Genomic DNA, 144179 nt, shown 5'->3' with positions numbered 1-144179 from the left:
TTGTTGGGATAGGAAACGAGATTGAGAAGTTTATATCGATAAAGAATTTTGAAAGAATATTTTGGTTACCGTTTTATCCCATTATTATGGGGTGGTTCATATCTACTTACGATTTATCATATTGATTTATTAGACCTCTAGTAAGTGTCGATGTCGACCTCTCGTCACTACTTCTTCGGGTTAGTCTCGAGACTTATTAGGTACGCGTTGATTTACGTTCTCATGCTGTACTTCTGCACTAAATGTGCAGGATATGACGGGTTCATTTGATGGTCATCTGGGCGCATAGGCGCAACTGCTGAAGAGACTTTATGGTGAGCTGCATTCCGAGCTACGTATTGCTGCCCATAGAGTCTCCCTCATACTATTTACTTTGTCCTGTCTTATTTACCTTCTAGACAAATATCGTATTATTATTATTCTCCTTAGTAAATGCTTATGCACTTATGACACCGGATTTTGGGATTTGCTAGTTGTTGCTTACGAATTTATATATTATTATTACCTTTCATTTCTTTTTTAAACTACTACTTATGAACGTTCATGTGGATTTAAAAGTGTAAATTTCCTTCCTTAATAAAATTTATGATTTTGGAAGTAATAAAATAAAAAATTAATGTGATAGTTCATTGTTGGCTTGCCTAACAGCGACGTTGGGTGCCATCATGGCCTATAGCGGGTTTTGGGTCATGACAGCTTGGTATCAGATCTCTAGGTTCACTTGGGTCTCACGAGTCATGAGCAATTCTAGTAGAGTCTTGCGGATCAGTACGAAGATGTTTGTACTTATCTTAGAGAGGCTACAGGGCTGTTAGGAGCACGTCCCTTCTTGATCCCTCTTCGTGCGTTTTGATTCTATTGGAGCTTATGCCTTCATTTCCTTCCAACTCAATCTTGTGCGACGTGGAGCACTAGTTATCAATTGGAAATCGAGGAGTTGTAGTGGTATTGTAGTCGTGGTGTAGGATGTTTCTCCATGTGTATTCGGGCAGACTATTATCGTCGCCTTACGGAAGGGTGTTTTCGTCGCCCAGTATCTGTATTTCCTATGGTTTCTAGGCCATGCATAGATTATTATGATGTTCATGTGTTGTTATCGCATAGTGTTGGTGTAATGGTAGGGTACTTGTTTATGTGTCGAGGATGTGAATGACTCGAAAGGAGGATTTCTCAGTGCATGGTTTATAGGTTCGGCATTTATTTCCAGTAGAGGAAAGTCAATCGAACTATGAATGTTCATGCTTTGGTTGATAGAGTTACGAGACTTGATATTTTTGAGCATGGTGGAATTCTCATTTGTGATGTGGTATCGTCGTCCTTGTTTGAATGCATTAAGGTTCGTCGGTGTTATGGTCTTCTTGATTTGACTTCGAGGCAAGGTATTGTGAAATGGTGCCTGAGAAGCAGTTATCAGAGATGGCGATGTGTAGCGGTTTCATAATCGAATCGGTGTTTCTGATGTTGATGGATCGAGAAAGATGATATTCGAGGGGGCTTAACGTTGGTAGAAATTTATTAGTTCAGGTGCTATAAAGATGGATTTTGATTTGAGGCAGTATTTGGGAAGCGAAAGATGAGGAAGAACATGGTGGGAGGTATCTCGCGGTGGTTGAATTGCTAGCGGGCCAAGTGTGAACAATAGAGGCCGAGAAGTTGCTTAAACAGATGGTTTAACCGAAGTGCGGGTGACAGAGTAGCATATGGATTTTGTGGAAGGATAGCCACATGCCTTGAGAAAAGTTTAGAGCGATTTGGGAATCATGGTGGATAGTTACTAGGTCTACATATTTTATTTGGAATGGTGGCTACTGTGCTAAGAAAGGTTGAATATGACGAAAAAAAGTTGTCTTGGAGTGTTTAGGGGTGTAAGAGCTTGATTATCGTTATGGGATATGACGTGACTTCGAGTTGGAATGTATTGTCGGACTTTCAATTGATGTCAATAGGGAATGAACAGACTAGTACAGTCGGTGGACGAGCATGGGCTCAAGAGGGTTTACTAATTTTGTAGTAGTGGTACCCAGTGCAGTGTCGTTGGAAGATGTCGGTAAGGAATTCCACAGGTGGGTTATCTCTTATGAGAAGGTTAGCGGTTGCACGATTTTGATGAAGTTTTTACGAAGAGTTCTACTTACTACACGGCAAAAGGTCGAATATGTGATTGTGGCTGATAATTTAGAATGTTCATGAAAAGTTTAACAAGAGACTACGAGAAATTTGGTGGGTTGACGGTGCGAGATCATGGTAATCGAGAAGGAGGAATCTTTATGGGTTTTACATTTATATGATGGTAGCTTAAAGCTAAGGAGAGGAGCCCATCGTCCAAGATTGGATTGTGTTGTTGTCTGCTTGTGCAGTTTCCGGTTATCGGTGCATTGGTGGATTAATTATGACTAAGAAGAGAAAATATCAGGGGTAATTCGAGAAAAGAACTTGATGAATGGGTGTTATATTTCGCATAATCGATTCATGTGCAAGTTTGGAAAGGCTCAGAGTTTATGCTTCATGTAGATGTGATGTACATGGAAAAGAATTCATTCGATTGCTTCTTTGGGGGTGTTCATATGCTAACAGAGCATTTGAGTTTGATTACATTCGGGACCAGGTCAGAGTGGGTGACTCTCAACAATGGTTCTAATGGGTTTAAGGATGTAAGTGTAGTGACAAGGATTTTAGGGTTTGTTATGTGGCTGAAGACCGGATTTTGCAGCAGAGTGTGAAGAATACTTGGAGAATTTTCTATGTAATCATCTGTTCTGCGGGGAAATATTAGAGAAATGGGAGAAATAGTTTCAGATTCGCAGAAGGTCTTTCAGAATGGGTATACCAGTTGGAAATACTATTGTGCGTGTGGGGAGGGTATGAGATGGTTCATGGGTATTGAGACGATGTGGTCTCGTGATTCGGGACACTTGGGATGAGTGATGATTGAGTTCGTTATGTTTTTGAATGGAGCTATTACTATCTCTAAGGCAAGTCAAGAGTAAATTGGAAGAAGTTTGGTCGGTTAGTAATGGTTTGAATCAGCATGATTGTGGCAGTGATCAGTTCCTTCGACGTGTTGAGTTATACAGGTGGTTAGTGGTTGTACGTGCGGGCTTGACAACCACCATAATTTGATTGATTTGGGAAGTATTTGATTCTAATGGCCTCGTTATATGTAAATAGATCCCGGAAGAGTTATGGTGATTTAGACCATGACTGAGGTTTGTATTTTCTATAGTTATGGGAATTGAGGTACGTGTTGCAATGGTTCTCCTAAAATAAGTTAGGTGAAAGTTTTCTATCTAATGAAATGTTTGTTCTACTAGGGGTTCAGGGGTCATGATGAAGTTCTTGTACTGTCGTGTAGCAGCATGACAGGTGCAGTGAGCTATATGGAAATTGGAAGTTGAGGATCAAGGTTACGTTTCAGTTTTGTTAGGGATACCCCGAGATCGAAGGAGCAGGGGAAAGGATCCAGAAGTTCAGATTAAGTTGGCATTATCTTAGTGTCACCTAAGAATGGTGTCCTGTGTAAGAGGCTTTATGTATGGAATTGCGGATTCTTGATTTGCTTTAAAGAATTAGTACGGTTGGTGGTATGGAGGTGCATACTTTGCTACCTGGTGCGGAAGATCATGGGAGCATATCCCACGTGGAAATTGTATATGTGTGACATGTTAGTCACTTGACTAATGCGAGAGTTTATGCATGAAAGGCACTCTATTCATTTAGTTATGGACTGTAGGAGTTTGGTCCAGATTGGATGGTTGCTCGTGTGTGTCATGAATAGGTCCATTATTGATCCTTGAAATGTTGTTGGCTCAGTATGGTATGATCAGAATCGATTTGAGGTCCGCTAGTGGAACTAATGTGAATTGTATGCTCTACATCAGGTCGGGTGTGTTCATTCAGCATAACACTGTTTGTGGAGGATCCTTTGGGCATTGGATATTATTCTCGTTGTCAGCTATTCCATGTAATACTATATTGTTCCATGTGGATTGTGAGATGACTTGATTATTCGCACATGTGTGGTGATCCGGTGTAGCTTGTGGTGTTATATGAGCAAGATGGCTCTCGAGATACAGGTTATTCATTGCACCTTAATCGTGCTTGAATTTTGCAGTGTATGGCGTTATCTGTCTCCCTAGGGTTGTATTATGCATTCGGCGTGCTTGTGGTCGATATTCGGGAGTTTAGTAAGTGAAAGCATTAAGGCTTGGTGGGTGTTTCATTATTGATTATTATGTGAGGATTGGGTGGCATGTCGCCACAGATATGTTATTTAGAACGGGTGGCATGCCGCCACAGGTATATTATTTGGATTGGGTGGCACGTCGCCACCGGTACGTTGTATGGATCGGGTTGCGCACCGTAATAGTGTCATGCTTAGATCGGGTTGCATGCTTCAACTGTGTCATATTTGGATAGGGTTGCACGCTGCAACAGTGAGATGTTAAGTACGTTTCCTTATACTTATTTTGTGTACCTTGTTTCCCATATCTGAGATAGAGCCATAACATCGGTTTGGCCGATTTATTCGTTACGCGGGCTGGATGGTTCTTTGCCAGAGTTCGTTCTTCCCTATTCGAGCTGTAGCTAGTCGGCGTTGTATGAGATTTTAGACGGTGTTGGAGATGGCTCATGGCCCGAGCAGCTTGTACTGGGTGAGACGAGGTTATTGGACCTGAGATCAATGCGATTGGATTTATACAGGGTTTATTAAAGAGAAAATATTTGTACTCAATTCGAAATGAGGTAATGGTTCTTGTCAAGTGGAGAGACCCCATGATCTATTGATTTGGTATGTGGTGATGAGTTTCTACACATATCTTTCATCATGGCAGTATTGCAAGAGTTGGAACGAGACTTATATGTGTTATGAGGTGCACTACGGGCATCGAATTCGTGAAATTGCAGCTATTGTGGTCGGAGGATGTTATGATGAGCAAACGACTTATATGGTGCATGGTGTGAATTCAGAGTAAGTGCATGATCATGTTTTGGTACAGTATGTAGTGATTGATATGGTGTTCGTACGCTAGAATCATGTCTCAAAGAGAATTCCGGATGTTGGAATTTGGTTCTAAGGCTTCAAGGGCTAAGGTAACAGGAATGATCTTCAGTATGGATCGATCTAAGGTGCACACATGTGTTGTAGTGGAATGCGTAGGTGCACGAGGTGTCAAAAAGTGATTTTGGACAACTCCGGAACAGTTCTTAGCACGCTCGAGGACGAACGTATACTTTAGTGGGGGAGAATGTAACGACCCGACCGGTCGTTTTGAGCTCTTGTGTGTCGTTCGGTGGTTTGAGGCCGTGAGTATCTTCACTTCATGTTTTATGACTTGTACGTGTGGTAGGAATTGAATTTTGGTAAGTTCGGAGTCTATTCGGATAGAAAATTCTCATTTCGGAAGCTTAAAGTTGGAATAGTACTAAGGTTTGACTTTTGAGTAAACGACCTCGGAATAGGGATTTGAAGTGGATGATGATGTTATTGATATCCGTTTGAGGTTTCGAACCTGGGGATAGTTTTGTATCATGATTTATAACTTGTGCATAAATTTTGGCGTTATTCTGGGATGTAGTATGATTCGTACGCATTCGGTGAAGTTTGAATGTTTGAAAGATTAAAGAAAGGTTTCGATCATCGATTCGTAGTTTGATCTTGTTTGGCGTGATTTGAGGCTTCGACTAACTCTGTATTGTGTTTTGGAACTTATTGGTATATTTATATGGGGTCCCAAGGAGGCAAGTGCGGTGTTGTGGTCACAGAAGCGACATTTGGACAAGAGCTGGGAAGGCCGCGGATGCGAGGATATTTCCGCATTTGTGATCCCGCAAATGCGAAGAATGCTCCGCAGAAGCGAAATGCGAGCTGCGTAGCTAAGGTCGTAGAAGTGGAAGGTCTCAGCATGTGCGAGTGCGCATAAGAGAGGGTTGGACCGCAGAAGAGGTCACGCAGGAGCAGAATTTGGTCTGGAGAAGCGAACTTGCCTGGGCTTGGAGAGAACCGCACCTGCGATGGAGTTTTTGGGAAGAATGCTTGATTTAAGTACTTGGGTTAGTCTCATTTCTCTCATTGGAGTCGGCCTTGGGGGCGATTTTGGAGTGCCATTCTATTCATCCTTCGTGAGGTAAGTGATTCTTACCGTTGTGAGTTACATACATGGAATATATGTGGATTTAAACATGAAATATTATGGAATTTTTTGATATTTTAAGAGACAACTTAGAAATAGGTATTTTCGGATTTTGACCACGATTTTGAAAATGAAATTAGAAATAAACTATATATTTGAGTTCGTAATGTTATGGGTAAAGGTTATCTTCAAAGATTTTCAGAATCCGTGCACGTGGGCCCGAGGGTCGACTTTAATGACTTTTCGAGCGGAGTTGAGAATTGTTATAAATTAATTAAGTATGATGTTGGAGTATATTTTTATTGATTTTTCATGATTGTTTGACTAGTTTGAATCGATGGGCTTTTGGTTTGAGGTGTTAGAGAGGCGTTGAAGCCGGTTATGAAACTTCGGGGCGAGGTAAGTCTCCTGCCTAATCTTGTGAGAGGGAACTACCCCTTAGGCGATGTAATTGTTATGTGCTACTAGTTGTGGGTGCTACATACGTACGAGGTGACGAGAGTCCGTACGTAGATAAAGCATGTTTATGTCCGGGTAGACTTATTACTTTATCATGTAATATTTGAATTATTTGAACTCATTCTGCTGGCTTAATTAATTGAATTGTATAATTGAAATTGATTTAGAAGTATATATATTAGGTCGAGCCTTATCACCTTGAGTTGTTGGCAAGTTACTTGAGAAACAGTAAAGGTTATATTCTTTTTGTGCTCGTGTACTGTATTGTAAGCATGTGTCTCGTAATTCGATAAGTTCCTTCCTTTCTTGTGGAACGGGCCGAATGCCTCGGCAGTATAATAAATGCATCTATGGTTCATGTCGCTCGATCCTCGGCAGTGTACACATTACTCGGGATTGGGTCGTACGACCTCGGCATAATCGTGTGTTATATCTCTAGCAGTCCGAATATTCATGAGATTATACTTCCACTGAAGCCTGTCATTTTATATGGTGCTCCACATTCCTTTGATATTGGCACTTGATAGTTTTCTAGTTGTTGGGATAGGAAACGAGATTGAGAAGTTTATATCGATAAAGAATTTTGAAAGAATATATTTGTTACCGTTTTATCCCATTATTAAGTGGTGCTTCATATCTGCTTACGATTTATCATATTACTTTATTTGACCTCTCGTAAGTGTCTATGTCTTCCTCTCATCACTACTTCTCCGGGGTTAGGCTAGATACTTATTGGGTACGCATTGATTTACATTCTCATGCTGCACTTCTGCACTAAATGTACAGGATCTGACGAGTTCATTTGATGGTCATATTGGCGCATAAGCGCAACTGCTGAAGAGACTTTATGGTGAGCTGCATTCCGAGCTACGTATTGTTTCCCACAGAGTCTCCCTCGTACTATTTACTTTGTCTTGTCTTATTTACCATCCAGAAAAATGTCGTATTATTAATATACTCCTTAGTAAATGCTCATGCACTTGTGACACCGGGTTTAGGGATTTGCTAATTGCTGCTTACGGATTTATATATTATTATCGCCTTTCATTTCTTTTTTAAACTACTACTTATGAACGTTCATGTGGATTTAAAAGTATAAATTTCCTTCCTTAATAAAATTTATGATTTCGGAAGTAATAAAATAAAAAATTAATGTGATAGTTCACTGTTGGCTTCCCTAACGGCGACGTTGGGCGTCATCATGGCCTATAGAGGGTTTTGGGTCGTGACAGCTTCGTATCAGAGCTCTAGGTTCACTTGGGTCTCATGAGTCATGAGCAATTGTAGTAGAGCCTTGCATATCAGTACGGAAACGTCTGTACTTATCTTCGAGAGGCTACAGGGCTGTTAGAAGCACGTCCCTTCTTGATTCCTCTTCGTGCGGTTTGATTTTATTGGAGCTTATGCCTTCATTTCCTTCTTACTCAATCTTTGCGAAGGGTGTTTTGTAGTTTCAGCCCAGTATATGTATTTCCTATGGTTTCTAGGCTATGCACAGATTAATATGATGTTCATGCGTTGTTATTGCACAGTGTTGGTATAATGGTGGGGTGCTTGTTTATGTGTCGAGGTAGTGAATGACTCAAAATGAGGATTTCTCAGTGCATGGTTTAGAGGTTCGGCATTTAATTCCAGCGGAGGAAAGGCAATCGGACTATGAATGTTCATGCTTTGGTTGATGGAGTAACGAGACTTGATATTTTCGAGCATGGTGGAATTCTCATTTGTGATGTGGTGTCGTCGTCCTTGTTTGAACGCATTAAGGTTCGTCGGTGTTATGGTTGTCATGACCCAAACCGATGGGCCGCGACAAGCACCCGGTACCTTACTCAATCGAGTACCGACATAACGTATCTTTTCATACCATACTATCATAGATAACTGAGCCGGAAAGGCTATCATGAGATAAGTAGAATACAACATGTAATACCAACTTATACATAAGACATACGGGCCTATAAGACTAAAATAATCACTCGTGCATTGAACATAGGCCAAAAAGGCCATACAATCCTTTAGATACATAACATCTGTCTACAAGCCTCTAAGAATACATAATTTTAATAAAGGCCGGGACAAAGACCCGCCATACCAAACAATACACGTCTAAATCATATTGTCTAAACAAGCAACTCTGTAGCAAATGGAGCGCACCAACATCTTCCGCTAAGTTGATAGCCTACTTGGAGGGCTCTCGACCTGTCTATCGGGACCTGCGAGCATGAAACGCAGCGTCCCCAGGCAAAAGGGACATCAGTACAAATAATGTACCGAGTATATAAGGCAATTACTGAAAGCTGAAACTGAACTGATAATATAATAACTGAAAGTAACTGGGAGTCAAAGATAATCTAAAGATATGCTCACCTGCTGGTGCTGACTTAACTTTCTCCATATAGTAAGTAAAATAGTTGCCCGGCCCTATAAGGCTTGGTATATATATATATATATATAACTGCTCTGTCGTAGTAGGCTCGCTCATAGGCGCTCGGCCATACTAGGCTCTGTATCTCGGCCAACTGGGCTCGCTCATAGGCGTTCGTCCATAGTAGGCTCGATATATAACTTACCATCTGATCATAGGTTGCCCAATAGGGGCCTTCCCATCGATTATAACTCGATGGTAATGAAAATACTGTAATACTGCATATATAGGCTCTCTCCTCTCTTGACTAGAATAATACAATACTCAATTGAATATGAAGTCCCGATAAGGAGAATATTGTAACTTATGAGACTAGGAAAATATACATAAATTCGGGAGTATGAACTTCTCTTTATGCCTCGTTATCAAACACATGTAATTACGAGATCATGCCAAAATGAATGAAGGGCTTAGCCTCAATATACTTGAGTCGATTCTCTTGACAATCCCTCTAACACACGTTAATTGTGACAAAACACGTGACGGCAAGATCGGAGTAAGGAAAATTCCGTATGAAATTTTGTTGTAGCAGATCACGTTGCTATCGTCTAATATTGTATGAATTTTGTGGCTTCATTTTGCTTGTCTTGGACATACTTTTGTATATGTTTGCTGAAGAAAATCACGTTTCCATCTACTCTTTGTAAAGAATTCACATGAATTCTTTCTTTGATAAATTCATACGTTACATTGTAGTAGGCATCTTCATGTTTGTAGTTTAGAGAAACTTTGTATATTAGTGGGTGTGAGCCCCACTTATAGGGATTATTTTATCCAAATAATCTCCTAACATGCCACTAATTGTAAATACTAATGAGTCATTTGGTTGAATGGCACATGCTGCCACGTTACTACACTTTAAACTTATCCAAATTTTCACCCCTTCTCCTCAATCAATTTATTAATTCCCTACTAATCCAATAATTACCCAATTATCTACATAATTAAAAATTATCTAAAATTACTTAAAATACCACATACTTTTAACACACTTTATACACCTCATAATCACGGTCATGTGGTACCTTGTATGGCATTAGTCCATAAATACAGGGTATTATAGTTCGGACCGTATTTTATCCCAAATTGTCAAACTTCGACGAAATTTATTTTTTTTAATTTGCTTACCCTCTCACCTTCACGAATTTACTTGTCACTTGTTTGAAATAGCATAATGCTTATAATCTCAAAATAATCCCATTCTCGAACTTACGTCGATTAGCTTACGACGAAATTTTAACATACGAAAATGCGGGATGTACCATCTCATTTCCTAGCTTCTATCAATTTACTTATGGCATACTTCCATGTACGAAAATATGTGGTGTAACATTATTCCCCCCTTTTGGAACATTCGTCCTCGAATGTTGACTGATGCACTTATCATTTTCATAACTTATGTCTTCCGAATACTTTAATATTCTCCTTTCCATTTAGGCAACTGTTCTTTGAATAAATCCAAAGGCTAGGGCATTCCCCCCTTTAGGCCTCTTTCTCACACTGCGGTCTGTGGTCGGAATTCTTCCAATCTCGTAACTCTTACTACCTTCTGCCATGCAGCCCGTAGGACTTTTTTCTTGCATGTGCTCCTATGAAACTCTTCCATTTAGCTTTTAGCCAATCTTTAGGCCTCACTTTAGGAGCATATATAGAACTTGATAAGATGTCCATCTTGGCATCTATAGGTGTATTGAAGTTCTTCGGTCGGTACTTTGTCGAACTTATGAATATTGCCATATCTCATTTCATATTTTGTAACTCTTATCCATCCATTGTTGATTTACCTCAATGTTGATCTACAATCTACCACTGATATCTTAAAACTTCTTACGTAAAACATTGCCACTAGGGCTTACGTTGCATCGAGGAATATTCGAAGTGATTTTCCTGATCCACTTAGCGGTGATACTGTACTTCAATAACCGTACTTTATAGCATCCCAATATGACTCACTTATGTGGGTATTTTAATCCTGTACAATTCATGAAATCCCTTCAAATCATCACTCAATCGAAGGTCCAAACGTCATCCTTCATTTATCACAAGTATACCCTCATTTTACTACCAGGGCAACATTCCATCTGTTTTAAATGTTATTAGTCTTAGACTCCTTTGAGTTCATTCAGGCTATACTAAGCCTTCTATAACTTAGAGAAACCATCAGCTCTCTGGTTTTCATGGGCTTAATCCTAAGGACTTATCCATTCTCATCACCATCTCACTCGCCCTTTCTTATCCTTACTCCCGTCTTCCTAAAACCTTATCGTCTTACCCTTCTTTAGCTTGCGACCTACACATATCTAGTTATACTACTCGCAACCTTCTTTCAAGTTACTTGCACCATAGATTTCCTTGTGTTATTTTGAAATATCAAGCGAGACATCACATCGTCTCAAACTATTCTTTACTCTCTTAACTAGGCCTCTCGGTACCTAGAAACCATAGGCTGGAAAATATATGCCACTGATGACGCCGCTATCATTCCTGGATACTGAATCCCAGCGCTTCTAGCCTTCTACCCGAAGTATGGACTATTCACGATCTTCTGCATTTGAGTATCTCGTACGTTGTTCACCTTTACCTTACTTACCTTAAAATCTTGCATCATATCTTCTATCTATTTCATGACCTCCTTCCCACATAGGTATAATTCATATTCGCAACTTGAAGTTCTATTATAATACTTGCACCTCTGGTGAATACACAATCCGGTGAGAGCTTCATACTAACTTCATATAAGGCTGTACTATCTCTCTTGTACCTCTGATATTAAGAGTGATTCTGCAATGTCCTCAATCACGATTTCTATAATTTAAAAGGTCCAATAATCAAACTCTAGATTTACTTTGTTGATGTAACTCTTTAGTTTCCTCTTCCTTCTTATCAGCCTTTATGTAGGCTTAATCTACCTTCTTATTTGCGGCTCATGGTATTACTTTAGACTTTCATCGACGCTATGGAATATTCGGGATACAATCTTCTAACAATTCAATCCTTTCTTTTAACTTATAGTAGAGCCTTCTTTGGCTGTATGAATGTCATTATATATGCTGCATGGATAATATTTCGAAATCGTAAGTGTGTTCATGACGTAACTAACTCTGGATCACTGGTCGGATAATTCCTTTCGCTCCTTCTCAGCTTTCTTTAAACGTAGACAATTACTTTTCCTGGACTTTCTGCCCCCTTGTTGTGTGCATACTTAATACATATTGGAATTCCATAACACTCATATGATCTTGAATATCACTTCTGATTTTTACTTCCCGTCCACTAGCCACGGTAGGTGCCACTTTCTTATGGAGTGCATACAATGTTGTTGTGAAACTGTTGTTATAAGATCACTTTCTCTTTAGGTTGCTGAGATTAAGTTGAAGCCTCATTCCTTACTTCCTCGGCTAGTCTTTCATTGTAGTATTTAGGGAGGATCCTATGACTCTTGTAAAGCTGCGATCTTATTACTCGTAGTTACTCGTCTATAATTATTCGTAGTTACTTACCTCCACGCCCTTGTGCTTGTAGGGTTGTTCCTGAACTGATAATTTGGTTGTCTTACCAGTGGCACTCTCATTTATTCCCGTAATACTCATACGGTACTTTTAACTACCCCAATTCCTAGCAAAATATTTCTCAAGTATGACATTACTGCGAGGCTGAATTCCCTATATTGGGTTTTACTATGTTTATCTTGAACGATCTACTGACTCATCTATAAGCTCATGTTTAGACATAACTAGGCTTTTCCTGAATCAATTACTAACTACTCGTTGGCCCATTCTCATATCAATATTCCGCGTAATCTTTCTTGGGTTACTTCCTTTATTTTAACTTACGTCTCGCACTGGCTCCTTATCTATTAATAACATCTCGGGAAGTGACCCTTACATCCTTTCCTTGATGTCGTGTTTGTGTAATGTTCTGGAATCGTGGCATATCTGTAGGTTTTGAATAAGAGCAATCTCATCCCTTTTTCATATATTTTTTTCGCATTCTTCCTTTACCGTTCCATAATTACTAGAACCACTTAATTCTGACTTAATTCCACATCACTCCATATTCCCCCCTTTAGGGGAGTACTATGATTTAGTGCTACGATGATTTACGTATAGATGTTTTTACCTATTCATCTTTGGCGTCTTTCCACATCATCGATGATCCTTAATCGTCTCGCGGTAATCTTTCTGTACCAAGGATAACAAATTTCCTTACTCACGAAGGTGACACTTAGTATAACTGGCATATATAGTCCCTTAAGCTTAACTTTGCTCACATTGCTTTCTTTAGGGAAGCGTCTTCCTGAATAACCATTCTCTGAATTTCTCATGAATCTTCTTCCTCTGTCCATTCTATTATCGGCGGAACGCAATCTGAAATTCTCATGATGCCGACCATTATCAAATTACTCAGTCCCTAATTCATGTTTAGTTTATCTTGTTCACCAGTCCATACTGATTTTTATTGTTCTGGGGTCTAACTTTTCCTTCCGGTAGTCGCGTTGGAGTCACGAACTTATTTCTTGAAATGAGGATATGACTTTATGGCCTATACTCTTTTGTTGTCTCAAGGCCTATCACCTCTCGTCTTTTCCTTCAATTGACTATAGACTCTGTAATACTGTCATTTTTTTATCTACCGTTGTAATCCATGTATCATATCTTACTCATAATGCTTCATTAACTCCTTTCTTATTTCCCGCTAACATTTATGTCTATCACTTTATTCTGAAAACTCAAACAAGACATTCTTTTGCTTTTAGCTCCCCTTTGCTCCATCCAGTGGCTCTTCGGGTTTCTTAACGCTCTCGCTCTACTAGGGACGCGAGCCACACTAAGGTAATATTTATCCCTTCCAGGCTTTCCGTGCCTATCTTCTTCTTCTTCTTTTTTCATGCTAATATTCACATCTAATTGTAATATTCTAGAGTGCACCATCTGGGTGCCTCACAAGGAGATCTATTAGCACATTTGTAATATCCTTCGGAAATGTCAACTAACGCTAACAATCCATCCACTATTTTGGTTTACCCTAACCCCATCTAGATCCTGATATCCTGCCTTCTTTTATACTACTCCAAAGGCTTATATTCCTCTGCGATAATCTTCATTAGCTGGGTAGCTCGTACCCTTTTTCATCTTGCTTCTTCTACTTGTTGAAACTTGTATCTACCTTCCAATTCTCTTATTCCTTTTAACCGTAAGAGTGGATAATATTTATGCCTTAAATCTCCTTATCTAGAACCTTACACATTTTAGTACACACATGATCTGTTGAAGACCTCACATCTACTCATCATAAGAATCATGCAAAATCGAGTTCCTCTGACTCACCTTTTCCACAGCTATATCTCTTATCAACCGTGTTTCTAGATGTAGGCATCGTCGTATTACGACTAAGATAAAGATTAGGAAATTGAGTTCTTACAACTGAGCTCTACCACACGATCTAGAGTAAGAAGAAAGAATGACAGTCCGAAATTCCCTGTAGCCTCCTGCTTATAAGTGTGGTGTACAACACATCCATAAACAAGACTCTACTAGACATGGCTTGTAGACTCCCTAGGACAGAACTTCTCTGATACCACTTTTGTCACGACCCAAATCGATGGGCCGCGACGGGCACCCGATACCTTACTCAACCGAGTACCAACATAACGTATCTTTTCATACCGTACTATCATAGATAACTGAGCCAGAAAGGCTGTCGTGAGATAAGTAGAATACAACATGTAATACCAACTTATACATAATACATACCGGCCTATAAGACTAAAATAACCACTCGTACATTGAACATAGGCCGACAAGGCTATACAATCTTTTATGTACATAACATCTGTCTACAAGCCTCTAAGAATACATAATTTTCATAAAGGCCGGGACAGAGTCCCTCCATACCAAACAATACACGCCTAAATCATACTGACTAAACAAGCAACTCTGTAGCAAATGGAGCGCACCAACATCTTCCGCTAAGTTGATAGCCTACTTGGAGAGCTCTTGACTACCTATCGGGACCTGCGGGCATGAAATGCAGCGTCCCCAGGCAAAAGGGACGTCAATACAAATAATATATCGAGTATGTAAGATAATATACTGAAAGCTGAAACGGAACTAATAATATAATAACTGAAAGTAACTGGAGTCAAAGATAATATGAAGATATGCTCACCTGCTGGTACTGACTCAACTTTCTCCATATAGTAAGTAAAATAGTTGTCCGACCCTATAAGGCTCAGTATATATATATATATATATATATATAAATAATTGCTCCACCGTAGTAGACTCTCTTATATGCGCTCGTCCATACTAGGCTCTTTATCTCGGCTATACTAGGCTCTTTATCTCGGCCAACTGGGATCGCTCATAGGCGCTCGGCCACAGTAGGCTCGTATAAAACTTACCATCTGATCAAAGGTTACCCAATAGGGGCCTTCCCATCGATTATAGCTCGATGGTAATGAAAATACTGTAATATTGCATATATAGGCTCTCTTCTCTCTTGACTAGAACAAGACAATACTCAATTGAATATGAAGTCCCGATAAGGAGAATATTATAACTTACGAGACTAGGAAAATATACATAAATTCGGGAGTATGAACTTCTCTTTATGCCTCGTTATCAAACACATGTAATTACGAGATCATGCCAAAATGAATGAAGGGCTTAGCCTCAACATACCTAAGTCGATTCTCTTAACAATCCATCTAACACACGTTAATTGCGACAAAACACGTGACGGCAAGATCGGAGTAGGGAAAAATCCGTATAAAATTTTATTGTAGCAGATCACGTTGCTATCGTCTAATATTGTATGAATTTTGTGGCATCATGTTGCTTGTCTTGGACATACTTTTATATATGTTTGCTGAATAAAATCACGTTTCCATCTACTCTTTGTAAAGAATTCACATGAATTCAAGAATTCACATGAATTCTTTCTTTGATAAATCCATACGTTACATTGTAGTAGGCATCTTCATGTTTGTAGTTTAGAGAAACTTTGTATATTAGTGGGTGTGGGCCCCACTTATAGGGATTATTTTATCCAAATATTCTCCTAACATGCCACCAATTATAAATACTAATGAGTCATTTGGTTGAATGGCACATGTTGCCACGTTACTACACTTTAAACTTATTCAAATTTACATCCTTTCTCCTTAATCAACTTATTAATCCCTCACTAGTCCAATAATTACCCAATTATCTACATAATTAGAAATTATCTAAAATTACTTAAAATACCACATACTTTTAACACACTTTATACACCTCATAATCACGGTCATGTGGTACCTTTTATGGCACTAGTCCATAAATACATGGTATTATAGTTCAGACCGTATTTTATCCTAAATTGTCAAACTTCGACGAAATTTATTTTTTTCGATTTTCTTACCCTCTCACCTTCACGAATTTACTCGTCACTTGTTTGATATAGCATAATGATTATAATCTCAAAATAATCTCATTCTCGAACTTATGTCGATTAGCTTACGACAAAATTTTAACATACGAATGGGGTGTAACAACTATCTTCTTGATTTTCCTTATGGCTTACTTTCACGTACGAGCTTCAATCAATTTACTTATGGCTTACTTTCACGTACGAAAATATGGGGTGTAACAATGGTCTTCTTGATTTTCCTTCGGGGCAGGGTGTTGTGAAATGGTGCCTAAGAAGCAGTTGTCAGAGATTGCGATGTGTAGTGGTTTCATAATCGAATCAGTGTTTCTAATATTGATGGCTCGAGAAAGATGATCTTCGAGGGGGCTTAACGTTGGTAGCAATTTATTAGTTCAGCTGCTACAGATATGGATTTTGATTTGAAGTAGTATTTGGGCAGCGAAGGATGAGGAAGGACATGGTTGAAGGTGTCTCGCGGTGGTTGAATTGCTAGCGGGCTAAGTATGAACAACAGAGGCCGAGAAGTTGCTTAAAGAGATGGTCTAACGAAGTGGGGGTGGCAGAGTAGCATATGAATTTTGTGGAAGGATATCCACATGCCTTGAGAAAAGTTTAGAGCGATTTGGGAATCATGGTGGATAGAGACTAGGTCTACGTATTTTATTTGGAATGGTGGCTACTGTGCTGAGGAAGGTTGAATATGACGGAAAGAAGTTGGCTTGGAGTGTTTGGGGTGTAAGAGCTTGATTATCGTTATGGGATATGATGTGACTTCGAGTTAGAATGTATTGTCGAACTTTCAATTGATGTCAATAGGGAATGAACAGACTTGTATAGCCGATGGACGAGCATGGGCTCAGGAGGGTTTACTGATTTTGTAGTAGTGGTACCCAGTGCAGCATCGTTGGAAGATGTCGATATGGAATTCCACATGTGGGTTATCTCTTGTGAGTAGGTTAGCGGTTGCACGATTTTGATGAAGTTTCTATGAAGAGTTCTACTTACTACACGGCAAAAGGTCGAATATGCGATTGTGGCTGATAATTCGGAATGTTCATGAAAAATTTAACAAGAGACTACGAGAAATTTGGTGGGTTGACGCCTTGACGGTGCAATATTATGGTAATCGAGAAGCAGGAATATTTATGGGTTCTACATTTATCTGATGGTAGCTTAAAGCTAAGGAGAGGAGCCCATAGTCCACGATTGGATCGCGTGGTTGTCTGATTGTGTGGTTTCCGGTTATCGGTGCATTGGTGGATTAATTATGACTAAGAAAATAAAAAATTAGGGGTAATTCGAGCAAAGAACTTGATGAATGGGTGCTATATTTCACCTTATCGATTCATGTGCAAGTTTGGAAAGACTCGGAGTTTATGCTTCTTGTAGATATGATGTACAAGCAAAAGAATTCATTCGGTGTCTTCTTTGGGAGTGTTCATGTGCTAACGGAGCATTTGAGTTTGATTACATTCGGGACAAGGTCAGAGTGGGTGACTCTCAACAATGGTTCTAATGGGTTTAAGGATGTAAGTGCAGTGTCTAAAGATTTTTGGGTTCGTTATGTGGCTGAAGATCGGGATTTTGCAGCAGAGTGTGAAAAATACTTGGAAAATTTTCTATGTTATCATCGGGTCTGCGGGAAAGTATTGGATAAATGGGAGAAATAGTTTTGGATTCGGGGAAGGTCTTTCAGAATGGGTGTACCAGTTGGAGATGTTATTGTGCGCGTGGGGAAGGTATGAGATAGTTCATGGATATTGAGACGGTGTGGTCTCGTGATTCAGGTCACTTGGAATGAGTGATGATTGAGTTCATTATGTTTTTAAATGGAGCTATTATTATCTCTAAGGCAAGTCAAGAGTAAATTGGAAGAAGTTGGGTCGGTTAGTAATGGTTTGAATCAGCATAATTTTGGCAGTGAACATTTCCTTCGACTTGTTGAGTTATACAGGTGGGTGGTGGTTGTACGTGCGGGCTTGACAGCCACCATAATTTGATTGATTTGGGAAGTATTTGATTCTAATGGCCTTGTTATGTGTAAACAGATCCCAGAAGAGTTATGGCAGTTTAGACCACGACTTGAGGTTTGTATTTTCTGCGGTTATGGGAATTCAGGTGCGTGTTGCAATGGTTCTTCTAAAATGAGTTAGGTGAAAGGTTTCTATCCAATTAAGTGTTTTTTATACTAGGGGTTCAAGGGTCATGATGAAGTTCTTGTATTGTCACGTAGCGGCATGACAGGTGCAGTGAGCAATATGGAAATTGGAAGTTGAGGATCAAGGTTACGGTTCAGTTTTGTTAGGGATATCCCGAGCTCAAAGGAACGGGGGAAAGGATCCAAAAGTTTTGAGTAAGCTAACATTATCTTAGTGTCCCTTGAGAATTGTGTCATGTGTAAGAGGCTTTGTGTATTGAATTGTGAATTCTTGATTTGCTTTACAGAATTAGTACGGTTGGTGGTATGGAGGTGCAGACTTTGCTACCTGGTGTGGAAGATCGTGGGAGCGTATCCCACGGGGAAATTGTATAAGTGTGACATGTTAGTCACTTGATTGTTAAGGATCGAAACCAAGTATGGGGATTCTGGTACTATCACTAATGCGAGAGTTTATGCCTAAATGGCGCTCTATTCATTTAGTTGTGGACTGTAGGAGTTTGGTCCAGATTAGACGACTGCTCGTGCGTGTCATGAATAGGGCCATTATTGATCCTTGAAAGGTTGTTGGCTCAGTATGGTATGATCAGAATCGGTTTGAGGTCTGTTGGTGGAACTGATGTGAATTGTATGCTCTACATCAGGTCGGGTGTGTTCATTCAGCATAGTAGTGTTTTGTGGAGGAATCTTCGGGCATTGGATGTTATTCCCATTGTCAGTTATTCCATGTAATATTAAATTGTGCCAGGTGGGTTGTGAGACGACTTGATTATTCCCACATGTGTGGTGATCCCGCGTAGCTTGTAGTGTTATATGAGCAAGATGGCTCTCGAGATGCAGATTATTCATTGCACCTTAGTCGTGCTTGAGTTTTGCAGTGTATGGAATTATCTGTCTCCCTAGGGTTGTATTATGCATTTGGCGTGCTTGTGGTCGATATTCGGGCGTTTCGTAAGTGAAAGTATTAAGGCTTCATGGGTGTTTCATTATTAATTGTTATGTGAGGATCGGGTGGCACGCCGCCACGGATATTTTATTTGGATCGAGTGGCACGCCGCCATAGGTATATTATTTGGATCGGGTGGCACATCGCCACGGGTATGTTGTGTGGATCAGGTTGCGCACCGCAATGATGTCATGTTTGGATCGGGTTGCATGTCACAACAGAGTCATAATTGGATCGGGTTGCACGCCGCAACAGTGAGATGTTAAGTACGCTTCCTTATACTTATTTTTTGTACCTTGTTTCCCGGCTCTAAGATAGAGACATAACATAGGTTTGGCTGTTTTATTCGTTACGCGGGTTGGATGGTTCTTTGCCAGAGTTCGTTCTTCCCTATGGGTCATATTCGAGTTGTAGCTAGTTGGTGCTTTGATGGAGCTGTATGAGATTTTAAATGGTGTTGGAGGTAGCTTATTGCCCGAGCAGCTTGTACTGGGTGAGACGAGGTTATTGGACCTGAGATCAGTGCGATCGGATTTATGCAGGGTTTATTAAAGAGAAAATATCGTTACTCAGTTCGGAATGAGGTAATGTTTCTTATCAAGTGGAGAGACCCCATGATCTATTGATTTGGCAGGTGGTGATGAGTTTCTACACATATCTTTTGTCGTGGCAGTATTGTGAGAGTTGGAACAAGGCTTATATGTGTTATGAGGTGCATTGCGGGCATCAGATTCGTAAAATTACAACTATTGTGGTCATAGGATGTTATTATGGGTAAATGACTTATGTGGTGCATGGTGTGATTTCAGCATAGATGCATGATCATGTTTTGGTACAGTGTGTAGTGATTTAGATAATGTTTGTACACTAGAATTAGGTCTCGTAGAGAATTCCGGATGTTGGAATTTGGTTCTAAGGCTTGTAGGCTAAGGTAGCAGGAATGATCTTCAGTATGGCTTGAGCTAATGTACTCACATGGGTTGTAGTGGCACAAGTAGGTGCACGAGGGGTCAAACAGTGATTTTGGTCAACTCCGGAACAGTTCTTGGCACGTTCGAGGACGAACGTATGATAAAGTGAGGGAGAATGTAACGACCCAACCGGTCGTTTTGAGATCTAGTGCGGCGTTCAGCGGTTTGAGGCCATGAGTAGCTTCACTTCATGTTTTATGACTTGTACGTGTTGTCGGAATTGAATTTTGCTAAGTTCAGAGTCGATTCGGATAGAAAATTCTCATTTCGAAAGCTTAAAGTTGGAAGAGTTGACTAAGGTTTGACTTTTGAGTAAACAACCTTAGAATCAGGATTTGAAGGTTCTGATAGGTTCATATGATGATTCCATACTTGGGTGTTCATTCGGGTTGAGTATCGGACCGCCCGGGAGCATTTAGGCTCTTGTTGTGGAAAGTTGGCATTTGAAAGTTTTAGAATTTAATAAGTTTGGTTTGAAGTGGATTATGATGTTATCGATGTCCGTTTGGGGTTACGAGCCTTGGGATAGGCTCGTGTCATGATTTATAACTTGTGTGTAAAATTTGGCGTCATTCCGGGATGTTTAAGTATGATGCAGACGCGTTCGGCGAAGTTTGAAAGATTAAAGAAAGGTTTCGATCATCGATTTGTAGTTTGATATTGTTTGGCATGATTTGAGGCTTCAATTAAGTCTGTATTGTATTTTGGAACTTGTTGGTATGTTTGGATGGGGTCCCGGGGGCGAGCGCGAATCGAATTGGAATCAGATCGAATATTGGACTTAAAGGATTTCTGAAGCTTAAGGCTTCTGATGTAATCGCACCTGTGAGACTTTGGCCGCAGGTGCGGTGTTGTGGTCACAGATGTGACATTTGGACTAGAGCTGGGATGGCCGCAAATGTAAGGATATTTCCGTATCTGCGAGCCCGCAGATGCGAAGAATACTCCGCAGAAGCGGAATGCGAGCTGGGCAGCTAGGGTCGCAGAAGCGGAAGGTCTCAGCATGTGCGAGTGCGCAGGAGCGAGGGCTGGACCACAGAAGAGGTCACGCAGGAGCGGAATTTGGTCCGCAGAAGCAGATTTTCTTGGGCTTGGAGAGAACCACACCTGCGATGGATTTTTTCGCAGGTGCGGCTGATGGACCGCTGGTGCGAAAGTCGCTGGGCAGAATGCTTGATTTAAGTGCGTGGGCTAGGCTCATTCCACCTCATTTCTCTCATTGGAGCCGGCCTTGGGGGCGATTTTGGAGTGTCATTCTATTCATCATTCGTGAGGTAAGTGATTCCTACCGTTGTGAGTTACATACATGGAATATATATGGATTTAAACATGAAAAATTATGGAAGTTTTTGAGATTTTAAGAGAAAACTTATAAATAGGTATTTTAGGGTTTTGACCATGATTTTGGAAATGAAATTAGTAATGAATTATATATTTAAGTTTGTAATGTTATGGGTAATGGTTATCTTCGAAAAATTTTGGAATCCGGGCACGTGGGCCTGAGAGTTGACTGTAATAACTTTTTGAGCGGAATTCGGAATTGTTATAAATTAATTAAGTATGATGTTGGAGTATATTTTTATTGGGTTTTCATGATTGTTTGACTAGTTTGAATCGATGGGCTTTCTAATTTTGGTTTGAGGTGTTGAACTCATTCTGCTGGATTAATTAATTAAATTTTATAATTGAAATTGATTTTTAAAAAATATATATATATATATATATATATATATATATATATATATATATATATATATATATATATATATATATATATATTAGGTCGAGCTCTATCACCTTAAGTTGTTGGCAAGTTACTTGAGAAACGGTAAAGGTTATATTCACTTTGTGCTCATGCACTATATCGTAAGCACGTGTCTCGTAATTCAATAAGTTCCTTCCTTTTTTGTGGAGCGGGCCGAATGCCTCGGTAGTATAATAGATGCATTTATGGTTCGTGTCGCTCGACTCTCGGCAGTGTACACATTATTCTGTATCGGACTATACGACCTCGGTATAATCGTGCGTTATATCGCTATCATTCCGAATATTCACGAGATTATACTTCCATTGATGCCTAGCATTTTATATGGTATTCCTCATTCCTTTGATATTGGCACTTGATATTTTCCGAGTTGTTGAGATAGGATACGAGATTGAGAAGTTTATATCGTTAAAAGAATTTTGAAAGAATATGTTGGTTACCATTTTATCCCATTATTATGTGGTGCTTCATATCTTCTTACGATTTATCATATTGCTTTATTGGATCTCTAGTAAGTGTCGATGTCGGCCCCTCGTCACTACTTCTCCGGGGTTAGGCTAGATACTTATTGGGTACGCGTTGATTTACATACTCATGCTGCACTTCTGCACTAATTGTGCAGGATCTGACGGGTTCATTTTATGGTCATCTGGGCGCATAGGCGCAGCTACTGAGGAGAATTTATGGTGAGTTGCATTCCACGCTACGTATCACAATTCACGGAGTCTCCGTCGTACTATTTACTTTGTCCTGTCTTATTTACTTTTCAGACAAATGTCGTATGATTATTATACTCCTTAGTAAATGTTCATGCACTTATGACACCGGATTTTGGGATTTGCTAGTTGTTGCTTACGGATTTATATGTTATTATTGCTTTTCATTTCTTTTATAAAATACTACTTATGTACGTTCCTGTGGATTTAAAAGTGTAAATTTCCTTCCTTAATAAAATTTATGATTTCGAAAGTAATAAAATAAATAATTAATGTGATAGTTCACGGTTAGCTTGCCTAACGGCGATGTTGGGCTCCATCATGGCGTATAGCGGGTTTTAGGTCGTGACAAAAGTCATGTTTTTTCTCGAAATCGATTTTTATGTTATGTTATAATATATATCCTCTATAACAGCACTTCACTATAGTAATAAAAAAAATACCGAAACAAATGAAACTGTTATAGAGAGGTTTGACTGTATATATTTATTTTCGGAAAGGATTGTGGAAGCTACAGTACCATGGTCAAACTATATAAATTTAAGATGTGAATTTAGACGGTGATTCTCAACAAAAAAAAAAGTACATATTATAAAATAAATAAAGATATTACAAATCACAACTTATTAAAAACCCTATTTTATGACTACCAAAAAAGTAAATGATATCGTACAAAATGGAACGTTTTTTAATTCAATTGAACCATTGTCGAACGAGTAGTCATTCTTATTAGCCACGGACATGTAAAGTTTGTAACTAAATAACTTTTAATTACGCTATTTCTTGTCACAATATGTTACAGAAAAAGTTATTGCGTAAAATATTTAGCCTATATATGCATAATGTTATAGCGACTGCGATAGAAAAGTTCAAGTGGTATTAACTAATATTATGGCTTGAAATAACCTTAAGACACACCACCATTTCACATTGTTTCATGTTAATAGTTTCACACTCTACAAAGTCAACCTGTAGCCTGCTTTTGGTTAGATAACTTTTATATAAAAATCTTTTTTTGAGAATTCTTTCCTTCAACTTTATGTTTCTCAATCAAGAATATACAGATTGTACTATGTGAATCATGAAAATGATTTTAAATGAATTTAGTTGTTATTGTAATTGTTGTTCTCTAATGTGCTCCAATTAGTTTTAGGTAATCCTTCTTTGACTTTAAATAAAAATTAAAAAGGTGCAGAATGAAGTGTATTACATCTGCAGTCTCATATTTAGCCGCCTGTTAACAAAGAAAAAAAGGCACCCCGTTACGCACGGCATCTCGCGTTTACGCACGGCATCCCGCGTTTACGCACGGCCTGGGGAAGGACTGGTATGATATAGACAGACTACCATAATGTGAGCATTAGTGGCTACTTCCACGGCCCGAACTCGTGACCTATAGTAGAAATAACACCATGTAGTCACTTTAAAGAGATGCTACTTAAGAATTAGCCTGTGCGTCCTGAATTTCAATTTTTTAGTTTAATTTTTCAGAACAAAAATGTCTTGAATTGTCCTTAACTTAAAAATTTTAATTTAAAATTTCACGACAAAAATAAGTACTGGCTAATCTCTAAATAGCATCCCTAAAAATGGCTATACGAGCACTTGCCCGACCTATAGGTCACACTTTGTTAGCATTGAAACCACGCCATAAATTTAGAACCAAAAACCAACTTATATTTTCAGTTTGATTCAGCATTTTGTAATGTTTTTTTTAATGATATATAAGCATGATTTAATTTTTCTATACAAAAACTCGATTTATGAATTTTATAAAATAAATCATCCATCAAATTAACTCACATAGCAATAGCTATGATCCCTACTGAAAAACATCATCCCTCTTCTTTCCAGAAACTTTAGATGCAAAATAGAAGATAGTAAAAGTTTGGAAATTTTATATAATGGAGATTAAATATGCAGCTAATGGCTGTCCACCATTTTACATCACTATTCAACATTTTTTTCTCTTTTTTGATAAGTCAACTCTTCAACAGTTCAATTGCCTGCCTCTTTTTCCTTTCTTTCCCAATGTTTTTACTCATGTTCCTCTTGTTCATATATATAAGATTCTGGTTGAGAATTTCAGATGTGTACATCTCCTATTTTTCTATAAAACAATCTCAGAAGCTGCTATACCTTCTCATGCATTCAGCTCGCCAAACCAAACGCCACGCCTCACAAATTTTGTTAAGAGTGCATGTCGTAGTTTTGAAGCTTGGCACCACGAAAAGATCCCATTAAAGTTCAGCGACAAGATTCATGAAACACTGATGACGAAGAGTTACAAGCTCATGTCCTCTGGTAAGCACCTCGCAAGAAAATACAGGCTGCAATAGGAGAGAAGGTAAAACTACAGCAGAAGTAAAAGAAAAAGAAAGGAAGCATATAACAGAATCGATATTCAGAATACGGTTTTTCTCTGTTGAATTATGTAATTATCTCATCTAAAAGCTTAAGTTGTTAGAGAGGATACTTTTATTTATTTAATTATATCTTCAACATGTTCTCTTACGTGCGGGCCTGATTCTTTATCCTGGGCCAATAACATGGATATTATTTCTAATAATGGGTGGCAATGAGACTAGAGCTCAAGACCCCTATCTACGCTGCTACCATCTTGAATTGTATGATCATCTCATCTAAAAACTTAAAACTGAAGCATCCTTTACAACGAATATGTAGAAACAGTGGATTCTTCCTTAGTAATTCTTAATATGGGTAAACGATACAAGTATCAGCTTAGTAGTATACTAGTATTATTGAATCTAAAAGTTCATATATTTTCATTTCTATAGTACAGATATACATTCAAAAAATGGATCTAGCTAAGGAGATTCCACCAGATGAAAAGCATGATTTTAAAAAAAGAAAAAAGAAACTGCTGATGATTACATGTAAAATTAACTATCAGAATTGATGTTGAAGTTTGAAAGAGATTATCTCACCTCGCAGACATGAAAGCCATACCAAAGAACACAGCTTTGACAGCTCGCTTCTGACCGGCATAGTCAAATGCCAATGGAAGCATCTCATGTAAGGTTAGAAATGCCATCACCCCACCCACTGGGAAGCACACAAGACCCGTTAGAGAATAAGTAATTCAAATTTATGTATATTTCTCCTTTCACCAGGAAACTAAAGGAAATAAAAATCATATCAACCTGCTCCGAGGAGGCCCTCCAGAATTTCAGGATTCAAGCTGCTTGGGAACAAATATCCTGCAGTCGATACATGTTTAATGAAACTATTGAATTCTGAACCTATTCACTGGTTCATATCTACTGCGCGTTTTACTTGAGATAAAAGACATGAATATAAGGTACTCACCCACAATAATTACGCCTAGGGGCTCTGCAAGACCTGAAAGTGTTGCCAATTTGAATGCCTGCCATTTACTGAGACAGATAGATTCTCCATATAAATTTCAACCGTGTAAGAAGAAAAAGATGGAATAGTACATATAATAATATGAGCTTTGCATTTTAATTTCTTCTATTCTAAAGCTTCCAGCAACTTTAGTTATGTGCATGTAAGTCTTATGATTTAAATAGCTTAATGTAAGTCTTATGATTTAAATAGCCTTAATGTAAGTCTTATGATTCAAATAGCCTTAAGGCCTAAAGCATAAGTATGTACAGATAACACAATACCGTGGTGAAACTACATTCATATGACTTCACAAAATTGAACTTAATATGTTTACATGCTTGGAATCAATAATTAAATCATTAGAAAGCTGACCTAATAAAAGAAACCGAGATTGACACAATAGCAAAAGATGCTACCATTCCTTATTAATAGTCATAAGATAGTCTACTAGGAATCATTACCTCTGTGTCGCAAAATAAACTGGAAGTGCAACAGCAACACCCTGCAACCAAATAAATCAGGCCCCGCAACGGAAAAAAGAAAGAAAAAAAGCACATACATTAACCCCTTCTCGTTTATCAAAATCAACAGTTGATGCCTTCCCTGGCATTGTCAATCAATCGACCATTCAATCAACTATGCCTCAACCCAACTCAGTTGGCGATTTGGTATAATATGGAAAATGTGAGAAAGAATCAAAAGTGCTTGATATGCACAGGTCTTATCCTGAAATATAGGTCATACATGGCTCTTGGATGAACTGATAAGCACATTGATTTTGTTATGATTAACATACTCTTTAACGGTTACACGCTTAATCAACAACAATCTGCTCAGCAGAGAAAGTTTGAATAAGATGTTCATAGAGCCAAAAGGGAATGAAACCAAGATTAATAAAGCAATCAAGTACCTACATATACACACACTATGATAGGACAAGATATCAAACATTATAACTGTAGTAAGGAGTTCACTAGTGGATTCTTGCACTCAAGAAACAAACAGAAACCAGGAAATAAGAGACTGGTAAATGTGAATGAAGTATACCTCTGGTATGTTGTGTAAAGCAATAGCAAGAGCCAAGTTTAGACCAACCCGAAGTCCCTAAAGAAAAGCATGATGAAAACTTTAAACAATTACTATATGTTTATAACTGAGATCTTTTGCTAAAAGGACTTCAAAATGTATTCTCATCAAACAAAACAAAGTTACTAACATACTCTTTCTGCAACTAACAGGTAATGTCTAGTCTTTGAGAATACCTAATTTTCCTAGAAGACAAACTATTTAGTATGGAATGTCATAGGCCTAAATAGAGCAAAATGGATAGAGATTATTCATATGGCCGATGCCAACTAGTTTGGGATTTGAGGTGTTATTCATTAATGAAGTTTTGTCACTCTTACAATTATTAACATAGAATTAAAAAAAATATTGTAGGTTGAGCGGCAATGACTAAAGTGATTGATAGAGAAGATTATAAACATCAGATAATCAAGAGAGGAGGACTACCTTCATTGATCCAAGGAACACGGCCATCCCTTCAGGAAAGTTATGCAAGCTTATGCCTGGATAGAAAAACCAATAAAATCATGTTATACATCTTGTATTGAATAGGCAATATGGATCAAATGCATATATCATTCTCTTTTATTTCCATATTGCTACTCCCTTCATCTAATTCTATGAAGTGTAGTTTAACAGGAAATGGAGATTGAGAAGTTAATTTGACTTGTATTGCATTTGGGTACAAGTAGCTCAAAATATTTAACTTGACAAATGACTTTTGATTGCCAGAAGTATGTGCAAGTAGTATAGAATCCTTATTTGCAAGAAAAGCCCCAAATATTTAGGAACATCTCATACTAGAAAAAGTGGTCCCTTGAATTGGACGGAAGAAAATTTGATAGGTAAATGAGCATCAATTCTGTAACAGAATGTGGGACTGTTCCTTAACAACAACATAGCAACAACTATGCCTCAGTCCTAAAGAAGTTGGGGTCGGCTATAAGAATCCTCATTGACCATGTTACTCCATTTAAAATTATCTCATGCCAATAGGGCTGCTCCTTAACCCCTCCCCCCCCCCCCAAAAAAAAGCACGTGTTTGGGGGGTGGGGGGTTGGGCGCTCCTGCACAATAGATAAATTATAGTAAAATACTATTACTATTCGGGAGTCAAATAGTTTTTCCTTTTACTACGATTTTCTCTAACTCTTTTTAAATATTTCAAATTATTAATTATGCTGCTTTATAGTACTTTTCATGTACTTTTCAAAAATATATATTTTATTTCAGAAAACTTGAAGAACTTATGTCCATATTCACACTGAAAATTAGGAATTTTTGACCCTAGTACTCGGAACTCCTTCCCATAAAATGGGACGGAGTGTGGTATTCAACTAACTATTGAGGAAAACCTACTTTGTACCAAGGAAAGAACCTTAACATATTACTCTGAGCATACACAAGTAATACCAATACAGTCCAATTAGAGACATTCTCTACAGACAATAAGGGATGAAGGGAAGAGAATTATTTAACTACAAGGCTTTGTAAATCTAACACCTACTAAAAAGTCTTAGCTTAATTGAAGGGTAAACTTAATTCAAGTGACATTGAGTAAGCTTGTAATATTCTTCTCATATCAGAAATGGATACTATTAAAAAGCATGTAACCTTGAACTGCAGCAACTGAACAAGACTCCGGATAAGATTACGCAGCTCTCAATATATCCCTCTTAACGATTGCTCGAGATTATGCTTTATTTGGGTGCAATCTACTTATTATCAATCTAAGTTAACTTCCTAATAAAACTTCCCACGAACGTGGAGTGCTACTACAGAGACATAAAGATGAAGAGTAAGCAAGATTTATTTTAAACATATATGTGCTCTTGCATCAAAATGTTTGTCATAAGACTCTGAAACAACAAGAAGCATAAAAAATAGGCTTCCACTCATAGAACTTAATCAGACCTAGTTCACAAACAGTTTTGAGTTCTCAAAATGAGAACTCAGAAGGAGGTTTACAGCATAAAAGAAAAACAACGAAGGCTGGTCAAATTTATGGGAATTATCAGCAAACAAATACAGCACACTGACCTACTGCTGTGATGATTCCACTAAATAAAACTTGGCGGCGATGCTTCTTCATCATATCCTTACTCCTTTCATCTCCGTCTTTCTGTTCTCAAGCAGAAAACCATTTTTATTCTAAACTACTTTTTGCATGAACGAGACTTTCTCGTGTAGAAAACAAATCAAAATCATACCTTTTTGCCTTTGGCACCTGAAATGGGTGCAAGCGTAGGTTCTGGGATGAAATGTGAAACAAGAGCAAAAAAGATAACTCCTGCAAAAAACTGATGGGCCAAAAGATTTGCAATTAACAGACAAGAACTATATGTTTCTTCTTTTGGTGGAAAACAAACCGATAAAATTCAGAATAAAACTGGAGATAACTCACCCAGAGGTTTCCCTTCAAAAAGCCGATGGAGTTTATAGCATTATGAGCTAAGTCAAAGAATGATATGCTGAGCATAAGACCAGCAGCAAATCCCTGCAAAATGGGAGAAACTATTCAAGTCTATACTCTGCTATGTACCTCTAACATTTATGCACACTGAACATAACGAGTTCTTCAAATCCCCGAAAGCTTAAAATCATCAGTAACTTAACAATCAAATGGTCCTTTTCTTCTGTTGAAATTTTAAATACTCAATCTAGAAAGGGAGGCCCAGTGCATTAAAGCTCCCGCTATGCGCGGGGTCCGAAGAAGGGCCGGACCACATTGAGTCTATTGTGCGCAACCTTACCTTGCATTTCTGCAAGAGGTTGTTACCTCTTTGTCACGTGGCGGCAACTCCTAACGTTGCAGCAAGACTCCCCTTCAAAATACTCAATCCCGTAATGAATATAAAATACTAACAGTAAACATATATGAAGTTAGCATGCATAAACAAGGAAGTGACAACCAAAACCATGAATCACTGAAATTAACCATTTCACTTCTACTAACATTCTTGCAAATACAATTAACAATCACCTGTAAAAGTCCTAGCATCTTCAAGTTAGGAGTCTGGCTAATAACCACAAAAAGTGCCCCTGCTCCAAAAAAGATAACAAATAATTTGATTCAAATCATTAAACCTTCTTAAGGGAGACTTCTCATAGCTTTAAACACTCAAGAAAACTGAAAACACACAAAAGAATATGTAAATAACCTTAAAGTAATAGCACCATCAGTCCTCAATGTGTTTTATTCAGTTTTTATGAGCGAAGTGCAAATTGTGTACAAAAATCAAATTTTTACGTTTACCAATATGGTTTTCACTAGAAAAGACACCAAGAATTACCAATGGATTAACCACGACACTTAAAAAGACCAAAACTTTGACTTCAATAACTCAAAATTAAACATTAATAAGAGCACATGTCAGGTTCTGATAATCAATGAACTTTTGCAAAGTAGAAAAATAAACTACTCCTAACCAAAAAAATAGCTTTTTTACTTACCTAGAGAGGTACTTAAGCCACCCAACATAGAAAGACCAAGAGCAACAAGAATTTGAGAATCCATAGAATACCCTTTGCTCCAAAACCCCTATATATTCCAAGAAAAGTCAATTTATCCCCAAAACAAATCTGGGGTTTTGCTCCTATTTTTTTCTGCTATTCTTTAGATGAAGCAAATGGGTGTTTGGAGATTGATATCAAGAATGAAAAATATAAGTTTTAGGAAAGAAGAGGTCTCTTAAATATCAAATCTTGGAGACCCCCAAGATTAAAAGATTACTCAAATATATAAGTAGTAGCTCAGCTCAGTTCCCTTCAGGAGTGGGGCAAAGAAGAGAATATGTACAGTTAAAGAAAAGAGATTATGGTAATGGAGGGGTTCAAGATATTAGAAACTTTGACTTGTTGCTTTACCATATGGTGAGTTATTAATTCTATTGGATTCGTTTTGTACTTTGTCTGTTTGTCAGCAACCATTAATTGGTTTCTTTAGGATAATTGTTTAGTTTAGGAACCATGATTTATCTTTAATTGCAATTGTACCTTCTCGAGTTTTTAAAATTAAGTCATATTCACATTTTGTTGGGTAATTTGTAATTAAGAATTTAAGATTAAGTCAAACCATAGGTCATCGACAAAATTTCAAATGTTCTTGAAAAATGCTTAAATGGTTGAATATGTCACAAACTAGAATTTTTTTTTAAAAAAGATAGTGGCTATATTTTAAAACGTCTCAATATGTTTTGGGGAATCTTACATAAATGTCCCAAATAAGTCTCAATTACCAACATCTAACCATTAATCATAGACTTACCAAAACTAGTCAAACACATATAAAAATTAAAAATACAAATAAATAAGGTTCCTTCTCTCCAAGAATCACACGCAAAGATCTTCTTCCATATTTTTAAGAGTGACTAGCAACATTAAATGCAAGACGGAAAGAAAATTTCATTGATGGGGTAGCAAATAAGGTGATGAAATACAAAAAATATATATATATATAAGATTCCAAAAATCTAAGCAAAAAAGGACATTTTTCAATGGGTATAGTTGAAATTTATTGAAAACATATAGATGAGTCAATATACAAAATTTGAGGAAGATTGTAGGTGATTTGGACTAATTTGGTATCAAAATTCATAGTTAAACTCGAGTTCCAAAAATTCATCTGCAACACATGTATCTCACACATAGGTAGACGTGGATATACATGTGATACAAATATGATACATATGTGATACACATAACATTTTTTCATGTTCATCTTCTACTTCGAATTTTCAATTCATACCACCTCAAAACTCCACCAAATCATCCCAAAACTGAGATTCAAGCTCCTTACGATGTACCCAGTCTATTTTAATAATACTTACTCACAAAAAGCAAAATTTTGACCCTTTATTGGCTACAAATAGCTAATTGGCTAATATTAGTAATATTTTATGAATTGATCAATTTATATAATAAGCTACTTATAAATGGATATAGCTAGAAGTTTCCCTGTGTTTTATTTAGGCTTGGACAATTTATTGTTGGTATTGCTGGTTGTTACTGCTTTCTTTTTTTTTCCTTTAGCCGGGGATCTATCGGAAACAGTCTCTCTACCCTTAAGATAGAGGTAAGGTTTGTGTACACATTACCATTTCCAGACCCCACTCATGAGATTATACTGGGTTTGTTGTTGTTGTTGTAGGCTTGGACAATTATTCACGGGGAAGTATACAAATAATCCTCAAAATGGATAGTGTTGAATTTTTGTCCCCGCTTAAACCTCAAGTTTAACAAGTATAGTCCCTTACTTTCCTCATGGGTAATACTTGTAACTTTTGACCTTAAAGTTCTGCCCGTGGGGCAAGCGGACGTCAAAAGTTAGAGATCACGCAAATAATATCATATTTTAATAATTCTTTGGTTACGCACACGCTAATTATCCTGTTGGTCATGTTCTAACTTTTATTAGTACAATATGTGAGATAATTGTACGAAATTGAGAGAAAAAAATTGGATTTGAAGAACCAATCTCTCGTGTGTTCTTTTACATTGAGCTTTGTACATGTATATATATTATACACTTAACATATATATTTATTCCTCCCACATTAATCCACTAACTTATGTCTCCTTATATTATAATCATCTTACTAACCCCACTAATTTATGTCCCCTAATCCATTAATTATGTCCCCCTATATTTTAATCACATACACATAATATGCACGACATTCTTCACCCTCCTTCTTCTTCTTCACCCTTCTTCTCTATCTCTAAGTAAATCTTTACAGATTGTTAGAATTAGGATATGGTTTCTGGTTTCTTCTTCCCAACATCCCCCCTCAAGTTGGAGGGTAACTTTGTGACCCCTAACTTGCTCAAAATCTCGGAGTGAGAAATCCCAGAAAGTGTCTTTGTGAAGAGATCCGCCAGTTGGTATTTAGATGGAACAAAAGAAAGAGTAATTAAACCAGAAAGGAACTGTTGACGCACAAAATGACAGTCAATTTCTACATGTTTTGTGTGTTCCTGAAAGACAGGGTCACGGGCGATATGAATGGCTGTCTTGCTGTCAGAGTGAAGAGGTATGGGAAGACGTACTGGTGCAGAGAGATCTTCAAGAAGTCTAACTAACCATGTAAGTTCTGCAGTTACTCTTCTCATCGATCTGTATTCTGCCTCTACAGAAGATAGAGAGATTGACACTTGTTTCTTTGATTTCCAGGAGATGGGTGCTCCTCCTAGTGTGATGAAAAATCCACTTACGGACCTCCTAGAATCCTTGCAAGAGGCCCAATCAGCATCGCAAAATGCAAGCAAGGAGAATGAGTGTTTTGCTGAGAGAAGAATTCCTTGTCCTGGATCACAACTCAAATATTTGAGCACTCGTAAGGCAGTAGAGAAATGAGACTTACATGGTCTCTGCATGTACTGACTGAGGGTAAGGACTGCGAAAGAAAGGTTAGGGCGAGTGTTAGTGAGATAGTTCAACTTGCCAACCAGATGCCGAAATACTGTTGGATATTACAAAGGGTGCCCATCATCAGCTTGAAGCTTGGAGGAAGGATCAAGAGGAGAACTGACTTGTGGCAAATGAAATATATCAAATTTCCTCCAGCATATCTAGGGTAAATCTCCTTTGGCTTACAATAAAACCTTCATTTTCTCGTAGAATTTCTATCCCTAAAAAATAATGCATGTCTCCTAGATTTTTTACCTTGAATTCACTGTTTAGAAAACCTTGATATGCTGAATTTCTTCCAAGTCCTCTCCAGTAAGCAGTATGTCATCTACATAGACAGCTAGGATAGAAATCAGGTTTCATGTCCGTTTAAAAAATAGTGAGTAATCGTTTAATGATGAAGAATACCCTTTAAAACTCAAAGCTCCTGCAATCCTAGCATACCATTGCCCGGAAGTTTGTTTTAAACCATACAATGACTTCCTTAGTAAACAAACATGCTTAGGACTAGGAGGTGTTAAGCCTGCTGAAAACCTCATGTACACCTCCTCTTGTAGATCCCCATGCAAAAATGCATTGTTGACATCTAATTGGCACACATTCCAATCTCTTTTGGCTGCAATAGTGAGTAAACACCTTATGGTTGTCATTTTCACCACTGGTGAAAAAGTCTCACTATAATCTATTCCTTCTCTTTGGACATCCCCCCTGACCACCAGCCTTGCCTTCAACCTTTCAATTCTTCCATCCGACAAATATTTTACCTTGTACACCCATTTGCAAGGTAGAGACTTATTTCCTTTAGGTAATTCAACCACATCCCATGTGTGGTTGTCTTCTAGAGCTGTAAGCTTTGAATTCATAGCTTCTATCCAACATGGATGTTGACAAGCCTATCCAAAACTATTAGGTTCTGTGAGAGTAGAGAGGGATTGCAACACATTTTGATTATTGGGTGACAGAGAAAAGAAATAGAATTCCCTAGGCTTACTTGGTTGAGTGAAACAAGTTGTTGCTACATTTGTGAACATGATATTACTGCATACATAATCTTTCAAGTAGGTTGGTTGATTGGAAACTCTTCCTGACTTTCTCAATGGTGTAGGTTGCTTGGGTATAGAAACATGTGAGGTAGTGTGTGGTGTATCTAGGATAGATTGAAAAGGAATTGGGCTAGTAGACAATTGGTGATGAGAGGGAGTGTATGAAGAACTTAGTGATGGTAAGGAGAAAATATCACAAACTTCAGGTTCTAAAGAGATGGGTGAGGATTGATTCTGTGATGAAGGTGAATATGTAGGTTCTGTAGTAAATATTGAGCTTAGGAATATAGGATGTTGTGATGTGCTGGTTTCAATAAAAGGGAAGTGTGATTCATGAAATTTCATATCCCTTGACACAAATACTCTTCCTGTGGACAATTCCAATAGCTTATATCCTTTCTGATGAAGCGGATAACCAAGCAAAACACAAGCAGTTGCCCTATCATCTAACTTGCCTCTTCCATGGGCTATTGTAGAAGCATAACAGAGGGATCCAAAATTCCTTAAATGATCATACTTGGGTTTCTCTTGAAATAAAACCTCATATGATGTGTTTCCTTTAAGGACACTAGAAGGCATCCCATTAATAAGATGTGTGGCAGTTAAGATAGATTCACCCCAATATGACATGTGTAGCTTGGATTGAAACATTAACCCTCTTGCAATCTCTAAGAGGTATCTATGCTTCCTTTCAACAATTCCATTCTGTTAAGGGGTTGCTATACAAGACAGTTGGTGTAGAATTTCTTCTGAAGATAGGAAAGTTGCCTCTTGTGTACCTTTTCCCAGTTCTAATGCATTGTCAGATCTTATCATTCTGACTTTCACATTGAATTGCCTTTCAACCATAGACAAAATATTTAAGCATAGGAAAAGCATTGCTTTTTGCACTTAATAAAAATGTCCATGTTCCTCTACTATAGTCATCTACTACAGTAAGGAAATATCTAAATCCATTGTAAGTATTTGACTTATAAGGTCCCCATGTGTCTACATGTATAAGTTCAAATATATGTTTGGATTTTATGCTACTGACAGGAAAAGGATTCCTGGTTTGCTTAACCCTATGACAAACATCACAGATAAACTCAGAATTTGACTTACAATGAAGAAAATCTAAATGTTTCATTGCTGAAAATGGAAGGTGTCCCAATCTTACATACCAAAGTTTAACATCAGGAGTACCATTAACTTGAACTGGACTAGAAAAAGAAACAGAGTGTCCTAATCTTACATGCCAAAGTTTAACATCAGGAGTACCATTAACTTGAACTGGACTAGAAAAAGAAACAGAGTGTCTCAATCTTACATGCCAAAGTTTAACATCAGGAGTACCATTAACTTAAACTTGACTAGAAAAAGAAACAGACTTTAAAACGTGATTTCTTTCTTTTGGAATTGAAGGTACATTACTACTGAATAACCCCTTAGACTTAAGGCTACTTGGTTCCAATAAGTAGAGTCCCTCTCTAACTTCACCAAAAACTTGTGGGCTCTTCATTAAAAGGCCCTGCAACACACACCCAATAGATGTGAATATGACATCATACTTGAACTGAATACAAAACCTATTAACTGATAATAAGTTATATTTGAAATCTGAAACATGTAACACATTGTTCAGGATATGACCTGGCAGAATAGAAATACTCCCTATATGAGTAACAATCACCTTGAAAGAGTTAAGTAAACTGATATTCAAAGGTACAGGAAGTGGAGTTAGAAACATGAAAGAATTAGGATCAAAACACATATGCTCTGAGGCACCTGAATCAATGATCCAGGTTTCTAATTTTAGACTAGTAAACACTGAACCTGAGTATTTTAGAATAGTACCAGCAACTGCATTAGCATTGATTCCTGTATTTCATGCCTGTGCTAACTTTGCCTGCTTATACATGTGCATCATTTCTGCAATTTATTCCTTACTGAGTTGCTCTCCAAAATTACTGTTGTTGAGCTCAGTGCTTTGTCCTGCTGAATTCTCACGTTCATCATGTGTTAGGACTGTATTTCCTTTAATTTGAGTTTGATTACCTTTGTGATTGGTGAACTTAAAATCTTCTGGAAATCCAATAATTCTATATCAATCCTCTTGTGTATGTCATGTTTTTCTACAATAAGTACAAAACACATTTGGATTGTACTTCTTTTTCCCTTTAAACCTTTGCTGAAATTTAACAAACTTTTGTCCTGAGTTATTATATTTGGGTGATATGGTTGCTCCTCTTTGTGTTTGGCTTCTAAATTTTTGATAATTCTTCCCTTGTCATGTGATCATAAAAGCTGCAAAATCAGCTAGAAGTTGTGCATTAGGCTGCTTGGCCTCTCCAGTTGCCATGACTGATACTGAATCAGAATTAAAATGTGCATTTGCATAAACTTCTCTTTGATTTTCATCTTGCAAGAGAAGTGAATAAGCAATATCCATTCTAGGCAAAGGGTTTATCATGAGGATATTTCCTCTTGCTTGTGCATAGATGTCATTTAATCCCATTAGAAATTTGATCAATCTCTGATCCTCAAGAAACTTAGTCAACTTTGCCTTTCCTTCACAAACACAAACACATGAGCAACATATGATAACATTTAAAGCATTTAATTCATCCCACAGTCGTTTGAGCTTAGTGAAGTATGCTTCAATATCACTATTTTTCCCTGTACTAAACCTGATAACTCCTTCTGCAGATGATAAAGCTTGGCTCCATTTGATCTCCCAAATCTCTGCTCCAAGCTGTCCCAAAGTTCTTTTGCAGCTTTGGAGTATATCACATTGTCTGCAATATCCTTTGAGAGAGCATTTAGGATCCAAGAGATGACCATGTCATTCACACAACTCCATTGTTCATGGTCTGGAGATAAACATGCTCCATTGATGAAACCAAGTTTCTTCTTGGCTAACAAAGACAGGAGAATAGATCTCCTCCACCCTGGGTATCCTCTTCCATTAAACATAGTGTTGATTAGAGTTATTCCAGGTGAATCAGAATTGTTGAGATGATAAGGGTGATTGACATCATAGCTGACTGGTTTTGCAGCATTGTTCGTATCACCCGTATACGTGATGGTTGTTTCAGACATTTTAGGTTATTGATTATGATGATGAATCTGATGTAAATTGACTTGATGGTTGGACTGTTGGATCGAACTTATTGCTCTGATACCATGTACGAAATTGAGAGAAAAAAATCTGATTTGAAGAACCAATCTCCCGTGTGTTCTTTTACATTAAGCTTTTGTACATGTATATATTATACACTTAACATATATATTTATTCCTCCCACACTAACCCACTAACCTATGTCTCCTTATATTATAATCATCTTACCAACCCCATTAATTTATGTCCCCTAACCCATTAATTATGTCCCCCTATATTCTAATCACATACACATAATATGCACGACATTCTTCACCCTTCTTCTTCTTCTTCTTCTTCTTCACCTCTCTTCTCTATCTCTAAGTAAATCTCCACGGATTGTTAGAATTAGGATATGATTTCTAGTTTTTTCTTCCCAATAATAATTCTAACTACCAAAGCTTAAATCTCAATATGTATGTATGAGAGTCGTTTAATTTTTTCTTTTGCAAAACCCACCTAAGTTCAAAAGCTCTAGGTAAGTTAATATGTTAATAGTACGCGGAGTTGTTATATTTTAAAGTCTTAGCCTTTCAAAAATGGAAGTTGGCATCCAACAACTAGTAGAAGACTAGAAGTATGAAGCTTTACAACTTCATTTGCTCAAATCAAAATTCTCGAATTACAGATATAGACCTCGAATTATTTTGAAGACAATGAAATTCGAATGATATGATTTGTATGTTGTAATAAATGGATATAATTAAAAGCAAAAAAAATCATTGTTTGTAAATGTAATTAAAGGCAATAAATACTATTAATCAAATTAAACTATATCACAAACCATGAATTAAATGATGTTGACAATGCATGGAAAATACATAAAAGTATGGCTAAATTTCTTAGTTAAAATTAATTGATTATAGTAAGTCAATAAATGACAAGAAAAAATGTACTAATTATCTGTTCTAAAGAATTCCCTATTATGAGAATTTTTTTATAACACACTCTATCCCTCTTATTTGTCTCTTTTGCTACTATTTTCTTTTTCCCCACAGTTTAGGAAAGAAATTATGGGAATTCATGCTTTTTTTGTTCAAATAATCACCGAGAGAATTACAAGATTCCAAGTGTCGTATATATATTGTTTTTTTTTTATGTAGAAGATAGTTCAGGAAAAAATCGCTGACACTATTTTGAAACATAAAAATAAATATACGAAAACACAATAAAAAAGGTATCTAGCAAGGGAAAATAAGAATATACACACTTTTTCCTCTTTGATGGTAGCTTTCGGATTACAGTCAAACCTCTCTATAACAACCTCATTTGTTCCGAATATTTTTGGATATCATAGCGAAGTGCTGTTATAGAGAACATATATTATAACATAACATGAGAATTGGTTCCGGAAAAACTTAACTTATATAGTGAAGTGTTGTTATATAGTGATGTTATAGAGAAGCTGATAATTGAACAACAAAAAATTTATCTCATCAAAAAACTTATTTTTAATGACATTTAACAGTCAAACTAAAGCACGGAAACTTCTAAAGACTTCTCTGTCTAGTCTTTTATAGAACCAAAGCGGAGGTAATAAACCAGTATTTTATTTTTCATTTAATAAGGACTTATAGTTGGAATATCCATAAACACATAATTGACCCTAATATTTTTGTAGTTTCAGTACTTCTATATACAAAATAGATATATTAAAATAGTTAATAATGGGAAGGAAAAAAAAAGTATCATTGCTATGCTGATCAACAGCCGACTGAAAAAGTTATCCCAGAATTGGAAAAAATGACTGTTTAATTGGGAATTTCCTTTTTAAGCAAGTCCAGAATCTCATAAAATCTTCTTCGTCTTTCCTTTTTTTCTCTTCTTATAACGGTTGTCTCTGGGCTAACTTATGCACACCTTGATTATTTTATCAAGCACCTGCTACTTCCGATCAACACAACACAGATATGATTTATTTTTTTCCCAATGCTAATAAGTTGTTTTCAAATTGGAAAAAAACTCACTGTTCAAGGGCAGGTACCCATTGAAGTTGTGGCCGGTGGGGAAGCACAAATCTCGACTTCAAAGACTATGATTCAGTTCCTAACTTATCAAACCTGAAGTTGCTTCAGAAACTAGCTCATACATACTCTCTATCGGGGGCGAAGTTATGTTGGAATTGACCACCCTTAGTCGAAAAATTATACTACATATAAGATAAAATATTACTTATTATTGATTAAAAATAAACTTTGAACACTCTTACATAACCCATTGACAAAGGATACCTTAGTGAATTTCCTGGTTTCGCCACTACTCTCTATGCAGATAACCTGATAGAATGATAATAATCTCTTTCAACCTCCAGTAACCATAGGGATTCATGGCATGTTTAGCTTAAAATTAACAGCTATATAGATGAACAATTAGGAATGCAAAATTTGGTATACAAGTATAGAATAAGACCACAAAGGAATGGCACAAGGTAGGTTATCACCGCTGAAAATAGAGAAATTACTTCAAAGCGCTTCTTTCATTAATGTGTCCTAAGCAGCACGAATTCAGATTAATCGGCCAATTCATTCCAACTACGGAATGTTAGCAAAAAAGAAGTACAGAATAAGGGTTTATCCTGCGCACAAAGTGCATCTCAACTAGTGCGGGAAAGAGGGGAAGAGTGGGCATATTGCTTCTCTTTACTTTTTCACAAAGAGCTGTATCTACGCCTTAAGCCACAATTAGGCTCCCACCATTCAAAACAATACAATAAATAACACATCTGGTCTTCGCAACTAGTAACAACAATGAAAATCAGTCAAAAAGGGACATTTGGAAAATAATTAAGCCCAGAAAAGATAAAGCATAAAGTGTTATAAAATAAAGACGGTAAAGTAAAGAAATCGAATACAAGTATAGAGAGAGATTGATATATTATTCAACTTCAAACTCATGTATATAATGAACTGAATTCTCCTCTATTTATAGAAGAAAGGAAGTTGTTGTGTAAGCTGCTACTGCAAACTGCTGTGTAAGCTGTTGTGCAAGCTGCTTGTAAGCTGCTACTCTAAGTTAATGTGTAAGCTGTTGTGTAAGCTACTTGTAAACTGCTACTATACCAAATATAGATAATCTTTTACTAGAGGTAATATTTATCCATAACGGATTACCGAAAGGATAAGCTTCTTCAGGAGGCTTATTTCCAATAGAGTACTAAATAGATAAACATATTTACGGCAGAGTCCCATATGGATAAGCTTCTTCACGAAGTTTATTTACAACGGAGTACTAAATGAACATCCATAATATAATATATTTATAACACTCCCCCTTGGATGTTCATTAAAAGATATTGTGCCTCGTTAAAACCTTACTAGGAAAAACCCAGTGGGAAAAAAATCCTAGTGAAGGAAAAAGAGTACACATATTTAGTAATACGCAATTCTAGCTGCCTCATTAAAAACCTTATAAGAAAAACCCATGGGAAAAACCTTAGTAAGGAAAAAAGAGTACAACGCGTATTTCACTCCCCCTGATGAAAACCTTGTTCCAAATATTTGAGCTTTCGCATTCCAATCTTATATACCATCTTCTTAAAAGTTGAAGTTGGCAAAGTGAACAAATCTGTTGGATTGTCCCTTGAACGGATTTATTGCACATCGATGTCACCATTTTTCTGAAGATCATGTATGTAGAATAATTTTAGTGAAATGTGTTTCGTTCTAGCTTCTTTTATAAATCATCCCTTTAATTGGGTTATGTATGTAGCATTGTCTTCGTATAATATTGTTGGTTTTTTTATCACATTTCAACCCACATTTTTCTCGAATAAAATGAACTACTGATCTCAACCATACGCATTCTCTACTTGCTTCATGAATAGCTATTATCTCAGCATGATTTGAAGAAGTAGCAGCAATAGATTGCTTTGTGAAGCGCCATGATATGACAATACCTCCACATGTAAATACATACCCGATTTGAGATCGAGCTTTATGGGGATCGGATAAATAACCTGCATCTGCATAACCAATACGATCTGCACCACCTTTGTTAGCATTAACAAGATACATAAGTGCACCAATTGCACTGAGATAGAGTATTTCAGGACCAAGGAGTTCCCCATCCTCTTCTTGAGTTCGGAACGGATCCTTACTCACTTCAAGTGATCGAACACCCATTGGTCTACTTAATGGGTGCGCTTTGTCCATGTAAAAGCTTAAAGACCCTTTCTATATAGGCAGATTGATGGATAAAGATCTCGTTTGCTAAATATTCAATTTGCAGACCAAGACAAAATTTTACTTTTCCAAGATCTTTCATCTCAAATTCTTTCTTAAGATATTCAATTTGCCTTTTGGAGCTCTTCTGTAGTTCCAACAAGATTTATGTCATCAACATAAACAACAAGTATAACAAATTCTGATGTCATTTTCTTTATAAAAATACATGGACAAATAACATCATTTATGTAACCTTCTTTCAGCAAATATGCACTGAGGCGATTATATCACGTGCGCCCAGATTGATTTAAACCGTACAAAGATCTTTGTAATCTGATTGAGTACATTTCACGATACTTTGAACTATATGCTTCGGGCATTTTAAATCCTCCAGGGATCTTTATATAGACTTAATAAAATGAGTCATATAGGTTATGACTTGCATTTAGATGGCATGACATCTTTAAATGTCTGGACTACAGGTCTGACCCTCACAATCTTTTATAATATTGTGAACTATATTGTATCAAATATATCGTCGACGATCATTTTGTATCGGTTCCTAAGCGACATAACTTGTTAAGATCTCATCACTTTCTTTATTTTCAGGTACCTCAACTTCGTCTGGAGTTTCATGAAATGTTATTTTGTGGGCTCTTCTAGAGCTCGTTTCCTCCTCATTAAGATCATTTTAATCATTTGCTCCTATCATTTTTCAAGAATTGTTACCTTGGGAACCGATCGATTTACTACGCTTCATGCGTGCATTAAACTTTATCCTTTGGGGACTTTAATTTTAATAGGAGCATTTGCAGCTGAAATATGATATTTAATTTTGGATCAGCAAATGCTTCTCGCATTTGACTTGAATTATCTTCTAAGTGAGGATCATATTAATGATAATTCGATTCATATAGCATATTTTTCAACTGTTTATTCCATCCCCCAAATGTTAGAAAAACTAACACATATCCCCAATCTTCTTTGGGAAACCTATCTTTGTGCATTGTAGTAGAGAAATTAATCATATACCACACATCAAAAGTTATTAGATAGTAAAAATATTTGATTTTTGATCATAAACCAATTGTGAGGGGAGGACTTATCATATTTTGTTGGTCTGATGCATGCAGGTGATGTTGTATGCAATTTAGAAAATTTTAGACCAACACATGAAGTTTTGTTCTCATAATCAATAGTTTAGCCATTAATATGAGATATTCAATGCTAAACTAGTTAGGATATAAACCAACATCATCAAGATGAACTATCTTGATTTCATAATCTGAAAATTATGCTCTTAATTAAGAAAAGTAATTTCAAATGCCAAATTGTAGGTTGACAATAAACGCACGTGTAACCATCTCATATATGCATCTATAAGTGGTTCACATGATAGGTGAATGTGCCCATATTCACTTTTTATATATTCTAGAATTCAGGGATTTTAGTCCCAACTTTAGCAGGTATAATCAATTTATTATGAGAACAAGCAACACGAGAATTCTTGAAGAATCTTTTAGTTCTTCAGTATATGCTTATTTGAACTCTCAAATAGCTCATTTAAAAATGACAAATGAAAACTTCAAGTTTATCATGGCATGTGCTATCTCTAAGTAAACTTCTGATTTACTATGGCATAAACTTTTGCATCAATAAACTTCTGATTTACTGTGGCTACTTTTGTATTACTAAATTTCTGGTTTACAGTAGCTACTTTTGCCTCAGTAAAACTCCTGATTTACTGTGGCTGCTTTTCCATTAGTAAGCTTCCAATTTACTGTGATACATGATATAGTACAAATTAAAGAATAAGGCGGGTCACTTCTCACATGCATATTATTTTACCCCCTATGATTGTGAAAATATGCAGATTTTCAATCTTCTAGTCATTTGTAGTCTCAATATGATAGTCATTTATTAGTAAATTTCGGGTTTACTATAACATATATTTTGACCATATTCATATAATATGAATAACATGTTTGTATATAAGCTCTTCTAGAGCCTTTATTTATTATCCACAATCTAATATTTATCTGACACTACTGGTGTCATGTGTCTTCTCGACAAACAGTTAGATCTTGAGGAGCTTTTGATAAATTTTGTACTACCAAATATTGTTCAGACACTTCTGGTGTCATGAGAGAAAATCATAATCAAATGAACAATATAAAGACAATTCTAAATTTATAAATGACGAAAATTAAGAATTTTGATATTTTTTTTATCACTACATAATATTTTCCTGCTTCAGGAGGAAATTTTAATTATTTACTACTTCAGGAGAAATTTGAAATATAAAATATTGAGAATATATTCTCTCAATCGTATTACCTCTTCTGGAGGTGAATCGTAATATATTTACATCAAGGGCGCGTTCATATTTAATACTGTCACATTCACTTCAGGAAATGGTTTAATATTATCAAAAGTTCTCTTCCTTCAGGAGATAGAACATAATTATCTGAACGTGCATAATCACATCAAATTGTGATTCTTCGAACCTCTTTTAAGATATTTGCTACTTCAGAAACAAATCGAGGTATGAATATAATATAGAGAATTTTCTCTATATAGAGAATTTTCACTTCAGGAAATGGATTAATATTATCTTCATTGTAACCATAGCAAGCCTAAATTATCACTTCTGGTGGTCATAGGCACATAACACTTCTGGTGCTTAACAAAATTTAGTTACAATAAGATATATGAAACATAGCCGCTTCTGGTGGTCGTACTCTGCTGGAGTTCAAGTGAACCATGAAGTTAAGTCATAACGAGACTTAGGAAATATTACCACTGATGGTAATTATATATTTCTCATAAACTCTGCCGGAGTTTAGATGGATCTGCATTGTTATTCACTTTGTAATCTTTTATGGAGATGACAACATGATGAAAACAAGTATATAAAAAAATAGTTGTTATATGCTAATACGTATACAGAGCACGTAATATAGCAAGTTGATTCAATATCCATTGTCTTCTTAGCCTTCAAATTTGTATTTCAAATCACAATATACCTGCAAGCCCCGCATCACTAGTTGCTTAGAATTAGCACGTGATGGACATAGATAATAAGCATAATTTTTCAAACTCACGAAGGAAATCAAATTAAAATTATAAATTAATAAGCCTTATCTTTGAGAAATGACAGCAAAAGGATTTATCTCTTCATAGAGTTGGAAATTAACAAAACCAACGTAATGTTCACCACTCCAAGGATGCAATCTTCTTCAAAATGCTCTGAATGAACTCGGTTTGACCACGCACAAGGGCAATATGTTGCCTCACAGTCAGGTAGTGATGATAACGTATTATAAAATAAAGACTGTAAAATAAATAAACCGAAAACAAATATAGAGAGATTGATATATTATTCAACTTCAAACTCATGTACATAATGAACTGAATTCTCCTCTATTTATAGAAGAAAGGAAGTTGTTGTGTAAGCTGCTACTGCAAGCTACTACAGATATAGAAAATCTTCTACCAGAGGTAATATTTATCCATAACGGAGTACCGAAAGGATAAGCTTCTTCGGGAGACTTATTTTCAATAGAGTACTAAATAGATAAATATATTTACGGCGGAGTCCCATATGGATAAGCTTATTCATGAAGCTTATTTACAACGGAGTTCTAAATGAACATCCATAATATAATATATTTATAACATAAAGCACTTTATTACAATATTTGAAAAGAAAAAAAGATAGATAAAAAATACCGCAAATCAAGTCAAGAAGCACAAACCGAAGATCTCCTAGGAGCATGTTCTTTTAAGAAGATATGCATTTGATCCAGAACATTTCAGGATATCAACAGACAATCCGATGGATAGCAATCACTAGGAGTTCATTTTAAGATATAATCCATCAACAAATTCATTCGCGACTCTTTCCAGTTAAGCTCAAATTTGAACATCTAAATCATATAATCAACGACCTGAACTACTGGTCCTGAATTCTACCATAATGGCATACATTAGCATAGAAGCTTTGCTTTTCTTTTTTTTAAATATATTTTGGGCACCTCTGAACCACCAGTCAATCATTTCCTATTTTTCTGATAACTAACCACTGGCCTATTAAAATTTAATAGCTGTTTCCTGCAACAATTCACCATTGCATAACATGTTTCTAATTAGCCACCGACCAGCATGACTAGCCGCCCATCAAAGACCCAAAACACGTAAAGAATTCCATCCATGATGGCTGACATCCAAAACTTACAGCCCTTGGGGTTCCAGATTTTCTTTCTCAACTTTCAATCACCATCAGACCATTAGCCTATCCAAAGTGAGTATGTGTTTTTCCTTATTCAGTTTACAGTATTCAACTCGTTTCTGATTAGCCAGCGGACAGCATGACTAGAGCCCCATTTTCTACCCATAATGGCATCCAAAACTAGCAAACTTTGGTTCCAGATTTCTTTTTCACTGAATCACCATCAAACCATCTGCCTATCAGAATAATATTGTGTTTTCCTCTTCAGTTTACAAACTAGGTAACTTGTTTCTAATTATCCAGAGGTCAGCATGACTAGAGCCCATTAAAGATAAAAATATGTCAACAATTCTACCAATAATGGACCCCAATATTTAGAAGCTTTGCCCTGTCAAAATGAAATACCCTGTTTTCCTTCTTTGGCATTAACATTGGGTAACTAGCTTCTAATTAGCCAGCAGTCAGCATGACTAGCGCCCCATCATAGAACCAAAAACACGTCCAGAATTCTACCCATAAATGGCCTCCAAAACTTAGAAGCTTCTGTCCTTAAAATTTGAATGTCTTGCTTTTCTTGGTTGGTTACACTTGTTGAATAACTAGTTTCTAGTTAGCCAGCAGTAAGCATGTCCAGAGCCCCATCAAATACCTAAACATGTCTACAATTCTACCCCGTAAGTGTCTCCGAAACGTAGAACCATTTACCTATTCCAGAACCTTAAACTTTACCTATCCTAGTTTTTTCCGCACCCAAAATTCTACAAAGCGAAGCCTAGAAATTCTTGCATACACGCATCGCTGTTCCTTGTAACATGATCATATAAAAACATGAATCACCACAATGCTTCTAGTGCTATATTTGTAAAAGATAGATTCCTGGTGTGGTTGTTGCCATCAAAAGCAAGTACACTATGTGCAGAGTCACGTAAGAAAATAACAAAAACTTAACACTCTGGCTATCAATACACATAACAAAATGAAATCTGGAGACACCAATAATGCTGTTCGAGTAAAATAAAGCTGCACTATATTAAAAGAAACATGGACAAGAAACTCAGAAGTGATTTATTCTCTATTTCTTTTCATCAATGTCCTCTACACTGAGTTTAGACAAAAGAATTACAAATATCCAATGTCATGAACAATAATTCCTGTCACTTATTCACTAATATTCCAAAAATTCTAAACTGAAACCACATTTCTCAGGGTTAGTACAAGACATGAAATCAAAAAGCCCCATTCACTACAACAATAAATTTCACTATATAAACTCAATTAACCAACTACACATCATTTTACTGACTTCCTTCAATCTAATGTAAAAGAGTTAGTAGTACAATTAAGATTGAAACTTTAACAGAACTCCATCATTTTCCCCAAAAAAATCAATTACAAGTTTTACCAGAATCCGTAATCAACGACCTCTCGATTTTTTTCATCAATGTCCACTACATCGAGTGTAAACAATAAGAATTACAAACATCCAATGTCATAAAAAATAATTTCTTTCATTTATTCAGTATCCCAAAAATTCTAAACTCAAACCCCATTTCACAGGGTTAGTACAATATGAAATCAAACACTATGACAACAAAATTCATCATATAGCCTCAATAAACCACCTATATATCCCTTAACTTTCCTGTCTTCCTTCAATTTAATCTAAAACAATAGTATAGTCAAAATTGTAACTTTAAGAAAACTCCATCATTTCCAAAAAAAAAAAATTAATTAGAATTTTTACCCTTACGCCCCTGCTGTAGCTGGCGGTGCTGCAGTATCACCATCCCCCTCTTTTTCATTTCCTTCCATCTGCTGACTAAGCAGCAACTGCTTATTCTTCTCAAGTGCATTTGCAACTTCAGGTGGCATATACTTCTCGTCGTGTTTCGCCAACACTTCCGTAGCTGCAAAATAACAATCCCCGCCCCTCGCCTTTTTCGTCACCTCTAACTTCTTCTCACTCAAAATCCCACTTTCTTTCTTCTTCATCTCCTCCGTAAACGGCTTTACAAACCCTTCAACTACAACAGAATGCCCTTCCCTAAAAAGATCGGGCAACGACCCGTCATACTTAACCAAAATATCAGTAATCAAATCAGTAATCACAAATTCCATTTCAGGTGAATTAGGGATTGGTGTTACACTGTTTTCTAATACTAATCCGCCGAGTCGGAATTTTGATTTTGTAGGGTTTTGTGAGTGTTGTGATAGTGCGTCTGTAGGTGTTACGTAAAATACAAGCTGGTCTTGGAATTGGTTAAGGACTATTACTATGAATCCAGCTATGCAACTGAATGTGATAGCGTAAGTCCAGAGGCGCCGGGTTTGGAGTTGTCGGGCTCGGGCTCCGATATCGGGTCGGGCTGATCTGTGGGATTTAGCGGGCCGGGAGAGTGTGGAGAAGGATCGGAGGGTGAAAAGGGGTTGGTTAGGGTTGAAACGGGAAAAATTTAAGGGCTGTGATTGGCGGTGGAGGAGTGAAATTAAAGGGTGGGATTTGGGGAGAGTGGTGGTGGTCGTGGCGGCGGCGCCGGTAGTGACGGCGGAACGGAGGAGACGGGAAGCTAGACGAGAAGCTAAACGAGAAGTGAGATTTGAAGCCATTGAAATTTATTTATGTTTTGTGGAATTTCTCAAAAGGAGAGGAAATTGGGGTTATAGGGTTTAAAGGAATTTGTAAAGTTGTTAGCTTTAGAAGAATGTAGAAGGTGGCGAAAAGGAGAATTTAGAAGAAGAGCGTGCGGTCAAAGAGGTTGCAATTCACCCCTATTTTCTTTTTCCTTAAATTTCTATCGCTACCTATTAATATTCGATTATCTTATTATTTTATTATTTTATTTGAGTTATTTTATTATCTTATTATTTTACTTCGGTTATCTTATAAAAATAGTTTTTTTATCTTTACAAAATAGAGGTATCATATTTATGGGATTAGACTGGGGAGATTTGTAATTATTGTTGTTGCATAACAATTTTTTCAAAATTTATTTACGGTATAACAATTCATATATTACTCATTATCACATAAACAAGTCATTTTTCCATAACTTGTCTCCAAACTAACATCTCGGAACGTGTATCTTAAATGGCTGAAAATATGTCGTTTAGTTATGCCAAAATAATGATGAAGAATTTTAGAATTCATAGAATTGACGGGTCTTTGTTCTTGCCTTCTTTCTTTTAAAATGTTTTTATTGGTGCCATGTGTAAATTGTATATCTTCAATAACTGAATTTGGTCTCTAATTATTCCAAAATAATAATAAAGAAATTATAAAATTGGGGAGTTTTTGCTCGTCTTTTTCTTTTCATGTCTTCATTAATGCCTTGAGTCAAATATGTATCATCAATGACTGAAATTTGTTCTTTAATTTTGTCCCAAAATGATGATAAGGAATTTTAAAAAATAGAATAAAATCTGGCGGGTCTTTGTTACTACCTAAAAGGGGACAAGTGCACAGATAGCCAATTTAAGGGATGCTATTTAGGAACTAGTCAGTACTTATTTTGAACTGAAAAACTGAAATTCAGGACGCAATAGCTAATTCCTAAATGGCAGCACTTTGGAGCGGCTACCTTGTGTCATTTCTACACCTAAAGGGCTAAAACACACCTAGAAATCTATCTCTAAAACACACCTAGAAATCTATCCCTACAATGACATGCATTATAGATTTAGAAGATGCAGGTTGCAAAAGAGATGTAAATGAATTATAACCTAAGAAGGCAAACCAAAAAATAAGATGATATAATAAATGTCAATAAACAAGTAAGGACTATAGTAAGCATCAGTTCCTAAGGCCAACACCAAAGTGAAATCTCCCAGTCCTCTGGTCATTGAAGGCATACTCCAGTCTTAGAGGTCCTAATGGCGAGTCTACGCGAATACCAACTCCACATCCATATCCACTTCCAGGTTTTCGCCTTGGTCCAGCAGGATCACCTGTTAAGGAAAAACAATATTGAATTAAAAGCATGCCAAAGTGTAATATATGTCAAATCCCCCAGATTTAAACTGACTTGAGTAGAGTGCTTGTCAATGGAGCCTTAGTCAAGTAGATAAATTTTGATACTTTGATTGAATAGACAATTTAGTTTATAGTTCCCTTCATGTTTGTGAATTTAGCGGATGTTGCCTACAAAGGTGTCAAATGGGCTGATTGGACTGGATTTTGGCGGGTCAAAATCGGCTGAGTTAATAAATGGGAGGGTTATGAAGCTCCTCAAACTTGGGCAGGTTGAACAGGTCAAAATTTAATGCACTAATTTTGCCTCTCTAAGTTGCCTATTATCCCACAAGTATGGATGCTTATTCTATCAATCTGGTCGAAGTTAGACTACTCCTGCCATCAGAAAAGATTAAACATTGTAGTATACTCTGATACTTATGTTTAAGCAAAAAAAAACCTTTTTTTAGGGGGAGGGGGGTTAGCCAAAAGCAAACATCAGACCAGAGATACATACCAGGAACACTTGGACCAGAACCAAGATCTGTGCCATAATCAGCAAATACTGCCCCTTCTAATGGCCCCATCTGCAGAAGACGGGGAATATGATAAGAAAGATGATAGCATACAGTATTCAAGTCAAAGACGTTTAGCAGAGAACTAATATTGTAAGGAACGTATAGCTTAACAGAGGATGAAGCTGGAATGAAGACCATGGGAGACTAGGGTTAATAGTAGAGGCAAAAACCGTCTGGAAATTTTCTTCAATCTACCTAAGTACTGATGGATAAAGTTGCCTGATATTTGTACCGTTGGTAGGATGCAGCTACCGGGTGGCATAATCGAGGTGTGTATAAGTTGGCCAAAACCCTATCATTAACAAAAACCAAAGTAGAGGGAGAAGGAGACAGAGAAAGAGAGATCTAATAAATTGTAGGGAAAGACGCCCATATAGAGAGGGGTCTAAAAATCAACGAACTTTAGCAACAGCAATCTTGGTAGAGATGAGATAGCACCAGCATCATCGGGATAGATTAGAGAGATAGTGAAAACCACCAATATCTGGAGAAGTGTGTTGAACTATCAGATTATAGTTTCCAACTGCCTCCACTTACCAGAGGGAATGAAATTTCTCCACAGCCAACAACATAAGACCGGCCTGAGCCAACTGCGCCTTCTTCATATCCTCTCACACTATTGGTTCCACCAATGGCAAATGCTTCATGAGGCGGAAAATTTCCTACCACATGACCACCAGAGAAGCTGCAAAAGGAAACTCACAATAGCCAGCAACTTAATTTAGAGGAATTTATAAAGGATACAGTTGAAGGAAGAGCAGCCGAATTTAACATCTTTCTAGCTAGTCCTCACAAAATAATGGAGAATGTACCTTCCGAGAAGACGCATAGGACCTAATAAGACTCCTTTTCTAGCACGAGCATTGACTCTGTTGAAACCTAGCCACTCTGACCACACAGGAAGCCCTTGCTCCATATTGAAAACGAACTGCAAAACAGCAGGGTAAACAAGTTTGGAGTACATCAAGAATTCTTTCTATCTGTTTATTCACTAGACAAGGAGTCTGGCAGAATATTAGAAAACTGACCACCGAAGAACCAGGGTCACCAGAACCAGTATAGACAGTTTCAAGTTTGGCAAGCAACATATCATCGTGAGTGTTGCCACTGCAGCAGTTCAGAAAGAAACATATTGGACAATTTCTTATGGCCAGATATAACAACACTTTAGGCAGCATAAACCATTAACAATATATACCTAGCAGTAAGTGGACTACTGTAGTAGTCCCTTATAATAGGATTCCCTTTGTCATCCCGAGCACCAGCACGCTGAGAAATTCAAATAGGAAGGACAAGTAGCAAAGGCATTAACAGAAATGGGAAATAAAGGATGTCAGACACTGGAAATGATTAAAAAACTCCACTGATGCCCCAAGACTAGAAACGAGAAAAGAGTTTTCATCCTCCTTGGCACACTCTTAGTTCTTACAGTGCAATCTTATGGCGGAAAATATTATTCAAACTATTCATGCCCATCTTCTGCTGATTATTGCATAAATAACTCAAATTATTCCTAGGACTTGCTATCGTTGCATCGCTAAGCACAAGTGATATTTTTTTCTCCTCTTTTTGCTAGAGTAAAGTTGCCTCTGAACTCATCAGTCCGAAATATGCTCTTTATTTCCAAGTTTTCCACCAGTAATTAAATGCATTGACATGACGGTGATTACATCCAAAACCTCAAATATTCTTACTACGAAGGTCAGATGACTCATCCTAACTATCAGACTCTTCCGTAGCATTTTCTTCTCGAGTTCATTTATTGTAAAATATTTATGAACTTCTAAAAGCTATTAGAAAAAATTTTGAAATATGCAGAAGGTCATCCCACGTGATAATACCCCCATCCTAGCCAGATATTACACTTATTTGATATCCACATTCAACAGAGCGCATACAACAACAACAACCCAGTATAATCCCACAAGTAGGGTCTGGGGAGGGTAGAGTGTACGCATACCTTACCCCTACCCCCAAAGGGGTAGAGAGGCTGTTTTCGAAAGTCAACAGAGCGCATAATCAACCCTAATAGTAAATGAGAAGATAATAGATGACACCCCTTTCACAAGTTTCAAAATGAATTATAAACTTTACTAGCAGCCTGACATACCAATATTCAGACAAATGTTTAAACAACTCGTAAGGCTTTTATAAGAAAGGCGCTTATTCATGCCCAATTATCTATTCGTTTTCGTCTTGCAAAAGAATTAGTCTAAGTGGAGAATTGAAAAGGTTTTGGATGATTCTAATTGGTGACAGCATTGTAGTAGGACCACAATACAATCACCAAAATTACTTGGTAACAATGTAAATATAATGCACAATCACATTTAACATTCATCTTTTTATTAGATGTGGTTTTTTTTCTTGGATAAAGCATATTTAATGTTTATCTTTTAGAATGAATACTCCAAAGTTTAGGTAGTAGAGATCCTCTTTAGTCCCTGAAACAATACCAATTCAATGAAATTTTACGAATAACTCAAGATGAAAATTCAAAACTTTTAATTGCTAAATAACCCCATCCTAGAAATTCCCAACTCGACAAGAATTAGGGTTTCCTCCCGCATGCAGTAAATTTCACGCTAGGATATCCTGTACAGGCTACATGGATGAGAGGGTCTCTACACATTTTGATTGTTGACACCAAATACATCTCTCTTCGGGCCTTTTGGAAACAAGAGTTGAGTTTCTCACAGGCAGAAATTCTCATTCTCTTGGAGTCGCCATTTCAACTCAATGTCAGTTGGAGACTAGAAAATCAACTTTCACACTCTTCAAAAATCAATAAAGATCTTTATCACCATGCTTCCCTCTATAACCATGCAAACCATCCAATGGCAGAAAGTAAGATAATCATTCTGCGGATGGTGCATAAATTATCAGCAGCATTAATGTATAAGCTACCTGAAATATGATTCCAGCTGTTCCATTCCACTTTGGTCTGAACGGCCGGCTGTACTCAATCCCAGCCGTGACACGTCCTATCGTCAGGCTACCATCGGGTTGATTATGAACAAGCGTGCCAGGCGTCCTGGAATTCTAGTTAAAATATGAAGTCAGATAGAAATGAGCTCTGACTAACTGCCATGACATATGCTTTAGTAGATCTTAAATTACCTGTATCATAATTGATCTTGAAGTCCTCTTATCATCTCCTTCAATCCATGGATCTGTATAGTTTATCCGAAAAAGTGAGTCAATTTGCCCTCGCTCCAGTGACAAATTCAGCTTTTGATTTCTTCCGAAAAGATTTTTGTGGTATATGGCACAACTGAAATGGAAAGATAAACTGAACAGCATACTCTAGGAAAAAGATTTTGAAAGTGAAACTTTCTTTTTGGATTCAATGTGAAAATTAGCACACATCTTGAATATAATAGAAACTACTAATACTCAGCATGTATTGTTAACTACTAGCGCTGATGTCTGCCTATATTGATAAGGCTTTGTTTGAAAGAGCTATCCTATCTATTAACAGAAGTCCATGTAAGAATTCTAGTTTTATATTTTTTATAAAGAAAGAATTTGTGGCTGCTGGGATACTGAAGTTCATGTAAGAATTTATTTCCTGGAAGTGTCTGAGCTAAAAACCTCCCTAAACCCAGAACCACGTATCTTTTTTCTAAGAAAAGGTAGTCACATCGGCTTCTTTTTTCCGTTTACGGAAAAGCTATTTAGAGTATATTTGCAGCTTGTTAGAAATGAAGCACCAAAAAGTAGCAGAAATAGAGTAGATTTCGCAGAAGTGCTCCCCAAGGGATTGAGCTTAGTGCTTCTAAGTAGTCCACTGAATAAGCTGCTTTTTTTGAGAAAAGAAGTCAATTTAAACCCTTAACAGTTTTTTGAAAAGTTCTTCCTAATGTTAACTAAATTTAATTAAGAATTTCACATGCTGGGCATAAGTATAGGTTTCACCAGTACGGCAATGTGATTAACCACATCCTTATGTTAAGGACAAAAAATTTCAATTCAGACAACCTAGAAATGTAAACAACAAAGTGTTGGACAATCTTAAAAGAACATGGAAGAAGGTCAACCCTTGACCAAGATTGTTCAGAACCCCAAATAACGATCTCCTAAAGTTGAAGACACTACACCAAAAAGAATTCCCTACTACTGAAAGTACCTGCCAATCAATCCAGCAAGGGGTCCATTTGTGATCCTGAAATTGAAATACATACAATTAAAGAGGCAGTCAAGCAACCAAAAGAGACATTATAACAGAAAGTAGTTTTCAAAAATAATAACTTCTCAAATGTCACATACCCACTAGAAATTCCACCACCAGCAGAAATACCACCCCCACTTTTACGCTCAACAACATTCATAATTAAGTCTACCTTACCAGTATCTGCAATATTGCATGCAAAAAGTTAATTTACAGAAAGAGCAATAGATTACAGCATACAGAGCAAACGCCCAGAGGGGTAAGGAGGGGCCTTGACACCACCAAACTTTCTGTAGTGCATATGGTCTCTTTTATATGCACAGCATTCTATATAGTGCTTAATCATCGTCCGCCACCAGGTGCAACCAAGAGGACCCACAAGCAAAAAAATATTTTAGTTATTAATAAGGCTGTAAATTTACCAAACAGATATATCATGCTGTAACCACTAATGCCTTAGATCTAAATATTAACCACTCATTTCACAATTTTATTTAATTTTTATTCATTCTTGGATCTAATACATGTTATATTTGGCCTTTTATTTTTCTAGTTAAAATAGACTTTAATTTACAGGTTGCAGTCCAAAAGGCTCCTAGTAATTAAGGGTTGGCTTTCTTCCATGTTCAAGTAATTACTAGGAGCTTTTTGGACTACAACCCATACACTAATTCTTGGCGTAAGTATAGGTTTCACCATTTGATCACAACACATCTCCTAAATTGAAATGGTGTTTGTTACTATATTTTCCTAACCAGGACACTCTTTTCTTATGTTTTACTATATACCTTACAATACTTTTTGCTTTTGATACTATGTGTCATTTCATACTTAATTTCTGTTATGTAATGCTATTCCCGCACCCCAACTAGAAAAAGAAAACATCCTAGCTACGCCCCTCTTAACTAAGATAAAAATGCAGTTATGCACAAAGAGAGGTGCGACATGATTTGACAGTTAAAACCATCTTCGCTAAATCACCTCCAGCGGGTTGAGGGATAATGCTAACATCTTCCATAATGCCCATAGCTAAGACAGTGTCCACATCTCTTTTCCCTTGAAGCATGCTGTAAACCTAGACAAGAATAGTCAAAATTTCACATTCGAACTAGCACAAAGATAGCGGATTTCCCCGCAACAAAGATGAAATACAATTTGACAATTTCCCATGCAATTTGTAAAATCAGCAATTTCACTAATGCCAATTCACAAGTAAGAAATTATAGAACTAGCCAAGTGTAAGATAGAGTCTTTTGGTCATTTGATATTCATTACTAACTGGACCTCTCAATGAGAAAACCATGATTAAGGGGACCTCTCGCTATACACTGGTAAAAACATTCTCCAACTTTGTGACTTCTAGTAATAAATATTTGAATGGATAAACTAGTAAAAGCTAGAGCTTTCGCACTTGCAACAGACATAAAAGAGCAGAGTCTGGAAAAGAAGATAGAAGGAGGGTAATATGCCTAAATGCTAACGTTCTCTATCATGCTTCCCAAGTAACTAAAGTGCAGGTCAACTACCTTTGCAGCAAAATTTAGGATAACAGGAATCATTCAATCAGAAGGTGCAAAAAAATCCAATTGGACACATTTTATTTCCATTATATCTTTTTTAAGATCTAGCTGCATGCTTAAGACATGCAAGTGAGCTGCGAAGTGATGCTGGGATACTATTAACACAACGTAGAATTTCAGAAAACAAAAATCAGAGAATTTATAAACGTGTCAAGCATAAGTTAAGCTCACTTATTATTTTGAAACACTTAAACTCTAGAAATGGGGTTACCATTTGCAGAAAGAAATCAATTGTTTTGTACAAAACTCTTCCCTTATTAGAATGACGTGTGATACAAAATATTTGGAGAACGATCATTTAGAACAACAATGTTGTCTAGTGAGATGAATCAGCCACCATAAGAAAATTGGAACATCAAATATATATTCAGAGGAAAAACACTAAACTTATGCGAAAGCTAGCTATAACATTTAGGGCTTTCAGATAAACCCAAAAGAAGAAATTAAAACAAACCTATTGATCAAGACTGCAATCTTTTCATTTTCTTTTTTTCCCTGTGATTTTTTTTTTGCTTTCTAATAGGTGACAGAATTGTAACCTATAACTTCCTACTGATTTACCAAAATTGAAGTTGACAACTGCCAAGGAAAAAATGAGCAGCATATTAGCCTATAGAATGAGCCTCCTACCAAAGCATCAAAGTTTTGCAATATTAGAGGGCATAAACAAAAAAGAAAGAGGGATAATATGAAATTTGCTACTCTAACATACTTTAGCCTACTTTAATTCACTACACTCATAGAAACACAAAACTGCTAAGAACTCATTTCAAATTGTAAAAGTTTCTATGTATCAAAGACGTACATTAAAAGACATTTTCTAACACCAAGTTTTTAAAGGAATAAAAAATAAATGCTGTTAGAATAGGAAAGGCCAGTCTAACTATACCTGCCCTTTCTTCGTAGTAAGTTGCCGAAGTATAGTTTCAGGCCTTGTTTTCCCTACAGTTGGCTCACCACTGAGACATGCAAGCACGTGCAAGACATTGCTAAGAGCAATTGTATTCACCAAAAGGCATAGGTATAAGAAAGAAAGGTTCTTACGTCCTATCAAGGAAGCGGATGGCTATGTTATTCACCTCTGCTTCAGAAACTCCTAGCCTAATCATACCTCCAGAGAGCATCTCTACACTTGATACCTACAGGACAATAAGATAACTCAAATTTCCCACATCACAAATAAAGGCATCCAAAGGGGGGAAAATAATAACAACAGGCTGCAGTTATCATAGTGAAGTGCTAACCGCTCCAAAAAGACCCCGCTCCATGTACCAACCATTTATTGAGCTTATTATTTCATCTATCCGCTTGATATTAACAATTTTTCCTGCATTGCTTGAAAATAAGCACAGCATGGGTTGCATACTAGACAGAATGTAAGATATAGGCTGATTATTTAATATACTTGAAAGACAAATACAAAACAGAAGCTCATGCATATGAAAAGAAATGACAATACAGGACGCATAGCAAGAGTATAAGGAAGGCGTACCACATCCATCTCGAAAAGAATCCTCTATAAACCTTGCTGGAAGCACATTGGCTCCTTCACATACCAGACCATGGAACTCCTGGTTTGGTTCTACCTTATGCCAAAACATAACAGATATAAGCACTTACACATGGCAAACAGTGAGGAAATAATACATTTTCTGAATGCATTTGAATGTTTAGAAACTTTCAGTAATATAAAACAATCTTCATTTGCGTATCAAAAAGGAAACTCTTTTTATTCAATACAACTTTTATTGGTTTATCCTAGACTAATAATTACCTACTATTGTTACACTCTCAAAAAATAAGGTGAAATGTCACTATTTCTGGAGAAAAAAAAATTAACTTGTCAAAGCAATATAATTTTTCTTCTTTTTATGACATTGTATCCTGACACTATTCCACCACCAGCACAGGTACAGCCGCACCGAGTAACTCTACCCACCCAGGCTTAGGCTGATGGGATTCTAACCTAAGACCTCATTGTTCTCCTCCCACTTCATTGCAATGCAATATCTTATATCTCAATTTATTCATCATTTTCTGCTAAAAGAACCAACCTTTAAGCTAAACAAGATATCAATAAGTTCTTTTGTAAGCTAAATAACATATCAATTAGTTCTTCTTTAAGCTAAATAAGATATAAAACTTGTGGTGAGCATAGACATTTGTGTTGATCTCATCAAAGGTATAGGAAATTTAAATTTAAATTATTTCTAAATATAGAAATCTGTCATTTTTCCTGAACAATTTAAAAAGGAAAATGTTGCACATAAATTGGAGGGGAGGGAGTAATAGCTGAAGAAAAATGTACCTGAAAAACCAAGCGAATACCATCTCTAGTGTCAACAGCAACAGGCATACAAGAGCAAAAATACCCACTGTCAATTATTCTATGCACGTCTTCTTGTACCTCTCGTACAGTAAGTGCCGAATTGGGCCGACACGCTTTAAGCGCATTTAATGCTTCACTCTCCAAATCCTTCAGTTCAAGTTCTTCACCATCCTTGTTACGTACTAATACCTCACTAATCAGAACTCTCTCCTCATTCCCACTCCCCATTTTCGGGCCCGAGCCCGATAACTGAGTCGACCCGGGTAAGTCATCCGGGTTGTTCTGAACCTGACTCTGAGTCAATGCCATTGATGCAGAGCAGATGAGTGGGGTTTTTGGTAAATTCCAGTTAAATAGGTTGATGTTTCTGGGTTTTTTAAGGAATTGGAGAATTGCATTTTGGGGATTGAAATTTTGGTGAAATTTTGGGATTGGGAATTTGGATAAAGTTTGTAAAATTGGATTTTGGGGACTGGAATTTTGGAGAATTAAGTGGAGATTGGTGAAGAAAGGGTTTTTTTGGGTATGGTGTTGAAGAGGAGGAGAAAAGAGAGGGAGTTTGAGAGAAGAAGAAGTGAAGCGAACGTCGTCGTTTTGGGGCATAGCTGAATGTTTACTTGGCTCTGTAACAAACTAGGGTTTTAGGGGTTGAAGAAGATGAGAGACCGGAGAAGGGGACAAACACCTTTTTATGTTTTTTGGTCAATAAAATTCAGTAACATAAAATTATTAGAGAAAATGTATATATATTTTTGTATTTATGTATATTATAAACTCATAATATTTTATATATATATATATATATATATATATATATATATATATATATTGGTTAGTAAATATGTTCGGTCGACCAGTCAATTTTGCATTTTGTCCAAATTATTATGGTAGGGATCACTTTTTCTTTTAACGGATTTTAGCAAAGCGAAACTTATCACTTTTAAAAGTAAAAAATAAAAAAAATGATATGGTTATACAATTAAACATCTCTATAACAGCATCCATATATAACAGTCATTCACTGTAAAAGTCAAACTTTTCTCGGAATCAATTTTTATCTTATATTATAATATATGTTTTCTATAACAACATTTCTCTATAGAAGCAAAAAAATATATCGGAACAAACAAAACTGTTATATAGAGATTTGATTATATAAGTTTTATAGGAAGAAAAAAACAATAATCACTACATATTAACTAAAGAAGTAACTACTATGATAATTGCATCTCAATTGTGTGGCTATTTATTTCTAGTCAAATTTATCTCATGCATTAACTAAATGACTATATTAAACTTAAAATGCTCACCCCTTGATTAGGATTAGTAGTAACATAGTAGAATTGGAGGTTATAATAAACAGCAGCCTTTTTAGTTATTGGTGTCATTGTTGTGTGTTTTAAAATTTTAAAATTTGACCTATTGCTTAGTCAACAACTTTTCTGTTACTAAACACAACTAAAAACTGTTTTCCAACTTCTGTGCAAGCTCATTTGTGGCAGATGAGCAAAAGCTGAGTTAAAACCTTTTTTTTTTTCAGACAATGGTCTAAAATGTCCATAAGTTGCTAGAGAAATTTTTAAAATGGTTATTTATTAAATAGTTGATACAAAAAGGGACAACCAGCAAAAAATTCATGTGAGGAGCTTCGTCCTGAATGGCCCAAGTGGCCAAACCCAGCCTTTATATGTAATGACAGCAAGTAGCCACTTTAAAGGATTGTGTTTAAAAATTAGCCAGTGCGTCCTGGATTTTAGTTTATCAGTTTATTTTTCAGGAAAAAAAAATGTCTTAGATTGTCCTGAAGGTTAAAACTTTTAGTTTAAAATTTCAGGACAAAAATAAGTATTGGCCAATTACTAAATAGCATCCCTGAAAATGGTTATCTATGCACTTGCCCCTACAATTGAAACTAAAAGCCCATAAGTTACAAAATAACGTCTAAGTCTTGAATACCAACCAGAAGCGTATTCAGGATTTTGAGAACATGGGTGTACCATTATCTTTAAGATAGTATATGTAGTTCCTTGTTCAATTTATTTTCTTGTAACTAAGACAGATTTTATTTACCAACTCAATGATATGTACAAATAAAAAATAAAACTGAAACTTGGACAGAGGTCTCAGGTAACATAAGCCAAAATTCCTTCGCATAAATGCTTTTTTCCATGGATTTCAATATTTGACTTGGCCAAGCATTTTCTCAAACACAATATGTGCACAAATTCATTAAACTATCAAAATTCAAGACTTCAAACTTCAAGGAGGGAGAGAGAGAGAGAGAGAGAGAGAGAGAGAGAGAGAGAGAGAGAGAGAGAGAGAGAGAGAGAGTAGTTTGAGAATTTTAAAGAAACATGGAGTGATGTAGAAGAAATTTCAAAGATTGAGAACATGGGTGCACCATTATATTTAAGATAGTATATGTAGTTCCTTGTTCAATTTATTTTTTGGTAACTAAAACAAATTTTATTTACCAACTCAATGATACGTACAACTAAAAAATAAAATTGAAACTTGGACAGAGGTCCCAAGTAACAGAAGCCAAAATTCCTTCGCATAAATGCTTTTTCTCATGGATTTCAATCTTTGACTCGGCCAAGCATTTTCTCAAACACAATATGTACACAAATTCATTAAACTATCAAAATTCAAGACTTCAAGACTTCAAGTGTAGTAGAAGGAAAAAGAGAGAGAGTAGTTTGAGAATTTTAAAGGAACATGGAGTGATGTAGGAGAAATTACTACTTTCTTAAAGAATCCACATTCCACGGTCACATAGAGCCAACAGAGAGAGAGAGAGAGAGAGAGAGAGAGAGAGAGAGAGAGAGAGAGAGAGAGAGAGAGAGAGAGAGAGAGAGAGAGTTGAGATGGAGACATTGTATTTTGTTTTTAGGGATTTGATCGATTATACCCAAATTTTCCTCAAAAAGTGGGATATGTTTTTACTTTTTAGCCAAAAGGAACCTTTAAATATTAAAAAAAATTAATTAAAAAAAATATATAGAGACTAGGAATCGAACCCTTGACTTTGGGGGTATGTTTTTACTTTTTAGCCAAAAGGAACTTTTAAATATAAAAAAAAACTTATTTAAAAAACTATATAGAGACTGGAATCGAACCATTGCCTTGGGAGACCATAGAGGCACCAACTTACCAGTGAACTAAGGTAATAAATTTAGCATGGGTGGACACAAACATATTTATATAGATAATTTTAAAAATTGTATTGTTTATCCATATTCATATATTCTAGGGAGGGGGAGCATGGGTGCATGTACCCCACTCTCCCTCCACATAAATTTGCCTCTGATACCAACATGTTCGGCTTACCCTCTTTCTCTCTCCAAGCCAATGTTATATGTGTTTGATGGGTCTACTACAAATGTTCAATCCAAATACAGTCTAGTTAATGTATATAAATAAAAAAGAAAAAATTATGCTGACATATCAAATATATATATTGTAGTTACCATTTGTAGCTATACTTTCAAGAAATTTATCATTCGTAGTTATATTTGAATTTTAGAGCAAATTCATGAACAAGAGATAAATTATTTTTAGTTGAAACAATAGAGCAAGCAACAAGCTCTCATAACTGAGTTGGTTAGAGCATCCGCTTAGTAAGCGAAGGCTCGCATAGCTTAGTTGGTTAGAGCGTCCAATTAGTAAGCGAAGCTCTTGAGTTCAATTCTCAACAAGAGCATTCTATTTTTTATGTTTTTGTATTTCGCCTTGGTTGTATTGTTGCGTGAACGAATACAATCGATATAAGTTATATCCTTTATATATACCTCTATATATAGTCTACATGTTATATTCTTTATATATATTTATGTATTTCGTCTTTGTTGTATTCGTTGAGCGATCGAATACAAGTTATATTTGTTGTGCATCTCAATACAAGTAATACAAACTAATAACAATTAAACAATAGATACGGATGGTAATTACACAAACTATAGTGGTTTATGAAAATTTCTAAATAAAAATTATGGCAAACTTTAAGTGTCTATTTTTTTTCAGCCAAAAAAAGGGAAGAATCTTTTTTCCTCAAACATTGGATAAGTTAGAAACGTGCATCATCTAACTCTTTTCACCCCACAAGTGAAAAGCCTTATCATCTCTTCACTGAAATATGTGCTTTTGGGCATTATAATGTGAGTACAGCTTTTGTACTTTTGTTTTATTGTTCAATTATTTGCTCCCATCCCAACTTTACACATTATACTATGTCACTACGCAAAAAAAGTGAAAAAAGTAAAGGCTTCAATCAAAATCCTTTCCCACATAAATGGAAAGTTGGATAAACATTATTGGGATTTCTTTCTTTTTTCCTTTTTTCTTTTCTCCAGGGCACTCATATTTACAATGTATGGATTACACACCCTTCTCCTGTCAAAATATTTAGTGGAAAGCATGCTTTAAAGTGATGAGAAAAGCAAGATTAGGATCATGGATGCCATGTAGATTTTTTTGGTAGCGGACATGTTTGATAGCTCAACCGTTATCCCCGTCTAATTTAATTATTCGATTGTATGATTGTTGTGGTTGCGAGAGAAAGGAGGAATGACGTCTTTCCTTATTGTTTGACGGTTGAAAATAAGAAGGGAAAAAAGAAAGAAGGATAGCGAACACGAATAACTTTCCAAGCATAAAACAATGAGTAGGTTCAAGAGATTATACTAATAAACATGCTTTATATTAGATTTGTGATAAGTTTTCCTTTTTGTTATCCTTTAATTTTTTTGGGAAATCAATTCTGTATAAATATTCTTATAGTTATGTAACTTTTTTCATTAGAGATAGTTAAGTAAAATAACATATAAAGGAGCTAATAGTAGATAAAATACATGGGGTTTATATTACTTTATTTTCTTCTATTCAAATTGTAAATAGTGATACAAGAGATTGTTTTCTCATTTTTTTTTTGTTTATTAACTGCTATCGACGAAGTATTAATTTTAGAATTAGTGAAGGAATATACCATATAGATACTTCGTACCTCCATTTTTTTATTTTATTTTTGATGTTTGTATGTTCCGTGCTGAATTGTAAGGTATTATTTATAAAGTATAGTATTAGTTGTACACAATACAATACCAAGTTACCAACCTCACCATATTAGTATTATAATAATATTATTCATATAGTGGCATTCCCAATGCCATCTATTACTTAGTTTGAAGCTTGAATTGACTAATATAACTCTTTATTATAAAGAGATAGCCAAATAGAACATAATAAATTTTCATTTGCTGTTTATTCTAACAGAATTTAGGTTTTAACTTTACTAATTTATGCATCTTTTAAAATATTAAAAGCAATATTCCTAATCATAGTTGAAAGCTACAAGTCACTGTCCTCTTGTTTGCATTGTGACTGTCGAAAAGCAATGGAAACTCCAATAACACTAATCAAGCCAATGTTGAAGCAACTTTTATTTTCCCTTTAATTTTGTGTTCGATAAAAAAGAAAGAAAAAGACTGCTTACTACTTTTACACTTGATATTAAAATATTTCTACAAAAATATCTAAGGCTTTTTCTACGTGATAGTTATTGTAAAAGTGCATTTATCCTATTTGGTTATTTAAAGTTTTTACTTGCAGGAGAAAAAAAAGTATGAAACATCTCTTTTTCTCTTTTTATCAAATACTTGTTAAATAATCACTGAAAAATATTTATACGCATGAATCCGCCTGATGTATACATACATCAAACTAATGAATACATAATTTATATCTGTTAAATATGTTTATAATTAACCATGATGAGTTAATGTAAGTATTCTTACCTCACTTTATCCTTTGATCAAGTAAAAGAATAATCTCTCTTTCTTTCTATCTATCTATCAATACTAAAAAACAGTTGTTTACCGACGCAAATTACTGAGGGAAGTCCATTGGTAACAAGGCTTTCCCGAAGGAAGTTCGTCGGTAAATGGTAGGTAGGTAAATCTTTTCTCGGTAAAATCGACCGACAGAATCCCTTAGTAATTACCGATGGACCCCATCGGAAAGTCATCAGTACATTTCTGACACTATTTGGTCAAATAATTTTACGTATCGACTGACATCCGTTGGTATATTATAAAATAATATAATATTAATAATATCAATACCGACGGATATCTGTCGGTAAATTAAAAATAATTATTTAATAGTATCGACGGATACCATCGGTATATTTAGTATTTTAATTTAGTAATTTAAAAATTAAAAATATGAACAAATTCATATTCCGATGGATATCCGTCGGTATGTTCAACAGAAGTTGAAAAATTGTTTTAAGTGTACCGACGGACTCCCTCGGTAAGTTTGAATTCTAGATTGACAAATAAATAATTTTTTCGACGGACTCTGTCGGTACGGCGCTCGGTAAATCTGGTATATTTTTGACAGGTAGTGCTTATTTTTTGCTGCACCACTTGCCAGCTAGAATATTACAATAGAAACAGTAATGCACCACCTGCCAGCTAGAATATTATAATAAAAATAGCAATGCAACCACAATAAAACACAAATTAACAACAATAAAACTTTATAAATTATCCAAACATACCAAACATTCAAATTATCCCATCAAACATCAAAACTAGCCGACCAAACTTCGAAATGAAATATTCAAAGTTAACATCCAACTAAACAACAATCCAACCAAACATAAAATCACTCATCATCTTAGGATTCCCCCTCATCTTCTTAATCATTTATATTGTTTTCATTACTATCGTCCTCTTCAAAAATGTAGTTTTTTGACGGAGAGCGGGGCAGGCGGATTAAGTGGTTCACTTGAGCCTTGAGGGACTCGATGTCATTCCTAAGTACGGTCCTAATCTTCTCTTCATGCTTTCTTTTTTCTCGTTCATCCGCATAGTTCCTAGAAAATTATTGAATCGTTCGCTGCATCTCCTCAAGGTCCTCACTTTGCACGGTGATTGATGTTTCAATACCTTGTAATCCACAAAAGAGAAGTGGAAAAAAATTATCAACAGTTAGAAAGTTGCTAAAACTCTACGAATGCAGATCATACATTGACAACAAGATCTAGGGAATTTTTCATATCCGGAATAATTAATATATTTTAAATTAACGGATGATTAAAAAGTCCACACTTAAGAATCTTTACCCTGGACAACCAGAAATTTTTTTAGATTCATTGACAACATTCATTAATAGTGAATGGTACTCGAAGTTGATGTTGAAGTAGAAAGAAGGCTAATCAATTACCAACATTACTTACAAATATATTATTAATACACTTATACTTCGTGTAATTATCAATCTACAAGCTAAATACAACTAATACACTTTTACTTAGTATATTATCAATGTGTATGAAAATCAATTGTTAACGTTATTTAAGGACATTGTTAACACACTTCTACTTACAGTAATTATCAATTTATAAGATGCACCACTAATATTTCGTATGAAAACGACTAATACACTTCTTCTTAGTGTGTAATTATTAATATATAGGTTAATCAATGTAGTTAAGGATACTACAAAATCACTTTTACTTTGTGTAATTATAAATTACTAAGCTAGTTATCACTAATATATTTTTAAGTAGTGTAATTACCACGAATATAGTTCCACTTAGTGTAATTTTTAATAAATAGAATAATCAATCACTAAGATAATTAAGTAAAAACTTACCGAGGGACTTACCGACGGCATCCCTCGCTATTGTGTAATAAAAAATACAAAATAATAATGTACAAGATTATGTAAATATTATGTAAATGCAATAACGATTGAGTCCGTCGATAACTTTATTTTCTTTTTCATTTATTTTTTTTAAATATACCGAGGGACATCGTCGGTACGTAAAAAAATAATTTAAAAATATAAATACAAAATGTTGCGAGAGAGTCCGTCGGTAATTTACCAACGGAGTGCATCGGTACAACCAACTAAATTTTGACCGGTCAAAATATCATTATTTACCGAGAGTTGTCCGTCGGTAATTTTTAAAAAAAATTATAAATTAAAAAGTTTAAAAGTACCAAGAGATTCCGACGGAAACTCCCTCGGAATAGCGACGGAAAAAAGTCCGTCGGTACTGCTGCGTCGGTAAACAACTGTTTTTTAGTAGTATATATATCTATCTATCTATCTATATATATATATATATATATATAGTGAGAGAGTGTATGTGTGTGTGTGAGAGAGAGATGTTCATTTGATTTTATTATTTGTTGATAGATGGGATTCAAGGAATATATTCTAAAGCCACAATGGAAATATAAAAGCTAGCTCATAAAAGAATACATAAAACTTAGACTTATAATTTGTCTCTTGAATTCTTGACAATTTTGGCCTTGTCTACAATAAACGGAACAATACATAATTCTCTTTTGCACGCCAAATATTATAATATAAGTTTTTTATACTGTTAATGTATAAAATTAATTAAACTCTTGGCAATGGCGAGCACATTACATATCTTCTAGTGTGTGTTGCTTTCAATTGTCAATTACAAAACCGAATGTTTTTAATGTCAACTTTAAGTTTTTAACTTTTACCTATATGTAGAGGCGGATCCAGGATTTAAATACTATAGGTTTAATTTTAAGGTTTTTAACATTGAACCTATTATATTTTTAAAGTTATGGGTTCATATCTACTATTTTTACAATTTTAATGAATTTTTACATATAAATTTTTACTCCACGTCGAAAGTTATGGGTTCAATTGAACCCGCATGTAATACACTACATCCGCCTCTGTCTATATGCAACTACCAGTCTCTCTGTTTGCATGCAGCCAACTTTCTCCTTCCATTTTACGTGACTTAGCTAACGTTTTGACAACGATTTAATTGAACCTTGAAAAAAAAGTTTTTGAACTTTTGTTGAAAAATAATTCTTGAAAATGGAAGTTGTGTTTGGACATGCATTTTATTTGAAGAAAATTTGAAGTTTTGTGAGTGAGAAAAATTTCACCCAAAAAATATCGTAAACCAGTTTTTGGGAACTTGAAAATTTTTGTTTTTTTTCCCAAAACATGTTCATATTCTATAAACAAACAATGTTTTCAATTTTTTTTAATAAAGCCAAAATACATGGTTAAACAGGAGCTTAAACTAAGTTAATTGCCAAACTAATTTTTGGTGTGATTAATTAATTAAGCTTAAAACATAATGATAATTTTCTGAGAATAAAAAAAAAACTGAAAATAGGTTAAAGATTTATATATTTTGTCTTCCATAAATAATGTGAGATCTTCAATTTATTTCGATAAGACAAATAATTTAGCATATGAATTAATATTGACATAATTTACTACTTTTGAACTGAGGTGTGTTTAACGATTATTTGATATGTTGATGAAATTTTGTAAAAGCTTGTTCCTATTAGGCCATCCTTCCTATCAAACGCCACTTTAAATCCATTTCATGATATTATATACGGATCAAATATATCATAGCATGTCTTCTACAATGAAATTTGGTAAGTGAAATCACGAATAACTTTTTATACACTAATAAGAGATGCATGAAGTCTCATAAGAGAGGAGTCATCAGTTGTTAGTTGACTTTATAATTGGCTAGTTACACATTTACCTGGTCAATTAAAAATAATCATATTTGCTAGCAAAGTATACAAAAACATGTACTGGTTATGTATATTGTGCATTAATATGCAAAAAATATAAAATCTACCGGCCGCTATTATTTTATAGGAGCGACTATATTGAATTGAAAAAATATATATTATTGGTCGCTCCCAAAATAAAAGGCGATAGTGTGTGTGTGTATATATATATATATATATATATATATATATATATATATAATATTAATATTAATATTTTATGGTAGTTGTTATTGTTGTGGTAGTTTACGGTATACTTTTTGACTAACGATGTAATTAGTTTTGACGGACCGGTCAATGTTATACTTTGCCCTAAAAAATTCCCTTTATATACATACATAGTCCGACCGTGAGTTGTGACGAGTTGTGACCCGTTATTGATTTTTCTAGAAGAACTGAGACTCATAGCCTGTTTGTCAAAGCTTCTAAAATCGGCTTATTTGGAGAAGTATTTTTCTCAAAAATACTTTTTTAAAATAGTATTTTTGATGAGAAGCAGTTTGTGTTTGGCTATTTAATTTAAAAAAGTACTTTTGAGTAGTAATTAGTGTTTTGCCAAGCTTTTGAAAATTGCTTTTAAGTGTATTTTCTCCAAAAGTACTTCTTAGAAAAGTATTTTTGGAAAAAAATTATTTTTTTCTGCTTCTCAAAAACTATTTCTATTTCTCCTCAAAAGCGTGACGGACCGGGTCAAACTGAGGAGCTTGTTGTGGAGATAGGTTTTCGGTTCGTGAACCGAATGTCTCACATGGCGACTCCAAACTTGAGTCCCGGAACCACAGTGTCACGACGCAAACCGATGGCCCACGACGGGCACCCGGTACCTTACTCAACCGAGTACCAACGTAATGTATCTCTCGTATCATACTATCATAGGTAAATGAGCCGGAGAGGCTATCGTGAGATAAGTAGAATAAAACATGAAATACCAACTTGGGCCTATAAGACCAAAATGATCACTCGTACACTAAACATAGGCCGACAAGGCCATACAATATTTTACTTACATGGCATATGTCTACAAGCCTCTAAGAGTAGATAAATACCGTAAAGGTCGGGACAAGACCCCACCATATTAAACAATACACGTCTGAATCATACTGACCAAATAAGCAACTTCGGAGCAAATGGAGCGCATCGACATCTTCCGCTGAGCTGATAGCCTACTTGGGTAACTCTCAACCTATCTATCGGGACATGCGGGCATAAAACGTAGCGTCCCCAGGCAAAATGGACGTCAGTACAAATAAAGTACCGAGTATGTAAGGCATGGCAATAGTATATAAAAGACATGAAAGAAACATGGAGTAAAGAACTCAACCTGTAATTCTGAATAGCTCTGTGAATCATGAAAATTTATAATGTCATGCATGTGCGTATAAATGTCATACCATGCATAGGTATATGCGTACATAACATCATCAAGTCTATGAGGGCATCCCATCATATCATCTCAGCCACTGTGGGTAAAATCATCAACGTATACCAGCTGATCATGTGGTGGTGCGTATATAACGCCGTAACCTTTTCTCATATCCCATATACATATAATATATGCGTATATAACGCCTTCTGATCATGGGTTAATGTACATGCATAAATACATGAAATGCATAAGAAGTACGTTTATAAGATTTCTCGAATATCATAAAATCAATATGCCTTTCGGACAAACTTTATCAAATACGTATTTTTCTGAGACCCATGAATAGAGGATATAATAATAATTCACATGGGGAATCAAGAATATCGACACCCCTAGTATTTCTATAAATAGAGTCATTTATAAAAGTTGCGTATTTTGCTCGTTTCGTTTGTATCATTTGGATCATGCCAAAAAGAAAGAAGGGATATCCTTAACATACCTTAACTCCATTGAGTCCTTAATACCTTCCAAGCAATTCTTCAAACAACTCAACTCAATCTGCCATAGCATAAGGAGATTTAAAATCAGTGTTGAGTAAAGGCTAAGTCCGCAACTTAAACTAGTAGTTCTTTTACGTAAATTTGGGCAGCATCTCCCCTGTAACTAGACCCTCCTCCAATACCATATACCAACAACAACAAGAGCACAACAATAACAACATGTAAGCATAATTTTCCAACCTTATCTCCACCACAATATACCACAAAATAGCGTACACACCCTAATCACTTCATACATAAAACGACAACCAAAGTAGTGTCAAACAACTTAAATAATATAACGACGAATGACCAGTCCACCATTCCATCATTATGTGGTATTTCTCCACACCATTTGTCCTCCAAAACTCCATTAAACAGTAAAAAAATATACATCCCAAAGGCAACACGAAACAACCCACAAAACAGTCCACTACAAGTCAAATAACTAGAACTCACGGCTTTCGATCATTGTCTCGTGAGTTCTAACTATTAGGAAATGAATTTGTCAAAATTCCTTGATATTTAAACACTTAAATACAGAAATTAGAAATTTTATTAACTATTAAATACATTCTAAAACTCAATTTACAAAGAAAAAGTGAGGCGATACTTACGTTATAGGGATCGTTTTAATGTTATCGCTTCTTGATTCCGTACCCGGGATGATACTATTCTTTGAAACACGAGATCAGGGACTGTTTTTATGGTGTTCTATGGTTAGGTTCTATGTAGAAATGAAGAGAGAGACGAGTTAAGACATATATATCAACTTTTGAAAAGTCAAAAGGTGCTAGCTTTGCACCCTCTCATTCGCCCATTTTCCGACTCTTATTTATTTTTATCCGAATGTTTTATGAATGAACGGTTAAGAGCTTTGGAAACTACATTCCAATATCTTCAATTTGGTATATAATATGTCCCAAAAATACCTCATATAGTATAAAAAATTTATTTCTCAAAAAGCTCTGTTACAGGGCAAATCCTTAGTTGGTTTTTTCGCAACTTTAATTCGATTTTCCCTAAACTTTATATGTTTTATCCAAACATCATATATAGTCATATTATAACTTTAAACTCATTTAAATCATGATTAACAAATCTCATATTCATTATACGTCACCTTGGGACGCACAGGGTGTAACACACAACCATTCAACAGGATTCAAAATGCCAAGGCTCGAAGAAATAATATTTTTTCCTTCTAAAACCTTGGCCAAACACCTCAATTTGTGGCCAAAAGTAAGGTTGTTCAAAATCGAATCGAAACCGTTAACCGAACCGAATCGATAACTTATTGGCTTATTGGTATCGGGATAATGGATGGTGAACGGATTAAGATTTTATAATTAACGGCTTAACGGTTTGGGAGTGGATTACTCAATTTTCTTATCGGGTAAACCGTTAACCCGTTAAGAATTTTTATATTTACACTTCTACCCATATGTATATAAAGTACTATTGAAACCCTAAATGGCTAAATCCCTAATTTTTATTTTCTAATTCTCAATTGTCTGCATCCACCAGAGGCAGAGAAGTCGCCAGTCTTGTCTCTCTCTTGAACTGAAAACTGAGAAATCAAAAAATCGAAATCTCAACGATTAATACGTGTATGTCTATATGAGTAGTGTTGATGGTATTAAAAATTTGGTTAATACGTGTATGACAGTATAAGTAGTCTTGAAGACTCTTCAATTAAAAAATACTGTTTGGTTAGATCTTAGATGGTATTAAAAATTTGGTATTTATTTGAAACTGTTTGGGATTGATTGAATGATTGTTGAGAAAATTTCTATTTGGTTTAGCCGATAAGCCGCCCGATAACCGCATGATAATTGTTAATCCGATACCAATCCTCCCGTTGTCTTATTGGATGGTTAGCAGATTACTATATTTATAATATGATAACCGTTAAGCCGAACCGTTAATCGTAATTATCCGTCCGATAAGCACCCCTAGCCAAAAGCACTTTTGACCCCAAAAAAAAAGTACTTTTGGCCAAAAAAAAAGTTTGGCCAAACAAAATAGCAAACCATTCTATTGCTACGATCTTTGTGCATCGAGCTACCTGTCGAGTTGATATGGCCTCTAAAATGGAGGGTACTAATGCAATTAACCACATGTCGAGGGGTAAAATTACAAATAATCTACCCTTGGGGTGGTTTTTCTTGGTGGGAAAGTAGAGGACCAGTTCGTTATATTCGAAAATTCAAATCATTCGGAATCCAATGGACTAAAGCAAAAGCATCATTCTCTCTCTCTCACACACACACATAGTGACAGAGCCCAATATATATATAAAGAGACGAGGCTTCAAATTCAACTTTCCCTAAACCACACCACCATCTCTCACCTTTGCCTCTTTCCTGCAACTGTCTTACATCTTCCTCAATTTTATTCCCTCCTCAAAACCCTAAAATTTTCTTCGCTATTAAACCTGTGAAATCCAAAAAGATTCAATTTTCTCCGTTTTATTCCAAGTTTTTTTTTCATGTTTTTGACCCTTTAAGTGAAAAAAAGGGAAAGCCAACTGATCAAAAGTGAAAGTTGAGCCAGAAAATAGCTAAAGGTGTGGACTTTTGGACCCAGTTTCTTATATAGCCTTTTTTGTGAATTATGGAGCTTTGGCCAAATTATTAATAGGTCAATGAGTTTGTGCTAAATTCTGTTTATGTCTATTTGTTTTTCTCACTATAAACCCAAAAGGATTCAATTTTTCCAGGATTCAAGTAGTTAAAAGGTATTGACTTTTGTACCCTGTTTGTTATATGTTACTCTATTTGTGAATTATGGAGCTTTGGCCAAATTATTTATAGGTCAATGAGTTTGTGTTAAATTCTGATTATATTTGACCTTTTCTTTTTTGCACTATTGGAATACTGAAAATTCCAGAAACTAAAGTTTATTCCTTTATATTACTACAAGAGTTTTTCATGTTTTTGACTTTTAAGTGAAGAAAGGAAAACCAACTGATCAATCTTCTGTTATTGTGAAAGTTGTTACAGTGAAAGTTGTGCCAGAAAATAGTACTCAAGGTTTTGGCTTTTGTATCCAGTTTGTTACATAGTCTCTATTTATGAATTATGGAGCTTTGTGAAAATAAAGCTTTGGCCAAATTATTAATAGGTCAATGAGGTTATGTTAAATTCTGATTATGTTTACCTTTTTTTTTTGTCACTAATGGAATATTGAAATTCCAGAAATTCAATTTCTTTCATCTTTATTCCAAGATTTTGTGTCATAAATTTTGAAGGTTTTAAGGAAAACCCAAGTGTTTCTATGACAGTGCAATCTGTACCAGAATAAGTTAAAGCTATTGGCTTTGCTACTCGGTTTCCTATGTCACTTTGTGTGAATTACGGAAAGTTATGAAAATAAAGCCTTGGGCTAATTGTTAATTGGTCAATGAGCGTATATTCAACCTACATGTTGTCTCTTTTCGTCTTCTTGAGCCGAGGGTCTATCGGAAACAATCTCTCTACTCCCTCGGGTAGAGGTAAGGTCTACGTACACACTACCCTCCCCGGACCCCATCCCCAGACACCACTTGTGGGATTTTACTGGGTCGTTGTTGTTGTGTTTATGTAGTAATTATAGAATTTTTGGACATTTGTACTGTCTATCTATACTTTCAATGTCTCTCTGTTTTCTTCCAAGATTTACAGTTTTTAAACTTCTGAGAAATAACATAGTGAACAATACTGATACTTTTCATAGTACAATCAGTTTTTATAAAGTCGGTTAAGGTATTGGATTTATGTGTGTGAATTGTGGAGTTTCCAGAACATTTCTTCAGGCTACTCTGTGTTGACATGTTTTTCCCCTTTTTCTGTTTTTTTGATTCGTAAGAGCTGATAAGGTAGTTCCAAGTGATCAATCTTCTATCATACTGAACCTGGTGCTGAGAATTCGATTTAGGCATTGGTTCTGTTGTATGAATTATGGAGTTTTGTGGGCATACTCTTCCATTAGTATTTGACTGTGCTGGTTATATTGGAGACATTATGTACACGATGGTGTTTGTTGAGGGCAGCCTTCAATGATTTTGTTACAGTATCTATTATCAAACTGTTACTGAATGGCATATGTGGTTTAACTATTGTTATCATCAATTTTCACTGTTGAAGATTTTGATTCCCAGGATAAAGAAATGGAAGCTAACGGGAAGGACGACTTAAAGAAACCGCTTTTGCAAGATGCTGATGCTGTAGCTGTCAATATGGCTCAACTAAGTGATAGTAGAAATAAAAAGATTAGAACTCTTCTTTTCAAAGTTAATGGCATCACTTGTGCATCTTGTTCGAATTCCATAGAATCTGCGCTGGGAAAGCTTAAGGGGATTGAGAGTGCTACGGTGTCTCCACTTCAAGGACAGGCCGTTGTTAAATATGTGCCAGAACTTATCAGTGTATGTCCAATTTAAGATAATGGAACACTATCTTAATTTTAAGCTAAGAGTATAATCTTCAAACATTCGAGGAATTCAGAGTCCTTGATGACCAAATAACTCAGTTGTCTTTTCATGCTGTTGACAGTCTATTGGTTTTGAAAATCACTATATCTGTTGTTGTTAGTTAACTGATAAATTGATTCTTTTATTTGTGCTTTTCTTTTCCATTTCCAATTTCATGACTTTTCTGTTATAACTGCTCCCTTGAAGTGGCTTGTGTTCCGAACATAATAAAATTGATTGTTGTGACGAAACATTTTCAAACTCAGTTTAATATCTCAAAGAAGGTATGCCATACATTTTGCTCAAAGAAGGGTTTTGATCTCTTTCTCCATTCTAGACTTGCATACATATCTATGCATCTCTCATTGTAAGGAGAAGGTTTACTAATTTCATAAAACAACAAAGGAAATATTCTAGTATGAAGTACCATTTTAAAAAATTTATCCCTGATTTCATATCATCTTTGGGTATGTTGAGCGCTTCCTGAGCTCAACTGAGAAAAGTTGGATCAACTCTAATGTTTATGACCAGTGGCGAAGCCAGGAAATTCAACAAGGGTGTTCAAACCTTTGCCGGTGGGCTATGTAAGGGTGTTCAAAGCCTATTTTTAATCAATAACAAGTAATATTTTACCTTATACGGAGTATAATTTTCCGGCGAAGGGTGGTCAGTTAACCATCCTTGGTTGCACGTAACTTCGCCCATGTTTATGACTTCAGAGATTGATTTAATGGTGGTTGATGCTTTATTTTTCTTCTTTGTTTATATTTCCTTATTTCTAGTAATTTCACAAAAGATATGGTTATACCAGGCAAAAAAGATAAAAGAGGCAGTCGAAGACACTGGTTTTGAAGTTGATGAGTTTCCAGAGCAAGACATTGCTATCTGCCGGATCAGAATCAAGGGGATGGCATGCACAAGCTGTTCTGAGTCTGTTGAACGTGCCCTTTCGATGACTGATGGAGTAAAGAAAGCCGTGGTTGGTTTATCTCTTGAAGAAGCAAAAGTTCATTTTGATCCAAATGTTACCAGTACCAGCCGGATTGTTGAAGTAATAGAAGATGCTGGATTTGGAGCTGATATAATTAGTTCAGGCAGCGATTTAAATAAAGTACACTTCAAGCTAGAAGGCATCAATTCTCCAGATGATTTTACTGTTATTCAATGCTGTCTCGAGGCGCTGGAAGGTGTAAACACTGTTGAAATAAACCAGCAAGAGTATAGAGTGACCATAAGTTATGAACCAGATATAATTGGTCCAAGAACCCTAATGCATTGTATTCAAGAAGCTGGGCATGGGTCGAGTACTTATCGTGCAAGCCTTTATATCCCACCAAGACAGCGAGAATTAGAGAAAGAGCATGAAATCCACACTTATAGGAACCTGTTTTTGTGGAGCTGCTTATTTTCAGTGCCAATATTTGTTTTCTCAATGGTGCTTCCAATGCTTCCCCCTTATGGGAATTGGTTAGAGTATAAGGTTTTCAACATGCTTACTGTTGGATTATTGTTAAAATGGATCCTTTGCACTCCTGTGCAGTTTGTTATTGGTCGAAGGTACTCTTTACAATGTGATTGCCTTTTTTATTCTGAACTGTCTGTTGTAGAAATATAATAATTTCTAGTAATAAACTTTTTATCTAGGTTTTATGCAGGATCATATCATGCACTGAGACGGAAATCTGCAAACATGGATGTTCTGATTGCATTGGGCACTAATGCTGCCTATTTCTATTCGGTTTATATTATGATAAAAGCATTGATTTCAAATTCCTTCGAGGGGCAAGATTTCTTTGAGACTAGTCCAATGTTGATATCGTTTATATTATTGGGGAAATACCTAGAAGTTCTTGCAAAAGGAAAGACGTCAGATGCTTTGGCAAAGTTGACAGAGCTGGCTCCTGAGACTGCTTACCTATTAACATTGGATGGTGCTGGGAATATTATTTCTGAGACAGAAATTAGCAGTCAATTAATACAAAAGAATGATGTACTTAAGATTGTTCCGGGGGCAAAGGTTCCTGTAGATGGCGTTGTTATTAATGGTCACAGTTATGTGAATGAGAGTATGATCACTGGAGAAGCTAGGCCTGTTTCCAAGATGCCGGGTGATAAGGTACTCAAGATTTGTTGGTTATGGGTTTCACACTTTTTTGTTTTCAAATGTAGGCATTAAAAATAAATATTTAATTAATAGGTCATTGGTGGAACTGTAAATGAGAATGGATGTGTACTCATCAAAGCCACTCATATTGGTTCGGAGACTGCACTCTCACAAATTGTTCAGTTAGTTGAAGCTGCTCAGCTTGCCAGAGCACCTGTTCAGAAACTTGCTGATCAGATATCGAGATTTTTTGTACCCACGGTGAGTCTTATCAATTTAAGTAGAAACCACTACAATTCTTGTTAGATAATTTTGTTTTTCTGAATGAAACGAAATTAATGAAGATATGTTTGTCGTATCTTTAATTGTCGTATGTTTGTTTGAGCAAAAGAGATACTCCCTCGACATGTAATGAAGATATATGTTGCAATTGATATCTTCAGTATATTCCTCTCCTCTTAGAAGCCTTTTTGACAATGCACCATTACTTTAAATACTAACAACAACATACCCAGTTTAATCCCACAAGTGAGGTTTGGGGAAGGTAGTGTGTATACAGACCTCCCTACCTTGTGTAGATAGAGAGGTTATTTCCGATAAATCCTCAGCTCAAGAAAGGCAATATCACAGCAGTTTAAAAGAAATAGGATAACGAAGAAGACATGGAAAAAGAAGTGGTAACAACAACAAAATAAGAAGAAAACCAAAGCAGAAGAAACATCACGTAGTAATAGAAATCTAAGAACAAGGAAAGACACTCGACTACCTACTAACCTTCTACTCTAATTCTCGACCTCCACACCCTCCTATCAAGGATCATATCCTAAGTAAGCTGAAGATGTGCTATATCATGTCTGATCACCTCTCCCGAGTACTTCTTTTGGCTTACTTCTACCTCTCCTTACACCCACCATGGACAACCTCTCACTCCTCATTGGGGCATCCGTGCACCTCCTATTCACGTGCCCGAACCATCTCAGTCTCGCTTCCCGCATTTTGTCCACCACGGAGGCCTCCCCCACCTTATCCTGAATCATTACTTTAAATACTGATGGATGTAAACAGTGAAATCTATAGCGAAGACCATGGCCAAATATCCTCTGGTTTATTCTAAGACCTTAATCTGAATGATTAGGATAACAATAATTTGGAGCCTGTCATAGTTTCTAATGTATTATAATACAGCACAGTTCATATGATAAGAGAATGAATATAGCTTTTGAGACCTAAAATGGTGCTTATTAAGTTGACCTTATTCACTGATTTAGCCAGTTATCTGCACAAAAGCTAAAACAATCATATTTTATTATTATTTCAGGTTGTTTTAGCTGCAGTCATGACATGGCTGGCGTGGTTTATCCCTGGAGAAGTAGGTGTATATCCTTCAAGTTGGATACCAAAAGGAATGAGTGTATTTGAGCTTGCATTGCAGTTTGGTATATCGGTATTGGTGGTTGCTTGCCCCTGTGCTCTCGGATTAGCTACTCCTACAGCAATTATGGTTGCCACCGGAAAGGGCGCTTCTCAAGGTGTCCTTATTAAAGGTGGAAATGCTCTTGAAAAAGCACATAAGGTTTGTTCCCCTCAAAAAAAAATCCAGCCTTATTAGTAGACTACAAGTGAAATTATTTCAATTTCACACAAGAAAGCGGTCTACTCTTATCTTTCTTTCTTTTTTCCCTTTTGAGCTACGGATTTGAGGGGTTGGGTAGGTGTTGTCAGCTTTGTTGCGTTGAAATGGGATCAAACTTTTGGTTCCAGAAGCTCTCGTTTATATAACTAAGGAAAATAAGTAGCTAGTTAACTGGGAGTTCATTTGTGCTTAATTAGAATACCAAATATTTTAAGTCATGAATAGAAAATAAATTGCATATTTCTATTTTCTGGTGTGGGTGTTAATACAACAAGGTGTATTTTCTGGTGTGGGTGTTTCTATTAACTAGGTGTTAATGCAAACACGTATTGTTCTTACAGGTGAAACTGGTTGTGTTTGATAAGACAGGAACACTGACAGTTGGAAAACCCACTGTTGTCAGTGCCGTGCTATTCTCCAACATCTCTATGCAGGACTTCTGTGACGTAACTATCTCTGCCGAGGTGGGGCTTCTTTTCCCTTCTTCTGTTTCATATTTCTTTTCATTAATACATTTTCAGATGTGATGCCTACAAAATTATCTGATAACTTTGCTACGTGGAGTATCATAGTCAAGATATGCATTTCTTATATTTGCACATGAGAGGCGAGTTACATAATCTAAAGTGTAGAATTACATGATACAAAGGGACTGATCTTCAATTATCATCATAAAGTATCTGAACTACTCTTTCCTCTATCCTATACTTTAGTAGTAATAGTAAATTATCGCAACTGAATATTGTGTCACATGAGATAATAAATTCTCCCCAGCTTGTATTTGTAAAATGATACTTCATCTCTTCCCACTTTTAGTTCCTTTCTTTTTAAGGATATGTAACTCGGATATTGGAGACTTATTTAACTTGAACATTTTATATTGTGCTAGAAGACAATACTAATTGTGATGGATATAATTACATAAGTTATTGCCAACTAGTATTAGTTCCATTAAAGTGATACATTTTTGGACTTCCCCACAATGAAGTGGATTACCTGTATCATGTCCAAGTAGTAATCATTAAGCTAACTATACAAATATGGACTCAAATAAAATGAGGCATTTTCAATTGTGATATCAAAAGTGGACAAATTATTAAAAATTGACAGAAATATCAGTACTATGGGCCATCCATGTTAGATTCATATGTCTGGAATTTGATTTTCAGGCAAATAGTGAGCATCCTATTGCAAAAGCTGTTGTGGACCATGCCAAAAAGTTACGCCAGAAGCACAGTGCGGAAAATGAACATCACCCTGAGATAGAGGACTTTGAGGTGCACACTGGAGCTGGTGTGAGCGGAAAAGTTGGAGAACAACGAATTCTAGTCGGAAACAGGAGGCTTATGCATGCTTTCAACGTCCCAGTTAGCAATGAAGTTGAGAACTACATTTCAGAGCATGAACAACTCGCTCGTACTTGTGTCTTAGTTGCCGTGGATGGGAAAATTGCTGGGGCTTTTGCTGTGACTGATCCTGTAAAGCCAGACGCAGCACGTGTTGTTTCTTTTCTCAAATCAATGGACATCACAAGTGTCATGGTGACTGGTGATAACTGGGCGACAGCAAGAGCAATAGCAAGTGAAGTGGGAATTCAGATGGTGTTTGCTGAAACAGATCCACTGGGAAAAGCTGATAAGATTAAAGAATTGCAGGCAAGCTTTTCTCTCTTCTTTCTTGAATAATATGCATTTTTACTAAGATCCAAGATTAGCACTTGATGCATGATGCAAGTTGTTTGTCCACTAACGGCTTGGCTATTTTTGGCTGCAAGTCTGATGCTTTATGTTTTCATTTTGAGGATGGTTTGCTATTGTTAGGAAGAAACTCCAGACTGCAAGCTTGTATGCGCACAAATAGTATTGTCCATTTAAACGGAAAACGCTTTGAAGATTCACTAGGCTCAACTTAGCTTCTAATTTCTACCACTTTAATGCAGTTGAAAGGCACACCTGTTGCAATGGTAGGAGACGGGATAAACGATTCCCCAGCACTCGTAGCAGCTGATGTTGGGATGGCAATTGGTGCAGGTACCGATGTAGCTATAGAAGCCGCTGATGTTGTTCTCATCAAAAGCAATCTTGAAGACGTCGTCACAGCATTAGATCTCTCTAGAAAGACAATGTCACGTATCCGACTCAATTATGTTTGGGCGCTCGGATACAATGTGCTAGGCATGCCAGTTGCTGCTGGTGTCTTGTTCCCCTTCACTGGAATCCGTTTGCCCCCATGGCTTGCTGGTGCATGCATGGCGGCTTCTTCTATTAGTGTGGTTTGTTCATCGCTACTGCTGCAGTCTTATAAGAAACCCCTGCATTCTCGAGTCAATTAATCATAGTTTTCTTAAGTTTTTTAAATAATCTCCATTATTATGTTAGTTTCTAGCTTAACCATTGCTTTCAATTTGACCAAAAATAAGGTCAAAGAGGGGCATAATATAAAATGATTGTTGTATTTTAGTCTTTCTCAATATGATACATCTTTTCAGCTACTCTACTAATGATATTATACTTATAGCAGTAGTCCGACATTTCCTCGGATCCCGCGCATAGTGGGAGTTTAGTACACCGAGCTGCCCTTTTTTATTATACTATAGCACTAAGCCTAGTCATCGCCCCTACCCACCCACCCTTTTCTTCTACCCTCGTTAATTTGGAAAAATTCAAATAATAATAAAATTTCTAAGGAATTTTAGCATTCTCATGTTGACTGATTTGAAATGAAGTCCATATTTCTACAATTAAAACAATTATTATTTTAACCATATTTACACATTCGATGTAGAGTGATGAAAGGTAAGGTAAAGGGATAAGGATGGTTAAATAGAGAATATCTAACAAATGCTTACCTTGATTTATGACCAAAAAGAGAAAAAGAGAATATCAAACAAAAGCCTTACATTTTCAAGAGAATATTGAATCTGCTAACGTAGAGAAATCGAAGTGGAAACGTTACGACGTCGTTCTGTTGCAGGTTTAAGACGATACTTTGCTTAGATTATTCTAAGAAAAGTCTGATATGCCATCATTTTGAAAATTATTGAAAAAAGGTTCAAACCAGTACCTCGCATAAAAAATTATGCGAGGTGCTTTTTTCCATTTTTTTTAACATATTCCCTTCAAAAAATTAAAAACCACCAATTTATTGAATTACCAAAAGTTCAATTGATCTTCTTTTTGTTTAAATAATCACCATTATTATATTAGTTTTCTAGCAAAAGATTTTATCTATATTCGACAACAACAAGAACAACAAACCCATTATAATCTCACACGTGAAATATGGGGAGGGAAGTGTGTATGTATACGGTATACCTTATCCCTATCTTTGTGAAAGTAGATAGATTATTTCCGATGGACCTTCGGGTCAAGAAAATGAACGAGAGCACACCAGAAAATGAATTGTTGTATATAGTCTTCTCAAAATGATAAAAGATTTGATGTCGCACGGTAAAATTAGGTGAGGAGCGCAAGCTAATCCAAATACTACCTTTATCAAGAATATATAAAATAAAATAAAAAAGGATTTGTGTCTTCTAAACAAGTATTTAAATATTATGTTAAATGTAACACGCTTTTGAGTTGTCTCAAGAAATTGAACTCACTATATTGTTCATTATTCCGGGGTCTGAAATGAGAAACTTAGAAAATTATCAAGTTTTTCACCAAATTAAACAAATATACTCAAATTTTGTATTTGGACATTTACATTTTTTGGCTTAAATCTAGGCAACAATTAAAATAAAAGGCTCGCTCAGTGCTCACTATCATATCTTGTGAAATTTACACTCCTTGGAAGTTAATTTTGTGAAATTAGTACCAAACACTTAATAAATGTTCAAGTAAATGGTTTTAGTTGTAGGATAATAAGAACAAAATATTATATGAAAATGAGATGAGAAAGGAATACTTGTAGTTTTAAATATGATGTAAAATTATATTCGTATACCTAAGAAAAGGTTAGACTTAATCTTAGATATTATACAAGCAAGTATGTGAAATTCGGAAATGTACTAAAATTGGATCTCATGTTAACAAATATTTTTTTAAAATGAGAAAATTAAAGAAATATTATCTAGAACAGCAAAACGTGGCAGTGTCCTTTGAAAGTTGTGCCCATTTAGAAACAAAAGAACATGTGGCCAAATTGCCGTTTACATATTTGGAAAATGTACCGACTTGAGCTAACTCAAAAGGCACACAAAATATAAAGTTGAGTAATTGTTTTGGAATTAACTTAAATAATTGCCTACTCAATCGATTATATTAGAAATAATCGATAAATATATAATATAAATATAATTTTTACCATATAATAATGTATAAATATGTATAATAAGTATATAATATGTACATTAACTGTAAAAGTAAATTATAAATTTGACCGACTATTTATATAAAGATTTTTTTTTTTCTTGCACTTCACATTAATTCATTGCACCATTCGATAGTGATGTAAATAACTGAGTAACATTCAATGGGAACAAAGGAAATTGAATTTTTGCAGGTGAACAGGTAAAGATAAGTTAAATTTATTATTTTTATATTTTTGGTTCAAAAATTAATATATTTTATTCTGTATTTGACTTTACAATAACAAAAGAGGGTGTGTGTTGGGGGGAGGGGGGTAAAGCAAATAGTTATACTTGAAAAAACTCTACTTTGATCAACTAATTATTATCTCGCATTACTTTTACCTTTCCTAATTTTTAACTTATGAAAAAACAAATCAAAATGTTAACTTATATCCCACTTATCCCAACTACAATTTTGAAAACAATCCCTACAATAATTATCTTTAAAAATAGGCATCTTAGGGTGTGTTTGGTACGAAGAAAAATATTTTTCATGGAAAATGATTTCCAAGAAAATATTTTCATGGAAAATGAGTAGTTTTATCACTTATTTTTCCTTGTTTGGTTGGTGAGTGAAAAACTTTTTCTCGAAAACATTTGATAGTGTTTGGTTAGCGAGAAAAATATTTTCTTATGCTATTCTCCTTTCCTCTTCCCCTTCCCAAAATACTCAACGTTTTCAAGACTCTATTTTTTTTAACAATTTAATGATTCTTCTAAAATTCACACAAATCCAAAGGGACTAATGTGATGCTATCTTTTATACGCAACACAACGTTAAAATTTATGCTCCATAACTATAAAGAAAATACTCTTTTGGGGTTGAAAAATAAAATATTCTTTCTACAACATGAAAATAAAGTAATCATTTTATTGAAATAATAATCATTTTATTGAAATAATAATCATTTTATTGAAATAAAAGAAAATACTTTTTCTATATCATGAAAAGAAAATACTCATTTTGTTGAAATGAAAGAAAATACTTTTTCTACATGAAAAAAATACTTTTTTATATCATGAAAAGAAAATACTCATTTGCTGAAATAAAAAAAAAAATTATCTATACAATGAAAAGAAAGCATTATTAATAATATTTTTATTTAAGGTGGGGGTGGAGGGTGAGCTGGCGTGGGGGTTGATGGGGATGGTGAATAGGGATGTTCATAAAAAAAAAAAAAAAATCGAATCAAACCGACAAAAAAATTGATACTTTTTAGGTTTGGTTTGGTTTTGGTTTTGAATTTTAAAAACCAATCAATTTGATTTGGTTTTGGTTTTAATAAAAAAAATAACCGAAAAAACCCGAACCAAACCGACTATAGAAATAGCTATTTAAATTTATTATTACACCTATATATATGTAATTTTTTATATAAAGTTTCTAAAATTTTATGGTATATATTAGTTATTTATATTTTTAATCTAATTTTTTGCTATTATAATAATCTAATTCTTTGCATTTACATTCTAGTTTGGTTGGTAATTTTCTTTTGCTAAGTACAAGAATTTATTTCATGTTAAAAATAATTGATTTTTAATTAAGTATTTAAATTATTCATCACTATTTGATTCAATTATCATCAATATATCTTGGTAAATGATAGATTTCTCAAAGAGCAATTAGTTTGATAGTGTTACGTTAAAAATGTAGTTTCCGGAATATGTGTTTGGTTGTGTATGTCTCATATTTAAGAAAAAAATAGATAAATAACCGAAAAAACCAACCAAAACCTCGATAAAACCCGACTTAATTAGTTTGGTTTGATTCCAATATATGAAGAACCGACTTACTTGGTTTGATTTCTTTTTAGAGAAAACTCGATCTAAACCGAACCATGAACACCCCTAGTGAGGAAGGTTGAAAAAGAGTTTTTGAAAATGTTTCCCCTTCTCTTGATAGAGAAAACAATTTTTTCCAGTTGAAGGAAAATGAGTTGATGAGGAAAATATTTTTCAAAATATTTAAGTCAACAAAACATGAAAAAATTGAAAAAGTCGAAAAATATTTTCATTCGTACCAAACACACCCCTGTACTTATTGACTTTTCTACTCTCACATGCCCTCTATCTACCACCGACCACACCAAATTCGCCTCATTTATTGGGTCCCTCCATTTTCTTTAATTGGAAATTTCACCTCAAAAAGAAAAGAAAAAAATTGAGGTGAAAGTTTCAATCCTTGTAGAGGCAAAAAGTATATGTGATTTTTCTTATATATCTAAGTGTATCGGGCAAAATATCTAATACTTGTAATAGTTAGTATATAACCATAGATATAAAGTCATTGCTTAACTACTAGATATGTCAAAAAGGAAAAACTACTACTTCCACTTTTGTTACAAAATTGACATTTTTATTTACGTATATATCCAAATAAATTATGACGTATTTCATTAGTTAAAACTAGTTAAAAAATGACCTTTTAAAAAATATAATTTCAAGAGTGATGTGACATTTCTTAAATATTTTTTATTTCTATATTAAACTGTTATTTTAATTGACTTTTTCTCGAACTCAATGCAGTCACAAAGTCAAAGGTTTAATTCTTAATTTATACATATCAAATCATCTCTAATTTAGTTACTAAAAAAGATACGGAATATATGTATATATCAAGAAGAAAACGAAAAAGGAAATGGAAGTGTGAAAGGACACAATTGAAGAAAGAGAAAATAACTCCATTTAAATATGAAAGGTGCATGAGCCAGGGCCAACGTCCTAAACTCCATCTTAAAAGCCAACTACAAATTCTTAAATTCTCTCCCGTGTCAAAAATATTCACATATCACTTCGAACTTATAGTAATATTAATTGATAACCTAGAAGAAATAATAAAATATGTTGTAATAGTTTAAGTTACACTAATTATATACAAATTTACAAATAATTTGTTTTAATAACTTGACAACTTTGTGACCTCCAATTTATCTTTTATTGCAATTAAGTTCTCTGCATCAAATGTGTAAAAAAATATTTACATAATCATGTCACTTAATTGCTGTCATGTGACTAGGAGGTCACTGATTTAAGCTGTGGAAACAATCTCTTATAGAAATATAGGGTAAGACTGTATATAATAGACCATTGTGGTTCAACTCTTTCCCGAACCTCACGCATAACGGGAGCTTAGTGCACTGGGTTGCCTCTTTTCTATGTCACTTAGAATTTATAGTGATATCAATTGATAACCTAGAAGAAGAATAAAATAATCAGATATGTTGTAATAGTTTAAGTTACACTAATTATATAAAAAAAAATTATATATATATATATATTAAATAACTTGACAAATTTATGACCTCCAATAAAAATGGAAAGTGAAAAGTGTACCAATTATCTCCACTTCCACTTGTGCATAAAGCCCCAAGGGGTATTTCCAATCGGAATCACATAATGGAAAAGCATTTTCCTTTCCCTACTTTCCACGCGGAAAACAAATTCGGCTGCAAGCAAAATACTCATTTTCCCACTTACCAAACGCCTCAAGTAACTTCACATCGTTGACTTCCAATCTAATCTAACGGTTGCAATTCATACACCGAAGGTGTTACTTCGAACTTTGCAACACGTGGAGAAAACATAATTTGATTTGGAGCTTGTTTACCCTCAAAATCGGATAACAATTAAATTTGTAAGTGATTTTAAGGATACGCGGATTAACTTGACACAAAGCGATAAATTAAGTTGATATTGAGTAAATAAAGATAAGATAAGTTCAAACCACACGAATCGAATAATTTCAGCCTTGATAGAAATTGCCCTCGAGCCGGGCTCACCACGACCGATGTCGACAAACAGAAGACAAGAGCTTAAAGATAGAGAAAATAATAATGTATTGCGTTTGAGTGAGTATTATAATGTGTCAAATGAATTATTAGACCCCATTTATATAGTATGAGAGTCCTATTTTAGGTACAACTCTATAAAAGATAAAAAAAAACTTCTGATTCACTGATTGTCGACTCATTATCGATACGCGCCAAGATCCCCGCCGTAATATTCGATCGGTCCCGGATATTTTGGCCTTTTGTTGGCTACGCTGGATTGTATGATAATGTTCTTCGAAATCGCTCGAGGCTAGGACCGATTCCGGGATCATGGCCTCGATATTCTCGAAGGCACGCGTCATGCTCACGGTTCTAGTCCGGTGAGACTTTGGCTCGATTTCGGTCCCATATTGCCATGTCTCGAGATTTGTCTTATCTCGTCGGAGGCTAGGATGCATCATGAGCTCGGTTTTACCCGTATACAGATAATCCCCTCGTTCTACGGAAGGTAAATGATGAGAAACGACATGAGCTTCTAATTCTTGCTTCGATGCACCGTGACAGAAATGACAAAACAACCGAAACATCACGTCAGTCAAATCTTAATGGCATTAAATGTATGTCAGCCGCCGGTTAGCCGTCCCTGGATACGAAACGCCGCTGAAATACTATAAATACCCCATTCTTTGTTCATTTTAACTTTACATCAAAACCTTCTACCTTTGTACCTTTAATATTTCAATACTTTCTAACACTTTTACTCCGCTTTTTTGAGATCCCAAGAATCATTACCCATCTTCATCTTAAGTCATCAAGTCCAATCTTTCAACTTCCTTTCTTTCTCTACCTTTCTCATATTCACTATTTTGTGCGCCGCCATCGATGAACCAGTACCTGAACCTCCTTTGAAAATGTTCATCCCCTGGGGATGCTCGGTCAACGTCGATTTCAAGGTTGAAAAACTTTCCTCCGTACAAGGTCGGTGTGAGAAGGTCTCGGGATACATCTGCTCGATCACTGAAGAAGTCCTCCCTACGGTCCGAAAAGACTTCAACTAGGCTGATAAGGACATAGTGATCCCCGACCCCGATGAAGCCATTACTACCCATGTTGAGGGATACCTAAGTGTTTACACTTATCCTTTTACGTTTGGCCTGATGGACCTGGTCATCATAGATTTATTTAAGAGGTACGTTGTATGCCTCTGATAGATTCATCCTTCGCTTTGGAGGATCGTGATCTTCCTCTCATTCTTCGTGAACAAAATATATGGGTGCTCATTGACCATCGACCATCTTCTTCACTTATATAGTCCTCGAATCTTCCGGGGGGAGGGGGGGACTAATAAAGCTTGTGATAGTCGAGTATTGATGAGGAGCTAGATCGGGGCTAGCAAGGTCATTTTGTCCGAGTGAGGATTTTAGACTTAATCCTAGCCGAGTGCAGGTCATTCCCCGAGAAGTGGAATACCTCATGTAAGTATGATTTGATTTCGAATGTCGATTTTACACTTCTCTTTTTCTTACCGATGCTTTGTGGTAGTGCAACAATTGCTCGGGTCCCGAACGCTGTCCCTCGACTCAAGGAGTCGGTCGAGGGGATCGTATCACAGACGCCATATTTCGAGCGCTCGTGGCGCAAGCTCTCGAAGGGACGTTGGGAGACTCGTTCCCATGGTGAGACTTCTTTTCCGAGCAGGCAATATTAGTATTCCTCTTTTAATATTGAGCCCTTACTCATTTTTACTTCTTTTGCAGGCTTATCTAAGGACGTCGAGTTGAGGCCTCCGACCGGTGGTGAGGATTTACCTACCGAGTACCCTACTCCGAGACAAGCCGAAGAGAAGAAAAGAAAAATGGCTCAGAGTTCTCAGAGCTCGGAGAAAAAGAAAACAAGAAGAAGGCTGGTGCGTAAGTCAAAAGAATGCACCAGTGCCCGAGCAACGTCTTCGAATTCGCTCTATCGTCTGAGAGACGAATCCGAAGAAGAAGAACACTATGTTCTGGTGGCCCGTGTGCCGTCGCAGTTTGAAGGGCAGAGGGCCTCTGAACCATAGAACCGCGAGACCGATCTGCATCAAACTAAAGAGGTCGATGAGGAGGCCGGGGTCAAGGCTTCTCGGGATACGAAAATGCCCCGAAGGAAGCACTCGGTATGATAGACATCATAGAGTCACCCTCATTTACTAAGTCTATGTACAACGAGGCCCAAATAGTAAAAGAACACCCCAACGAGGGAGCTAATGGGGTGGACGACCCTTTCCGCAGCATTTTTGATGGCGTGGATTCCACTGCCACGGAGGACGCCACCGGGATTGGGTGACTTAGAGGTACCGAAGAAGAGTCCGTCTTCGGGAGCAAGTAGGCCTCACTCGAGCCAAAATTGATTAACCGATTTTTGCCATGAGCGTGGATCCTGACCGGAAGCAATCCATCATCATCTCTGTTTCGGAGGATGCCCGGGTACTTTCTTCCCCCGTAGGGGTGGCCAGTTATCTTCCGTGTCTGGTGACCGAGAAAGACCAAGCCAGAATGAACGAGGTAAACGCACCCTGCCTATTAAATAAAAAACAACAAGCACTAAACCGAGTAACTTTAGACAACTCTTGATGATTTCAATTTCTCCTCTTATACTTGAACTGATTCATTGATAATCCTAATATTCTTCTTCGTATTTGTAGGCCTCGATGCTTCACCATGAAACTTTTCTCCGGTATCGGTATGAGTTGAACCAGCTCGAAGCCGAAGTGAGAGGGCTTACTGAGAAGAGAGATACCTACAAAATTCTCAGCGAGCAGCGTGAATGAGAGGCTAAGAGCCTTCGAGCTGAATTAGAAGTGGCTCGTAAAGAACACGTCGACCTGGTTGAACATGTAAAAATCTTTGAAGTTAGTGACAATGAGATAGACTCGGTGACTAATTATTTGAACCTATCGGTCCAGCAGAATATTGATCGGATCGACCAACTCCGAGCCGAGCCGAGATGGATATAGTCAAGGTCGAGGCCGAAGAATGGAGAGGCAGGATGGACGGCTGGCCTCGAAAAAGGAGATTGTCCGGGCGCAGTTGCACTCGGCGGAAGCCCAGCTCCGGGCGGCGAAGGAGAAGGTTGAGGCTTAGTCCCAAAAAGTTGAGGAGCTTCAGTTTCAGCTAATCTCAGTCGTTTCCGATCGAGAGACTCTTGCCAAGGAGCTTAAAGCAGCCAAGTCGGTGGTTGAAGTGACCAAAGTCGATGCCAACGGTGGCCCAGTATAAGGACGTTGCCGAGGAAACCCAGGGCCGGGTGAAAGATACCATCGAATATGTGAAGTGGCAGTCCCGAAGGGTGTCCCTCGAAGAAATTCATGCTCAGGGTTTTGATTTATCGGTCGAGGTCGAAAGTGCTAAGGGGTTCCAAACCGAGGCCAAGAAGCTGGAGTATCCCGATGATGAAGAAAACTCTGATGGTTCGGACAGATTCGGAGGCGGAGAAGACTCTGTTGGTGCCGGCAACGAGGCAGGCTCCAGTGGAGACCAGGCCGTTTAAGTGCCTTGTATATTTTTCTTTGTTTTTGTTATTTTGTACTTATGTACTTTTTTTGTCAAGGTCGTTTGGCCCTTTTTTCCCTACGATAGCTTTTAAGCATGTTTCCTTTCGCTTTGTTCTTTATGATTACAAATATACCAAACATATAATATTTAAGTCTTGTCCGGAGGTTCGAATAGGCCTTTCTTTCAATATTATTTTATTGTCGATTCATGGGGTCTCGGTATGATCGGAAACTTTCCCTAAAATACTCAGAACGTTTTAGATTATAATTTTCTGAGGGTAGCATTTTGAACCTGTTTAGAAATTTTAAAGGCCTTGTTTTTTGTTATGGGTATCGGACGTCTCCGAGCCATTTTAATACTGTCGTGGCCTTTTTAGTTCAAGCACTGCCAAATAAGCTTTATGCCTCTGGACTTTATTATCTCGGGATGTCCAAACCTGCCTTGAGCGGTAGTCCCCGAGTGACGTGGCCCTTGGGCTCGATGTCTTCGGGGGATCAAATGTAACAAAAAATAAAATCCAAAGGGCAAAATATTTATCCGCCAAGTAGAAACTTCCTTTCAATTTTGTGTGTAATATACAAAGTTACACATGTGTTAAAGCTTTGTTACCGAGCTCGGGTGGTCTATGCGGGCACGGTTCTTTCAACCGTTTAGCCCTTATGGTAAATTCTATCAATCGAGCCTAGACTATTGGAGCACAAAGTTTGTTTCCTTGCCAAACTCATTTTCAAAGAGTGATACCCCCAATATTCGAGGTCGATTATAGAGAATCCTTGAATACTACTGACAACCGGTCTTCGATTCTAAGTTAGCACGATCTACTGTTGTCTCGTTAAAAACCTTGCCGGAAAATGCATTTGGAATAAAACCGGTTCAAGTAAAAAAGAGCACAACGCGTGCTTTCACGCCTAAAAAAATATGTCGTTCTTAGGAGACTACCTGCAAGTGTTAGTCCAGAATGTAGATAAATAAAATAAGTGAACGGGGTCATACCTTAGCAATAATATTGTTTCAAGTGAGTTACATTCCAAATGTTCGGTAGTCATTCACCGTTCATTGCTCCGAGTTTGTACGACCATTTTCCGATGATCTCGATAATTTGATACGGACCTTCCCAATTTGGTCCCAACTTTCCTTCGTTCGGGTTACGGGTGTTCAATGTGACCTTCCTCAACACTAAGACCCCAACATTTAAGTATTGAAGGTTGGCTCTTTGATCGTAATACCTCTTGATCCGTTGTTTTTGGGTTGCCATCTAGACGAGGGCGCCTTCGCGCCTTTCATCTAACAGTTCCTGGCTCGTATTCATAGTCTCGTTATTTGATACTTCGGTTGCATATCAGAACCTAAGACTCGTTTCTCCGACTTCGACCGGTATTAGATCTTGGGCGTCGTAAACCAACGAGAATGAGGTAGCTTCGGTACTGGACTTCGAGGTCGTACGGTAAGCCCATAGGACTTCGGGCAAGATTTTTTTCCATTTTCCTTTGGCTTCGGTCAATCTCTTTATGAGGTTTTGGAGTATGGTTTTGTTCGTGGACTCTGCTTACCCGTTCCCATTAGGTTGATATGGTGTTGACAGGATTCTTTTGATATTATGATCTTTGGGAAACTTGCTTACTTTGCTGCCAATGAACTGCTTCCCATTGTCACGCATGGTCTCGATCGGCATTTCGAATCAACATATTATGTGGTCCTAGATGAAATCAATGACTTCTTACTCATTGACTTTCTCGAACGCGTGGGCTTCGACCCATTTAGAAAAATAGTCAGTCATAAACAATATAAATTGAGACTTACCGGGTGTCCATGGAAGGGGGCTGATAATGTTCATTCCCCATTTCATGAACGGCCAGGGGGATAAAACCGGATGAAGTAGCTCCCCGGGGTGATGAATCGTCAGAGCGTGCCTTTGATAACCGTCGTATTTTCCTACTAACTCATTCGCGTCCTTTTCCATGTCGATCCAATAGTAGTCGTCTCTAATTGTTTTCTGAACTAATGATTCGGCACCCGAATGATTTCCGCATGTGCCTTCATGGATTTCCCTCAGAACATAATCAGTGTCTACGAATCCTAGACATATAACGAGTAGGCCATCGAACGTTTTTCGGAACAATGTACCGTCTCCGTACATGCTGAACCGGGCCGCCTTCGTACACAGAGTCCTTGATTCCTTTGGGTCCGAAGGCAATTTTTTGGTCTTCTGATATTCCGCATATTTGTTTCTCCAGTCCCAAGTCAGGCTTGTTGAGTTTATCTCGGCATGACCTTCTTCCACTATCGATCTCATGAGTTGTACAACCGCCCCGAGTTGAACTCATCCCCATCGATCGACGATCCCAAGTTAGCAAGGACATCATCCTCACTATTTTGATCCCGAGGCATGTATTGTAAAGTCCATTATTTGAACCGATGTAACGTTACCTGTAGTTTATCCATGTACCATTGCATTCATTCCTCTATGACTTTGAAGGTCCCATTAACTTGTTTTACCATGATGAGGGAATCACACTTAGCTTCGACCACCGCTGCCACTAAACTTTTGGCCAGTTCGAGACCTGCAATCATGGCCTCATACTATATTACCTGCGAGCGGTTTCAATACAATTCCAAGTCTGGACCCCTTCGCGTTTGAGTCGCCATCCGTAAAGAGGGTCCAGTTTCCCGAAGAGATCCCCGAGTTCAACAACAATTCTCTTTCGACCTCAGGTATTAGGGCCAGTGTAAAGTCAGCCACAAAGTCTGCCAAAATTTGAGACTTAATGGCAGTCTGAGGCCGATATTCGATGTCGTACCCACTGATCCCTACGACCTATTTGGCCAACCGTCCTGAGAGCTTGGGTTTGTGTATTACATCCCTCAATGGGTAAGTGGTTACGACACATATGGGGTGACATTGGAAGTATTTAGCTTCCTAGAGACGCTTAGCAAAGCAAGCACCAACTTTTTTAGGTGAGGGTACCTAGTTTCGGCCTCGCCGATAGTCCTACTTACATAGTAAATTGGAATTTTCGTACCTTTCTCCTCCTGACTAGGACTTCACTTACCTCTGCTTCCGATACTGCCAAGTTTAGATATAGTTGTTCGTTTGTCTTCGACGTGTGAAACAGCGACGGGCTCGATAGATATCACTTAAGCTCCTCCAAGGCCCGTTAGCACCCCGGGGTGCATGAGAAGTTATTATTCTTCTTCAACGGTGAGAAGAAACGGTGGCTCTTCTCGGAAGACCTCAAGATAAATCGTCCCAAGGCGGCTATACGTCCGGTTAACCTTTGCACTGCCTTCACGTTGTCCATAATAATGATATCTTCGATGGCCTTGATCTTATCGGGGTTGATCTCGATCCCCTGGTTGGATACCATGAATTCGAGGAATTTATTGAACCCGACTCCAAATGCACATTTCTCCGAGTTCAACTTTATATTGTATTTCTTCAATATGCTGAAGGTTTCCTGCAAATATTTCAAATGGTCCTCTGGTCGCAGGGACTTAACCAACATATCATCAATGTAAACCTCCATTGATTTTCCTATTTGTTCTTCGAACATCCGATTTACTAGGCGTTGGTAAGTGGCGCCGATGTTTTTTAGTCTGAACGGCATCATGTTATAGCAATAGGTGCCATAATTGGTGATGTAGGAAGTTTTTACCTGAACGGCATCTCGTGGCCGCACGTCGCATCGATCATACGATCGATGTTAGGCAAAAGGAAAGGGTCCTTGGGACATGCTTTATTCAAATCTTTATAATCCACACACATTCTTAATGTGTTCCCCTTTTTGGGGACTACTACTACGTTTGCTAGCCAGTCCGAGTATTTTACCTCCCGAATGGTTCCAATTTTAAGGAGTTTAGATACCTCGTCCTTGATGAAAGCATGTTTGACTTCGGACTGGGGCCTCCTCTTCTGCTTGACCAAGTGGAACTTTAGGTCCAAGCTTAGCATGTAAGTGGTTATTTCTAGAGGGATCCGTGTCATATCTAGGTGGGACCAAGCGAAACAATCTTAGTTAGCTATGAGAAATTGAACGAGTGTTTTCCTGAATTTGGGATTCAACCCCGTTCCCAAGTATACTTTTCGATCGAGCAAGTGTTTGAGCAATACGACTTGCTCCAGTCCCTCGATCGTCGATTTGGTAGCGCAGAATTATCGGGAGCTATGAAAGACTTGGGAACCCTGTAGTCCTCGTCCTTACCCATTTCCTGCTTATTCGGTTGGGACAGAGTTGATGTCAGTAGTTGCTATTTGTTTTCTCCCGTAGTGACTGGACCCCGCTTCTTCGGTGTTGTAAGTGTGGATATCGGGACCACCTCGTCGATCGCAAACATCTCTTTTGCGACCGGTTGTTCTCCGTAAACTATTTTTATTCCTCTCGGCGTGGGGAACTTCAACACCTGGTGCAAAGTCGAGGGTACCGTCCTCGTATTGTGAATCCTTGGTCTCACGAACAAAGCATTGTACCTCTTGTCCCCTTCTATCACATAGAACTTTGTTTCCTGAACTGTACCGACGGTGTTTATCTGTGATGTTAACTCTCATTTAGTGGTCTCACATGCCATGTTGAACATGTTTAGGACTCGGACCGCAGGCATAATCTGATCTTGCAGGCCAAGTTCTTCCACAACCCTCGATCTGATGATGTTGGCCGAGCTACATTGATCAATTAATACACGCTTAATTCGAGATTTATTTTGCAAGTACTGATATTACCAGTGCATAGTTGTGGGGCTACACGATCCCTTCATCGTCTTTAGCGTTGAAGGATAAGGTTCCCTTTGGCACAAAATGCCGAGTTTATTTTCCTTTGTGATAGATACTTTGGTACGCTTCAGCATCGGTCCCTAGGGAACATCGACCCCACCAAAGATCATGTTGATGATATGCTGAAGTTCCTCATGTTCAGTCTATTTACCATAATCTCTATTCCTAAAGCAGTTTTTGGCTCGGTTGTTCAGGAACTCTCAAAGATGCCCATTATTGAATAGCCATGCTACTTCCTCTATCAATTCCCGGCAATCTTCTGTCTTGTGACCGTGAGTGCCGTGATATTTGCATATTAGGTAAGGATACCTTTGATCTGGATCAAACTGTAAAGGTCGAGTCCATTTGGTGTCTCTGATACGTCCAATAGCGAATACGATGGTGGCGGCAACGACGTTAAAGTTGTACTCCAATATCCTTAGCGCTTCTTTCGGCCCGATTAGCATGTGGAAATTATTTTTGCTCATAAGTACTTGGTTGTTTTGACATCGGTCACTTCTGCTTTAATTTTTCACGGGGTTTCGCCCAGATCCACCACCTATTCGGGGGTCATTGTATGGCTGATACTGATCCATATTCGACCATGGTTCACGATCAATGTCTCTCCTGGCTCTGTCAACTGATCTGATAGGGTAAACAGACTAGAAGGGGCCCCGAGTTGATCATTTTCGACCCTGATTTTTTATTGATATCGATTATGCACGTCGGCCCAAGTGACAGTCGAGTATTCCACTAGATTTTGCTTCAACTTTTGTAAAGACAACGAGCTTCGAGTATTAAGTTCCTCGGTGAAGGCCTGAACGACCCAATCACCCCCGACCGGAGGCAAGCCCATCCTTTCCATTTAGAACCAGGACACGAATTCCTTATGCATCTCGTTATCCATCTGCTTCACTTTGAAAAGGTCTGACTTCCTGGTCTCGACCTTGATAGCCTCGACATGTTCTTTTACAAATGAATCTGCAAGCATAGCAAACGAGTCAATGGAATTAGGAGGTAGGTTGTGATACCATACCATAGCTCCCTTGGATAGAGTTTCCCCAAACTTTGTCAGCAGAACAAATTCGATCTCGTCATTTTCCAAGTCATTCCCTTTTATGGCGCATGTATAGCAGGTCACATGCTCATTTGGGTTGGTTGTTCCGTCGGAATGTTTTCGAGATCGGTTTCGGCGCTGCGCTCGGAGGAAAAGGTTTCTGAACAAATATCATGACCCAATTGATGGGCCATGGTGAGTGCACGTGCCTACCTGTCAAACACCCATAAGCATACGTCTAAGATAAAATATGGAATAAGTGTAGGTCATGCATAAAATGTGGCAATAAATGACTGAAACATGTGAATAACATATGCGAGAAAATATGTCCAAAAGACATATGTGAATATATATATATATATATATATATATATATATATATATATATATATATATATAGAATACGGTAGGGCGAGCTGATAAGGCAACATACTATCCAACTATACATGACTGTCTACAGACCTCTAATAGAGTGCACAACTGTATAAAGGTCTGGACTAGACCCCGTCATACCCATATATGTATACAAAAGTATCGTACCAAAACCCAATAGTAGATACATATCATATGGAGCACACTAACTCTCGTTGAGCAAGGATCCTAAGAAGGGGGATCGTCAACCTGTCTACCTATACGTGCGGGCATAAAACGCACACCCCAAGCAATAGGGGCGTCAGTACGAATAATGTACCGAGTATGTAAGGCGTATAAAGTAGTATGTAAAAGACATAAAAGAAACATGGAGTAAAGGACACAACATGTGAGTCTGAATAACTTTATGAATCATGAAACTTTTATAATGTCATGCATATGCGTATAAATGGCATATCATGCATAGGAATATGCGTACATAACATCATCAAGCCTCTGAGGGTAGCCCATCATATCATCTCGGCCTCGGTGTGTGAAATCATCAATGTATACCAACTTATCAGGTAGAGGTGCGTATATAACGCCATAATGTTTCCCCATATACATATAAGATATGTGTATATAACGCCATCTGGTCATGAGTCAATGTACATGTATAAATGAATGCAATGCATAACGAAGTAAGTCAATAAGATCTCTCGGATAAACTTTATCAACTTATGTATTTTTTGAGACCCATGAATAGAAGATATAATAAAAAGACATATGGGGAATCAACAACATGGGCATTCATAGTGCTTCTATGAATAAAGGCATTTATGAAAGTTACGCGTTTGCTCGTTCTGTATGGATCATGCCAAAAGGAAAGAAGGGATAGCCTTAACATACCTTAACTCCATTGAGTCCTTAATACCTTCCAAGCAATTGTTCAAACAACTTAACTCAATCTACTATAGCATAAAGAGATTCGAAATCAGTGTTGAGTACAGGCTAAGTCCACAACTTAAACTAGTAGCTCATTTATGTAAATTTGGGCAGCATCTCCCCTGTAATAAGAGCCTCCTCCAATACCATATACTAACAACAATGACCAGAGAAATCCAGTAATACATAATTATCAATAACAAGATACCATATAACAACAACAAGTCACAACTACTTCACGACGAGCGGCAAGCTTTGATTGAAACATGTATACCCCATATCACTCCTTATAGGCTTCTTAATTTAACTTAACAGTATCATTAACATGATAATGAGGTCATTTATCTATGATTCCAGCCTTATACCATATATTTATAATAAAGAAAATAATCCATAACTCCAACTATCCTCAATTAGCAACTTTATTCACTAGTTCATGTCTAGCCCATCCATTTAACTTAATCAACATCAATATAACCTTAAGCACATATAAGAACACAATATAGTTACCTCATACAGTGGATTCAAGTCGAAATCCATGTTACATTTAACTTACAACAGCCCAACACACCCCAATCACTTCATTCCCAAAACGACAACTATAGTTGTGTCAAACACCCCGAAAATGTTACAAAGAACGACTAATCCACCATTTTTCCATTATGTGGTATTTATCCACACCATTTCTCCTCCCAAAACTCCATTAAACAATAGCAAAATAGACATCCCAAAAAGACATAAAACAACCCAAAAAACAATCCACTACAAGCTGAATAACACTAACTCACGGGATGGCTCAGGCTCAACCCTGCTCGACGCTCGACTTTGGTTCTGCAACTGGGCTATCGCCTCATGTTGAACCTGTAACATTTCGAAGATCACTCGCAAGTTGATCCCAATGTTCTCGGGATCGGTAGGCAAATTTATGTTGATGGCCACATACGAACTGGTGTCGGTGGGACCCGCCACCATGACTCTGCCGAGATCGATTGGGGGCACCTCGTTACCGGGTGTTGGACTCTGTATCCGTGTTTAGAGGGGCATACTGTGGGTTTGACTTCTATTTTAACATGGAATTAAAGACAATTCAAAAAAATAAGTGTAAAATAGGGTGTGTTACGGGAATTTGTATCAAATTGCCGTTATTATCCTTCACCCCATGGTGGGCGTCAAGCTGTTTACCCTTAAAATCAGATAACAATTAAATTTGTAAGTGATTTTAATGATACGCGGATTAACTTGACACAAAGCGATAAATTAAGTTGTTGTTGAGTAAATAAAGATAAGATAAGTTCAAACCACACGAATCAGATAATTTCAGCTTTGATAGAATAACTGCCCTCTAGCCAGGCTCACCACGACCGGTGTTGATAAATAGAAGAACAAGAGCTTAAAGAAAGAGAAAATAATAATGTATTACTTTTGAGTGCGTATTACAATGTATCAAATGAATTATTAGACCCCATTTATATAGTAGGGGAGTCTTATTTTAGGTACAACTGTAACATCCTTAGTCGTTAACTAAGTACACATGACAAGGCGAGGTGCACGCGTACGTGTCGATGCTTTGTGCCGAGGGCGACACAAAATTAGATGGGGGGAGGGTCATGGCCTGACACATCATCATGCCACGTAGGTGCCACTTGGCATATATTTTTGCCATATGGAATGGTTAGATGCATTAGGGACTAGCTCATGGTGGAGTATTCTAGAACTATGGAGAATTTCCTGGAAAAGCTCTAGATATTTATGGACTTGGTAGGAAGACTCTTTTGGAAAGCCTTGGAATGTTCTAGTCATGTAGAAAATTCTAGAGGGTATACTTATTTGTAAATATAGAAGGACTTGTGGAACAATTATTATTTATACACTAGCCCCTAGGTGCTTAGTATAAATAGGGGAAATTCATCTGTAACTCATCAAGCAAAAAAATAATCAAGTTTTCTCTAATACAAAAGCTTCATTTGGCAATTCTCCCGTATTCTAACATTTCCTTAGCGATCTTGAATGTAGTAAGACTGACATGGCATAGCAAGAATGTGAGTACCTTGTGCAAAATCATGAGCGAGTTGTCAAGTGTCGCACTTGTACTTAGTCAACGACAAATGACGTGACACAACTCTATAAAAGGTAAAAAATCTTCCGATTCACAAATTGCCGGCTCCTTATCGATACACGTCGAGATTCCTGCCGTAATATTCGGCCGGTCCCAGATATTTCGGCCTTCTGTTAGCTACGCTGGATTGTCTGATAATGTTCTTCAAAGTCGCTTGAGGGTAGGACCGATTTCGGGATCGTGGCCTCGATATTCTCGAAGGCAGGCGTCATGCCCCGGGGTTCAAGTTCGGTGGGACTTTGGCTCGATTTTGGTCCATTATTGCCATGCCTCGAGCTTTGGCTTATCTGGTCGGAGGCTCATGAGCTCGGTTTCACCCGTATACAGAGCTAACTTTTGATAATCAAGCGACGGAATGAAATCCCAATAATATCATCCGCAACATGCGAATAAATGCTAGAAGGCACAAGCACATGCCAATTAAAATGAAACTTTCGACTAAAGGCCAAACTGACTGAACCCACCAACTACCGAACTAGTGTTGCATGTAGATAAGAGCAATAGATACCACTCAATTCATATTTAATAGATGACATGTGCGATTGACAATATCACCATTCCATGAGGCACAGACCCTCCAGACAACAACACATGCATCATTGCTCATAATATTCTCGCCTTGTGTGTAATCTCCATACTTAGCTTCATCACCTAACCATTGTCGCTAACACTTTTATCACTAGTCATCATCATAAATCAGCTCTACAACCAATTTTCACCACACGGCCACTCAGGAGCATAGTCAGCCCTTCGGCTGCGGGTTCAGCCAAACCCAGTAGCTTTGATCCAAACCTTATATAAGTCTTAAGAAATTCATTGAATATGCGCAAATTATTAAGTTAGAATCGAGTAACTTAAAAGAACTAGAATCTTGAATCCACAAGTTTTAAATCCGGCCCCGCCTTTGCGACCACTTCACTAGCTACCATCATCAGTCATCATCGTACGTTCTTCTCCTTTCACTATCAATAGACAACCACACTACTTGCCATCGTTACACAGCCACCATCGTTTTTCTCCTCCACCAACCACAATCGCCATTGACCACCATCGTACAACAATCATGGCGATAATCATTGCTACCAACTATCACTAGCTTTTAGAATGTAATTTATCAAAAAAAATATTTGTATAACATCGGGTAATTTAATATTTTTCTCTAAGATTGAGATGCTAATACACAAATAGTCTTGAATATTTGGTGTTTAAATCTAGATACACCTTTTTAATAATCAAATGCGAATTCAAATTCAAACATATAATTAGTGAATTTCATTTTACAAATTGTATACGATCAAAACCGGGTTCACCTCTTATGTGACTAATCGAGACTGAAATATGGTAGGTTAAAGTTCGACCTTGAATTATATCGAACCGAGGTGCGAAGTTATATCGTTAAGCTCGAGACCATGTCATAGAACAAAATCGAGATTAGACGAGATTGAGGAAAATTTGGCGAGCTGAATAACAGAAGGACGAAATATCCTTTATCAGTTGTAGATCACGGCGAAAATCTCGGCACGTATTAAGGATAGGCCGATTGATTAGAAAATCATGAGATTTTTTACCTTGTATAAAATTGTATCAAGAGTAGAACTCTCTACTATATAAAGGGGGTCTGACCATATGTAACACATAACACATTACACAACATAAAGCAATATACTGTCATTTTCTAGCTTTTATCATCTTTTTATTCTGTTCATACATCAGTTGAGACATCTCTTGGTTCAAGGGTGATCGAACTCGAGGGCCAAGGTTGTTCGATTTGGTAAAGAGTTTGGCGTAAGACTATTCAATTTGTGTGGTTTGCATTTATTCTTTTATCGTTAATTTAAATTCTAATATATTTACTTAATTTGTATCAAGTTATATCACGTATCCTTAAAACCGTATATAAATTCAATTGTTATCCGATTTTTAGGGTAAACACAAATATTAAACGTAGTCGAACAAATGAATTTCAAACGTGAAATGTCTAAAGAAAAAGAAAAAAAAACCTCATAGTGTTATAATACTAACGTGATTTGAATTGGCTACTATGTACTATACCTGTTAATCGGGCCGGGATGACCTGTTTACAATACGGTTCAGCCCGATTTTTAACGTTTTTTAAAAATAAATATTTTTTTTTTTACCGTTGCCAAGGGTCAAATTCAAATATGACCGTTGGCCAACGGCCTTTTTTTTTTTTTTTTTTTTTTTTTTGCAAAAATGGCTATTTCGGCCTACCCTCTTAAGAAAATAGCCCCCACCCCCTAGTTTTTGATAAATTATAATTTTAACCTTTTAAAAACTATAAATAGCCCCACTTCTTCTTCATTTTTTCTCACAATTCACTCTCTTACTACTCTAATTCTCTCTTAATATTATTGATTATTGTTCTTAAATTTTCAATTACTTATTATTTCAAGTTTCATCAAATGTTTAGTTTAGCCATTACAAAATTATTATTATAAAATATCAAGTATTCAAGTGAAGTGTGGTATCAAGTATCAACTATCAAGTATCGATCTATCAATTGAAGTTTGGTTTTTGATATCAAATTTAGTGCGGCATCCGGAATCCTGGTACACTCGTTCTATATCTTTCTCTTCTTTGGTGTACATTTATTTTATTATTTATAATTATTAATTTAATTTACATAATAGATATATTTAGAGTAGCCAAAAAAGCGTGCACTAGTAGAGGTGGTAGTAAGAAAACTTTCAAAAGATCAAGAGGTGGTGCTTGTTCTTCTAGTAGCTTTACACATATTTCTAAAAGTTCACGTGAAAATTTAAATGTAGATTATGAGGGACTTCAAGAAAATTATGGTATAGATGATGATTTAGATGATATTCCATTTCCATCACCTGATAATCTTGAAACACCACCTGCTACACCTGGTAATGCTAGTCAAACTCAAAATATTAGGGGTGGAAGTCGTGGTAATACAAGTAGGCCTCCCCTCCCTATTAAGAAGAATCGAAGATTAAGAAGTAAGTGTTGGAATTTTTTTGACAGACTATAAGAAGATAAAAATTATGTAAGATGTAAAATTTGTAAGGATATTTATAAACATGAGACTGGTAAGGGAGGGGGGACGGGTCAACTTCGTAGGCACATGGTAGACAACCACCCTCTTGCTTGGGGAGTAGATGAGGAAGATGGGCAACAAAAACTTAACCCGGGTACTTTAGGGTTAATAGGTAAATACGATATTAAGAAAGATCAGGAAGAATTAGCTAAAATGATTATTTTAGGTTGTTTACCTTTTAGTTTTGTTGCTTCACCATATCTTGTTATTATATTCAAAGAATTTATAACCCTTTGTTTAAAGGTATTCCTAGAAGTACTTGTAGAGCTGATATCTTTAAGCTTTTCAGACAATATCAGACATATATACATTATTTGTTCGCCAGTCTTTCTTGTAGAATTTCTCTTACTTCTGATATTGGTCGTGCTGTAAATGGTAATGATTATTTGACTGTTACATGCCATTGGATAGATGGTAATTTTTGTATGCAAAAATGTATTATTGCTTTTAAATACGATGAAGATCAAAGTCATACTGGTGCATTTATAAGTAATACTATCCATGAAGTTGCTATATTTTAGAATCTTGCAGAAAAAGTTTTGTGTGTGTCATTTTGATAATGCTTCTAACAATAATGCTGCTATTACAATATTAAAATTGCATCTACACCCACCACTTCCTGAAATATTTCATGTTAGATGTGCATGTCATATTTATAATTTGATTGTGAAGAGTGGCCTTGAATTATTTAGAGATGATATCACTTTAGTTAGAAGAGTTGTTGGTGTAATTCAAGGAAATAATAGAAGTGCTAGATTAAATGCATTTAAAGAAAAATATCTACACTATGGACTAAAACCAAGACTCATGCGTGAAGAAATAGTTACTAGGTGGAATTATACTTATTTATTCTTAAAATATTATTATAAATATAGAATGCCAATAACTGAAGTTGTTAATTCTCATTATACCGATCCTAGCCATTTGTTAACATCTAGAACTTGGGATGTCATTGAAGATGTTGTAAAGTTTTAAACTTCAAAGTTTAATTCTAAGCCTTAAAAGTTTGCAAACACTTAATATCAATAACATTGAATAAGAAAAATAAAACGTACTTTAAAAAATAAAATAAAAATCCACGGCCCGCTAAAAGCCCGAACCCGGACAGACAAAAAAAAAAACTTCAAAAAAGTGTAGCCCACTAACGCAGCCTGCTAACAGCCCTAAATGAACGGGCTAATTTTTTTTGTATCTGGCCCGTTCAAACCCGCCCGTTAAACACCCTTACTACGTACACAGCCGTAAAATGGAATCATATGCGCCCGCGCGAAGTGGGGATAAAAAGTAAAAAATCCTCTAAAAATATTCCCAGAAAATAGGTCACAGAGCCAGCCACCTTATATATACCAGTGTTGTATTCGCCGTTTAGCACTCCTTTTACCCCTCGTTCATATTTTCTCTCTCATCACCATCTACTCCTCGTTCTCCTCTCCTCTCCATCACTACTCTCGAGGCGAGTCGAACGCAGGTACCTTTCTCTCTCTAACTGTGTAATGCTATTTGCATATAGATCGTTTTAACAATTCTCATATTTCTGATCTCCGTTTTGCATATTTATGTATGTTTGTATATTCATTTCATTGTTTTTACGCTTTTCTCTGCATAGATCTGTAAAATGTTGAGAATTTTCGGTTTTGTAACTTTACTGAATATGGCGATTTCATCGTTTTAATTTTAGTTGTTTTTTTCACTCTTATCCGCTGAGATCTGTTAAATATAAGGATTTTTTTTGGATTTGTAACTTTAATGAGCCTCATTTCATAGTAGTCTATGTATATATGTTCATTTTATTGTTTTTTTTTTTTTTTTTACAGTTTTCGCTACTTAGATCTGTGAAGTATAGCGGATTTCTGATTTTTAACGTTAACGAGGCTTGTTGCGCAGTAGATATAAAGGTGTTATGGAGATCTGCTATTGTTTTTGTTAGAAATGTGGGTTATTTTAACGGATCTGTTTTTTTTGCTGATCCGATTTATGTTTGCAGTGCTTTTTTGATTGTTGAATCTGCAGATCTGGTCAGCGATTTATAGTTTTGATCTGTTCATCTTAGATTGTTTCATTTTGCTGCTCCACGGTCAAATTTTAATATTAGTGTATGTAAAATTGCTACTTGGTACTTTAATACTATTTAAATGCTTAAGTTTATGTGGGTTTGTTTATTTTATTATTATGTTGAATGTATGAGTATAGGAATCTATTTGTCAGGGCATGATATGAGTACAGTAAGTATTTCGTGCCACAGATACTGAGAATTGTTTTGGAGTTGGTACTGCTATAACAATTCTTTTTGTAAAACTAAATTGGATATGAAATTGGAATTGATTCTGTACTAGACTACTAGCGATGCACTCATTGTTTTGTGATTTTGTTTTCTAGGATTGGGAAGTCCAGGTTTATAATTCTATTTTAGACTAGATTATATCTCATATGGGTCTTACATTATCCTTTTATATAGGGTGGATCAGTGTGATGCTTGATCTCGGCACTTAGTGCCCCTTTTTTTTATTGCAGTTTCCAGATAGAGCTTTTTGTTTATTGTTTGAAGCTGTGCTGATTGTGTCATTATGTTTTTGTGTAAAGTTGGTGAATTTTGAGCTTTGAATGCACATTTTCTGGCCTAAACTATTTAGTGATTTGACTTCAAGGAGATTTATCATGCGATTTTAGCTTAAAAGTGTAAGTTATTGTAGTTTTACGTAGCTTATTACTATGTAGATATAAGAAAACTGGCAGTTACATTTCTAAAGCAGCAAAGGAAATGCCATTTCAAGACAACTGGTAAATGTGCGAATACCATGTCTAATTGATTTGATAATGGTTCATGTTTGAGTTGGTATATGTTGTGACTGGTTTTTCTATAATGTTGTGAACATGCAGTTGAATGATGAGAAGTAAGATGTTTTCTTTTAGTTGTTATGACAGCAATTTTGTGTACTTTGCTGAATTCGTGGACGGCTTGTCTGTGGAGAGCTTAAATGTAGAGATCTGATTCCAATGTTCTAACTGTGCAGGACTTCGTTAAACATTGCAATGGCAGATATGAACCAGCACCCAACTGTCTTCCAGAAAGCAGCTAACCAGCTACACCTGAGCTCAAGTCTGTCCCAAGATGTCCATGCTCGCCATGGGGGCGTGCAGCCTGCTGTTTACCAAAGGCGTTTTGCTTATGGCAACTACTCCAATGCTGGACTACAAACATGCCAAGCCACTCAGGATCTATCATCGATCACCTCAAATGCTTCACCAGTGTTTGTGCAGGCTCCTCAAGAGAAAGGACTTGCTGCTTTTGCCACTGACTTCCTCATGGGTGGAGTTTCTGCTGCTGTGTCAAAGACCGCTGCTGCCCCCATTGAACGTGTTAAACTTTTGATCCAAAATCAAGATGAGATGCTCAAGGCTGGTAGGCTCTCAGAACCATACAAGGGAATTGGCGATTGTTTTGGGAGGACAATTAAGGAAGAAGGGTTTGGGTCTTTATGGAGAGGAAACACTGCTAATGTTATCCGTTATTTCCCCACTCAGGTTTACCATCTATCTCTCTTCATTTTGATGAGTGAAATTTATGAGATGCACACACCTTGGCTGTTCTGTTTGTTTAAGTCAAGCATTGACTGACTGATACTATGTGTTCCACAGGCCTTGAACTTTGCATTTAAGGACTACTTCAAGAGACTCTTCAATTTCAAGAAGGACCGTGATGGCTACTGGAAGTGGTTTGCCGGCAACCTTGCATCTGGTGGTGCTGCTGGTGCTTCTTCATTGCTCTTTGTCTACTCCTTGGACTATGCTCGTACCCGTCTTGCTAATGATGCCAAGGCCTCAAAGAAGGGAGGTGAGAGGCAGTTCAACGGTTTGGTTGATGTCTACAGGAAGACACTCAAATCTGATGGAATTGCTGGTCTCTACCGTGGATTCAACATTTCATGTGTTGGTATCATTGTTTACCGTGGTTTGTACTTTGGAATGTACGACTCTTTGAAGCCTGTTCTCTTGACTGGAAACCTGCAGGTTAGTGTTTTAATCTGTTGGTGTGTTTGCACTGCTAGTTCAACCTTTCTGCTATTCTAAGTTTTTTGCCTTCCTTGCCATAATGTTAGTTGGGTGTATCATTTTTTGGCTATATAAATGTTTTCGTGTTAAAGTGGATGTTGAGAACTTATTTGGGTAGTGATAAGAACTCACTATATTTGGGTGAAGATCTTTAATTTCAGCTGATATTTTCATGTTGCTCGAGTTGTTTGCTTTAAGGGTGGATAAATACTTGGGATTTTGAGGCTTAGTTATTACATTACATGGATAGATAGACTTTTTAGTATGAAAATTGTGGAGTGACTGACCCATGGACTCTATGTATACAGGATAGTTTCTTTGCTAGCTTTGGTCTTGGTTGGCTCATCACCAATGGTGCTGGTCTTGCTTCCTACCCAATTGATACAGTCAGAAGAAGAATGATGATGACGTCTGGTGAGGCCGTTAAGTACAAGAGTTCGTTCGATGCATTCTCCCAGATTGTTAAGAACGAGGGTCCCAAATCCCTGTTCAAGGGTGCTGGTGCAAACATCCTTCGTGCTGTTGCTGGTGCTGGTGTGTTGGCCGGATACGACAAGCTTCAGGTCATTGTTTTTGGAAAGAAATACGGATCCGGTGGTGCCTAAGTCAGCCTCTAAACATCCTTTTAGAATTAGATGGTGATGAAAATCTTTTTGGAGTTACGTTTGAGGATTCATTTGGGGAGACAATTACCGTTTTTCCTTTGCCTTGTGTAATAATTTAAAATTTTAGAGCGGGTTAAATCTTTGAAACCCCACTTCCCTTTCTCTTGTTGAATGGGTTTTACTCTTGTTTTGGCGGATCTTAATACACTGCAGAGGTTACAAGTTCTCATTGGGATCTTTGATAAATTACAAATGTGGATCAGTTGAGACTAATGTTTGAGTCTGGTATACCACATTTTTTCTTTCAAAAATTCCCATCTTGTTTCTATTATATTCTTGGTCATTGGTAACTTTGCTTTATAGGAAGACATCTGAGCCTACATAACTCGAATCTGCAGTCATCAATTACTTCTCTGTTCTGAATCACATAGATGGCTATGGTATTAGAACAGTACACATGAGACATGAGTGTAACTATTCTTGCACCACACTAGCAGAGTAGCAGTTACCTCTATGGTGGCTTAATCGAACATTAGAAGAGAAGCTTCTTTCTATTAGAATTATAATTCAACTATATTTTGTGAATGAGCAATAGTGAGTCAGCTTTGGGAGCGCCTATATTAATCTCGAATATTGTGGAATTCTCAGTTTATGAACAAGAAGCTACAAAAACTAATAAAGACGAGTTTGAGACGAGGGATTCAGCAATTGTACAATGTAAACTGAAGATTTATTCTGTTTTTGTAGTTTTCTTTTCTTGTTCTTTGTGACGTTCTGTGTGGGATAACCAGGCAGTAATAGAGAGTGGTAATAAATTAAATACTGTTGAAAGGTACATAGGAGAATTGAAAAACGAACTTTGTCCACTACTGCAAAGCTGCATTTTTCTATTGAAAAATCACTCTTGGTTAATGGGTGGTTAAAACTTAAAACAAGCGAAGAATCTCAATTATCAAGTGACTGAATTTTTAAACAGGACTACCTCCAATATTGAGCGGTAGCAGGGTTAGAATAAAGCGTACTTGTTATTACTGCTTAATATGGATGTTTCATGAACAAGTTTAACTTATGTGCATTGACTTTGTATACATTTTTTTACAGTACCATATTAAATTGACCTGCAGCGACAAGTAACTATTCATAAAAATAGTGCATTTACAGTATAAATAGTGTGATTTACTTATAAGCCTTGGTGTATGGAATTATGACACATTGTACTTGAGTTTTTCTATATTTTACGCATAAGTTTGTTTATTCAAATTTTATTTTCGCATTGAAAAGTTATTATATTTCAATTACATTTTAGTCGAGGGCTAAACTTTAAACAACGGTCCAAAAAGCGAATAGGCCACCCAAAATTTACAATAAGGGTATATCAGGAAAGCCATGTGTAATTATCAGGCTGTATAATTATATCAGGCTGTATAATTACTAGGGTAGTAATTACACACCTTGGTAATTACATAGTATTGTAATTAAACTGACCTGTTTGTTTACCATAATATAATTCTCACTGTCATGTTTGATTGGACAAGTGTAATTCCATAGTTAAATAAGTATTTTTTTCAGATGAACCTATTGAAATATTATATAATTATAAACGATAAATAATATTTTTTCAAATAAATAATATTATTACTTGAATAGATTAATCAAAATTGCGATGACAATTTTAATTTTTTACTAACTTATTAATGTGTTATAAATACGTGTACGTATAAAAAATGTTAAATATTATTTATAATCAAGATATTAAAACTATATTTAAAAAAATAAAAAAATAAAAAATTATAAATTGGTAACTAATATCAGGAAAAAAAAATTGGCATCTTGACTACCTTTCAAATAAATAATATCTTAATTGAAAATAACTGATAAATGTTTCAATTATGAATTTAATTTTTTTACCAACTCATATGAGTAAAATATGAAATTTAAGATTTGCTGCACTTTTTAAATAATACCTTAAAATATGAGTTTGAGATATTTTTTAGTAATATTTATTTTATACTAATGAATAAAAATCAAAGCTAGTAAAATATGAAATTGTGTTTAACAACTAAGAAAAATAATAATAAATAGAAAAAGAAGAAGCAAAATGTGAGAAGTTATAAAGTTATATGGAAGCGCACTATAGGCATCATGTTGAAAGGTTAAAAAAGAGGAAAAGACCAAAACAATACATTATTTTTGACTTTATAATGAAAGTCATACATATTATTTCACATTGAGCATTAATAGTATATTTACTTTAACAAATTAGTGCACTTTTAGTCATAACACTGAAAAAAGCCCAAAAACATAAATTATCTTTAGCTTTAGATTCAAAGTCATACATATTCTTCCACATGGAGCACTAATAGTCCGTTTACTTTAACAAAGTGGTGCACTTTTAGTCATAACACTAAACACATTTTAATTTTTAACAGAAATTTAAGATCTGACAAAATATCTGTTCCCTTTATTTTCTTGTTTACCGAAAGAAATAAAGATGACAGATTTATCTAGATAACAAATTGCAAATATACATAGAATTTATTTACTATTTAACTATTTACTATACTTAAAATATATATTTTATTAAGAAATGTTAAACACCGTTAATTTTTATTTGCAATGATTCCTAATCTAGATAACCTCAAATGTTATCTATATTTTTTATTATATACATAATATTTACTATACGTTGGCATAAAATAAATATACGTAAAATCACTGCTGAGAGTAAAATAAATTTTATTACTAAAATAAATATACGTAATATATATTTATTATATTTTTTTATTTTATGGGAGTCAGCGTATAGTAAACATAATATTTATTTTTATTTTATGTATATATAATAAAAAAATCTAGATAACATTTGAGGTTATCTAGATAAAAATTATTGCAAATAAAAATTAACGGTGTTTAACATTTCTTAGTAAAATATACATTTTACGTATAGTAAATAGATAAATAGTAAATAAAATTTATGTATATTTACTATTTGCTATCTAGATAAATCTGTCATCTTTATTTCTTTCGGTAAACAAAAAAATAAAGTGAACATATATTTTGTCAGATATTAGATTTCTGTTAAAAAATAAAATGTGTTTAGTGTTATGACTAAAAGTGCACTACTTTGTTAAAGTAAATGGACTATTAGTGCTCCATGTAGAAGAATATGTATGACTTTGAGTCTAAGCCAAAGATAATGTATGTTTTTTGGTTTTTTTCGGTGTTATGACTAAAAGTGCACCACTTTGTTAACGTAAATGTATTATTAGTGATCCACGTGAAAGAATATGTATGACTTTTATTCTACGGCCAAAGATGATGTATTGTTTTGGTCTTTTCCTCGTTAAAAAATGAGAATATTAAAAATAGAAAATACATATTGTAAAGAGAATAATAACTAATATAATGGAAAAAGAAAAAAAATGGAAAAGTTATACTACATTATAATTAAAGAGAATAATTATTTTCAAATTCAATTACTATGTGACTTTCGAAACAGGATATAAAGAGTGTTTGGCTAGAAATGAAGTCAAAAAGCAAATTGGACTTTAGTAACTAATTTCTCCTTGAGCCCACTAGCAAGGATTTTTGGTCAAGGCCTTGTCTTGTTGTTAAATGGGCTCCAGATATTTTGTCTCGTGTATATCATCTCGAAAGAAATAATATATTATATTTAGAGTTATATGAAAATTAATCCAAATCAACCATAAATGTCAAAAATCTGGTATTTTTTGACTATGTTATATTTAATTAAGAAGTTGCACCCAAAAGTTGCTCTTTCATAATGGATAATTATATGTTTAAGAAAGTCTTTGCATCTTCGTCAACTACTTTGCTAGATGACAAAAAAGTACTCAATTACGAAAATATAATTATGGCTACTTTTCAATCAAATTACAAAACACTAAGTCAATCTATATTTTTGTAACTGGGAATCAAAAGATACTCTGTCAAAGTAGATATAGTAACATCTTTACAAAAGAATGAAAAAGGTTTTTTTGGGATAGTAACTATCCAAAAAAGGAAGAAGGTTTATATGCATACAAGTTCAAAATGAGGTATTTTTAGACTTTTAACATCAAAAGTGGAAAAGGTACTTAAAATTGTACAAAGATACAGTATATGATAGAATCAAGGTCAAACCTATATTAACTAACCGGAGCTAGGTGCCACTAGCTTACAATATGTCTTTATACAAATTTTTATACAATATCATACCACTTAAATATAATTTTTATACAATATGTCTTTTGTATATTTTGTATATGATTTATACATAGTAAAAATAAAATTTATATAACTAATTATATATTATACAACTTATCTACAACTTTCATACATTATTTTTACCCAGTTATATACAACTACAATATAATACAACTTAAATACAATTTTTATACAATATGTCTTTTGTATATTTTTTATCTGATTTATACATAGTAAAAATAAATTTTATACAACTAATTATATATTATACAACTTATCTACAACTTATCTACAACTTTCAGACATTATTTCTACCCAGTTATATACAACTACAATATCATACAACTTAAATACAATTTTTATGCAATATTGTTAAACTTTCATACAATATTTAAATAAAAATATATATATAAACAACATAATATAATTTTTCTACAATTTTACTACACGTCTACTACAATTTCGTAAGTATAACATATGTCATGTCTTCTTTTTCTTTTTCTTCTTCGAGTTTCAATCTGACATTGAGCCAAAGTCAAGTCTAATCTTCACCAAAACAATTGGTGAAACCCAGTTCCATCAAGGCAACAACCCAAAAGTTTAAACACGGGTCCCTTTTTGCAGAACTAAATTAAAATAATTGGTAAGTTTGTATATAAGAGGGAGAGAGAATAAAGATGAGAAATAATTGATTCATAATATAAAGAGATACTCATTTAATTTCTAAAGTGTATATAACTGATAACTTTGTATATAGTATGTAATTAAATTAAAACTTAAGTAGGGAGAGTAATAAAATTTCAAATAGTGTATAGGAATGTAAAAATTTCAAAAGTAAATACTCAATTCAACAGACTATTTGTGTAAAGATCACATTTAAGAAATAGTCCAAGTTGGGCCTTCAACTGTGCTTCTTCATCTGTACAAAGTCTAGTCCATATACATTTTCTTGTTTAGTCCTTTAGCCCAAACTCCATAGCCTCTCCCCCCCCCCCCCCCGGGTCAAGAAAACAGTTCTTCATATAACGCCGATAAAAAGACAAATCCAAATTCACTTTTTCTCAATACAATTTAACCGATTTTATTTTATACATTCATAAACATATATGTAGTACTCGCATCAGCAGCAGTTTATAATACTTTTTTCTCTATTTAATCACAGACAAAAAAAAAGAAAGAAGAAAAAAACCTAGGGTTAGGGTTTGGTTGTAATCCCCTTTCATGGCGGAAGATGAAGAATCAATTTCCAATGTGAATAACCCAATCATGACCTACGAGCTAAAACCCGAACCTGTTATTGAATCGAGTGCCACGTCACCGACAGCGGTAGTTGAGAGTAATACGATTTTGCCGGTTCCGGAGTCGGAGGTGGGCCCACCGGTGGTAGAATCAGAGGTTGCCGGAGACAGTTGTCAGCACAGTGGCGGTGGTGATGCTAACGTTGGAGTAGCTGAAAATGGGGAGAATGATGAAGCAATGGTAGAAGGAGAAGTAGTGGCTGAGGCGAGCCCGCCTATGAAAGAACCAATGGTTACAGGGACGGAAAATGAGGAGAACAAAGTAGTGGGAGAGGAAAATGTAACGGCGTTGGTGAAAGATGAGGTGGCAGAGGCAGTGAATGTGACGAAGGAGGAAGCTAGCAGTTGTTTGCCAGCTGGTACTGTTGATGAGACAGTGGTTATGACGAGAAATGAAAATGAGAATGAGAATGATGAAACAATGGGGGAGGCAAATATTTCAATTGTTGAAGACAGAAAAAAGTTGGAGGACGCGGAGAATGGTGAAACAAAAATTGTGACTAGAAATGATAATATGGAGAATGGTGCAACAAAAAATGTGACTAGAAATGATAATATGGAGAATGGTGAAATGGTGACAGAGGCAAATGTTTTAACTGTTGAAGCTAGTAGTAGTCTAGGGTTAGGGAAAGATGGAGAAATGGAGGCAATAAAGAGCGAGGAAGTGGAAATTCCTCCTATTGTGTTAGATGATTTAGGGGGGGTCACTCTAGAAAAAGAAGATGAAACAATGGATGCTGATGATGAGAAAACTGCTAATGAGGAGAAAGTGGTTGTGACTCAAAATGAGGAAAATGATAAAATGGCATCAGGGATAGATATTTCAGCTGCTGAAGCTGGAATAGAGTTGGAGAAAGATGTGGAAATGGGTACAACGAAGCATGACGAAGGGACTGGTGCTGAGGGCGAGGCTGCTACTGGGGAGAAAGTGGTTGTGACTCGAAAAGAAGGAAATAATGAAATGGTTACACAGGTAGATACTTCAGCTGTTGAAGCTAGGATAGAGTCGGAGAAAGATGTGGAAATGGATACAATGAAGCATGAAGAAGGGGAACCTGTTCCTCTAGAGGAGGATGAAGGGACGGGTGCTGCTAATGGGGAGAAAGTTGTGACTCGAAACAAGGGAGATGATGAAATGGCATCAGGGGTAGATATTACAGCTGTTGAAGCTAGAATAGAGTCAGAGAAAGATGTGGAAACGCATGAAATGAAGCATGAAGAAGTGGAACATGTTTCTCTAGACGAAGAGGAGGATGAAGAGACGGGTGCTGAGGACGAGGCTGCTAATGCAACTACTACTGAAATAGAGACTGAAACTGACATGACAGAGTCAGGGAAAGCTTTTGGAGGAAAGAGGAAGAGAAAAATTACTAAGAGTACTGGGAAGTCCAAGTCTGGAGGAAGAACTTCAAGTAAGAAAGCTATTGGAGAGGATGTTTGCTTCATTTGCTTTGATGGAGGGGCTTTGGTGCTATGTGACCGTAGGTAAAGTTTGTTTGTTTTAGAAACATATGTATGTTAAAAATATGATTTTGCTTTGTTCACAATTCATGGAATTTGCTCACGTGGTGCCTCTTTGGTGCTCTTTACTTTCTAGGGGTTGTACCAAAGCATATCATCCTTCATGTATTGATAGGGACGAGGAATTTTTCCGTGCCAAGGGTCGCTGGAATTGTGGTGAGTGCTCTATTTTGCCTCTTTGCTAAACTCATCTGACTTTATTGAGTAACATGTACCACAAAGTTCTCTGGTATTAGTTTTGTAAAGATAGAAATACACATTGATATGTCTTTCACACTTCGATTAATTTCCAAAGTCTTCTCTAGAAGGTGGACGTCTAAGCCAACACGACTCAATATTTGGAAATTACAAATAAATGCTTTGTGGGACAATTTTTCCGCCTATAACTCAAACTTCATTCATTAATAACATACCAAGATGGTGTGAAAACTATATACAAGTTGTGAAAGTGATTTTTTTTCTTTCCTTGTGGAGTTGTGAAAGTGATTTAACCACAAGTATCTGTCAAGCTATCCCAGTCATTTATACATTTAGGAATCTTCTGCGCACCTAGAAATATGTGAAAACAAATACAGAAGATTGGGAATGACAAAGAAAGAGAGGTGGTATTTGGTGTCAAACTAACAATAGAATAGAAGGGAATGAACAAAGAGAAAGGTGGATTTTTTTCTTTGACATAGGATTGTGCAGTTGCAGCTGAATCCTGTATATGATATAGAGGAAGTGTGGATAACTGATACATTTAGGATGCATTAATCAAATATATTTCCATTTTTATACGAGGTGATTGTAAATATCTTAAGATGGAATGGAGCTGTCCTGAAGTTAATTAAACTAGAGTGGGGCCAGTGTCAATTTTTGAGCATAGATTGGGTTCTATTTTTCTTCCGCTGGGTAGTGAACAATAATTGTTACACTGAGTCTAGTAGAGAGATGATGACTTTTGGGAACATGAAAAGTTGTTAGAGTTGTATTGTTCACTTCTGCCATCTGGTTCATAGCTTCTGCGTTTCTTTCAGTTGACGGTAACTTCTATTGGCTTGTGCTTTTTATAGTACTGTATGAAAAAATTCATTAGCACACTATTAGATTGAGAAGTTCGATTAGAAAAAAAGTTCAATCTTTGAGAACTAAAATATTACCTTTACTACTTTATTTGTACTATTCAGGATGTGGAAGAATAAACTGCTATCTTCTATCATAGTATATTAGAACTTTCAAACATGTTTCTTCTTCTACTTGCACTTTCTTATTTATACTATTCAGGATGTGAAAGAATAAACTGCTATCTTCTATCATAGTTTATTAGAACTTTGAAACATGCTTCTTTGTCTACTTGCCTTTTGCTTTTACATTGCAGCTCTTTTTGTACTTTTTTCAGGTTGGCATCAGTGTACTATTTGTCAGAAGAATGCTTACTATATGTGCTACACATGTACATTTTCATTATGCAAGGGGTGCATCAAAGACGATGTCATCCTATGTGTAAGAGGAAACAAGGGTTTTTGCAAGATCTGCATGAGAACTGTCAAGCTAATAGAAGGCCTTGGTAAAGAAGACAATGATGTATGTACTTCTACTATACCTTGCTATCCTCTTGATCTGTTGATTGGATTTAAGCTATTCTCAACCAAGGTCGTTGCACACCCTATGGATGTGCATCTTTTTGACGTCGTTTAACGTTCAATTTAAATATAAGTTGCTGTAATTGGAAAAAGTGCATAAAGAAACATAATGATTGGCGACATTGGTTAAAAAGTAAGGAAGTTGGGCATGGGAAAAGTTAGCCCTATCATATCTAATTATCCAAGCCATTTAAGAGCATAGAAACTTTGGTTATAAACTTTTATGCTATATCAAAATAGTAACGAGAGAGCAAGTTAATACTCTTAAGTGGGGTTGGGTTTATGAGTGATTTAGTAGGCATATAGTGATATAGATATTGAGACCAATTTTGGGTTGTTTGATTAAATTAAATATCTTAAATATCATCTAATATATATATAAATAGAATAACCTCTCTATAACAACATATCTATATAACACTCATTCACTATAAAAGCCAAGTTTTTCTCGGAATTGATTTTTATGTTATGTTATAATATATGTCCTCTATAACAACACTTCACTGAGCCGAGGGTCTATTGGAAACAACCTCTCTAGCCTCACAAGGTAGGGGTAAGGTACACATTACTCTCCCCAGACCTCACGGTGTGGGGTAATACTGGGTATGTTATTATTGTTGTTGTTATAACAACACTTCACTATTACAACCAAAAAATATCGGAACAAACGAGGCCCTTATAGAGAGGTTTGACTAGTATCTAAGTTCTCTTTTATATGGTTGCTAGCAACATGGACAATTCTGTGTTTCTAGTTTCTGTTTTTCTAGTGGTAATTGATTGATGATTCTAATTTCTTCTTCTTTAAAATGGTAGGGTTTTTTATCTAAACCTGTAGCACATTTCTGATCTTGTTACTCTTTGCTGGCCCAGGGTCCGGTAGATTTTGATGACAAGAGTAGCTTTGAGTATCTGTTCAAGGACTACTTAATGGATTTAAAAACGAAGCTATCTTTATCTTCAGATGAAATAGCTGATGCCAAAAGTCCTTGGAAAGGGGCTAATGTGTCAGCTTCTAAACAAGAACTGGCTGAGGCACAATTTGACAATAATGATGATGCAGGTTCTGGTTCAGATGCTTCCACTGAGACATTGGAAGCCAGTAAAACTAAAAAAAGAAAGCTAAGAAAGCGTTCAAAACCGGTCAGAAATGAAGAGGATGCAACAACTACGGCTGTTACTATTAGCGAAGGCTTCTCCACAGCTGGCACCACTGAGTGGGCATCAAAAGAGCTGCTTGAATTTGTTAAGCACATGAAAAGTGGTGACACTTCTGTTCTTTCTCAATTTGATGTGCAAGCTCTGTTGCTCGAATATATCAAAACAAACAAACTGCGTGATCCTCGTCGTAAAAGTCAAATTATATGTGATTCAAGACTTGAAAGATTATTTGGTAAACCACGAGTTGGGCACTTTGAGATGTTAAAACTACTTGAGTCTCATTTTCTTATGAAAGAGGATTCTCAGACTGATGATGTTCAAGGTAGTGTAGTTGATACAGAATTTAATCAATTTGAAGCTGATGCAAATGCTGAAACTCCTACAAGGGCAGTCAAAGACAAGAAACGTAAACGTAAGAAAGGTGAAAACAGGGGACCTCAGTCAAATCTTGATGAGTATGCGGCTATTGATGTGCATAACATCAGCTTAATTTACCTACGACGGAAGTTGGTGGAGGACCTTTTTGAAGAGGATGACAAATTTCGTGATAAAATTATTGGAACCTTTGTGAGAATACGAATTTCTGGTAACGTTCAGAAGCAGGACCTTTATAGGCTGGTGCAAGTTGTAGGTAATTACATGTAGCTTTCAGGACATTGCTTGCTTTTACCTCTTTTTTTCTTTCCTTATTTTTTCTTTTTGCTTTTATGTTATCATTACATGCAAATTATTTGAAGCTCAACTTCTCTTTCTGAACAATGTGGTTGTGGCTGCAGGTACAAGCAAAGCTGCCGAACCATACAAACTTGGCAAGAGGACAACTGATATTGTGCTGGAGATCTTAAATCTGAACAAGACAGAGATTTTATCAATAGATACAATCTCAAATCAAGATTTCACAGAGGTGATTGAATATGCGCTTCATGTGCTACATCATGAAAATATAGTTTGAAACACCTAGTTTGGCATTATGAAATTGGTGAAGATGAGAAAAGCTGTGGGAAAGAAAAATATATCAAAATAATTGAAATCCTGATAAATAATTCAAAAGAACAAAGAAAGAAATTTGTCACGAAGTTGTTTTTTCTTGTTTCCATATCACAAGGTTTTTATTACAAATAGACTAATTAAAAACACATTTTTTGGTAAATTTTGGGCTTACTGCAAAAAAATTCCTAAAGTTGGCTTAGTTTGCAACTTGCCACACCTGAATTGTGAGAGGTTTTTGTTATCCCCTTAATTACAATTTCTAGCGTCTATTTTCGCCCTAACATGCTAGGTTGCTGGAAGAGTGGTTTCAGTTCTCTGTTGGTGCATGAGCACAGAGTGTAAATAAGCCTCCACATGGCTATTTGTTCCATCAACTAATTGTCACATGATCATGTACCATTACTAGTTGTTTTGACTGTATTTTTCTTTTTATATGTTCTTTTTTCCTCTTCAGTTGTTTGTTCTTTTTGTTTAGAACATTGGATTGAACCCAAAAATAAGAGTTGCAGCCAAACTTGTTACCAATCTAGACGAGAAATGGAGTTCCAAAAATGCGCAACTGTAAAAGAAAGAATAGTTTTATTTAAAATAAATGCAGCTTGTTTAAAATTTGTAGCTGTAGTTATGCCAGAAAATAAATAGAGTTCCAGCCAAACAGATTCTCAAAAAATGAGCAAGTTTAAACTGAAAAAATAGTATGTTGGGAAATAATGAGTTCCAGTCATGCTTGTTACATGGATTGCGAAAAATGCGCGAGCTTAAACAGAATTAAGTTAATTTGAAGTAAAACGCGATGTGCTTAAAATTTAGAACTGTTACTACTCCTAAAGAATGGATTATCGGCCAACCTTTTTATAGTTTGGCTGGAAAAGAAGTGCTCCCAAAAATGTGAGTTTAAAAAAATTAGAACTTTGTTCAATGTAAGAAATTCTACATGTGTGGAGAACATTCCCCCAAATTTTTGTCCAGAGTAGTAATAGACATCAAAAATTGTAATTCAAGGGTAACAGAAGCCCGGGATAGTCTAAGTGCTCAAGTTGCAAACGAGCAAAGTCTAGAAGAATTTTTTGTGTATTAAGCCTAAATTTTATCTAAGATAGAAGTGAAAGCAATGGAATCAAGGTCACAGAAGTTCTTATCACAATATAGTGAAGCTTTTTAAAAGCAATGCTTGGAAGGTCACCATTGGTGTTCGACTGCTGTTTGCGTTGTTGACTGACGACTGAAGAGAGAGGGGGTTATTGGAGTACTAGAGGGTTTGAGGTTCACCCTTGATTAAGTTTACCTCGACCATATCTCCTTTCTCCTCGTGCTTTTGTATGGACAATGCTGTACTTGGAATCAACCACTGTTTTCCCTGCCTTTTTCTAGTTTTCCTATATAATCTAAACACTTAAAAGACCTTTTGTTGGGAGCAATTACTTCTCCATTCCTCAGTAGAACCCTGGAAACCGGACGCTGCATAAAGGAAAACGCTGAAGACGAGGGTAGGGGTTTTGCAGGCAGAAAGGAAAACGTGGAAACAAGAGGGAAGGGGTTATATTCAACCAGAGTTTGCCTCCTACATTGGTGTTTGGGTTGCTTTGGAGTACAAGCACGATTAAATACTCCATGTTTGATTAGTTATCCAACAAAAGTCTCGGTTTGCCCCCCCCCCCCCCCCCCCCCCCAAACAAGGTTACAAGAAAAGAAATTTTTTTTTTTTTGCGTAACTGACGGTATTGCTTCATCCATGTTGTACTCGTGCATGGTATTCTTAGTATTATTCACCTGTCACCCCTTAGAAAAGAAGCAATGATCTTAAAGCTGGTTGTCTTCTGTTCATACATATTAGCACCTTCTTGATGCATTTAATGAAATCGTACTTATCGGAAGAAAAGTATTGTCTTCTGTCCAAGCTGTTCATATGTATCTCTTATGACTTGTTAGGAAGAATGCAAACGTCTGCGCCAGAGTATGAGATGTGGACTCATTGATAGACCAAAAGTGGTATGCTGCAGCTTGATATCGATAAATACTTCTGGTTTGCACTTATTCTTGTTATGCTGATTAAATTGGTTTATTCACAGCGTGACATTCTTGACAAGGCCATGGAAATACATGCAGCAAGAGTTAATGATGTAAGTTAAACCGAAAAGTTTCTTTTGAATAGTTCTATCAATGTGCATAGGATTGTCATTTAGAGATCTGCCAGTGATTAGTAAGGTTGAAAGAAAGTAATTCAGCAGTTGGAGTGAAATTCCTTTTTGGCAGATTATTTCTTCTATTACATTCTTAAAACTTGGAATGAAGTGGATCTCTGTCTCTTTCTATGTGGCTGTCTCCTCTGTCTCTGGGTGCATGTGCAATCTTCATGATTTAGCTTGTGGAAATTCTATGTATAAGCTATGTGCCCCTTTTTGGACTAGCTATTCAGACATGACGATGACTGTTTATTTGACCTGCAGTGCCTGGTCCTTTAGATGCATTTTTATCTACACAAATAGCTATTGGTGTAGTATTCTTTATTTTTTGTATACCTCTTGTATACTGGAATTTATGCCCCTATCTATCAATAACATCTTTACCTTATTAAAGAAAAGTAGTTTTGGCAGTCAGCACTTTGCAGATTAAGCATTGCAGATGCTACTATTGTGCTAGGACATTTAGGAGAGAAAATAGAAAAGGCATATTGAAAGCGATATTGTAAGTGGAAAAGGGAAATTTGTAGGTTTTAGATCTTTGTACTTACCCTTTAGCATTTTGAGGATTGGAGAAGTCTCGTCAACACATATACCGGCCATGGTTATTGACCTCTATAAGAATTCAGAGATGCACTCATTTGTTGGCTACCATAAACCTTATGGAGTTCAGTTACCCAGTCTCAACCTATATAAGCGTTAATGGTTAGGCGTCAAAATATCTTTTTATGAACTTTTTAAAAGTTGACTATTTTTTGAGGGTCTTTAGCATAAAATGTTCTATTCCTCTTGGTGTGAAAAGAATTGTGTCAGGTTATGCTCTGTACTGATTTTGTTCTTTGTTTTGCACTTCTGATGGATTCTTTCTGCTTCTAGCCATCCTCTATTGGGTTCCTAAGTTGTTCTAATATATCTTGCCTGGTTCTTTTTGCTGATGTTCAGTGGCTGGAGTCAGAGATACTCCGTCTCAGTCATCTTCGTGATCGAGCAAGTGAGAAAGGACGCAAGAAGGAATATCCTTTGTTCGCCAAAAATTTGTCATTTCTATTCGCTTCCCTTTCCCTCCTGCCATTATCAAACTGCAATGCAATATTTTGCTTGAAAGATAAAAGTATTCATTGGTTTTCATTTTTTTCTCTGTAGCAGGACTGTTAGGGCCAAAAATTGTGTGCAGTGCTGGGCCTGATAATAAATTTTCCTTGATATCAGAGGATGAATAAAGTTTGCTTATCAAAATTATTGCTTTTTTTAGCATATGCTTGGTTTGCATTAGGATTCAATCTCTAGGTTATGAATGTTCTGTGCTCTTGCAGTAATTCATGTGTTTCCTTTTTAAAAAAAAAAACTTCCTTTTAATTGTTATTTTATGTTGTTTACAGCTTGTTTGGTTGGTTGTTACCTATTGTATCGTATTGTATTGTTATCCCAAAACAATGTTTGTTTTGATTGTTTATTTAAAATTGATTGTATCGTATTGTTAAATCCATTGTTTCGGAACAACCAAAAGCCCCATTTTATGAAACAACCGATTTGGTGTGGTGGGATCGTTTCCTATTTTCTTTTCTAATTATGCCTTACTTATTACTCCATAATTCTAATTCATCATTTAATTTTTATTTTATTTTAACTCCAAATCTCTGACCTATTCACCTACTTTGTCTTCTTCCATCTTTTCTAGAGTTGGTTTGCCCCGTTCTTTTTATTATCCAAGTCTCCATTCGATTCTTTGTCTCTTTTCATCGTTTTGATATTTTTTTGGTGTTGCTAATATTAATTAACCTTTTTTTCCCCAGGTTTTTGCTCTTGTTTCCAAGCTACGTAATTAATGATAAATTAGTAGAAAGAGGTTTTCTTAAATTATTTTTGTGTGTAATTCTTGATAGATTTTATTTAAAACAATTGCGGGTTTTGTAGTGAACTTATCAGTTACACTACTGAACGATATAGTCAAACCAAATAACAAAAATATTATTTAACAACCGCAAACGATACAATCTATTCAAACGTTGTATCCATAAAACAATACAATACAATACAGTACAATACAATACATTATAAAACGATGGGTAACAATGATCCAAACATAGTGTTAATAAACTTTATGTTTAATAAACTTATCCTCACTTTGGCGTTGTTTGAATTTTGGACCTTGAATATTGTTTTGTCCAGATCAAATATAGAGAGATCCACCAATACAACAGAAGATGGCACCTTTAGAAGCAATTCTCCCATCCCCCTTCTATTAGTCTTTGCTTCTTGTCGCTTGGGCTGAATCAGTCACTCTTATATACTCCTTAACTAATGATTACACTTAGAGAATGTGTAGAGAAACTACAGCTCTTGAAGACTCCCGATGAGCGTCAGCGTAGACTTGAGGAAGTTCCAGAAATACATGCGGATCCAAAAATGGACCCAAGCTACGAGTCCGAGGATGAGGATAGTGAAAGTAATGATAGACGAGGTTCTGTTAGTTCCTTTTTCTTCTTCATCTGTTATAGTTAATACACCTTGCTGTGTATAATTTGGAAGTTGCTGCTTCTGCATGCAGATGTTTACATGAGGTCTAGAGATTCAAGTTTTAGCCGGAGAGGACGTGCGCCAGTTTCTCCAAGAAGCAACTTTTCTCCAAAAGAATCCTGGGGGGCTGTAGGAAAAGTTTCTTCAAAGAACTTGGAATTAAACAGGAGTTCCTCTGGTAAAAACGTTTTGAGCAGAAGTGAAGATGGTGCGCATTCTGGAGGGGGACTGAATGAAGATACATGGAATGAAGGAAGGGATAGGGAGACAGAATCTAAGAATCTGGAGAAGCCGTCGTCTGCTGCTAATTCCGACCCAACTGGACGGAATAGCCAATTTTTGTCAAGAACGGAATCATTTTCTGGTGTGTCATCGGTAGGCTCTCCAGCTATACTCCAGAGTAAGGTTGCAGAAACTTCCATCAAGATCAACGAAGCTGAAAAAATGTGGCATTACAAGGATCCTTCTGGTAAAATACAGGGACCATTTTCTATGGTCCAGTTGCGTAAATGGAGCAATACAGGATACTTCCCTGCTGAATTGAAAATATGGAAAACTACCGATAAACAAGAGGAATCTATTCTTTTGACTGATACATTGGCAGGGAGGTTTGAGAAAGTGCCATCAGCAGTTGACAATATACTTTCAACAACTGTTCTGCAAAAACAAGATGGAGAGAGACCTCAAGTCGACCAGAATATTGGATCTCAGAATTCTCGTCGTTTGGTTCCCTCTGGAGGTGGAATGACTTCTTCTGGTGAAGTTTCTGCTCTTTCTACGGAGAATTGGAGTAACAGTGATTCTATGAATCTCCCTTCTCCCACTCCAAAGCAAAATAATGCCGGTTGGGTTGGAGGAGATGGATCTGCTGTTACAGCTGCAAATTTGTATCCTAGTGGTAACAGAGTTCTCCAATCTCCTCCCGCTCCACCAGATGGTGGGATTCATATGTCTACTTCTGTTCAAAATTCTGGTGTGCATTCAGTTAGGGGATTGGATAGTAATAATGTGAATTCTGGTAGTGATTTTGGTCTAGCGCCCACTTCTGAGCAGGTAACTGCTGCACAGTCTGGATATTCTTTGCAAAATGTTCAGTCATTTGCTTCTAGTAGCGAACAACATACTGCAGTGATGAATAGCCAATTTGGTGCATGGGATGCAGCAGCTCTCCAAGCAGAATCTCTTGATATGCAGAACCCTAATGTGGATGTCAATACTTGGGTTGCAGCTGCACCTTCCAAGGGAGAGCCAAATGTTTCTGTTCTGGCACCAGGGCAGCCACAGGGATATGGTAACTGGGGTACTACGTCGTCATCTGTTCAGAATGTTGCTGGAAATTATTCAAATGCAGGTGCCTCAGTTTTGCCTCAACCTGATTATTGGAGAGCTCCAGCTCAAGGCAGCCAACAGAACATACAGCCTACAACTATGCTTAATGTTCCATGGGGTGGTTTGCAAGAGAATATGAGTTCTGCTTCAGCGTTAAGGCCTGAAAATAACAATGGCTGGGGTATGATGCCAGGAAATCCAAATGTGGGCTGGGGTGGACCTGTACCAGCAATCATGAATGTGAACTGGGGAGCGACTGTTCAAGCAATGCCTCAAGGGAACCCAAATCCTGGGTGGGTTCCCACTGGGCCACTTCCTGGGAATCCGAACCCCGGATGGGTTGCACAATCAGGGAATCCTGGTGTTCAGGGCGTGGCGCCTGGAAATGCCAATCCAGGTTGGGTCGCTCCAACAGTGAGCTCAGGATCAACTATTCAAGCACCTACATCTGGTAATGGGTGGGCTGCTATAGGAACTGGAAATCCTGGAGCACATATCCAAGGACCATCTCAAGGAGATTCAAATCAAGGTAGGGGTGCACCTAGTGGAAGTCGGGGGACAAGAAATAATGATCACCATGAAGATGGGAGATTCTCGGGTCAGAGGGACAAAGGATCTCATGGTAGTAATTCTGGTTACAATAGTAGGAACTGGGATAGGCAACCCTCTTCTGGAAGTAGAGGGCCTGGAGGTTCATCTAGAGGTGGCTTCAACAGGAATAAGCCCTGCCCATATTATCCGAGTGGTCGATGTATAAAGGGTCCTAGATGCAATTTTCTTCATAACTAAACAGGAGGAACAAGTAGTAATAGTAGGAGAAAGGTGATTTTGTACAGTGATTTCGTCTCTGTTTTCTTTAGTATATAGGCAATTTTGGTGTTCTATATTTGTAAAACTTGTGCAGATTAGTAGGTCAGCTCTCATCTGATCTGATACAAGCTTTTCCAGTAGCTAGAGTCAACCTGCTTCCATATCAGTTTTTTTTTTTAATTTTTTGTTATCAGCTTCTAATAAAGCCACAGGTGAGCTTTATGCCATATATTCTCCTAGTTTCCTTGTGTCCCTGTTGTACTATGTTTTGTACTTGGAAAGTTTCGGTTAACACACAAAATCCATACAAGTTAAACCATGAAGTTTAAGCTAGCACAAAAAGGCAATAGTAGACTTATCTGTTTGAAAACTTATTTGACCATTTTATCATCAACTTGTACTGCAGATTAAAAAAATGTAAGAAACGCCTGGCTTATCCAAGGATATGAAAGAGGATAGACTTCTCTGTTTCGACTTTAGTTGATTAGATTTCTATCTTGACAATTCTCCCCAAGAGTAAAAAAAACCTCTATTTTCATTTGAGGACAAAGAACCAAAATGTCGTTTAAAACACCCTTCTTTTTTACAGATTCCTTTTCAACAAATTGCAATCCTTCTGAATATTTGTTCTTCTGTTACCAAAATTTCCAACTTTGTCCTATAAAATCTGTCTTCATCTAGCTGCATATGGCTAAAGTATTAATCTTCCCAAGATGCACATCATTTCTACATCCTTCAACATCAACTGCTGCAAATCTCTAAACCATTTGAGACTAAAACCACTCTCCAAAATCCTTTCTTTTTATTCTTCTTCTATACTCCCCTGCTCTAAATTACCCCACTACAAAACCAAACTTGAAATATCCCAATGCAAATGGAGGACAAATCATATTTTTGTCCAAACCAATGCACTACTGTCTCTTTTAGAAATCAAATGCAAATACATGACTCAACTCAAACAAATTCAGTCTCAGATGATTATCACTGGCCTATTCTCAGATGGGTTTGCTTCAAGTCGTTTAATAGCCTTTTGTGCCCTCTCAGAAAAGGGTAATCTTAATTATTGTAAAAAGATTTTGTATAATATGGAAAACCCAAATACATTTTCTTGGAATATGGCTATAAGGGGCTGTGGTGAAAGTGAAAACCCCAAAGATGCGATATTTTTGTACAAACAAATGCTTAACATGGAAAACACAAATACATTTTCTTGGAATATGGATATAAGGGGTTGTAGTGTAAGCGAAAACCCCAAAGATTCCATTTTTTTGAACAAACAGATGCTTATAACTAAAGGGAGTGAATGTATTTGTTTGAAGCCTGATAATCATACTTTTCCTTTGTTGCTTAAGATATGCTCTAGATTGGATTTGTATTATATGGGTCAAGAGATTCTTGTGCATATTTTGAGGTTTGGTCATGATCAAGATGTGTTTGTGCACAATGCAATGATTCATTTTTTGGTTTCTTGTGGGAAGTTGGAGCATGCAAATAAGCTGTTTGATGAAAGTTCTATGAGGGACCTAGTTTCTTGGAATTCACTGATTAATGGTTATGTTAGGACTGGGAGACCGAGGGAGGCGTTGATGGTATTTGAGAAGATGAAAATGGCATCTGTGGAGCCCGATGAAGTTACTATTATTGGGATAGTAGGGGCGTGTGGTCAGCTTAAGAATTTGGAGCTAGGGAGGAGGTTACATAGCTATGTTATGGATACAGGCTTGAATATTCACGTACCACTTTGCAATGCACTCATAGACATGTATGTGAAGAATGAGAGTGTACACGAAGCAAAGGCTTTGTTTGATAGGATGGAGGAGAGGACTATGGTAAGTTGGACTACAATGATTAGTGGGTTTGCTAAATTAGGCCTTTTGGATGCAGCGAGGAGGCTTTTTAATGAGATGCCAGAGAAAGCTATTGTACAGTGGAATGCCTTGATCGGAGGTTATGTCCAAGCTAAGTGTGGTAAAGAGGCACTGGCTTTGTTTCACGAAATGCAAACCATGAATGTAAAACCTGATGAAGTGACTATGGTTAGTTGCCTATCAGCTTGTGCGCAGCTTGGCGCACTTGATATTGGGTTTTGGATTCACCACTACATCAAAAAACATAAGCTTTGTCTAACTGTTTCACTGGGAACTGCGCTTGTTGATATGTATGCCAAATGTGGTAATGTGGAAAAGGCACTTCAAATTTTTCATGAGATGCCCGTGAAAAACTCATTGACTTGGACAGCTGCAATTGGTGCCTTAGCATTTCATGGAAATGGACGTGATGCTTTGTCATATTTTTCGAAGATGGTTGACGGTGGCCTGATACCAGATGATGTCACATTTCTCGGGGTCTTATCAGCTTGTTGTCATGGAGGTTTGGTTGAAGAAGGGCAAAAGCTTTTTGCTGAAATGAGTGCAAATTTCAAAATTCCTCCTAAATCTAAACATTACTGTTGTATGGTGGACCTTTTGGGCAGGGCAGGGCTTTTGCATGAAGTTTATGAGTTTGTCCAGAGAATGCCAATGGCGGCTGATGCTTCAATATGGGGAGCACTGTTTTTTGCTTGTCGAGTTCATGGGAACGTCGAGATGGGGGAAAAGGCAGCTCTGAAACTTCTTGAGTTTGATCCTGGTGATAGTGGAACTTATGTCTTACTTGCTAATATGTATGTTGAAGCAAATATGCGGTTTAAGGCACGAGATGTTAGGAAGATGATGGATGAAAGAGGATTAGAAAAAACACCTGGTTGCAGCTCCATTGAAGTAAATGGAAAACTTTTTGAGTTTATTGTTAGAGACAAGACACATCCACGGTCCGATCAGATTTATGAAAGTTTGATTCACTTAACGAGACATATGGAAATAGTTAATTGTTTTCCATTTACCGGATATGACCTCCTACTCGATACTGATGTTCACTGCTCAATATAAGAATTCTGTCGCCAAACCTACTTAAGCTACATAAAAGCTTGGCCCCACAGACATGTTCCAATGGTTAGGAGGGGACAGGAGTTGATCTGCAATCGTCAGGCCATGAGCCTGACTACTTGATCATCTTCTTCTCCTGCGGAGGTATTGTGACTTGCATTTGAACACTCCTGCATTACTCCATGGCGCATTTTAAGATCATATTATCTGAATATTAGGTGGTATCTTGCTAGATGTGAATTCTGTTTCTTTCTAAATTAGTTCCTGTTATGTTGACCAACTCTTAGGTCATATTTTAACGGTTTAGTTATGCAACTCAACTCATTGTTTCAAGCGTAGTGGTCATCCTGATCTTTTAAGCTGAAGATGTAATCAAAATCCTACTCTTTGTTCTTGCTAAGTCAGTGAAAAAAGTTTACTCCTATTGTATCACATCTTGTAGCTTAATTGTAGATTTGGAGAGACAAAGTTATCAAAAGTTAGCTTTAAAAGGAGCTCGATTGTTTCTTTCTTAATTCTTAAACTCTTTCTCATAGTTGCCATTATGGGTGTCGTCGTCCTAGATTAGGGAAAATATATAAATGGGTCTCAAAGATTGTAGCAGCTAATGCTTGCCATTCTTAAGGGTTCGTCTGGTACAATATATCCCACCATTGTACCAAACGACCCCTTAAGAATGGGGTGGGATATACCATGGGATTAGCTATCCCACCTTCTATATGGAATAACTAATCCCACCATTTTAATGTAAAATTTATCCCCATATTAGCTAATACCTCTGACCAAACATGGGATAAATACAATTTCAAATTCTATCTCGGGATTATTATCATTATCCCATGTACCAAACGACCCCTAAGAGTTGTAAGGAAATATAGTGTCACAAGATTGTTTCGTCCAGAAGTATAATATATGATCAATCCATTCGCCATATGAAGGTTTAATAAATCTCATAGCCTTTTGTTTCTATCCAAGACATGGCCCAAGTATTGTGTCACCATTTTTCCCTCCCTTTCATTTTCCCTCTTCAACAACAACAACACAACAACCCGGTGAAATCCCACAAGTGGGGTATGGGGAGGGTAGTGTGTACGCAGACCTTACCCCTACCTCGAGGGAGTAGAGAGACTGTTTCCGATAGACCATCAACTTTTCTTTTCCGTCTTCATTGGAACCAAATGCTGACATCCCACAAGAATAGTTGTACTGTGAAATATACTTATTGTTTGAATTTCTTTCAAACAGGAGCACAGTTAGCTGGTCAGGTAGAAGGATGACGAGATGACGGATGAGCTAAAAGGTTTTATCTGTGGCATTTTCTCAGCATATATTGGCAGCAGCCAAATACAAACCCAGTTCAAGGAAGGAGTTCTTCTACTCCTGGATTTCCAGAAGTGGATGATAATCCAATACCAGAACCTGAATTTACCATGGCTCTGTTCACAATGGGATGAGAAAGGCTGGTGGACGAGAGGGGTCCAGGAGCTATCCAAATGTTTTTCAACACTCCATCCGCTTAGTATATTTAGACTCTGTTACAAGGCTAATTGGCAGAATTGAGCAACTGGGGAGCCTAAACGTCATTGAGGATGAGTTCATCGGTCAACAAACGAATTCTATCTACAAATGCTAATAATATGGATCGGTCAACTTGTCATGATTGATTGTCTCATACACTTAGATCAGACAAGCTTGGAGAGGTGATCTAAATCGCTATCAGAGAGAACTGAACTTAGCGTGCAAAGATGGTACGATCTACAGTTGATTCGGATGTGATGTGCTGCTTTTCTAGATCATGAATTTCCTTGTATTACTAGTCATTGATGGTCTTTTTGTCCTTTTGTTTTTTTGTTTTTTTTTTAGCCGAGGGTCTTTCGGAAACAGCCTCTCTACTCCTTCGGGGTAAGGGTAAGGCCTGCGTACACACTACCCTCCCCAGACCCCATTAGTGAAATTTTACTGGGTTGTTGTTGTTGTTGTTGTACTAGTCATTGATGGGTTCTTCATACTAGTCTTGAACCCCTGACCTAGTGGAAAACTTTAAAGCCAATAACCATTTACTCAACTCCCAAACTCAAGGAAGACTAGTCCTTGTATTATTACTAATCATTAAGTTTGAGAAACCTTAGAACTTAAAATGAAAAATATTTTGGAACAAGATGAATGACGAGAAAGAACAATTAGTAGACTTCGGGTGAAATTTGGGTGTAAACATAGTCACCCGCATACTTCTTACTGACATTGTGAGGCTACATCATTAATTCATTAGTTTTATGCTGGCTGTCAACCCATCGCGATCCTCCTTCTTTCGGACTTGGACCGACAATGTGAACAAGCTCACAAGCCGAGTTTAGTCATGGTAATACATTTACTTTAGATCCTATGCATCATTAGAGATTCTTATGCCAGTAGGAAATATAGCAAGCTTTTGATACTTTAAAATTTTATTTACTATAATGTTGATCTAAGATGAATTTAAATGAGGACTATATTGTGAGGTTTCATTCGCAGAGACTAATTGGCAGAATTTACCTTGTTGATTTAGATAAGCAAACGGAATAAGATTTTTTTTTTCCCGGTTTAATTCCAAAGCTCGCTAGTCTGACTAATTCTATTTTGCCAAGTGAGTCCACAAAAGAGGTAAATCACTCCCTATAAAAAAGTTCTCCATTCTCCATTTCGAAGGCTTGAACCCGAGAACCCTAATTAAATTTAGAGGAAATTCAACTATCCCATTAGTACACCACATCCCTCTGAGGTAAATAAGCGAATTCAGTTTGGACAACCAGTAATGCAGCTCTGGAGAGCGAAAATTAACTATTTTGGATGGTTGTTACATATTATTTCATAATGTAACGTATCATATCGTATTGTACTGTATCGTTTGATAAATATAATATTTGCATAAATTGTATCGATTGTCGTCGTTTTATGATATCACGCACCAACAATATAAAGAATAAACTATGATACGAGGTAGAATTATTATATAAAAAAGATAGGGTAAATGATAAAATAAAATTTAGTAATAATAATAAAGGGCGAGATGAGAGAAAAAGACATGGTAACAACGCGACCACACCAAATCGGTCGTTACATAAAGTAGCACATTTCGTCGTTACGTAAAGACGGCGTACGATATAATAAAATATAAGTAACCATCAAAATAAATATCGTATATAAAGTAACAATACGAAACAATACAATACGTAACAACAAGCTGTAAGTATAAATGAAGTGAATTTCGGATATTGCCGTGTTTCCTCGCCTGTTAATTTATCAAAATCACATATTTACTAATACCCGACCGTTGTCTCTTTACTTTCTCCCCAATTCCTTTCATACCAATCACAGATGTTTTTGTCGAATGCTTCTGTACATCTACACAAGCCCTTGTAAAGCTCAACAGAGTTTACCCAATATGAAATGCAATTCAACTGCAAAATCTCATTTTCATAACAGATCGCACAAGAATCTATTTGAGGCAGAAAAACAAAAACAAAAGGTTCATTCCTCTTCGTATTTCTCCCAGGCAATAGAATCGGGACAGTGAAAGTAAAAGTAGACATTCTTTCTGTGACAAAGTTCTGAGATCATGGCTAATATTCAAAACAGAACATGTGGTACTAAGCTCCAACATCTAACGAAACTGTCAAACGTGGTGTTTCTTTCTGTTCTTATTTACCACTAGACTATAGTTATCTAATGTAACACAGAAGCAACAGGAAAAATAAGATCTATAAGGAGAACGTGAACGAAAAGAAAAAAAGGAAAATGCTGTGACCAAGAAGAAAAATATGAAGCCAGTTCCGTATGGTGCTTGTTATTTGCTTCACCGCTTCGATGTATCAATCGCCACTTCCGAGTAGCAAATTGGGCAAGCCTAACACATTAATGAATGGCTTAGCAATGGAATACATGTTAAATGATGCATATAAGGAAATTGTTTTTAAAGGGTTCAATTGATTACTTTGTTGATACTTAGCCATCTGCTGCCACAACCAGCATGATAGAGATGTTTGCAGGGAAGAGTGATCTGTCGGTCATTTCGTTTGTACTCCATCTGGCAGATGACACACCTGGAAATAAGAAGGAAAATCTGTTGTGATCAGTGAAAACCTTTGATACAATACCTTGCCCACAATACTAGGCAAAGATAATCACGATAGACAATAATAATAATTTCAGGATAGAATTAATAGATAATAAAGATGACATTTTCCATTCAGTTATCTCAGAATTCAATTACATATGGGGAAAAAACAAACCAAACAAACAAATAAAGACACACACCGTCACATACATATATTAAACTCCACAATATGCAGAATATAACATCTCTCAAAGGAAGTCTGGAAAAGAATATGCGCAAGCGAAACATAAAAGGACATGATACCAACCAAGGGACAAGGTAATATAGAATACTGTGGTAAAATATCTATATTTAAACTTAAAAAAGATAAAGAGTAGAAATCCATGCGCTATTCAGATGAAGAAGATTGTTGATGAGAAACATAAAAGACAACTAGTCACATATAGAAAGACAACCCACCAGCCTATTATACTTTGAAGAAACATAAAAATCGGCACAGAACAAGAAGCATACAAATAAAATTTTATTATGTCAGAGCTTAGGATTATTAGACATTGTTCATTTTTCCATTAGTTGCCCTTATTTATAGGAAGAGATTCTCGATGGGTTTGTTCTACCTTTCCTTTCTTGATTTCTTTCTTGAGAATACGCCACACTTAAACTTTGTGATTGGAAGAAAGGAGATCTGATCTTGGGAAAGACCTCTGCTTTGAGCTCCAACAGCCTCCCCCAATTCGAGTAATTCCTGTAATTCAATCCACATAGAATTAACACTACATGTTTTACCAGGTCTCCAACATAAATCTTCAAATACTCCACAGTAAAGAAAAACTAAAACATTACTTACGGATCATCACTTGAACAAAAGGAAACAATCATTAAAAGAAAAAATCATTTATTCTCTTCGATGAATAGCTGCAGAGAATAATGTGAACACTGGACAGTATGTAATGCAGGTCCATCAGTTACACTACCCATCAGCTATAAATTTTCTAATATGATATCTAAATCAATTTGCTTAAATAGTATCATCATCAAGACTATTATATACGAAAAAATGGTTCAATGATGAGAACGATCTGATAGGAAAACTTCCACAGGGAGCCGTGAGCATCAAAACACTCTTTAGCAAAGAAGAATAAACTCAATAATCTCCTGATTTTCCATAATCCTGCTCTTCTTTTTTTCTCTTTTTACACGTAGTTCATGCAAAGGATTTTTCAGAAGTTGCAGATCAACTGATGATCTGATGCAGTTAGAAATCTTATCATACACTAGCTCGGGTATTAGTAGGTCAGATATTTATCCCTTTAAGTTCCACAACATTAGTAGGTCTAAGCTTATTCACTCAATTCATGTCTTGAGGGCAGCTCTCAAAACTACACTTTGCTGGTCATCGGCTGCATGGAGCAATTCTTTGTTCAGAGGACCTTAAAAGAATTATAAAGATGATCAATTCAACCTCGAGAAAGCAGTGTTGACATTTTCAATATTGAATCACGAAAAATTGTATCAAATATCAGTTTCATCTGTCATGCGACACTAAGCCACCATTCTCGTCAATGATGCACATCACATGTCTACAACAACAACTAACTCTCGATCCCAAGCTAGCTGGGGTCAACTAGATGAATCCTTAATATCCATTTTGCTCCATCTAGACTCGTAGGTGATAGAGATCCCAGATAAAATATACCGTATCTTACAGGGCTCCTCATGGCAATAAACATTACACATTAACCTGCATAACTTTGACAACTAATTCTCTCCCTCTAATAACCAAAGCATTACTAAAAGAACTGCGAAATGAGATTCTCGATGTCTCTCAAATGGATCACAAGATAATGATACTATTTGATGGTGCACAAGATAATGATAATATAAGTCTAATAAGTGAAGATGACAGAAATTTTACAAATCAAACCTCATAGGTCATGTTGTCAGGGTCGATATTATCTTGCCAAACAACCTGCATTAATTTACAAAATAGATGAATGAAACTAGTCAGTAATTTTAATCAGGACAACGGCCCATGCTTACTTAGCAGCCAGAAGCACTTCCTGAAAACATCAGCAGGAATAGAAAATGCAAGACTCCTCTTGTTACTATTACACTTTTTCCTATTCGTCGAAAGAGTAGTTTAAAACTATTTAAAACATCTAGCTGTTATATCATTTGTCTGCTTTGAAATCATTACTATAGTTACAACCACAACACAGAGAGCAGTTTTGTTGTAGTATGCAGATACTATGAATAAGAAAGTCGAGGTGGTGGTTATACATCAGCTGGACTAATGACCAAGGCATGAAAGAGAAAAGAAACATAACTTTGAAATAAAGCTTCATACCTCACTGTCACGAGTATTAATTTGACCCCTAGGACCTGAAAAAGAGCAAAGGGACATGCTTAGTGATAACCTAATGTATCATAAGAGTAGGAAGCTCTTTATGAATAGCACAAGCAACAGCAGCAGAAATGACAACAAATGAGACTGCAAATGCTCAAAGGCATAAGGTCCAACACTGACATATTCCATACAATTTTTGCTGCGTTCAGATCGACCTATTTACTTTTTAAACTCAATTCCATCACAAATTTCAGATGTATAATCGATATAGATTGCAACACAGAATGCATAATAGAGGAATGTACTAAAACATGCTTCTAGACAGCTGCCTTACAGAAGGAAACTATCATTATTAAGTAAAACTATGTTTATTTGGGTAGTCTGATTTGCAGCTAAACAGTTATAAGCATTACATTGCTTCCTTCTTAAAAAAGCACTAGGCAATTATTTTCTCACTTCATCTTATATGCTCCTTAGGTTACTTTTGCCACACACATAACTTTCAGAAATTGATATATGGAAAACAGAAAGAAACTTGTAAGTTGTAACCAGTTATCATAAAGAAGAAAATGTCACTGAGCTTTTCTGAATAACATTTATCATTGAAGCAGCAAAGCAGAAGGTTTTAGAGACTACAGAAACAGAGGGAAGCGGATCTAGAGAGTGTAATAAAGCAACCTTAGCACCATCACTTTGACTTAGGAATGTATAATGTACTAGTATTTTGTTTATTTCATAAACGGACTCATTTTATCACTCACCACAGACTTATTAACATGTATTTACAGGCAGATCTTCAATTTGATAAATGATCTGTCCCATCTAGAATGTTGGCAGTGTGACCAGCCATTTCTATCGTCTATACAAAATTGGTACTAAAAGAGATGGTCTTCAGAAATGCTGTAGCAGATGTCTCTTTTACTGAAACAGCAGAAAAACATCTCAATGCCTTCAGAGGATCAACTTGAGTCAACTACTGCAGACTACAGGCTACCACCAATCTCATATGTGAGCATGAATCAATGAAAGGAGTTATCAGACTAGAGGAATTTGTTTATGGTGTTGGATGGCCTTCTTCTAACCCATCCAAGTCAAATTTGGTTGGTTGACTAATAAACTTTGAGTGGGCATTGCGGAAGACTCGTTCAAACATGAGGCTTATAGCTCAATAGCTTTCAAGACAGCAAGATAACCATTGGAAGGTGAGTGCTGTCATTTCACCTTTTAAACCAGATATAACTATGAGATGCAAAAGAACAGTAGATCCCTGTCCTTGATGCTCAGAGCTATAGGAGTAAAGGAGAAGGTGTAAAGACATAGAATTATGGTTTTAAAGGGTTGATCCTAGTATACAAATGGCTTTGAGATTCTGTAATCTTTTGTTTATTAAATAATAAAAACTAATAATAAATAAAACAAGAAAACACGGGGAGATGTCTTTACAATAGGAATGAACTGCAAGGGTGCTAACTAATGCAGATATTCATGGGTGTTTTTTCATCAATTAGCAATCAAAAAAAATTATTCATGGTAATTCCCGGTGCATTTTCCTAACAATACTTAGTCATATACAGAATGCAATTAGAATAAAGAGAGAAACTGTGGAAGATGTTTCCGTACACATAGGCTTTCAACATTCTATTTTTTTGAGAATGGTGACATATTATATATTTGTAGCACAACGGCTGTGCTAAAACATTCTCTACTTTTGTTGGGTTTTTTCAAAAACTTGTACATATCAACTGCAGTAGAAAGACAGTGAAAAGGGTACTTACATTCCACAGAATTAGTGCGTAAATTGGAGCCTGAAATTTCTTCTCTATGCACATTTGCAGCTACATTCTGGTCACCGGTGGCGGTTGAAGGGTTCTCTAAATGTCTATCATGCTCCTCGATTCCAGATACATGATCATTAACCACATATTCATGACCATATTCGTAATATGAGAAACTACCTGCTTCGGAGTACCCAAATTTGTAGGGATTGGTACTGATGGATGGGTATAAACTCTCCTGCAAGGATCAGAGAAGTCATATAGCACTGTCATTTAAAATCTTGCTCTACATTTCCATGTGACTGACAGTTTGATATAGACGAATCCAAAGATACATGAAGAGAATGTATATGTTGCAGTTAAATGATATCCAAAGGTACCTCTAAGGTCCTCATATGCTTAGCAATTAGTAGCAGAGTTCCTTAGTTTGCTTGAGCAATTCGAAAGCTAGTGTCCATTAAATGCAGCATAGTTGCTAATTATGCAGTTGATACATGTAGTACCTGTGTACTAAGGCATGGTTCTGAATCTGCTCTTTGCACACTACTAGACAAATTTATGTACATAATACAACACCACATACTTGATAAACAAATTTCAACTTTCTCACGGTATTTCTTTTTTCATATTCATGAGCACTTTTTGAAATATCTGGTTATCCAATCATGATTTACAAAATGTCCAGGGTCGTGCAGTTAATTCTACTAATTTAAAACTGATCATTGTTCCAGTTGTACCCTCATTTGTACAGGTTATTTTGCACAATCCTGCATAACAAGGGTCAAGGGCAGAAGTTGGAAATGCAGGATCAGAATGAAAGTAGGTGAATGCACAACAAGGATGTAGACCGAAAAGACGATCAATTTCTGTAAAACAACTGAATGTACCTGACCATATGGAGGATCGGCAAATATATAATTTACATGGTCATATGTAGCACCTCCAAAGAAATCCATAAAGCTTCCAATTGAATTATAAGGCATAGCAGCGTTCGTGTAATGAATTTCCATTTGCTGATTCCAGTTCATGGTGGATTACTAGTCTGCAACAAATTGGTATATTCTTCGTATCAACTCTTTAAGGTAAAGTAGCTATGAAGACTACAAGACTCCATAAATCATATTTACCACTAATTCTTCAGGAAAGCAGAGAGATGAAAAATCAATATATGAAACTCAGATTTCAAGATAAGCGATGTGGATCCTCTTCAGATTTGACAATCCTATTAAAACAAAAGAATCAGTTTCTTTTAACATCATCTGTAAACCAAAACGAAAAAAGATTAGAAGACAAAATGCATAAACTATATCGCTGTAGATACAAGAAATGTAAAAGATTAACGAGAGAGAAAAACGAAGAAGCAAACAATTAATATCAAGAAATTATAATTAACTTTTTAAAGCAGAAAATTACAACTAATGGAAACAGTTATTCCGATCCTTACTTCTCTTCAAAAACAGTATAAATATTTTCCAGCACTCTCTCAGTAACCAAAATGTATTGCAACAGTTCAACACCAATTCATTTGAAACTAACAACATAATGGCACATTATACTTGAGAAATTCAGAGCTAAGAGCAGACTGCTCAACATCAAGAAACTTCAAATAAATCACGCAGTCATAATGTAATGCTGCAAAAAACACAAATAATGCACAGTGAAATTTTCCGTTTTTATTTTTTTTGTTGGAACAATTTCCAGCATTTTCTCAGTAGCCAAACATATCACAACAACAATTCAACTGAAATTACCACCATATTGGCAAATTATATTTGAAAATATTTGGAGCAAAACCAAATTTCAGCTAAATCAAAATTCTTTAAATTTTGCAAAAGAACACATAGAACGCACACAAAAATTTAATCTTTTTTCTTTCCTCTTTTTTGGGGGGGAAGAATTAACAGCATTTTCTCAGCAACCAAACGGATGGCAACAACAATTCGGATGCAACTAACACCACGTTTGGCACATTTGCTTGAGAAGCTCCTGATAACAACCAAAATTGCTCCATAACATATTACTATTAATTGCATGATTTTGCTATATATAAAAAACACACTTGGCACATTTCAGTTGAGAAATGCGGACAGATCACAAAAAAAAAAAAATCAAACGAAATTAACACCACATTTGCACATTTCAGTTGAAAATTTTCGGAGCTCAAAAAATAAAAAACGCAAATGCACAAAAAAAAAAAGAAGAAAAGTTTGACGATTTCCGGTGGAAAGAGTTTCAGCATTTCTCAACAACCTAACAGATTGCAACAAAATTCGAAGGGAATTAACACCGCATTCAGCACATTTAACTTGAAAAAAATCGGAGAAAAAAACAAACTGCTCCATAACCTATCATTAAATCCTTGATTTTGGTAAAAAAAATACAGAATGCACATAAAAAGGGCACATTTTCTCAGCAACAAAACAGATCACAAGAAACAATTCGAATGAATTTTACACCGCATTTTGTACATTTTTAGAAGAAAATTAGGAGCTCACCATACAGAAGCGACTAGCGAGTAATAATAGCTAAAACTGAATCAAATTGGTATATTCTTCATATCAACTCTTAGAATATATCAACTCTTTAAGGTAAAGTAGCTATGAAGACTACAAGAATCCATAAATCATTTTTACCACTAATTCTTCAGGAAAGCAGAGATGAATAATCAACATATGAAACTCAGATTCCAAGATAAGCGATGTGTGTCCTCTTCAGATTTGACAATCCTGTTAAAACAAAACAATCAGTTTCTTTTAACATGATCTTGTAAACCAAACCAAAAAAAGATTAGAAGACAAAATACATATACTATATCGCTGTAGGTGCAAGAAATGTACAAATATCGAAAATTATAATTAAATTCTTAAAGCAGAAAATTACAACTAATGGAAACAGTTATTCTGATCCTTACTTCTCTTCAAAAACTGTACAAATATTTTCCAGCACTCTCTCAGTAACCAAAATATATTGCAACACGTCAACAATAATTCATTTAAAATTAACAACATAATGTCACATTATACTTGAGAAATTCAGCGCTAAGAGCAAACTGCTCAATATCAAGAAACTTCAAATAAATCAAGCAGTCATAACGTAATGCTTCAAAAAACACAAATAATGCACAGCAAGATTTTCCTCTTTTATTTTTTTCGTTGGAACAATTTCCAGCCTTTTCTCAGTAGCCAAACAGATCGCAGCAATTTACCACCATATTGGCACATTATACTTGAAAAAATTCGGAGCAAAACAAATTTCAACTAAATCAAAATTCTTTAAATTTTGCACAAAAAAAAATAGATTGCACACGAAAATTTAAATTTTTTTTTTCTTTTTCCCTTTTTTAGGGAAGAATTTACAGCATTTTCTCAGCAACCAAACGGATGGCAACAACAATTCGGACGCAACTAACACCACGTTTGGCACATTTGCTTGAGAAACTCCTGATAACAACCAAAATTGCTCCATAACATATTACTATTAATTGCTTGATTTTGCTATATATAAAAGCCACATTTGGCACATTTCAGTTGAGAAATTCGGACAGATCACAAAAAAAAAAAAAAAATCAAACGAAATTAACACCGCATTTGCACATTTCAGTTGAAAATTTTCGGAGCTCGAAAAATAAAAAAACGCAAATGCACAAAAAAAATTTTAAAAAAGTTTGACGATTTCCGGTGGAGAGTGTTTCCAGCATTTTCTCAACAACTTAACAGATTGCAACAACAATTCGAACGAAATTAACACCGCATTCAGCACATTTAACTTGAAAAAAATCGGAGAAAAAAACAAACAGCTCCATAACCTATCATTAATTCCTATATATTGCTAAAAAACACAGAATGCGCATAAAAAAGGCACATTTTCTCAGCAACAAAACAGATCACAAGAAACAATTCGAACGAATTTTACACCGCATTTTGTACATTTTTAGAAGAAAATTCGGAGCTCACCATACAGAAGCGACTAGCGAGTAATAATAGCTAAAACTGAATCAAATCAAATGGAATGGAATTAAAATGAAAGGAAGATAAAGAGTTGAAGAAAGGAACAATATATTGTGAGAATTAATAAAGAGAACCGACATTTGCTTTGCCTTTTTTACGCAGTAGTCAAGCTCCTCATCAAAGTCACTCTCTTTCTTCTCTCTCTCTCTCTCTCTCTCTTCTTTTTTGTTTCCGGTTTTGCTGTGTCTCTTTTGTGTGAAAATGGCATGAAAGAGAGAAGAGGAAGACAGCGTTCCAATTGAGTTTATTTTTTCATCTTTTCTTTCTCTCATCAGTTCTATAAAGATGGATATGGAATAAAGTACAACCTTTTATATGGAATAAAGTACAACCTTTAAATCGCAGTGTACTATGGCTGCTATTTTTTTTTTTTAATCTTATCTCTTTTTTAATTTTTTTAATTTTTAAAGATGTATATGTGCTAGTTATACGAGGATTATAATACAAAAATTACTTGTGTGACTAGATAGGCACAAATTCATATTTGAAGAGATTGTTATGATTTTATTTAAACATATACCCCATCCGTTAACATATTTCCTTTTTAGTTCGCGTAAAAAGGAATGACATTTTTTGATATTTGGAAATTATTTACTTATATGTAATAATTTATAATCACACAAAATATATGTGCATCAAAAATCTTCTTATTTTTTCTTAAATTCTGTGTCATATTCACATAAATTAAAATAGAGAGAGTAATATTGAACACTAGCTAGGCTTAAAATGGGTTGAGAATCACGAGGTCTAAGATTTAGTTCTTACTTGTCCAGATTTTGGGGGACAAAGTTACAAAATACTTATGCTAGTAGAAAGATACATTGGGGGACAAAGTTACAAAATACTTATGCTAATAAAAAGATAAAGTGTGTTATAAAATTAATCAAAGTGCGCATAAATTGATCCAAATATATAGCTATTAAAAAATCTATTAAACTCATTGGATTTAACTTGTCTATCTTTAGTTGAAGATGCTGATATATATGGTAAATGAAGGGTGAAATCCATGCCAAAACTTCGACAATAGTGCACCTTTTACTTGAAAAAGTCAATCAATAAGTGGCTAAAAGGTACTATTACCTTTTGAACTTCTTCCATGTTAGGAGGGCTCGTAACCATCTTATTATCTTTCTATGTGACTAGAGAGGGGATGGTCTCAAGGATCTCATTTTCAAGCACAGAACCTTGAGAAGAAAGTAATGTATGAAATAAATTGAGAGCTTCAAAGTTTCGGAGCTTTTTAATTGTTGTTAATGGAGGAGAATCAAATACCTTCAAAATTTATTGATTGGCAATTTCTATTCGAACACCAATTGTGCAATATGAAAGGTAATTGCTAAGTTAAAACCTTGAGGCCCTCGGGATCTCAACCAAACATACCAACAAGTCCTAAAACACGATACGAACTTAGTTGATGCCTTATATCATATCAAACAACATCAAAAATACGAATCGCACCCCAATTCAAGGTCGAGATCGGCAGTGGCTTGCCGCCATGGCACGAGGCAGGACGTGACCATGGCACGACATCGGACGTAACAGGGCGTGGCCATGGCGGAAATAAGACCTTCAACTTGGGAAATTGAGTTTGAGTCCACGTGAGAAAGGAAGATTAAGGAAACAATTTTGCACCCACGAGGATATAGGAGAATTTTTGTAAATACTTAAGCACATAGTGATTGCGTTAATTTAAATAATTTAACCTTAATAATTGAAAATTAAAGTAAAATATGTAACATTATTCAACCATGATTAAGTGATTGGACATATCTATCAAGAGATTTGTCCGGTGCATAAACCATTTCGCATTCACGCAGGGTTTAGGGGAAGGCCAGCCTAACTTGATGCAAGCATTAGTGAAGGTTTTCACAGCTCGAATTCAAGACCTATAGATCACATAAAGACAATTTTACCGTTACTCCAAAGTTTCGCGTGTAGACATATTTATAAATTAGTTGAAGTCGCACAAACTGCATGTCCAAACGCACAATTATAAAAGAAATCTATTAACCTCATTGGATTTAAATTATCTATTGTATTCATTAATTTAATGTAAGTGTAGATAAAAATTCACAAAAAATAATTTCCTACGGAATTTTATAGAACATTTTACTCCTTTGTTTTTCTCAATTGATGATTGAAACACACGCGTGAGCTACTCACATGATATTTGGCTTTAGATTCAAAGTCATACATATTATTTCACATGAAACACTAATAGTATATTTACTTTAACAAAGTGGTGCACTTTTAGTCATAACACTGAAAAAAGCCCAAAAACATACATTATCTTTGGCTTTAGACTCAAAGTCATATATATTTTTCCACATAGAGCATTAATAGTCCATTTACTTTAACAAAGTGGTGCACTTTTAGTCATAACACTAAACACATTTTAATTTTTAACAGAAATCTAAGATTTGACAAAATATTTGTTCCCTTTATTTTCTTATTTACCGAAAGAAATAAAGATGACAGATTTATCTAGATAGCAAATAGTAAATATACATAGAATTTATTTACTATTTATCTATTTACTATACGTAAAATATATATTTTACTAAGAAATATTAAACACCGTTAATTTTTATTTGCAATAATTTTTATCTAGATAACCTCAAATGGTATCTAGATTTTTTATTATATACATAATATTTACTATACGTTGACATAAAATAAATATACGTAAAATCATTAATGAAAGTAAAATAAATTTTATTACTAAAATAAATATACGTAATATATATTTATTAGATTTTTTTATTTTATGGGAGTCAGCGCATAGTAAATATACATAAAATAAAAATCTAATAAATATATATATATATTATGTTTACTATACGCTGACTGCCATAAAATTAAAAAAATCTAATAAATATATATTACGTATATTTATTTTAGTAATAAAATTTATTTTACTCTCAGCAATGATTTTACGTATATTTATTTTATGTCAACGTATAGTAAATATTATGTATATAATAAAAAATCTAGATACCATTTGAGGTTATCTAGATAAAAATTATTGCAAATAAAATAAAAATTTCTATGTAAAATAAAAATAAATATTATGTTTACTATACGCTGACTCCCATAAAATAAAAAAATCTAATAAATATATATTATGTATATTTATTTTAGTAATAAAATTTATTTTACTCTCAGCAATGATTATACGTATACTTATTTTATGTCAATGTATAGTAAATATTATGTATATAATAAAAACTCTAGATACCATTTGAGGTTATCTAGATAAAAATTATTGCAAATAAAAATTAACGGTGTTTAACATTTCTTAGTAAAATGTATATTTTACGTATAGTAAATAGATAAATAGTAAATAAATTCTATGTATATTTACTATTTGTTATCTAGATAAATCTGTCATCGTTATTTCTTTCGGTAAACAAGAAAATAAAGGGAACAAATATTTTGTCAGATCTTAGATTTCTGTTAAAAATTAAAATGTGTTTAGTGTTATGACTAAAAGTGTACCACTTTGTTAAAGTAAATAGACTATTAGTGTTCCATGTGAAAAATATATATGACTTTGAGTCTAAAGCCAAAGATAATGTATGTTTTTGGGTTTTTTCAGTGTTATGACTAAAAGTACACCAACTTGTTAAAGTAAATATACTATTAGTGCTTCATGTGAAAGAATATATATGACTTTTATTCTAAAACCAAAGATGATGTATTGTGTTGATCTTTTCCTCAGTAGTAGGACAATAGAACTTAACAGAGGCATGCAAACTCCGTTACTTATCACGTAAAAAGAAAGTAACCCCTGCACAGCAGTGCATGTTCAGTTAAATCACCGACCAATCAAATCACGGGTTATAAACACGTGTCATTTTTTGGTAAGCATATATTTTGTTAAAGGCAGGTGAGCTAATTTCATAACCGGGTAATCGGCTTCCAAATTAATATAATGTAGTAAAAAATAGTTAACCAGCGAGGATTTGAAGTGTATAAGTTCGAAATGCTACTAAACTCACGAACTATTTGAGTTACTGGCAGAGGCGGATGTAGTGTTCTACCAGCAAGTTCAACTAAACACATAACTTTCGACGCGAAGTAATAAATT

At 36.0% G+C, this 144179-nt stretch overlaps 9 protein-coding genes across 16 annotated transcripts; 4 read left to right on the top strand and 5 right to left on the bottom strand.

The window, feature by feature from the left end:
* Window positions 1–24862: 24862 nt before the first annotated feature.
* On the bottom strand, window positions 24863–31224 carry LOC104115948 (zinc transporter ZTP29). The gene is made up of 12 exons (XM_009626694.4): window positions 30875–31224; window positions 30405–30463; window positions 29826–29918; window positions 29632–29721; window positions 29462–29543; window positions 27869–27924; window positions 27404–27460; window positions 26818–26858; window positions 26315–26382; window positions 26149–26205; window positions 25933–26050; window positions 24863–25314 (listed from the first exon to the last, which is right to left on the bottom strand). The coding sequence occupies exons 1-12, from the start codon at window positions 30936–30938 to the stop codon at window positions 25269–25271; spliced, it is 831 nt and encodes a 276-aa protein (XP_009624989.1). The 5' UTR covers window positions 30939–31224; the 3' UTR covers window positions 24863–25268.
* A 5918-nt stretch (window positions 31225–37142) lies between these two features.
* On the bottom strand, window positions 37143–37954 carry LOC104115951 (uncharacterized). The gene is made up of 2 exons (XM_009626696.1): window positions 37543–37954; window positions 37143–37423 (listed from the first exon to the last, which is right to left on the bottom strand). Exons 1-2 carry the CDS (start codon window positions 37952–37954, stop codon window positions 37143–37145), a joined length of 693 nt encoding a protein of 230 aa, XP_009624991.1.
* Window positions 37955–47896: 9942 nt separating this feature from the next.
* On the bottom strand, window positions 47897–49159 carry LOC104115947 (cytochrome c-type biogenesis protein CcmE homolog, mitochondrial). The gene has a single exon (XM_009626693.4). It carries the CDS (start codon window positions 49012–49014, stop codon window positions 48154–48156), a length of 861 nt encoding a protein of 286 aa, XP_009624988.1. The 5' UTR covers window positions 49015–49159; the 3' UTR covers window positions 47897–48153.
* A 939-nt stretch (window positions 49160–50098) lies between these two features.
* On the bottom strand, window positions 50099–59709 carry LOC104115946 (outer envelope protein 80, chloroplastic). 3 transcript variants are annotated; one of them, XM_009626691.4, is made up of 16 exons: window positions 58994–59709; window positions 58178–58271; window positions 57930–58012; window positions 57730–57824; window positions 57575–57644; window positions 56087–56180; window positions 55204–55288; window positions 55064–55099; window positions 54055–54208; window positions 53842–53976; window positions 52133–52203; window positions 51963–52041; window positions 51747–51862; window positions 51472–51619; window positions 50874–50943; window positions 50099–50352 (listed from the first exon to the last, which is right to left on the bottom strand). In XM_009626691.4, exons 1-16 carry the CDS (start codon window positions 59615–59617, stop codon window positions 50198–50200), a joined length of 2109 nt encoding a protein of 702 aa, XP_009624986.1. In that variant the 5' UTR covers window positions 59618–59709; the 3' UTR covers window positions 50099–50197. The 3 variants fall into 3 exon arrangements, with proteins under 3 accessions (XP_009624986.1, XP_009624987.1, XP_018633113.1); XM_009626692.4 differs by having other exon boundaries at window positions 57930–58020; window positions 58178–58267; window positions 58994–59135; XM_018777597.3 differs by having other exon boundaries at window positions 58178–58267; window positions 58994–59135.
* Window positions 59710–72839: 13130 nt separating this feature from the next.
* Window positions 72840–81199, top strand: LOC104115945 (copper-transporting ATPase HMA4-like). Of its 2 annotated transcripts, none has more exons than XM_009626689.4 (9): window positions 72840–73087; window positions 74660–74926; window positions 75783–76528; window positions 76616–77087; window positions 77169–77336; window positions 78394–78648; window positions 79050–79172; window positions 79878–80363; window positions 80648–81199. In XM_009626689.4, exons 2-9 carry the CDS (start codon window positions 74669–74671, stop codon window positions 81038–81040), a joined length of 2901 nt encoding a protein of 966 aa, XP_009624984.1. In that variant the 5' UTR covers window positions 72840–73087; window positions 74660–74668; the 3' UTR covers window positions 81041–81199. The 2 variants fall into 2 exon arrangements, with proteins under 2 accessions (XP_009624984.1, XP_009624985.1); XM_009626690.4 differs by lacking the exon at window positions 72840–73087 and adding an exon at window positions 73120–73258.
* A 22761-nt stretch (window positions 81200–103960) lies between these two features.
* Window positions 103961–107582, top strand: LOC104115944 (ADP,ATP carrier protein, mitochondrial). Its single transcript, XM_009626688.4, has 4 exons — window positions 103961–104122; window positions 105666–106176; window positions 106291–106662; window positions 107013–107582. The coding sequence occupies exons 2-4, from the start codon at window positions 105685–105687 to the stop codon at window positions 107307–107309; spliced, it is 1161 nt and encodes a 386-aa protein (XP_009624983.1). The 5' UTR covers window positions 103961–104122; window positions 105666–105684; the 3' UTR covers window positions 107310–107582.
* Window positions 107583–112736: 5154 nt separating this feature from the next.
* On the top strand, window positions 112737–125172 carry LOC104115943 (zinc finger CCCH domain-containing protein 19-like). 2 transcript variants are annotated; one of them, XM_070188656.1, is made up of 11 exons: window positions 112737–113876; window positions 114057–114298; window positions 114411–114490; window positions 115716–115900; window positions 116830–117748; window positions 117894–118021; window positions 120037–120096; window positions 120177–120227; window positions 121230–121301; window positions 122598–122748; window positions 122836–125172. In XM_070188656.1, the coding sequence occupies exons 1-11, from the start codon at window positions 112737–112739 to the stop codon at window positions 124920–124922; spliced, it is 5115 nt and encodes a 1704-aa protein (XP_070044757.1). In that variant the 3' UTR covers window positions 124923–125172. The 2 variants fall into 2 exon arrangements, with proteins under 2 accessions (XP_070044757.1, XP_070044756.1); XM_070188655.1 differs by having other exon boundaries at window positions 112737–114298.
* Window positions 125173–125310: 138 nt separating this feature from the next.
* LOC104115942 (pentatricopeptide repeat-containing protein At2g22410, mitochondrial) lies at window positions 125311–129940 on the top strand. The gene is made up of 2 exons (XM_009626683.4): window positions 125311–128011; window positions 129113–129940. The coding sequence occupies exon 1, from the start codon at window positions 125657–125659 to the stop codon at window positions 127868–127870; it is 2214 nt and encodes a 737-aa protein (XP_009624978.1). The 5' UTR covers window positions 125311–125656; the 3' UTR covers window positions 127871–128011; window positions 129113–129940.
* Window positions 129941–131362: 1422 nt separating this feature from the next.
* Window positions 131363–140368, bottom strand: LOC104115941 (E3 ubiquitin-protein ligase BIG BROTHER-like). Of its 4 annotated transcripts, XM_009626680.3 has the most exons (10): window positions 140168–140368; window positions 138716–138808; window positions 137210–137304; window positions 136970–137124; window positions 136083–136320; window positions 134308–134342; window positions 133885–133929; window positions 132578–132705; window positions 131838–131946; window positions 131363–131750 (listed from the first exon to the last, which is right to left on the bottom strand). In XM_009626680.3, exons 4-10 carry the CDS (start codon window positions 137108–137110, stop codon window positions 131700–131702), a joined length of 747 nt encoding a protein of 248 aa, XP_009624975.1. In that variant the 5' UTR covers window positions 137111–137124; window positions 137210–137304; window positions 138716–138808; window positions 140168–140368; the 3' UTR covers window positions 131363–131699. The 4 variants fall into 4 exon arrangements, with proteins under 4 accessions (XP_009624975.1, XP_009624976.1, XP_070044224.1 ...); XM_009626681.3 differs by lacking the exon at window positions 138716–138808; XM_070188123.1 differs by lacking the exons at window positions 138716–138808; window positions 140168–140368 and adding an exon at window positions 138578–138645.
* Window positions 140369–144179: the final 3811 nt, after the last annotated feature.

This window comes from Nicotiana tomentosiformis, chromosome 11 (genome assembly GCF_000390325.3).
Source record: "Nicotiana tomentosiformis chromosome 11, ASM39032v3, whole genome shotgun sequence".
NCBI lineage: Eukaryota > Viridiplantae > Streptophyta > Magnoliopsida > Solanales > Solanaceae > Nicotiana > Nicotiana tomentosiformis.
The sequence above is the reverse complement of the archived record's forward strand: the minus strand, read 5'-3'. Positions and strand labels throughout refer to the sequence as shown.

Bases quoted from the DNA above. Each gene is read 5' to 3' on its own strand.
- LOC104115948 (XM_009626694.4), bottom strand. From the start codon at position 30,938: ATGGATTCTCAAATTCTTGTTGCTCTTGGTCTTTCTATGTTGGGTGGC. The intron at 26,859-27,403 runs GTATACTTCATT...ATTTGGTTGCAG, and splicing joins CTTTACACAACATACCAGAG to GGTGTTGCTGTTGCACTTCC. The intron at 25,315-25,932 runs GTGAGATAATCT...CTCCTATTGCAG, and splicing joins ATGGCTTTCATGTCTGCGAG to CCTGTATTTTCTTGCGAGGT.
- LOC104115951 (XM_009626696.1), bottom strand. From the start codon at position 37,954: ATGTCTGAAACAACCATCACGTATACGGGTGATACGAACAATGCTGCA. The intron at 37,424-37,542 runs GTTTAGTACAGG...GTGTTTGTGAAG, and splicing joins TCTGCAGAAGGAGTTATCAG to GAAAGGCAAAGTTGACTAAG.
- LOC104115947 (XM_009626693.4), bottom strand. From the start codon at position 49,014: ATGGCTTCAAATCTCACTTCTCGTTTAGCTTCTCGTCTAGCTTCCCGT.
- LOC104115946 (XM_009626691.4), bottom strand. From the start codon at position 59,617: ATGCCCCAAAACGACGACGTTCGCTTCACTTCTTCTTCTCTCAAACTC. The intron at 57,825-57,929 runs GTTAGCACTTCA...ATTGTCCTGTAG, and splicing joins AGCGGGGTCTTTTTGGAGCG to GTATCAAGTGTAGAGATGCT. The intron at 52,042-52,132 runs GTATATATTGTT...GAACTGCTGCAG, and splicing joins AGTAGTCCACTTACTGCTAG to TGGCAACACTCACGATGATA.
- LOC104115945 (XM_009626689.4), top strand. From the start codon at position 74,669: ATGGAAGCTAACGGGAAGGACGACTTAAAGAAACCGCTTTTGCAAGAT. The intron at 77,088-77,168 runs GTACTCAAGATT...TTTAATTAATAG, and splicing joins CCAAGATGCCGGGTGATAAG to GTCATTGGTGGAACTGTAAA. The intron at 79,173-79,877 runs GTGGGGCTTCTT...TTTGATTTTCAG, and splicing joins ACGTAACTATCTCTGCCGAG to GCAAATAGTGAGCATCCTAT.
- LOC104115944 (XM_009626688.4), top strand. From the start codon at position 105,685: ATGGCAGATATGAACCAGCACCCAACTGTCTTCCAGAAAGCAGCTAAC. The intron at 106,177-106,290 runs GTTTACCATCTA...TGTGTTCCACAG, and splicing joins TCCGTTATTTCCCCACTCAG to GCCTTGAACTTTGCATTTAA. The intron at 106,663-107,012 runs GTTAGTGTTTTA...CTATGTATACAG, and splicing joins TCTTGACTGGAAACCTGCAG to GATAGTTTCTTTGCTAGCTT.
- LOC104115943 (XM_070188655.1), top strand. From the start codon at position 112,737: ATGGCGGAAGATGAAGAATCAATTTCCAATGTGAATAACCCAATCATG. The intron at 120,097-120,176 runs GTATGCTGCAGC...GTTTATTCACAG, and splicing joins TCATTGATAGACCAAAAGTG to CGTGACATTCTTGACAAGGC. The intron at 120,228-121,229 runs GTAAGTTAAACC...GCTGATGTTCAG, and splicing joins ATGCAGCAAGAGTTAATGAT to TGGCTGGAGTCAGAGATACT.
- LOC104115942 (XM_009626683.4), top strand. From the start codon at position 125,657: ATGCACATCATTTCTACATCCTTCAACATCAACTGCTGCAAATCTCTA.
- LOC104115941 (XM_009626680.3), bottom strand. From the start codon at position 137,110: ATGAACTGGAATCAGCAAATGGAAATTCATTACACGAACGCTGCTATG. The intron at 134,343-136,082 runs GTAAGTACCCTT...GCTCTTTTTCAG, and splicing joins ACGCACTAATTCTGTGGAAT to GTCCTAGGGGTCAAATTAAT. The intron at 131,751-131,837 runs GTAATCAATTGA...TTAATGTGTTAG, and splicing joins GATGGCTAAGTATCAACAAA to GCTTGCCCAATTTGCTACTC.